Genomic DNA, 124,613 nt, shown 5'->3' on the forward strand with positions numbered 1-124,613 from the left:
TTTAAGGATGTCTTTTGAGTGTCCAGTTGAATTAATTCTACTGGCTCTCATGGTCATTTGTTATTATAGACATATTTTTCATATTCATCCAGCTATTTAGTAAATTCTGTCTATTTAGTAATATCCGTCAGCTATAAAATGTAAAATGTAATATAAATATCCCTGCTGCTGCGGAGTCGGGGCGGTCTGCCTCCCCCCACCGCAGGGAAAAGGGTAACACCACCTGGGTCTGGGCGCAGTTCCCCCCTCCAGGGGCAAGGGTACCTAGACCCGGTGTGTAGAGTACGCTTGGGGAGTGTGATCGTGTGTACAGCGTCTCTTTATGTCTGTCTCCACGTTGGTTGAGTGTGGAGTGAGTGCATATGAGAGCATGAGGGTGGGAATGGATGTTTGTATATGTGTGTGCCTGTATTTCTGTGTCTATATGTCAGGTTGGGTGTCAGGCGCCACCTCTCTGGGGACATCTTAGGCCCTCCAAGGTTTGGAGACCTATCTCCCCCTACCACCACTTCCCCTGCCAGTGGCGGACTCCCTCAGACATCGGTGCGTTGGTGGTTCTTTGTGTCCGGGGATGGGCGTCCAGGTACACACCGGCTCACTCCTTGGCGGCCGCTTATCGGGGCCTGGAGCCTGGGGCTTGCTCGGGCCACTTCGGAGGTGGGGTGCCCCCGGCCTCTCGGCCTGGGGCTCGGTCACTCAGGCACGGCTGGCTGCCGGCGGAGCTCAAGGGCGCGTCACTGCAACTCCCCCTGGCTTCTGCTCCGCGGCTGCTGAGTGAGCCCTCATCTGGGACTCTCCTCAGCTCTTACTGGGACAGTGGCGTGGCTGCCCCTCTGTTGGTCTTCCTTGGTCTCTTGTGTTCTGGGGGCCTCTGGATGTCTGGAGTTTTGATCTCCTCCATACCTGCTTCATGCTCTGGAGGACGGGGCTGTGGCCCCCCCACACCCTCTAGCAGATCATTACATGAAGGAACCTTTTAAAAAAAACAAAAAAAAAAAAAACAAGCGCGTCCATGCTCACAGGCGTACACACGGGTGATCACACCCACAAACTACACCCTTTTTGGCTCCTACCTCAAAGCACACTGTGTTCTGTTGATCTTATGTGCTGCACAATAATGTTTAATATTTAGTATTTACTGTCATATTCCCATATATCATTGTGATGTTGTTTATTCTATTACTCTTGTTCTCTTCTGCTTGTTTTCTTTTTTCTTTCTCAGCAGGTGACCCAGGTGATTGATATATGCATTTTTTTTTCTTCTTTTTTTTTTTCTGCTCATTCTGTTGGTTTTTGTCTTTTGCCCTTCTCCCCCGTCCCTCTTCTCAGCTGTTTCTCTTTCCCTCTTTCTTTCTACCCTTCTTTCCCCCAGTCAAGTGTGTCCTGTATTCAGTAAGTGAAAATAAAATGAACAATAAAAGGTAAAAAAAAAAAAAAAAAAAAAGCTATAAAATGTAATATAAATATAAAAAATATCTAAATATCTCCTGCACTTTATATTTTAATGATGTAAGTCTGTTATCGTGTTACATTAGCATTCCTCACATATCAATGAGATGCTGTACAGTACAATCCTACTGACACAGCAGAGGGATAACGACAGCTATTCAACATCGTTACACGACACATTCGAGCTGCATGACACAGACAAAGTGACTAAATCATCTTTTTTATGGTTTATTGTCTTCAAACCAGCAGACAAAGCCGATTGCAGAAGATTTCGGAGAAGAACTTCAGGCCGTGTACTGAAAAGGTATTTTTTTCTTGTTATCAAAAGACATTTGGAGTGGCAGCTTCTGCAACTGGTTGCACTAAAGTACAGCTTACAGTCTAAGAAACCACAGTGTTGATATTCAGCACAAAGAGAAAAGCTCACTTGTTTGAATTTATTTACAATCATAGTTTTATAAATTCTGAATGTAAACATCTTTTACAGCTTTGATATTGTTTGACACTCGATATCAGGTGATAGGGTTTAATTTAAAGGTTTCTGTGTCCCAATGAGCCATTTACACTGATCAGTGCCACTTTAACTGTAACACATTCATTATTTAGATTCAACAAAGAAATAACTGAATGTAAAAATGGCAGCCCTCAGGCAGGTTTATAGAGATATATGCATGCATTATGAAATTTATGTATCCCAGATAATTGTTATTCATCTAGTCATGGCATACCCACCTCTTCCTCCCAAGTTAACTGCAACCCAAAAGAACTAGTGGGGCTATTTACACACTCACAACCAGTGTGGGGTAAAAAGAGCCACCAAAAAGCTGTCAGCCACAGATGTGCTATAAGAGTTAGAAACTCTACTTATGGAGAAACTTTCTACGTCTAACAGGGGACAGGTACTCCTGCCCAAATAACATGATATAACCCCACATACAGCCCAGCCATAAAATGAACCAAGTCATTTAATTAAAGACAGCATGGGACCAAATGCATGTAACCAGCCTGCACCAACCTGGCATTTCTTCCTCCTGAATTAAATGAATGAATGGATGAAAGTTAAATGACTACAAACCTAAAGCCACTAGTTCCCACACTGGAGCTCCCTGACACTGTGTGTTAACCGTATTTAGCTTGTATCAACAGTTGTAACAGGCTAAGCCACTTGAGACACTGCATTGAATTTGTTCCTGTCTTAATGGTTTCAGCTCAGATGTTCTGCTTTTTCATTTCAGTAGATCAAATCAGCTCGTGCTCCTTCTGCTTCCAATTTAATGGCAAGAAGAAGAAGAAGAAGAAGAAGAAGAAGAAGAATGCTTCAGCGAAGTGGCGTTCATGGTCTCAGTGAACAGTCATGGTCACACACTGCATGTGGTTTTAAAAGCAACATGTCTGTTCAGTACAACGATCGAGATGTGTAATATTAGTGCAGCTACGGTTTGTTCTTGAACATCAGTTCTGTTTTCTACTTTGATCACTTAGACCAAAAAAGTGTTGTTTTCAGATTCCTGTTCCTTTTTTTAATTACAATTAGTTTCACATAAATGTTAGTGTTTCCTTTTATGATCTTTTAATGCTTACACTACACTGTACATGTCTACATTAGAGACATTTCTGTTACCTGTTTCTGTTGACTCAGAGTTGTGAAATGTTCTTTTATTTGATACACAATATGAAGTTCATAATTTTCTTACAAATAAAACTCTAATGACAAACATGAACAGCTGTGCTTATTTCTGAGACATGAGTTTTTGAATGTGTTCATATTTAGACAGTGTGCATCTGTATGCTGAAACTGTAATGGTGAGCCTGAGGTGATGGTCAACAGAAGGCAAATATATATCAATATAAAACAATATTGAAGTAATGTCTTTACCCCCTGCAGAGTGTGGACGCTGTGCACTCAATCACCTTATTTACTGTAGTAAACATGCACCGCTAGCTCAAGTGACTGACTGTCTCCATGGTTACATCGTATATTATTAGCTATGTAAACAGCTTCCATAGATACCGCCATAGCTCTCTGCAGCTGTAACACTTTCACACTTTGCAAATCATTTCACGATTTTGATAGTTATGAAGACAGAATATGTTTTTAAGGTCATGCTAGGCGGTTGCTATGGTGGTTGCTGTGGACTTGGCTGGACCGCGTCCGATTCCTGTTATTAGCTGTCTGCCGTAGGAAGGCTGCGTTCCATTTACAAGTAGTGACAGTCTGCCGCAACTCGAACTCAAACCCCGCTTTGTTCTTTAATTATAGGCCTTTTATAGCCGTTCATGACACGGGCACACACACACATAAAGCACTTTGCCTCACCATGAGAATGGAACTTTACCTAAGATAACCTTTAAAATATCTGATATAGGATAGAAAAAATGAAGCAACCAGAGATTTAATGATGAAGACTCTGTAGTTCACGTTTTACAGTCCTGAATGACTCTTTGCATACAATTTATTGAAGAGGACTTTAGAATGCACTTTACATTTAGACTGTTGCTGTTTAATTTTTTACATTGTTGCGGTGTTATGTCATGAATAAAGTTCACCTGCTGGGGGTTTGATGGATCAGCTGGACAACAGTCAAAGACAGACTTCATTCATCATATGCAAGAATCCTAGTTGGATTTTTGTTGTCACTCATGTTTTTGCACCAAATATTGAAAACAATTCTGACAGACTGGATACCTGGTCAGGGTGTACATTACCTTGTACTCAAGTATTCCAGGACAGAGCCCTGCCCCACCATGAGCCTGGGTGGATACGTGGTTATTAGTATAAAAGGACCAATACTGAATTTGAATATTTCATGAAAATTGAATTAAAATACAAATTAGTAATAAGGGTTTCTCTGCGCCCTTATCTACTCCATACTCAGCTGCGGGCAGAGAGGGTGACAGGAGAGGATGGCACTGAAGAGAAGATGCTCGGTTTCTGGAGTCTCCTGGTCCTGTCAGTATTAGTAGGATGCATCTGCTGTGTCTTCTCGTGGATGCTCACCTACCTTGACTCATTCCAGCCTGGTATGGATTTCCCAACACTGTGGACAGTGGCCCACGTCAGAGACGTTTAATATTGAATACATATGTCTGAATTGCTAACCCTAACCCTAGCTCAACAGACCACAATGCCCTGGACTGTCAGTATTATTACATGCTGTGAACATAAGTACCTTTGATCACAGTTTATGTTGTAAAAGAGAAGGAATATTGAAAAAAAGATCAACATTGTGATATTATTTCTTCCAAACTGACCAGAAACATGCTTGTCAGATTCCCACAGCAAAGGATCAGACTCACTGTGCATGACGGCTCAGGCCAATGATGTCTGTTAGATTGTCAGTTGTTTAGTGCTTCTGTACAGTTAGGGTCACCTTCTCTATTTCAGAATAATTAATATGTGGAAAACACTAAAAGTTGATTGTCTTCCAATATTCTAGCATAATTAAAAAACTTTGACTTTGTAAGTACATATTATTAGTCCTAATGCCAGTATGAGTCTTCATAACTCCTGCTTTGAAATACTGAACTTTAAAATTTACCTGATGAAAGATCATTTACAGTGGCACTCTGTCAGGATCATTCTGACTATAAGATCACTGTATTAATCTGAATCCTTCTGAAATGTGCTGTGAATGAATGCTGATGCAACTCACTGTGGGAAAGCTGTTAATAAAATGAATCTGTGACACATGCAACACATTCACAGAGGAAGAGGACACAAAGGGAGGACACGCAGAGGCTGTGTTGAAGTCAGAAATCCAAATCTTTATTAAAAAACAGGCGGTGGTTACAAACAGGAAGACAAGCAGTCCATCAAACAGTCTACAGGGTCAAACATTCAGAGAATTCAAACAGCAGTAAAAAATAACCGGACACTGAAAAACTTAAAGCAATGTGTGACGCAATAGAAAGAAGCAGCGCAGTATATTCACTGAATTATCATCAATTACAAAAGAGAAAAACGCCGATTTCTAAGGATTATTTTCTTAAATGCAGTTAGAGTGTGGCTGGTAAAGATGGAAACATACAGAATGTAAACTGTGTGAGTTTGTGAACTTTGTCAGTAACAAATGAGGTAAAAAAAAACAAACAACCAAAACAGACAAAACACAGAAAGAGGCTCTCACTATTCATTCATAATTAGAAAGAAACATTCTGGTCGTGGATTTTTACAGTCTTAGTTCCGCTTGCTGTCATCATTATAATCATCATGATCAATGGCGAGGTCCTGAGGTGGGTGGGGCTGTCTCTGGTGATGTCACCATGAAGGAACAGCATTTGGCACGTGTTGGTGAAACATCCCAGTACACTGGTGTAGTTTCCTCTCCAGCTGTTTGACATGTGACACTTGAACATTAAGGGGAAGAAGAAGAAACAGTGTTAGGTCAGGTGACCACATGGTTTCTAAAGTAACTGACAGGAAGTAACCAGGCCGTCAGAAATGGATGGCATGTGTTTAGAGTTACTGGAGTTGGGTAACTCTACTTACCAAAAGCAGAAGCACACAGATGAAGGATCAGATGCTGAATGCTGCAGGAACATGCTTATGTGCGGTGGTCATTCAGTGCTGCTCCGGCAGGTTACACAGTCCAAGACTGATATGCTGCCCATCTGAGAGTTTGAAAACACACATGCAAAGATTTATTTTGTGTTACAGTCAAAGTTGGATGTTCATTTTTGTCCTTTAAAAATGTTTGTGTATTTGAAAGCACTAACATTTAAGGATGACTTGGATCGTCTCCTTTAAAGGGGAGACAAGTGTATCCACTGATCTACGTCACTTTACCTGGATGATGACTCCTCTCCCCCTCACTCAGAAACACTCCTAATATAACCAAGCAAATAAATAATATTGAAGATTTACTTACATCATTACAAAAACATCAAAAACATCTCCCTTTGATTCTATTTCTCCATTCCTGCTGAACATCAGGCAACAAATATCTCAATAAATCACAGTAAAATGTAAAGCACATGTTTTCTCTGCTTTGTCTAACCTCTGCAGAGCCTCTGTCATGAAAAACATATCTGTAAGCATAAAACAAATATACATTTCATAAACACGTCACTGGACAAACCTCGGTCAGTTGATTTCCTCTGTGCAGTGCAGACGAATATCAGTCAGCAAGTGACTCTGCTGGTTCTTCTGAGGAAACACCACCGTCTCTCCACACCGTCACCATCTGTGAGCACAAACTGCTGCTCTGCCAGCATGTAGGAAATCACATATCACACACACAGGGGTGAAGAAACATTAGAACTCAACTTTGGATACTTTAGATCTAAACAGATCAAAGTAGCTCTTAGCTTCAACAATCAGTGAACAGACAAACAATGATACCATACTGATTCTGTATGAATACAATATGGTATTTTCAATACAGGTGTCAAATTAATTTACTAAAACTAATACAGATATATGTATTTTTTTTTTTATAAATTCGTTTGCTAAATTATAAGAATATATATTTTTTCATTTAACAATTGCAACTGAAAGAAATTAAATATTGAACAAAAATATATTGTCACATTCTGAGCATGCTCAGCATGCTGACAGACTTGAAGTTGCTACAGATTTTAAGAAGTGATAATTATAGGGAAAAAACTTCTCTTTTTCATCCGTTTAATCAAACATTTGATGCCTTAGATGTCTCAGTCCTATAGCATTCTGCAACTACAACTAAGCTGAAGCTTGGATTTGGCTGCAGGTGCCCCTGTACATCCTTCTCAACAGCACACATTTAATCCCACTTCTTCCTGAGCTTTGCTTCATCACAAGACCAAAGGTGGCATCCCGTGTCACAGTCTTATCATCATCCAGAAGAAACATTTGAAGAAACATCATGGAGAAGAAACATTTACGCGCCTCCCGGTTTTGTTTTCTGATCCTGCAAAAAGACTGAGGACAACAAAGCCCAGAGAACACGAGATACACAACATCCAACATTCAGACTCAACAGCCTCCATAAATGAAGAGCACCAGGTTGGTTCAGTTATAGTAGATATGAGCATACTTCACATTACTGGGTATGAATAATAATCAAGAGACAAACTTTGAAGATGCAGAGCATGATGTCCCATCATCAGACTGTAAACAAACATCCACCAGGCTTCTTTGTTGGCAAAATTGATGATTCTCCTATCAGGGATCAGTAGCGTGTATTAACCTGTGGTACAAGCAGCAGTCACTGAAATATTACTGTTTCAGATAAGAAATCTAGGACATGGGTGGGAGGGATCTCTGCAAACTGACTTAGGTCTGCAAGTGTGAAGCTCAACAAAAATCTGATTCTCCAGACACAGACAAACAAAAACTCCAGCTGGGAGATAGAAAATGCTGTCTGGGTCCTGCTGGATGTTGCTGGTCAGAGTCCACACATTAGCAGAGTGCTTCTTGGTCCCACTGACCCATGTGGACAGCGACTGTGGAGAACTGTTCTGGAAAACAGAGAAGAGAATTAAAATAACAAAAAGTAGCAGCAGTTCAGATCTGATTTAATTTAATTTCCTTCACACAGCACATTTGTCCAGGCTGACAGGTAAACATAGAATAACATGACAGGTAACATGACTCATAGTAGAGATTCAGTAAGAAAGATTGCAGGCTCTAATATTATTACCACACAATCCAAGGACACACCAACAGCTCAGATTTGTAGAACTATTTAAACAAATGTCTTCTGAATATTCAATTCAGGTTCACAGTGGGAGGGTGGGAGGTGTCGTGGAATTTTTTTAAATAAAGTCTGCAACACAGAAAGAGCTGTGATCAAGCTATTTATTACTGCGCCAACACACATCAAACATCACAGTTCAGTCATGTCAGCGCTGCCACAGAAGTGGTGCTCCTACTCCTTTATGCATTCCAAGGAAGAGGGAGGAAGTTACAAACGGATCCTACCACACTTCAACGGATCAATGGTTATGCTGTTTTGTGGCCTTATCAGCACCTGTAAAGGGAGTTGTTTTCTCAAACTCCTGACGCTGAAGTAAGTTCATCTAGTTTTAGAAACTTTCACTGAACAGTAACAGTGTCACAACTAAGCATATGCATAAGCACTTAAATACTTTAAATGAGAATAACAGAAAATTTCTATTACAGGAGCTAGAGCCTGTCCCAGTAGTCATAGGTAGAGCACACCTGGACAGGTCACCAGTCTGTCAGAGGACTAATACAAAGATAGACACCAGAGTAACAAATCTATTTAAAATTAATGTAAGTTTGCTGCAGCTGTATGTATGAACATGTGTTTCTGTGCTCACAGTCCACCTCTCAGGAACCTGTAGTTCACTTTAAGTCTACTTTAAACAAACCTCACAAAAGGCTGATGTGGCTGGATCAGTAGTCTGATTTGAGTACGATACCTTTGGCCAGGGATTACTCTGGTGCATCGCTTCACTGCAGTGTTACGTATTTTCCCCACACCTGAATAAAAAAAATACTGATATATACAAATAACAGCTTCAGCTGATGCAGCCTGACTCAATCCTAGATGTTCAGCACACAGAGACACAGAGGTGCCGTTTAAAGTTTAGTGTTAACTTGAGTCACTGATCATTTGCAGTATTACAGAGTCTGGCAGTCTTTGCATGATGTCCACGTCACTGTACGTTTCTAGCTGACTCTCAGGTGTGACAGGTGTGCCAGCAGGAAAGAGTAATAATAGCCTGCATCCTGAGGTTTGTCATGCAGGACTAAAGAAGCCAGGCTTTGTTCACACAGCTAGGATTGTATTTTACACGGACCCTGGGTCAGTATAAGTATCATACAGTTTAAACGAAGCACTGAAACTTGCACATATTTATTATAGATGCACTGAAGCTAATCGAGATATTTGCTGTCAATCTGTGGCTGCGATTAAACACTTTACTGGAAACTTTATTAACTAGTAACTTCATCAGTCATGACAGAAGCTAATATTTCTGTGCTAACACCGTTTAAACATTAACAGCTTTACTCCAATATAAGCTAACGTTTACACCGTAACTTTAAGCTAGCACCATAAAGACGGCAAAACACGTAATAATATCTACAAATGCATCTTAAAGCTGTTATATTAGCACTCTGTGTATTACTAACATAACCACATTAATATTATTGACACTCGCTGACTTTTAATAGTCATTCTATAAATGCTGTCCGTTTAAACGGTCTTACCTGTACACTAGGGGTGCAACGATACACAAAATTCACGGTTCGGTTCGGTTCGGTTCGATACTTTGGTGTCACAGTTCGATAATTTTTCGATACAAAAAAATGTTCATGCCTTTTTAATTTGTCATTTATTAAAATTATAAATATATATTTTAACTCAAAAGTACAGTTTTTAAATTTAATGTTGCTGAAACAAAAGTAATTAAAAAAAATAAATATATCTCAGGGCTCGCAAAATTTCAAAATCCCTGGTAGCCCTTCAGGCAGGGACTCTTCAGTTTTTGGTAGCCCAAAATAAATGTAAGTAGCCCGAATAAAAAAGAGAGCAATTTTTTGATTGATGTTTTGTTTCCTGTTTTGTTTCCTTTACAATATTATACATTAAAGTATAATATTGTAAAGGAAACAAAACATTAATCAAAAAATTGTTGAAAAACAAATTACAACATTGTATAAAAATTACAATCATCAACTCAAATACTTGGTTTTAATTGAACAGAAATTTCTATGAACTTGTAAGAACTGTGTAGGACATGAATCAGTCTGTGTCAGATCCTGAATCTGAAATTTCCACTGAAGTCATGGGTAAGAGACAAGTGGAACCAAGATCGAGGGCATTTGCTTTTTGAAGTTTGCAAAGACTGCTAAATTTTGCCAGTGGTAGTTCACTCTTTGCAACATAGTAGCTGTTCTAAACAGATTTTCAGGTTTATTTTTAGTATGTTATTTGCAATTGGTGTTTGTTCTGGGAAAGATATTGCAGACTGAGCAATAATGCATTTCTTGCATTTCTCATGGGTTCTAATGGGGCCTTTCTTAAAATGACTGGTCCCAGTAACAAAGGCGCTTGTCGACTCAGAAATCGAGAGAAAACCAACAACACACCCGGCAGAACATTATGTTATTTACACGGGTGCACATAAGTGGTCCGCATGTGCGCATTCGCTGTCAAAATAAAAGACACGCACCAGATAAGAAGTTGCAACGCGCGTTTGCGTCCATATAAAAAGCACTGTTTTTGTCCGCTAGAGTGGGATTTTCACGGCACATTCCGCACCACATCTCTGTGCGTTCATCATTTGTTTGAAGCCAGCTCACCTCCTGCAACCACTTTACCGAGAATATGCGCTTCTTTTGTGGTTCGGACTCCTTCTGACATTTGTTTGGAGGTGGAGGAACACCAAAGTAATTGCTTAAAGGAGCTTCTTCGACATCTTTAAGAGTTCTAAACAGATGTCTGTCCTCCTCCAGAAAATCTTATTTATGCAAACACGCGTTGCAACTTCATATCTTGTGCACGTTTTTTTTTTGTTTGTTTTTTTGACAGCGAATGCGCACCTGCGGACCACTTATGTGCAGCCCTGGTTATATAGCTCGTCATATTGCAGCCACAGAAATTCTTTTGTCCATGAAACCATAAAGCTGCAGTTTCTTTTTGCCTTATAGTCTGATTTGTCATAACTTTTCCGTTTTGTGGTAAGCTTTTCTTTGGCTGTCACTTCTTCACCCTGACCTGTCTTATTTGGCTCAGCAGAACTAAAATATATATCCTGCTGCTTTTACACACACACACACACACACATATAACAGTCAGCGATTCTCTGTGTGATCAACCTCTCATATGTTTAAGCTTGCTGCGGGAGATTTCACTTGTCATGTTTGCATAGTAAGCTAACGATTGATAAGACGATGTCAGAGGAATTGGTGCGCAAATTATCATCACTCACCAATCAGTGCTGTCGCTCTCTATACACAGTTCACGCGATTGCAAAGTGAAAGCAAAAAACAAGCGCAAATTCTAGCTCGATTTCAATATGTCACATATTGACAGTGGCTCACCGATGCCAATGACATAATTACCCAGCTACATTTCCGAAAGAATGCAAAAGCATTGACATATATTTTTCCTTCCTACAATAGCCTGACGGGCAGGGCAGAGATAGATTTTGGTAGCCCGACTGGAAAGATCGCTAGCCCCAGGACGTCGGGCTAGCGATTTTGCGAGCCCTGTATCTGATTGAGGAATCACTCATCTTTGGAAAAGAGAGTATATTACAGAGAAATGGCTCTTTCCAAAATAAAAGCTATACTATATGCTTCTTCTGGGCTATATTCTGAGCAGCATATTGTAGCGGGTCAGGGCTGTTCGGGGTTCTGTTTGTACAGTTATGTTTTGTTTATGTTGCCATAGTGACGGGTGACGCCCTCTCGCTGCGACGGTGTGTCCTTCCGGGGTCAGAGGGCGCCCTGTGTGTTGTTGTTGTTGCTGCTGTGCGGTTTCCGCGCTGAGCAGTTAGCTAGCGGCAGTGTTCTTCTGCAGATGTCAACGGCTGTGCTCCCTGGCTAGCTCATGGGAAGCAAGACCAAACGATACCTCCGTCTCCTCCTTGTCTGAGCTCGCCACATTGGTGTCAGAAGTGGGATGATGGTGGCACCCCATGCTCTGACCCGAGTGACTTTCCCGCAAATTCAAACGCGATTTCAATATGTCACATATTGACAGTGGCTCACCGATGCGAATGACATAATTACCCAGCTACATTTCCGAAAGAATGCAAAAGCATTGACATATATTTTTCCTTCCTACAATAGCCCGACGGGCAGGGCAGAGATAGATTTTGGTAGCCCGACTGGAAAAATCGCTAGCCCCGGGACGTCGGGCTAGCGATTTTGCAAGCCCTGTGTTACAGGCATGGCCCTTTAAGGATGAAGCCTGATGGGAAATGTATTCGGGATGTGTGTAGCGGGACTGCCTGGTGTGTGTGTGAAGAGAGAGAGCGGAGAAGGGGAAAATGTAACGGTTAGCTACAGAAGAGACGAAAAGAAAATAAATAAAAGGAATATAATAACTCCCTCGACAGCCAGAGTTGTGTCGGCGATGCTTGCTGTGAGTAAACTGTTTCAGCCCACTGTACGCGGTGTTCGTGCCTTAGAGAAGAAATAAAGTTCGGTGAAGCAGTTTCCTACGCCTCCTTCGATCTTTTTGCTAGCGGAGTTGACCTGTATAGTAAGCTGTTGCCGGCTACGAGTCAGTTACGGAACCTTCAAGTAACTGCCAGAGGTTTCCTTACTACAGTTCGGGGCCGCGGATCTGGCGCGGTAACACCTGTATCTGATTGAGGAATCACTCATCTTTGGAAAAGAGAGTTTATTACAGAGAAATGGCTCTTTCCAAAATAAAAGCTATACTATACGCTTCTTCTGGGCTCTCAGCAGCATATTGTAGCGGGTCAGGGCTGTTCGAGGTTCTGTTTGTACAGTTATGTTTTGTTTATGTTGCCATAGTGACGGGTGACGCCCTCTCGCTGCGACGGTGTGTCCTTCCGGGGTCAGAGGGTGCACTGTGTGGTGTTGTTGTTGTTGTTGTTGTTGTTGTTGTTGTTGTTGTTGTTGTTGCTATGCGGTTGCCGCGCTGAGCAGTTAGCTAGCGGCAGTGTTCTTCTGCAGATGTCAATAAACGGCTGTGCTCCCTGGCTAGCTCACGGGAAGCAAGACCAAACGATACCTCCGTCTCCTCGTTGTCTGAGCTAGCCACAATATTAAACATATCAGGTCCCCATAAGGAGAATCATGTGCTAACGGCTGTCTAAATGACTCGGGTAAAGTTTGTAGCATGCATGCTTGTTGTTTTTGTCTGCTTCCACTTGTCTTTGCACTAGGATGATGTCGGCGTAAATGTGCAGTCATATTCGTTGTGTTCCCACTAGTGCTGTCAGCGTTAATCTCGTTGAAATGACGTTAACGCCACAACACGGCAAATCTCCATTAACGAGCTACCCCTGCGTGGGGCTAGACGGCCAACACGTTAACGAGCTAACTGCGCTAACACACTAGTTCCCACCCATGTAATTGAGCATTGCGTGGCACATCCAACATACTGTTTTACTTTAGTCCATGACGCACTTACCTTCAGGGTCATACCTCACATGAAAACCAAAATAATTCCAAACGCCAGATCTGGGGCCCGTTCTTCGTACCTCGCTAAGTAAGTTAGCTGGATTTGATTGTTGACGATTTCGCCTGATCTTGGATCGTTCGGTTCCCCGAAGCTCATCCGGGACTTGCTGTCATAGCAACAGAGCCGTAAGCGTAAACCTGCTCGGGAGCAGGTTTACTTTATGTAAACAGGATTAGATCGCGGCCACGCAGGTATGTCCGCTTCATTTATACGAAAGCAACAGCGATATTCCACCACTGTTTCACCATAAATAAATATTATCAATGTAACTAAAGATAATGCAGCACTTGATCCATTTATTGATTTCACACAGATACATACAGGTCATTTCCTAAAAAAGGGAAATGTACTATTAACATTCTATTACATGTATGTGATTATTACAGATGTAATTCATATTTCAGAGAAGCAATTGCAAATTACTTTGTGTAATCAAGATGAGAGACCACGGCTATAAAAGCGAAGGTGGATTTGGGAAGCCTGTCGCAGTCATATCCTGTCCGTTTACGCGAGCAATCCATTGCGGAAGGTGCAAGATTGATAAGGAGAGTCCTCAGAATTCAGCGTATATTGCGGGATAGACAGGATCCTTTAGCTCAGCGCGACAGTGTGCTCATTGAGAGATATCGATTTTCCCGTGAGGGTATTATTTACTTAACCAATTTGTTGACGAGAGGGTGCAGGACCACCACCTGTCTTTTTTTTGCTCTGCCCTTTTCTTGGTTGCTGTTATAAACAAACAGATTATTCCAGGGTCTCTTTCCAAGAGACTAAAAGCAATATAAGTGATAAATATTACCATTCTGTAGGATATTCTTATATTTCACTTTTACTTGTTCCCATGTTCTAGTGGGTCCTGTTGTGGCTCTAATGTGTAAGGGGATATAATATAACATAATATAATATAATGTAATATAATATTGGATAATATAGTGTAATATAATAAATCTACCCTACCGCCTACTGGTGTTGGCCAGAGGGGCCGATGGCGCGATATGGCAGCCTGGCTTCTGTCAGTCTGCCCCAGGGCAGCTGTGGCTACAACCGTAGCTGCTTCCACCAGTGTGTGAATGTGAGAGTGACTGAATAGTGGCATTGTAAAGCGCTTTGGGTGCCTTGAAAAGCGCTGTATAAATCCACTCCATTATTATTGTTATTATTAAATTACTTACGAGTTTAATTTGTCAGCAACTTTCTGCCAGCCCTCTCTCCTTGTTTTTGCAGCCTTTGCAGTGTTCCCTTGCGTTCTGATTAAACTCTGAAATTCCTGAAATCCCTCACTCACGAGTTCTTGCTCTGCTGCCGAAAAATACCGAGCCGAGCGCGCTCCGTCGACATTTTCGCCGACCAATCAGAGGGTTGCCGATCAATGTTTCTACTATCGATGCGTAGCCCCTTTTACGACACCCAGTGATGTCACATTACTGCGTCCAGCTGTACTAATCGTCAACAGCAGGTGTGTTCGGAGAACCGGATTAGCGAGCTCACGGTTAGCGCGATGGTTTGGTCTTGGATGTGTCATTTGATGTTGGATGTAGTGAGCGACGTACGAAGAACGGGCCCCTGAATGAGGGTGGGGGAGGTTCAATTTGCCATGTTGCAAGGAGAGCTTAACTTCTGTCTCGCTAGCTTGCCCTGCGCTCTTCCTTCTGACGATGCTGTCTGTGTTGAGCGTTCAGTGGATCTGCGCTCGACAGTGCAGCCTAGGCGGAGTAGTCAAACGCAGATTCACTGAGCGCTCAACACAGACAGCATCGTCAGAAGGAAAGTTGATAAAATAAATTACAAATTTTGTATTGTTCGATACATATGCGTACCGAACCGAAAGCACTGTATCGAACGGTTCAATATCGATACGAGTATCGTTGCACCCCTACTGTACACACTGCTGTATCCACCGGATTCCAGCCAGAGTGGATTCTGGAGTCTTCCACGCTCCCGTTATTGATCCTCCATCTGGATGGATGAGAACAACCTTCTGAACAATCTAGCAGGAGATGGCCCATATCTATGGGACTGATTTGTGCTAATAACGCCCATTGTATGGACTGATAACAGCCGAAGCGGGTGAATAAAGTCACCCAGTAGCTAGCTGTGCCATTACCCAGCATACATCACTCCCTCCATAAATGCAATAAACGATACAAAAGTAATAGCCTATAATTAATTCCTCTGCTGTATCTGCTGTTTTTCAGGTAGTTGTTTACATTATATAATTTATTGTGTTCTGTATACCTCACTACAATGTGATTTGGAAAATGTCTAAATATACCGACAACAGGCACTTCCGCAGCAATCTCTTCAATCGGAGGACCCTTCACGTCAATTCCCGACGCGAGGGGGGTACCCTGCGCGTCCATAAGTGAAGCAGAGGGAGCCTGACCATGCGTCACACGTTTGACGAGTTGGGAGTGAGAACGTGTTGCGAAAACACATATGTAGTTTTTCATTTAAGTTATTATATTATACAGTGTTGGTGATATCCAGGCAACAAAACACAGAAACTATGGGCTAAAAATCAAGTTCTAATTTCATCTGTGTGATGCATCAGTAACCTCAATTTAATAATTAGAGTCTATTAGTCTAATTAAAAGGAGTGTTCTTTAATAGCAATAAAAGTTAGAACAGATAATCCTCACCTGCAGTCACCAGAAAATGGACCTCATGGTTGTATATATAAGTGTGTGTGTGTGTGTGTGTGTGTGTGTGTGTGTGTGTGTGTGTGTGTGTGTGTGTGTGTGTGTGTGTGTGTGTGTGTGTGTGTGTGTGTGTGTTCTCTTTTAAGTGATTTTATATATGAAGAAGCACCCCTGTGGTCACAGGTTGTCAGAAGATCTGGAGGCCATAGAGTCAAGTGGGGATTCATCCCATCATCAAGTGCTATTGTTTTAATCATAGCTGCATGGGTTTAATTTCAAAAATATGACTAAAGGAGAAATTCATAGGAAAGACTGTGGCTGGGCTTAGTGCAGTGCGATAGCAAATTTTGAAGTGTGATTTTACAGGTTTTAATCTTTTGGTGTTGTGACTTGTATAACCAATAACAACACCAAAAAAATCAAAATGATCTCAATCAGACCTGATTGCTTTTATTTTCATAGTGGTGTCATTTTGTTCACCTTGCATAGCATTTGGTTAAACAGAGTGAAGAGGAGAGTGACGACCTCTAATATAAAGAAACCAGGATGGTCACACTGGAGGAGACCAAGTAAAGAGAAGAAAATGATCAGATTTTTTTCAGACTCATAGTAGTAAATGAAGCCCAGAAGAGAACAGCACAGACAAAACAATATACTACAAAAACATTGCAAAAAAGGAATTCACAAGATAGATATAGAGATATGTTGGACTCTTATCATTTAAGTCCAATGTACAACTAGCTAAAATTCTGTGAGATGGAAGTTTACTAATAGCATGTTAGATGGTAAATGGACTGGTTCACATATAGCACTTTTCTACTCTATTTGAGCACTCAAAGCACTTTGCACAACTTGCCTCATTCACATTCACACACATTCATACTCCGGTGGCTGCATCAGAGAGCAACTTTTTTGGCACGCATGCTGGAGCAGACTGGGATCACACCAAGCTTCTGATTCATAGGTGACCTGCTCTACACCCGAGCTACAGCTACCCCAAATTTAAAAAAAGTTAAAGTTGAAGCTTGATTACGAATGGAGCTGATGACAAGTGAGCAGCAGTTCATAGAGAGAAAGAACTCTACAGATGCAATATTTGCTTTGAGTGTTGAAGAAGTGTAGAGAAGGTCAGGAGTAGTTGCACTGTGTCCTTGTAGATCTAGAGAAAGCAGATGGTCAGGTACCAAGAGAGAAACTCTGTGCATACAGAAGTCAGGAGTAACTGAGAAATATTTGAAGATGTGAGGCCAGTGTAGGTCACTTTTGAGGACAACAACACAGTGGTAAGGTGTGACGGATGGGTTCAAGGTGAGTGTGATATTACATCAGGTACCTTATTTATTCAGTTTTATTTCAGATAGTTTCCAGAGTGTGTTTTCTTGTTTAGAACTTTTTGCTTACTTGAAAACTGACTTAATAGTTTGTCTGTCCTTTTGGACTTTCAAAGTCTGTGTTCCAGACAAAGTTAAAATAAGATTTTTGAGCTTTGCAGATAGGCTCCTTCTTTTCAGTGCTAAAATTATGGATGTGTAGCTTTAGTGTGCAGAAGAAAACTTAAAACTAAAAAAAATGTAAGTGCCCTAACTATGAGAAGGGACATAGATATGGCCTATGTGGGGAGAATACACGTTTTAACTGTGGTGGGCAGCACAGCATTATAATATTAACAACAACTCTACATCATGTAGAGAAAAGTCCATAAATGGATAACATTATTTTTTCACTACATATTTAATCAACTGTACATATTAAATTAAACACAAAAAAGAAAAAAGAAAAAAGAACTGTGTAAAGGTAACAGAGAAGTTGTTTGTTTTTTTTGTTGCATGGATATATATAGATATAAAATATGATGTTGATAAAGGATGGGGGAAATTCAAGAGGACCAGTAGAGAGGATCATCTGATAATGTTACAGTGGAGTGCTTGAAGTTTATAATGGCAAAAACTGAGTAATGGACACTAATTAATGGAAATTTAAAAAAAAAATCCTTAATGATGGAAGTAACACACGAGTAGGGATGGGCAAAGCGAGGCTTTTCTATGCAGCTGTGCAGGACTTGGATTGAGGTTTTGAAACAGTCTGACACCCTCATCCATAGCGACACCTAGTGGCTTTTAAAAAAAAAATTATCTATCGCCACATCTTGGTAACCGTGTTTGGTGAAATAAGGACAAGCTATGCATAGTTCTCAATAAGGCCACTTATTAGACCAGTCTATCAATAGTTATTAAGTGATTAGTGATTAATCATTGTTTTGGGGGAAATCTCCATAAAAACAAGTAAAGAAAAACACCAAGATTGTTCAATATCAGACTCCTTAAACCTGGATGACTGAGAGCTTACACAGATATATGAGAAAGATAGCAGAGGATCAAGAGCCTACTTAAATTGAAGTTAAATTTGTTCTTTTTTTTTTAACTTGCTGTAGTACAAAAGAACATTAACAAAATTCTAAGACAGACAAATTTGATTGAGAGCATAGGAGGGGTTTCCTTAGTGTGTCTGTCTGTGTGTGTTATTTTTGTTTCTTGAGAAATTCTATTCCACTCCATTCCACATGGCGGCGCTAGTGTCATTTTTGGGTGGTTTTCTGGTCACTCACCAGTGTTCGAGTAACGCGGAGAAGAAGAACAAAAGAAAATACAACGAGGAAGAAGTGCGTGTGGCTGTAGTCTGCGTTAAGAAAAGATTGTTAAGCGGATCTGGTAATAATAATTTGCTTGTAAAACTTTTTTAGTCCCAACTGGCCTTTTTGTTTCTTTTTATCTGTTGCCCTCTTTTCAATCGTTTGGTTTGGCAGTGTGTTTTCGAAGTTTGAAATAACAGCTAATGTTAGCATAACAGCTAATGTTAGATATCTCTGCTTATATCATCAGCTGTAACAAAATAGTTTCCCAAATATGAGACAAATTATGAATTTTGTCATTTAAATTAGAAAAAACCCGAAGGACAATGACTCGCCATGGAAAGAACTGCACAGCTGGAGCTGTCTACACATACCACGAGAAGAAGAAGGATACAGGTGAGACATCCTCAGTGCTGCGAGTTCTTGTCTTTGTTCTCTCAGATTAGTCCGGTCAGAAAGAGGACATGATTTTCTGTATAATCTCTAGTCATGTCATTATGTAACTCTGATCCTGCTCAGCGGCCTCTGGTTACGGGACGCAAAGTGTTCGACTTGGCAGAGATGCAGTCAAAGACTTTGACTGCTGCTGCCTGTCCCTGCAGCCCTGTCGGGATCCTGTTGTCACGTATGTTTTTTACTCCAACACACAAACACCTGCACACAGGGGATCAGTTCATCACTAACTGAATAATTACAGTAGAATTTTGAATAGAGTGGTATTCCTTTATCCTTTATATATAAAAATGTGGAAGGAATTTTCATTTTATATAAACTCTCAACAGCCTTAATAAATGAATACATTCATGAATTTATTTATAATGAACCTTAGATCATACTACGCAGTTTCTTTAATGAATTCAGTTCTTTTACGTCACGTGGTTCTGTAGTCTTTAGGTGTTTGGTTTTTATAGACCTCTAGCATCTGACAGAGAGGAGCAGAGTGATCAGGTGGTTTCTTGGTGGAGACGAATTCTAAATTATATTTATGGATAGCTACAGGCAAGAGGCTGTGTCAGTGACATAGTACAGGATGTGTATAATGTTCTGAACTGATTTAACAACAACACTCTGCACGGCTTTTTTTATTAGCTACAGAGCAAATTGTGAACTACTTGCAATAGAACAGGAGGAGCTGCTGTGACAGGTCTGTAGGGGGAGCCGTCATTCTTTAATACAACTGTGTTTGCAATCCTGTGGAGCTCCAGAGTTGATATTAACATATTCAACTTTTAAATGATTTCATTCTGGAGGGGGGGTCTCTCCGAGCCAGCCTGGCCTTACGTGGAAAAGTAATTTCCCCTCCTAGTGACACCAGGCCTGATTACTGCCAGACCTTTTAAAACAGGAAGTCAGTTAAAATGAACTTAAATAAATAGAACAAAGTGAATTTGGCTAAAAGTTCTCAAAAAGCAACACAGTAGTGGCAGGTTTAAAACATGTCAACAATGTCAAAAACTAGTAACAAAAGCATTTGAAATGGTGGGTTTGTGCACCAGATCTGCGTAGTATTTTTGTGAATAAGGCTTTACTGCAAGTGACCTATTCTTATAATAGGACAAATGAATCCAAACCATCGTCAGCAGAATGACTCCACAGCACAAAAAAACAACCAGATTCTTTCACTGTAGACATCAGACTGTAAGATTTTTCCTTTGTAATTTAAACGAAATTAGTCCGTCTAATCCAGGGAGCCTTGGTATCAACCAGTTACCACAGTTAGCCAGGTCAAACAGATCTGGCATCATGCTTGTTTGGCAGTCGTGCAGTCTTGCAAGTGATCAGCAAACACACACCAACTCCATCTTATTACAGGTCAGGAGACTTCACCTAGTGGTCAAGTTCTGTGCCACAGCATTCTACAGTTTCTGACAAATAGACCTGAGCTCCCAAGCTTTATATATTTTTAATTAGTTATTAATCATATTTAATTGAACTATGAGTAATTATAATAAGCTCTAATAAACACACACACATTAAAGCATACGATCTAATGTTAGCATATGTGTAACACTGTCATGTTTCTGTTTGTGTGACCAGTCCAGATGGATACCTCTATGAAAAACAGGCCATTCTTGAATATATTCTTCACCAAAAGACACAGATTGCCAAAAAGATGAAAGTAAGTAACTCACTTAACTGTTCTTAACTCCTCACAGGTGCTTGGACAGTCACGTCCACAGCTAAACACCATGGGGTTGTTTTATGAATCAAGGCTTAATCATCGGGGTAACTAACACTGAAGAAGAAAGCCATGCAGACCGAGCTGTGTGCTATTTGTCACTGGAATCTACATGTATTCATTTGGTGATGTAGAAAATGTTTGATATTTTTGATTAGACAGAATTAACAGAGCTTGTTTGATATTTAATACCAAAAATACTGAGTAGAAAGTTGAATTTGACTTTGGCAATAAGGTGATTTCCACATCAGACCAGAAGACAATGAGTAAATTTTAAAGTTTAAAGTTTCAGAGCTCTAATGTTCAGCTGTACATGTTACACAGCATATAGCATAAAAAAACTCTATTTAAAATATTAACTGTTGATGCATTTTGTGCAGGACAAAAGTTAAATGACTTTTTATACAAGTGCACACAGACCCTGAAAGAGCGCACTTAAAAAAGAAGGTTGATGAGCGCCATTGCGACTGGGTTTTTTAGGCTTTGCTAAGCCAGCTAATCCAAACAGAGCTTGGATATGTTGAACTTGCTTCATAGTCACTCCTGTAAACAATGAAACAAACAACATAAAATCTACACTGCAGCCAACACATATGAAAGAGCTTTCTCTAAGAAATAATGGCCTCTTGTCTAGAACTGTGAGTGATTGGCTTTATTTTCTTCCTTGATTTCTTCAGGCGTACGAGAAACAGAAGCAGGCGCAGAGGAGCAGCAACCAACTTGAGTCCAAGTCAGAAGAGCGAGAGAGAGTGGAGAGGTTTAAAACAAAGGAGAACAGCATTGTATCTAAACCTATCAACCCCTTCACATCTGGTGCGTGCATGACTGTCAAAATATACCTTACGATGTCGGCCACAAGAGGGAACCAAAGCTCAGACTCTACCCCACAGACTCTGCGCTATGGCTGCTGCTGTCGTCACTTGTGTTGTTTTAATGCACCCAAACTCTTTTTAAGACATTTTTTATAATGAATACAATTCTGTCAAAACTGCTTTTTTCTTTTTTTCAGGTAAGAACATTGGAAGTGAGAAGGACGGGACACAGAGCAGCCCTGGAGAATTATCCAGTGCTGCCACAGCTGCAAGTTCCAGCCAGAGCCTGCCCAGTTTTTGGATTCCCTCACTGACACCAGAGGCCAAGCCCACTGCTCTCAAGAAACCAGTGAGTGACTGATGATGTTTCTCATGCCGAGGAAGGAGTTGAGCTACACTGGGTTTTTTTGTTGTTTTTTTTTTAAACAGACCGGTGAAAGAGAAACAGGAACACCTCTTTGTTAACTACCCGCCATGAAATTACTTAAAAATGCTGGTGTAATAGACCTTGGAGCACAAGTGGGCCAGATTTGTGTGTGTTTGCCAGGTTTACCTGTTTACTTTATTAGTCAGTGTTTTAGTGTATGAATGTTTACTCTGCGTTCCTCTTTTTGATGTTGACCCTCTTTCAGAGGCCAATGTCAGGTTGACCTGACATCATGATCATGTGGAAACATCTTAGGGTGTCACAGAGTTCCTACAGCTTAGTGACTACGCTTACTCAAATATATTTACTGCTAAATTTGAGTATTTATGGGAAGTAGTTATTAAAAATGTAATGGCATAATTTTGTAATGGCTGCACTTTTCTGTCCATCTCTAACATCTGTCAGAGCAAGACTGTGTTATGTCCAATGTCTGGAAAACCCATTAAGATGAATGAGCTTATCACAGTGCGTTTCACCCCCTTGGACCCAAGTCTGGATCGAGTTGCCCTGCTCACCCGCCAGGTCAGTTTACTCAGCTCACAGAAATAGATTGTCAGGCTTAGAGCATCAGAAATTTTATCTCATATATGCAAGCCCTCAGACTTGGTAGCTGTTAGCATGTTTTTCTAAAACATTACATTACACGCTTCTTTGTAGCTGTGAATACAAGTTATTTAAATTGAAGAATAAACAAAGCAGGTGTAGTCAGAATTTGAATTAGAAGATTCACACAGGAAGATGTTAGCTTTCTCTATGGCAGCTCCTTTTAACAGCTGTGTGTGTTATTGGTTAAGTCAAGTTGTTTTGTGTCTTAGATGAAAATTCTGTGAGTAATCAGTCTGGTAACTTCACTTTGTCTTGAGGCTGTATAATTTTGTCATTTCTTTCCAGGACAGGTACATATGTACAGTGACCAAAGACGTCTTGGGCAACAGTGTTCCCTGTGCTGTTCTTCGACCATCGTGAGTGCCACCTGTATTTGTTTATGAACAAATTTAGAAGTCCCTCTGACCATGCGTACCAACAAATGACAGCCTGGCTGTCTTGAGAATTAGAGCACAAGTCTTTAAAATTACTTTTACTAGTACAAATTAATACCAGTAAGCCCAGTCCCACCTGTCCTCAGCAACCTCCGTCCCTCGTCTATAAGGGTTTTTCATAAATCTGCTTGTCTGGGGGATCATTGAACACTTTGGTTTTAACACTCAGCTCTCTCTTGACCATGACAGACCGTGCGTTTGTACTTCTTTCTCCTTAAACCTCGGGTTCCTGTTATTCCATTTTCTACAGTCAGGCTTCTCTCCTACAACATTGTCAACGTGTTTCTTTATATCGAGAAATGTGGGCAGGGCAGTGTGCAAATTGTGTGGAGTTTTCACATGGCTGCTGGTTACGAACGATTCCGAGTTACAACAGAATCAGCTGCTACGCGTCTTTCATAAATCAGACAGAAATTTTGAACACAAATGTATGTTTTGCACAGGATAAAATCATTTCCACCCTAATGTTAGTAAATGGGGTCCAATGTTCTCTGGAGTGTGAGGGGATATGTAACATTAGGGCTGTTCGATATAACCATATATATCGGATGACGATATAAAAACATCTATCGTTTCATTTTACACTATCGTTTGTTTCGTGGTGTCGCAAAATAAACTCTTTTCATCGTTTTGATGGTCACTGTAGTGGCTATATTCATTTCTTAAAGTTCTCTCTTTCTCTTATAATATAACCACGCTAAGGACGGACAAGCACCTGTTTTTATGTGTTGTCGTTAGCAACAACGACGGTAAAACCATTACGTGTCCGCTTGTTTATTTTCCACATAAACCTTTCAGAATAAAGCTCAAGATCCTGTTGAGACTTTTCAAAATAAATTGAATCACGTGAAAGAGTATGCAGAGTATTTACAGATGAGAAGCAAAAAAGAGCCGTCAGGTGCTAAAAAATAAACCTTAGACTCAAACGTTAGAACAGGCTTTTCCCCGCAGCACGCCGTGTAATAAATACTAAGTGTAATAAGCGGCCGTTACAACTTATGTCTAAAAATGTATAGTTTCATGCATCGGTTAAAACACTCGACTCCAGCTACACGACACCCAGCTGGAAACACTTCACGCAAGTCGAGCTGCCCGAGATTCGCAGAACTTTCAGAAAATGTTACATTTTTGTGATTTATATCGTTATCGGGATGATAGATGTCTTATATCGGGATATGAGATTTTGGTCATATCGCACATCCCTATGTGACATGTGTCCTGTGTTCAGGGGCGCTGTGGTGACGCAGGAGTGTGTGGAGAAGTTGATCAGAAAGGACATGACTGATCCTCTGACGGGAGACAAACTTTCTGAAAAAGACATTATTCCACTGCAGAGGGTATGTGAAAAATAATTCTAACAGTTTTTTTTTTAAAAAGGATTTCAAATGTTTATTTTTGAACACTCATCCCAATGTTATGAATTCTGTTGCTGTCACTCAGAAATCAGAGGTGTCATGCTGCAACCTGGCAGACACAGAAAACGTGGTTCGCTGTTTGAAAGCTGACTTTTGAGGAGCAGAGACTTTTTCTCTCTTTAACTGTACTGTGGTCCTTTGTGTTTTGAAAGGGTGGAACCGGCTTTGCAGGTTCTGGGATTGACCTCACGGCCAAAGAGGCTCGTCCAGTGATGCAAGCGTGAGGCGACCGAAGACTCCACAGTGGTGCTCATTCTGTAACTTTCTAACTTACTTTATAATGTCTTATGACTTTTTGCTTGACAGTATTTCCTCCTGAATGTATTTTTATTTTGCTGGAAAATGCTTCCGCTGACTGTACAACACAGATTTGCTGAAACTGCCATCCAAATGTTTCTTACAGATTAATGTCAACAATTTCCTTTAAATAAATCAGCATTTAAGGCTTAAATCCATACTATTATTATTTGGTTTGATTTATTTTGTGCTCAGGAGGCACCGCAGGTTGTGAACTAATCAGAAGGTTAGTGGTCCACACACTTTAGTGTCTTTGATCTCCAAATTGCTCCTGATGCTTAGCCGAGTGTAAGGATGTGCATAAATATGCTGTATGAAAGTGTGTGTGTTGTAGGAAAAGTGCTTTGAGTAGTCAGAGCAGAAATGTACAAGTACCAGTGTATTTACATTTTTTCAGCTTTTATGGACTACAGGTAAGTTTAGTCTCAATGTTTTTATTGTGTTCATATCATAGATGAAATTTACAATCCAATGCATTGTCTGACAAACTTGAGTGGGTGCTCTAAACATGCATGAAGTCCTGTTCTAAGCAGATCTGTTGTTGTTTAAATTTGAGCTGCTTCACTGTTCATGATGGAGATCTTCACATCGGGCCTCATTCACTTAGATATGCACAGTAATGTTCTTACTTTGAAACATGCTTTCTTGACATTTTTGTCACTGTGTGTATGTTAGTGAATCAGTCAACTGGGCTGTGTCCAAACCTGCAGTCTCCATAGTACCACAGTACCACACCCCCACTTCCCACGCTTTCCTCGGGTGAAGTGGAGAAAGCAGTAAGAGAGTATGCCCTGCTAAGGCTAAAAAGTAGATGAAACTCTGTAGAAACTCAAACAGTAGTTTCTTGTAACACTCACTGTAGCTCAGAAAATGTATACAAAATTTAAAGAATTGAATTATGAATAAAAATGTATTACTAATAAACATGTACCCCAGTTTAAAGATGAGTCAGTTTTGTAAGATAAGTGTGGCCTTAAGTGTTTTAAATTTGTATAGGATGAATCAATTCAGATAAGAAAATATTCACAAGTCATAGATTTTTGTGTAAAACATTTGTATATGGGACCAAACTGAAGTCACAGTTCATCACGGCCATCCACCCTCATCCCTCCATAGTCGGTCATTGTACTGGTCTTGATGAAGTCCATCTTGTCAAGTATCTCAGGTAGACTCAGACGGCCATCCTGATGAGCAAAGTAGAGGGATGCTTGACGCAATTTGAATTGAACTGAATACTTTATATTCTTATGGAGTCTAACAGTAAAATCTTTACTTTAGAACAAATTATGTTTGTAGGCTAATCATTTTTACAATGTGTACTGACCAAGCGCTTCATTAGATATGATTGTTTGAACATTGTTATAATTATGTTACAGTACAGAGAGATACATTAGCATTTCCAGATATCCGCGGAGGCTCAGTTTGAAACTTCACTGTGCAGCGCTCTGTTCCTGTGTTTTGTTTTTTTCAGTATTAAGGCAAAGGATGCGAATTCATGTTGCAAATCAACACACATTAAAAACTAATGCAAAACAAGCATCACCTCATCTGTTCCCAAATAATACATTTTAGTTTTAGCAAAGCATATCCTGCACGTTATTCCAAAAGGCTTCCTTTCAGTGTTTTTGTTTGGACTTGATTTTTCTTTTCACTGCTGTGTAGAATTGGTCGGGACATTATGAAATCTCAAAGATCTATTTAAAATTCACAAAATTGCTGAAATTGAGAAAAGCAAAATGATACGTTTGAAACTATATGCATGAGAAAAAAACTGTATACAATCTGAGAATATAGCACAACTACTCGATTGTCCAAGTGTATATGTATATTGCTGTCACATGACATACATTCAACAGCCACTTTATTTGGTAATGCCTGTTCAACTGTTTGTTAAAGCAAATAACCAGTTGGCCAATCTCATGTCAACAACACAAAGCATTTAGGCAGGTGGACATGGCCAAGTCAGCCTAAGAATCACAATGGGGTAGAATATGATTTATGTGATTTTGAATGTGGCGATTGTTGATGCCAGACAGGGTGCTCTCCCAACTCTCAGGTTTATGAAGAATGGTCTAAAAAAGAGGAAATATCCAGCGAACGTCAGTTCTCACCGCTCACTCAACTGCACCTTAAAGCAGATCAACCAGCTAAGAACAGGAAACTGAGGCTACAAATGGACCTGGATAAATGCTGTACTCCAATATACTCCAGTATACTCCAGTCCTCAGATCTCACTTAGAGCAGAACACCTTTGGTATTTGGTAGAAGGGGAAATTTGGATGTACAGCTGACAAATCTGCGCCAGCTGTGTGATGCTGTGAAGTCGATCTGGAGCAAAATCTCAATCTTCATGACGTGCAAATATGACACAAGATTTAGAGTATGTATGCATTCTATTTCTTTCAACTAAATCTCTTTTGAGAACATGTTTATATTTGCTTTTAACTGACAGGCAATTTCACTGTTACTACTGACAGTGAATCGGTCTTGCTCTTTCATAGATAGTTGGGGGTGGGGGGGTTATTACTGTACATCAATACAGTAGCAAATAGTCTTTAGTAGGGAAGTATGTGTAGAAACAATAAGAAAGAGCAATACTGGTTTTTGTGCCAAAGTATTTAACCCTTGGTGGAGCTAGTTGCCATGCTTCCTCACTTCACTGTATTGTCTTTTGCAAAGAAATACATTAAACACTTTGACACTTTTTTCTAAGCTGCTTATTACTGAATGGCATTTATTGAAATAAGCCAGTGCACTTTAATGTTCATGACATAGTCATCTGCCGTGTTGAAGACTACTTAGCTTAAACTGTACACTACAGAAAACAGTTTGATACCATAATACTGTAAAATTATAAGTCATAATTTCAGCATGTCCCTCTCCAGAGGAATGCATCTGTTTGTAATGGATGTGAACGATGGAAATAATCTTTTATTAAAATTTACTAATGCAAATGATGGTCTGCTACCCAGATAATTCAGATCTTCTCATTCTGATTATTGTAGGCTCTACCTTACAATATAAACCACCTTGAGGCGACTTTTGCTGTAAATAAGATTGAACTGAATCTCTGTCTGAAATGGTGGGTGATAGACAAAAATGATAACACTAATGATAAACACACATTTTGTTACTGGTTTGTCCCCTACACTTAATGCACACTGTCTGTCCTCTATAAATTACCTTTTTTTTTTCCCCGCAGTGACTTTGGAGAGGATACGTATTTGATCATCAGTCTGCCTAAATGCGTGTCCCCTCCCCAAGGTTTAAGCTAAGTAGTCTGAGTAGTCATCCTGTTGGGCAGGCGACATGGACACCCAAGCTTGTGAATGCGATAACTCAAGAACAAGGAAACACAAGCGTTTCAAATTGATACCAGAGGTGCATCTAATACAAACACTGGACGGGTTGAATCCCAGTGATCTTGATCTCAAAGTATCTTCTGAATGCAATAACTCAAGAACAAGCTGCTGTATTATTTCGAAATTGATGTCATATATCTGCCAAAAGCTGCTAATATTTTATTTATTCATGTGCATTTGTTTTTATTTAGTTATCGTCTTGTTTCATCAGGAAAAAAAGGTCTTCGAAGGTCCATGATAAAATGCCCAATGAAATTAACATTGCACCAGAGCGATTGAGAACTGTAAGAGAAAAAGAATGTTGTACTCAAATGTACATTGATTATTGTGTAATTATGTCTTCCAGCAAACTGATGCTTTCCTAGAAATTCATAATTAATCCATTAAAAATAAATTAGAGCGATTTGTGGAAGCCACCATGTTTTAGTTCTCATCCATTCCTAAGTTTTGACCTTGTAGTGTGTACAAACGTGCTGACTGGCTGCGATTGAGAAAAAGGAAAGTGGCCGGCCACAGCCATTATGGTGTACAGTCTAAATGTTATTTTTGGCTAATTGGCTAAAACATATTTGTCCTGCAGCAGCCACCGTAGCTAGGATTATACACAAATAATTCAGTTGACTACAATCTGCAACTTACTGTCATCTAGCAGTAATATGTTTTTTGTATACTTTATAAATCCCCTGTAGGGAAATTACTCTCTGCATTTAACCCATTCACTCAGTGAAGCAGTAGGCAGCCACCAATCCAGCCCCCGGGGAGCAGTGTGTAGGGACGGTACCTTGCTCAGGGGTACTTCAGGGTAGCCATTCGGTGGATTTGAACCCCCAACCCCCAAACATGGGGCGAACACTCTACCTTTACACACTGCAACTCTAAACTTAATCACGAAAAAGGCAGAAACCAGCAACATATCTTACACAATTCGAGAACAACTCTGACAATTATATTTGTAATAATTTAAATCATAATGTGACTAAAGAATAATAAGTACAATTGTAGAAAAAGAAGACTTTAATCTCTCCCACACCCTCCCATCCACACACTCAGACAAACATTTGATAGCAAATTTTGACATGCTGCTTGTTATAAGAACATTATTGATTACACAACTAAAACAGCATAATCCAGACCCAAGTCCCACACCTACTCTGATATCCCCATAGCTACATTTTCATCAAAGTTCATCGTGCTTCTTCGTTAAGTCTTCACCATAATTGGTAGCCTGACTGCCCACAAACATGTTCCAGTTGGCTAGAATCTCCTTCTTGGTTATTCTCTCATCCTGTTGTTTGGTCACCAGATTCCATCCATTGGTTTCATTGATTTAGTAGTTTGAGTGAGAGAAGGAAAAGAAGGAGTAATGAAGAAAGCAAGAGACAGAAAGAAGCTTGTTAATAATTAATCCAAAATTAACACAATTATTTCAAAGACAAGTGATTTTAAGTTAGCGCTGTGTTGACCGAACTCTCCAAAATGCTGGAACTCTTATACTTATTACAGTACTGTACAAAGGTCTTGAGCCACCGCTCATTCTTTATATTTTGCTGGAAAAAGTAAAGGGAAACAGGTGCAGCAATTTATTTAAAAATTCAAAATACATGGAAATGATCAAAAAGAATTAAACCAACTTCAAAGTGCTTGAATTGCACAAACGTTCACCAGTAATGATTGTAATATGTACTGTTAGAAAGAGGGGGTTTGAGGGTATCACATGGTTGTCAGTAGGTAGCATAGGAGTAACAATGACTCCAGACATGCCTGCAAAAGTATGACACGAGTAAGACTATCATATGGTCTTCCCAAGGGGACACTAATGGGGACGCACTGAGTACTTGTGAACATTGTAACTTTTGCATTGTATTATTGTAGGGTCTTTACTGTTTAAAATAAATTCCAACTCTTGTTGTCATTTGGTGCCTTATAAATAAAACTGATTTGTATCTAAAACATCATGTGTAACTATGAATTTTAAAATTTAGTTCAAGCTTCTAAATCCATTACTTTGGTCTATAGCTTTTCGATACACCCTGTACAAGGGTTAGGGGTTAGGGGAGCATACAAAATCACTCTGTACAGCATATACAGGTAAAAACAGACTGTACAGTTCTAGTCTGCAAGTCATTTATTCTTCAAAAGAAACTTAACACTCTCAAGCAAGTTTTCTTGTCATTTCTTTAAGCAGCGATTCTCCAGGCTTCCTGAAGGAGATTCCAAACTTCTTCTTTTGATGTTGTGTTCTCTATCAAGACAATCCTACACTGCTTCTTTAATGTTAATGTCTGGGCTCTGGGGAGGCCAGTCCACTGATACTGATAGGCCTCCATTGTGTGTTTTTTTTCTATTCAGGTATGCAGTGTGTTTGTGATCGCTGTCATGCTGGAAAATGAAGCTGTTGCCATCACACTTTCCAAAATGCATGGCAGATCAAAACTTGACTGTTCATTATTTCACCAAGTTTGACAAGATTGTTAACACCACTGGCTCATATTCATTCTGAAACCATAACAGACTATCAGCTGTGTTTTACAGATGGCTATTCACTGTTTTACCTCTCTCTTGATCTCCTCCACACATACTGACAACACCTTGAATCAATCATTTCAAATTTGGGTTCATCATTCAGACCTGTTGTTGGCTCTCTTCCGCAGTATGTCTTTTATCCTGTCTTCTTTCTCTCTCCCCAACCGGTCGCAGCAGATGGCCCCGCCCCTCACTGAGCCTGGTTCTGCCGGAGGTTTCTATCTGTTAAAAGGGAGTTTTTCCTTCCCACTGTCGCCAAAGTGCTTGCTCATAGGGGGTTGGTTGTTGATTATATAGTGACTTGAGGCGACTGTTGTTGTGATTTGGCTCTGTATAAATAAATTGAATTGCCACTAGCTTTTAATTATACTACTTTGGTTTCCCCTGTTTCTCTTCCTTAAGGACAGCTTTTGACAATCACCTTTCCACTTTTTCAATCATTTTAAACCCAGTCTTTGTACCTGATCATTTTCAAAGACAAACTTTGAAAGACCTTCAGGAAGCCTGAAGAAGTATTGTTCAACACCACCTTTAACATGTACAAGAAAGTCTTGGAAACAAAATACACGGATATAAGAAGGGGCTCAAGAATTTTGCACAATGCTATTGTTTACATGGAAATATGTTTGGCAGCTGCCACTATTTTTCATGACGGACCAAATAAAGTGCTGTATTTTCGTCGGCTACACCTACATTGTTGGAAAAATGAACTGGTAAATAAACGTAATTGCTCTGGTTTTTAATGTCAAAATAAAGCCAGAAAAAAAGCTACCAGAATTAAAAGAATTTAGAATTTAAACAACGATTAGTCTACCTTGTCAGTGTCTGTCTCGTGGATCAAATGTTTGGCTTCATTGTCAGCATGGTCAACCTCTCCAGGCAAAACCCACTGTCCTACTTCGTCAGCATCCAGGTACCCATCCTAAACACAGAGAGAACATTTAAAAGTAACCGTAACAGTCTAAAACCTCCTAAGTGGCACTGAGAATCTGCTACCAGGAGTAGCAGCTTCTTAAAGTTGGACCAACCCAAAAACCTTGGAAAATGCTAGTGGTTATAGCAATGTAGCCATTGCCTGTTCCATTTTATCTATATAGTACCAATTCACATCAACAATTATCTCAATGTAAGCAATGTGACCATTTTTTTTGAGGCTGAAACGAATCCTTTTACTTTTATGGGTTTATGTCAAATTGGTACCATAACTGTGTTTATAGGTATTATTTTTCTTAATGAAAAAAATCTGTTTCATTTTGAAGAACTAAGGATCTTTTACCTTATTGGTATCCCTGATCTCCGAGAAATGTTTCTTCTCTGTCTGGACCCAGTCAGGCTCACTTTCCCCATCCTCGGCTGTGTACATATCACCTGTGAAACAAGAATAATACACACATTTAGGACTGACAGCCTCCAGTGCAGAGAGTAGCTGCTCAAATGGTCAAGTAAGTAACCTACCGATGTATTCTTCCAAGTTGATCTTCCCGTCCCCATTCTTATCAATGTCCTCCACAGTTTCCTGCATAAGAATATCATTCAGTTTTCACAATTAAAAATCCAGTGATAGACACAATTTGCCCCATTTACATTTACATCCCGGTAATCAGTAGTAGGCTTTACCTGAATTACCAAATCTTTCATGTAATCAAACTCCTCAGGGTGAAGGAAGGCAGTGAACTCCTCATGTGTGGCAATGCCGTCACTGTCTCGGTCAGCCGTCTTAAAGCGCCTTTCATCTCTTTTGAGCATGGACTTATAAGTCTCCTTGTCATCAATATCATCAAACTCCTCTCCTAAGAAAAGAAAAGATTCATTTTCAGCACATCATTGTCTTTTGGGTGTGGACAATCCACTGGCACTTGGTTGACGAGAAACAGAAAAGTAGTAAAGCACACAAAACTCAAACTATGGGAAAGAAAAGGCCAAATTTAATGACAAGCAGTAGTGGTGTATAAACACAAAGGAAGTGAAAAGGGGTGACATGTTTCCCAGCATATTTCTAAATACTTAGAGCTAGTTGTATAGTAGAGAGGTCTCATAGCTGAAGGCTCTGCCTCTACTTTAAGAAACTTTAGGAAACACAAGTAAATCTTCACTTTGAGAGAAAACAATCAGTGATCGAGTGATTGGGCTTTGGATGGAACTTGCGTTGGAATAATCCTAACTCTAGAAATTTGAATCATTTGCATTTCCACTTGCTAAATAACACTGCGCCCTTCATCCACTGTGCCGTTTACAGAAATCAATGTTAGTCTCTACTGTAATTAAAACATTTATTTTCCACTATTATGGTGATACTAAAAGCAAAAAGCGGAACAGGCAGAAAAGGAGATTATGGAAATTTGATCAAATAGGGAAAAAAGGAAAAGAATAAAAATCGAACTATTAAGGTTTCACACACACCCAGATAGTAGCCATAGGTGGTGTTTTTATACTCCTCCCAGCTTATCTTGTCATCTTGGTTCTTGTCGTAGTCCTTCCAGTGTTTGTTAACATTTTCCTCGATGTACCTCCTCTGTCGGTGTTTGATCCAATAATGCAGCTCTCCGTGGCTGACGTAGCCATCCTTGTCAGTGTCGATACGGTCCACTATCTTCCTGTGAAGGGAGATGGAGAAGTTTCAAGTCATGATTATGTCTAGTGTCCAGACTATTGTATCAAATGCTAATTTTTATATCCAACTGTCCTATTTGGGCTCTAGTCAATGTGGAGTATGTGAAATTCTAGTCTGAACTGGGTAATGAGTCTTACTAAGTGCTGAAATGCTTTAGACCACAGGCTACATTCACCAATACAGTATGTTACACCCATGACAAAATTCAAATAACACTGGATTATAAACACTGACGTCTTTCGACTGTGAGAGGAAGCTGGAGTACCCATGGAGGCATAAAGAAAACATGCAAGCTTCATGCTTCTTTATTAGATTCAACCAAATTATTGTAGCCACTTTGTCATGGACTGTAACATATTAGATATTAGATACAGTATTAGAGATTCTGTAACTGTTTTTTGAAATGGGAATTACATTTTGACTAGAGGCACATTCTTTAATCGTCTCAGGGTACTTTCATCGAATGGTAAAAATTCTGAAATGGAGCATACTTAGACAGAACAGCTATAAGTTTGTCATTCATTCATTATTACACAGAATCGAAAGCTCCAGTTAGATTAACACATTAGTATCAGCCTAGTTTTATGCCTTAGAGCCTAGCTACAATTTACATTGAATATAAATTTAAAGTCAATAAATTATGAAAAATTAGGTTTAAATATCTGGTGAAAAATCATCCATTTGTTCATGACAGTGCAGATTTCTGACATTTTGTGTATATTTAGGTGAATGTGAGTGTAAAACTTAAGTTAGACTTGTATCCACCTCATATTGTGTATCTTTCTGAATTTTATACGTACGTATTTTTATTTATACAGTAAATTAAGTCAAAATTATATTTTTTCATGTAACTGAAATGTTTCATTATTTGGTTTAAAACCATTAAGAAAGTTACAGACTAAGTAAGTATACACGTTTTATACAAAACATGTGCATACTTACTGCATTTGATGTATTTTACCATGTAATATATGTAATACATATTAGGGAATTTAACACATGCATATGTGTGAAGAAATGGCTTTTATTTTTCGCCACACCATGGAAATCAGAATAAGATTTCTCTAGAGCCGCCCCTGAGGCAGAACTGGATAGTTTAGAAAATCTGTGATAGTATGTCCAACTTACGCTAATCTATCTTTGCTCTCCTCAGGAGTCAGCTGGTCAAAGGTCTTGGCCTCTTCTTTACCCAGGAAGGCCTCATGGTCATACTGGAAACTGTGAGCATCATCATGGGCGTGGTCACTCAGATCAGGCTGGTGATGGATGCGCTTCTCCTGAGCAGGCACAGCAAAGGCAACAGCGGCCAGGAAGTAGAGCGATGCTAATGAATTCAGCAGCATCATAACTGACTTCAGGGGGTGAAGAGAAGACAAAAAGTCAAATTCACATGGAGAGCACAGACCATATGAGAGAACACAGCACAAAGTATAACACACAATACACTATTACAAAACACACGTACACTACTCAAGGAATAAAACACAATAGCTGAAAGTTGCAATATATATATATATATATATATATATATATATATATATATATATATATATATATATAAATATATATATATGATATTTATAAATGCACAGGGATATAAATGAATAGGAGACAACGAAGAACCAACAACATTTGAAGACTGTACTTCATTCAACAAAATAAGTACAACTCATTTTACTGACATACAATTTGAGTTCTTCAGTCTTTTCCCAGCATTTTTTCTGAGCTGGTCATTCTTGTTTATTTCTTTGCTTTAAAAGTCGTCTGCAAGCTCAATAGTTCAGGAGCAACAATGCATTATTGACACTGATGAAAAAAGAAAAATCTGGTATCCGCAGCGTCAAATCACAGTAAACGATTCATGTCATCATGAGGTAAAAGCATCCATAATCACTTTCTCGCTCTCTTAACATTGAAATTCATTTTTAAAGTTCTGATAGAATAAATACACAAAAGCTCTGTCATACACCACACATCACTTTTTACATGCAAGAAAAAGATGAACTCACCAGCTTTGTTGCGCCACTTTTTACAATATACAGGTAGAGGGTCACTCCAGAAACAGTCCGCGTTGGCAAACGCTAACTTTAAATAACAATGGCAATTGGGCGGGTTTAGATACACAGCTATCCAATCATCAGTGCCTTAAAGAAAACTCTAACCAATAATAAGTATGGAGGCGGGGCGGGAGGGAAACGTTTCAAGGCAAGTTCTTATTGGCTTCTTACCGCCACGTTGTCATGCAAACGGTCCACGTAATAACCATCATTCGCTCCCGTCGAGGAATCGAGGCGAGGGATCGTCATGTGGTTCACATACGCCCTATTTCCCGGAAGTGGTTAGGGAGACATATGACAGTACGCGTAGTGCGCGCGTGCACGAAAAAAACAAAAACAAACAAACAAAAAAGAAAACGATCATGTTAGACAAACTTAGGCTGCTACAGGTGAAACTCGAAAAATTACAATACCATGCAAAAATCATTGATTTCAGTAATTCAACTTAAGAGGTGAAACTAATATATCATATAGATGCATTACATGCATAGCGAGATATTTCAAGCCTTTATTTGTTATAATTTTGAGGGTTATGATTTACAGCTTATGAAAACCCCAAATTCAAAAGGTCAGAAAATGTGAATATTGTGTAAAGGTTCAATATTTTAGGCTCAAAGTGTCACTCTCTAATCAGCTAATTAATCTAATAACCTGCAAATGGTGCAAATGATTCACGAGCCTTTAAATGGTCTCTCAGTCTGGTCCAGTAGGAGTCACAATCATGGGGAAGGCTGCTGACATGACAGTTGTACCAGAAAACCATCACTGACAGCCTCCATAAGGAGGAAACCTCAAACGGTAATTGCAAAAGAAGTTGGACATCAGTGCATCAAGAGCAGCCACACACAGACAGATCCTGGACATGGGCTTCAAATGTCATATTCCTCTTGTCAAGCAACTCCTGAACAGCAAACAATGTCAGAAACGTCTTAAAGAAAAAAGAACTGATCTGTTGCTCAGTCCTCTTTTCTGATGAGAGCAAATTTTGCACCTGATTTGGAAACCAAGATTCCAGAGTCTGGAGAAAGAATGGAAAGGTCCAAGATGCTTGAAGTCCAGCGTGAAGTTTCCACAGTCTGTGCTGATTTGGGAAGTCATGTCATCTGCTGGTGCTGATCCAATTCAATTCAATTGAGTTTTATTTATATAGCGCCAAATCACAACAGTCGCCTCAAGGCGCTTTATATTGTAAGAAAGACCCTACAATAATACATACAGAGAAAAACCCAACAATCATATGACCCTCTATGAGCAAGCACTTTGTGGACAGTGGGAAGGAAAAACTCCATCTGCTGCGACCGGTTGGGGTGACAGGATAGAAGACATGCTACGGAAGAGAGCCAGAAATTAATAACAAGTATGATTCAATGCAGAGAGGTCTATTAACACATAATGAGTGATAGTGTGCTTTTAAGTCCAGAGTAAACGCAGCCATCTACCCGGACATTTTGGAGCACTTCATGCTTCCTTCTGCAGACGAGCTTTATGGAGATGCTGACTTCATTTCCCAGCAAGACTTGGCACCTGCCCACACTACCAGAAGTACCAAAACCTGGTTCAATGACCATGGGATTACGATGCTTATTGGCCAGCAAACTCGTCTAATCTGAACCCCACAGAGAATTTATGGCGCATTGCCAAGAGAACGATGAGAGACATGAGACCGAACAATGCAGAAGAGCTGAAGGCTGCTCACATAACACGTCAGCAGTGCCACGGGCTGAGAGTGTCCACGCCACGCCGCACTGAGGCAGTAATTCATGCAAAAGGGACCCAAACATATGCATGATTATACTTTTCAGAGGTCCGACATTTCTGTATTTAAAATTCTTGTTTTATTGATTTCATGTAATTTTCTGAGCTTTTGAATTTGGGGATTTCATAAGCTGTAAGCCATAACCATCAAGACTATAACAATTATAATACTTTCACCTTTTAAGTCGAATTACTGAAATAAATGAACGTTTGCATGATATTGTAATTTTTTCGAGTTTCACCTGTAGAAAATAAAATATGACACTTTAAATGATAGCACTTTGTTAGTATATATTGAGTACAGAAATTCAGTGTAATATAGGATTAGTGTCATAGCGTATATAACACAGTTAAATAAAACTTTAAGTATTTAGTATAATTCAACCTTAAATGATTATTATTTTTGGAGCTGGTGGCATATTTTAAGCTGTGAGTTCCCTTTTAAAAGTTTTTGCACATTTAAAATGAAAAATAATTCTGAGGGGCACGTTTTTTTTTTTTCTTTCTTTGTTTTTTCAGATTTGAATGACACCTAGCTGAATACCATAACCTATCAGTCCATTTACAGTTCTATGATTTTTATTAGGTCAAAAACCTTTCAACAGAAACAAAAACTCAAGTTTCTCAAAACTTTATTAATCACAGTACATGGACAGAATATTTTATAGACAACAATCTATAATAATTACATCAATGACCATCAATATTAAATCACAAGTGCAAGTATTTAGTGTAAATGGTTTTTTTTTTAAGATTATCACAGATCCTCCATATAATGCCTGACAACAAGAAGACAGGCACCATTGTCTAAATCACCATCATATTAGGAGACACCCTACAACCCAACCTTCATGTATGTTCAGTATTAAGTGTAGGATGATGATCTGACCCTGTGAACTGTTTTTTAATTCACTACATTAAGAGGGGTAAAATTTATGCAACGTAAATGTAAAAAAGGAGAAGAAATATTGTTTATTTGTATTTCGTTCTAATAGGTAAACAATAAAGACATAATTAGAAAAGACATGAATCACATTCCTAACACTTGCCTAAAAACTGCATGGAACATTTGCTACTACTGAGGACGTTCTACAGAAGCAGACTTTAAAAAATTAAAATGCCAAATATGTCAAAAGAATTTCAGCTTTAAAGTTATTTGGTAATTTATTTCAGCTTCACATTGAAACTAATGTGTGCTTTTGACCACCCTCTGCAATAGACCTGTGCGTTAAGTTCAACTCCCCCTTAACAAAATAGCTTATCTAGCTACAGTAAACTTTTACTTGGGTCTGTTTCGTTCTATGTGTAAACAGTGTAGATAGTAGCATAATGATTGTACGGGTTTAGTATTTGCTAAAGTGTTTATGCTTTAACTTTTTAATATGTTATTTTGAATCAATGACTGTGAGCACATTATCTTGTTTGTCATGTGTCAGACTCAGAAATGGTTTTATGCAAAGTGTAATGTACTTAAAACCCAAATAGGATGACATCGGTCTCGAGCCTATCCCAGGTGACACAGAGTAAAGCAAAGTACACCCTAATGTCACAAATAAAAAGTATTAAATGAAATCAAAAACAAGAGTCTTGAAAACAAAATGTAACCATATTTCCATAAAATGTCAAGCAGCAACAATGAAGCTCTTTTTCTTTAAGAGTAAAGTAAATGGTGTTACCAAGGCTCTCATTTGAGCAGAGGGCATAAAAAATGTTACACTGAAATAACATGCAGGCACTAAATTATCTATGACATTTTCATGGTCTATTTAAGAGTCACATTTTCTTGGCTACATCATTTCAAGTTTATTACTATTAAGAGCAACACAATAGTCATAACATTATGGACAGTTTTAACGGACAGTTTAGATTGATTGTGTTCATACAGAGAGTCAGCACTGACACTGTACTCTGTATCCAGGATAGGTGCGTGGCAGGATGAATGTATGCAGTGAGGCGACTCTTGCATTTGAGCACTAAAAGCAGCTTTATGCAACACTATGAGTCAACAACTAAAGTTCATTAGGAGTTAAGACATTTATTGTGTTTATTGCTATAGTAATTGTTACAGAATTACAACCACATGTGCAGTCGTACTTATGAATCTCATATATCTCAATTCATAAATGTAAAAAGGTTTAATGTTTTACATATTAGGGATATTTTCCCTGGTAATATTCAAAACAAGAGTGTTTTTAGGCCAGATTAAGAATAAAGCTAACTTTATGTTTCCCGATTCCAGAAATTAAGCAGAACAGTGCCACAAAAAACAACTAACGTTAGCTTTAGAGAGCACTTTAATTTGACGTAAAAACCAACACTTTTTTATGTGAATGTGAAATGAAATACTTCAGTATAAGTTATAATGGCGAGATTTTGGAAAATACAGCTGTGTGATGTCTCATCATCTCCAGAGCAGACTGGCCAACATTTCTGTACAAAGACAAATTGTTTAACTGTTTTCTTTAAGTAGTTGTTTTCCAGGAAAAAGTAACTTCAACCAGACTTGAATACATGTACATGAACAGAAATGAATCTTTATTTAAAAAGATTCTAGGCTTATTTTAACAGATTTAATTTTCAGAAACATGAACATTCTACAAAATTTGCATTTACTACAACTAGCCTTCTTTTAGCTGTAGCTCAGGGCTAGTTGAATTTTATTTTGTTTAGATTGTGCTTCTCTTTTCTTAAACTGTCCAGAGTTACGTTTTCCCCCATTCTGATTTAACTCAGGATTGTATATTTTTAGAAGGATTTTGGAAAGGATCTATTTGTGCTGCGCCAACACATCATTAAAAATATTGAGGAAGAGGTTCACATGATACTCCTTGAAAACCAGAGCTGGGCGGAATCTGATTGTGCGATCCCCACAGCCCCCGAGGAGGACGCCTGCCAACGAAACAAAATGGAACAACAATAATTGTTTTTTACAGAGATATCAGACAGATATCTAGCACTTTCAAATATGATTCCTTTGATGACTTCGCTGATTAGTTTCAGCTATATTAAAGATAAGTTAAGGTTACTGCTAACAGAAATGACAACATCGTAAATTTCTTTACCCCTTTGGCTTTGCTAAGCCAAAGGATTATCCTCATTATTGTCTAGTTTTGCAAATATCATAAACTTGCCTTCCATGATCTCCATGAGTGCAAAACTGAACCAAAGGAGCCATCATAAAAAAGAAAAACACCATATATTGATATGCTTTATACCTTTGTCTCTGGCCTTGAGCATGATCCTGTCACGTGTGGCATCATCACAGGCATCAATGGCACAGAACGTCCCCTGTCCTCGGGCTCGACTCAGTATGCTGGGGTACTGAGCCTGCGGAAAAAAGCCACGTAATTTATGATCACGACCATTCAAAGCATTCAAATGCAGCATTACGCTCAGTTAGTAAGCTTAAAAACCAGCAAAAATATTCAGGTCAATGATTAACAACCAAAGAATTTTGAAGTGATGTACTAACTTGAAACTTAAAAGCTAATAATATTTTTTTTAAATGCTACTGCCTCCATTCTCTGTCTCTCACACTTACATGTTTCAGATCAAACAAATTTTTGTATTAGAAAAAGACAACATGAGTAAATACAAAATACAGTTTGTGGCAGATAAGAGGCACAGCGCAACCACGTTTCCATGTTTTTCAGCATTTTATTATTACTCCGGTTGCCGTACACAATCGGCCGCAGCTTGGCAGCTCGCAGGCACACACAAACGACAAGAACCACAAATACAGGACCCGGTACAGATTTTGAAACTAGCAAGGTATGATTGTAGGTATGATTGCGATGCCGCGCAGGTGAGGTGGACTCACTTCTGCTCCACGGGCAGTTTTAGTTAAGGCAGGTTTTCAAACATGAACGGCCACGAGTTTGGACCAAGTTAATTAAAAAAAACAACAAAAAAAAACAGTACCTGTAGCTCATAGAGGCCATTCAGCAAAGCTTTGCCAGAGCGGGTCACTTGCTCCAGAAGATTTTCTCTCCGAATCACATTGAGAACCTCAGAAAGGAACAAGTTCTTTGACGGGTCACCCATCCATGTGTTAAAGATGCGGTAGGGCTGCGGAAAGCACAAGAACAAAACACTGGATACTGGGTAGTAAAAACCTAAAATAAAAAGAACAGCTAAAACTTATCAAAATGGGTAGGGAAGGGGGCTGATTCCTGTTTCAGCTGACACTGGGCAGGAACCCCTGTGATGCACCAGCACTCTCGACAGGCTGTATATCAGTGTAGAAACATTTATGTGTCTGCATCATGGCAACAAAGATGAAAACTACCAGAAAAGAATTGTGTCACAACACACCAAAACTGACTGCCAAATCATTCAGATAAACATTCAATTTGTAAAATTGAAATGATATTCCTATTATTAAAGTTATAAAAACTATTAATATTATGAAGAATAACAACAACAGACTTTCACAACTGCTTTTTTGTGAGACAGAATCTTTTAACTGTGACATGTAATATTGCTGGATGTGGTGCCTCTTCTATTTCCACCTCTGCAGGAAGCCACTCCCACACTAAAATGTTTAAACTCATTTCCTTTAAAACTAAGCTAACTTTTATTGGTTAGCTGATTCTAAATCTTATGTGGTGCTTTTCTCCTCTGCCTGAGCACTAAAAGCCTCATTCATCTAATCACATAGGCACTTATTTCTATGCTTTTTCTATGCAAGTTCTTTCTATCTAAAATTCACATGTATAGTCCAGGAGAGCAACTTGAGGTTGGAATTAATGCCCAAGGGTATTTGGCATGCAGACAGGAGCATCCGGGGATTGAACCACCAACCTTTCGATTAGTAGATGACCTGCTATTCCTCCTGAGCCCATTACAAAACTAATGTAATGTAGAACTTACAAAAAACAAATAAGTTGGAATTTAAAATTTAAAATTATTGTAGAAAAACAGACATAAAAATGTCAAACCTTGTCTGCCTGTAATTCATCCTTGTGGTAGTAACCCCCACTCAGAAGCTTCTTGCTGAAAGAGACAACGTCAGCAGGGTCGTCCATACCCCAGTGCTCATGGGCCCAAAACTTTCCTGTGCCTCCGCCACCAGTCTGGACCTCATCCACATGAAAAGCACAGCCATGCTGAGGGGGGAAGCAAATATACTCAGTATACCTCTGCCAGAAATTTTGAATCTCTGAACTCCAAAGCAGACAATCTTGACTTTTTCTCCTTGGTTCTGGATGAGAGCTGTGATGTCCGAGACACAGCTCAGTTACCACTCTCTGTACGTGGATTAACAAGGGTTCAATGAAAAAGACCATGACAGGGAATGCTTCAATCACAGAGGTAACTGCATGCTTGGACAGGGTGAAATAGGACACGCTGACACAACAGGGAAAAATGTTGGACCTTTAAAGCAGATCCAAGATAAAGTGACTAAAATAAACCCTGAACCTAAATTGTTATTTTGCATTGTATTGTGCATAAGGATGTGTTGTGTTGGTCAGTGCTGAAAATTAACCATGTTTTTGGTATTATAAGTAAAATGGATAATTTCATAAGGGCATGAGCACTCAGTCACACAGTTTGTCGCACTTTGCAACTTACTGACTGCTATGACAGAGGCTACAGTGTAGGACCTGAGAGCAGAAATTGTGAAAAGAAAGGCAAGGACATTCCAGTGACTTCAGATACAGAATGGAAGGCAGATACTGCAGCTATTGCTGTTGATGTGACTGGAACAAATGTACAAACTAAACTCCAAAACAAAACAAACACTGTGGGTAATGAAGTTGAACAAATCCAGATACAGATCCTCCCTTGGTGATGATCACCTTTATTCACAATTGTTTTGGGGAATGTTAGTTAAAATGGAATCAAATCTTGGTGTTGTTATTACACAACACCAACATTGCATTTTTAATTGTATCATCTCCTCTTCCCAGTAGCAGTGTATAAATATATCACATTAATATTGAGCAGAATATTAAATTCAGCTTATTGGTGCAGCCCTCCAAAATGGTCCCAGTTTCTCATGTGGGCCCTTTCCACAACATTATCAAAGAAACTGTATACATATTTTTGAGACCATTTTCAGTTCCTGCTCTTCCTGCACCCCTTTATGATTCCCATGGACATATCTATACATATCTTTAAAAATATTTTAGCAACATTAAAACACTGTAAGTCTAGAAAAAAAGCCCCCAATTTTTTTTTATTATGATTAACTCCCACATACAAACCAGTCTGTCTTTAAAGCTAGTGTCTTACCTTGCGTGCAATATTGCGCAGTCTTCGGAAGAAGTCTGGCGAGGCGTGGTTATCGCCGCCTTCGGCCTGAATCGGTTCAATTACAATTCCCGCTACAGGTTTTCCCTTCTGTCTCCACTTCACAATCAAATCTTCCACCTTGAGTTGCACACAAGAATTCCAACATCACACACAACATGGCACTTTTTTGTCAAAGTGATATAACTTAAATCAGTCATTCATAACATTAAAGCAACATTAAAGTTCAAGTTCAAATTTTATTCGCCACATGCAGTGGCAGGTTGCCCTGCAGTGGAATGAACCCGCCCCCCGACCTTACACACACAACACAGACATCACATGGGGATACAAGTCAGAGAACGGTTGCATTACAGAAAAACCACTGAAATGTACACTACAATGGGAAAGTACAAGAGGAAAAAAAAAAGAGTTCTCTACTCATGCTGGGCTATAGGAGAACAGCTGGATCCGCTTTCTTAATTCTCCGATAAGCCAGATGTCAATTTGTCCTGTGATATCAGGTATCACACCTGAAGTTGGGAATTGGTTGATCGTACTAGTTTTTCAGCATACAGTGTACAGCATCTTCACTGAAACTCAGAACAGTGTGCTTCTATGTAGAGCCATATGCAGGAGCTTACACTGTTTTCTAATGCTTTCTACCCGCATAATTGAGCATGCGACAAATACTGTATGGCCCTAGCACCGGCTGACCAGTTGCCTTTTGTTGGACCATTTGTAGTAGGTACTAACCACTGCATACCCAAAAGACAGTCTTTTTTCTCATTATACCCCATGTTTTGACAGGTGCCAATATAATGTGATCAATTTTATTTTCAGTTTTACTGTAATGTAAACTGCAATATGTGTAATGTCATGAAAAAACAACAATTACTTAAACTTCAAAAATACAATCTCAAAAAATGAAAAAATGAAAAGAACAAATTAAAAAACACATGAGATCTCATCACATCTAAAATAAAAATCATCCTCAAAATTAATAATTTCATGGACTAGCTAATGTGTTATTGCAGTATCAAAATGACACTCTGTATTTTTATGGCCCCCAATGAGATGATGCATGGTGTCCTGGAGGACCTTCTTCCAGATTTGGATTTGGGCAAGTCTGAGATGCAACCTGGTGGTGTCGAATGGACTGAAACATAGCATGGGGGGCATTCACTGGTATCAACTCCTTCATTCTCCAGCAGTTGCCTGCATACTCTTGCCACATGAGGCCGGACATTGTTATGTACCAGAAGAAACCTAGGACTCTGCACCAAGTATACCTAGGGATCTGGCAGTGCTCGTCCTGTTCCACCTAGGGGTGATCGTGGCTCAAGAGTTGGGAGTTCGCCTTGTAATCGGAAGGTTGCTGGTTCGAGCCCCGGCTTGTACAGTCTCGGTCGTTGTGTCCTTGGGTGAGACACTTCACCCATTGCCTACTGGTGGTGGTCAGAGGGCCCGGTGGTGCTAGTGTCCGGCAGCCTTGCCTCTGTCAGAGCTACAATGTAGCTACAATGTAGCTTGCCATCACCAGTGTGTGAATGTGTGCGTGAATGGGTGGTAACTTCGTGTGTAAAGTGCTTTGGGGTGCTTAGGGACTAGTAAAGCGCTATATAAATACAGGCCATTTACCATTCCACCTTGCACAAAGGAGCAGATACTAGTTCTGCTGATAGGTTAAAAACCTTCAACTCAAATCAAAACTGTTATATATTAAAAAAAAAACATTTTGCTTCCTGTGATGACATTTTGGTCTGTACCTTATGGTTGTTCACATATACTCATATAGTATCTTTTCTGTGTATACATACAGCCTACCTCCTCCAAACAACGAGCCTCTTCCTCAGCGTTATCTCTGGTAAACTCATCCAGTGGGTACTGTAGTCTGGGGAATGGGGCAACAGGCCAATCAAATGATGGAATGTCCAGTTTGTGGATCGCTTTGGAGTGTGTTGTTGCCAAACAACCTTAACAAGGCAACAGCAATGAATTAGTAACAAATCCACAAAGTTAGAATATGCCTTTTGGTTTTATCTTTCCAAAAAGTCTAATGATTGCCATCATCCACTGGGAAATTTGCAAGTTTGCTCACTTACGAAAAAATTAACAATCTCTAACAGTATCATTTTAATAGACAAAGAATAGCAACCAAAAATCCAGAAAAACACATTAAATAAAATGAATAAATTTGCACGTCATTGACTGAAAGTATTTGATCTCCTACAACGCAGCCAGAATTCTGGTTCCCAGAGACTGACTGAAATCTGGCAGACAATTAATCAATCAATTATACATACTCCTAATATTCACTTGCTATGTGTTCACCGGTCTATAGACTCAGTTTGTTCCATTCAAACCTCCTCCGGTGGGGAAGGATTGTAGACTTCCCCAAGGCTGGAATGGGTTACAAGACCATCAACAAGAAGCTTAGTGAGAAGGTGACAACTGTTGGTGCAATTATTCCAAAACAGAAGAAATAGAAAATAGTCGCCCTCAGTCTGAAGCTCCACATTAGATCTTGCATGCACCTCACGGGGAGAGCATGATCATGGTAAAGGTGTAACACAGTAAGCTATAAAGGATTAAAATCATGTGGTGCTTGTAAAGTTTCCCTGCTTTAGCAACTGGCCTGTCTACAGCGAAAATCTAAATGATTCAGAGAAGGCTTGTGTGCTTTTGTCAGACGAAGCCACATTCAAACTGGAATAAGGAGAAAGAAGAATGCTGAGGATTACCCAAAGAACATTATGGTGGAAATACTATGTGTCAGGGCTGTTTGTCTGCTAAGGACACTTCACTGCTTTGAGAGGACAATGAACGTTATCATGTCCCAAAAAATCTTGGAAGAGAAGCTCCTTCTCTAAGCCAGAACACTGAAGAGGGCTCGTAGATCTTCCAGCGAGACAATGTCCTAAAGCATAGCACCAATGGAACATAGAAGGGACTAAGGAAGAAGCAGGTAAAGGTCAAAGAGTGGCCTAGCTAGTCTCCAGACCTCAGTAGAAAATCTCTGGGGGAAGCTGAAGCTTCAATTTGCTAAGCAGCAGCCAAAGAGGAGTGCAAAAATCCTTTCTGAAATGTGTGCAAATCCAGTGAACTACAAGAAGTAAAGTACTAACCAAAAAAGGTTTCTCCACCAAGTAATACGTTGTGTTTTGTGTAGCGACCTGTATTTTTATGTATCATTACTTACTTAATGACATGCAAATAAGTTTACAACTTTTATGTAATTCATTTTTCTGGATTTCTGGTTGATAATCTGTCTCTCTTCATTAAAATGAAACTACCATACAATTAGAGATTAATTTCTTTTTAAATGAGCAAACTTACAAATTCAGGCAAAAATCAAATAATGATTTCCCCAGTTGTACAAAGAGCACACTGACTTGAGTCTAAAGTTTCAAACTGACATCATACAGGATTAAATACATACAATGCTTGTGTATCTGTGAAAAGCTATAAAAATGCTACATGTGGACCCTTGAGCTTTCAATTTTTACATGTTTGAGGTGTTATTAATCAAACTTCTATTTTTATAGCACAGGCTTTTGTGTGATAACAGCTGGGTTGTTTTGCATCACTGAGCAATCTGCCTGGACCGTTTCCAATCCCTCAGATGAAAAAGTATTTATAATGTGCCAGTGTATTATTATGCATGAACTGTTTTACAATAAAACAGTTGTAGTGTACCAGCTCAAATTTGGGTATAAAAACATGAATTCAGTTTGTTATTTGTTCAATAAATACCACTGTAATTGTTTTATGACAGGTGCTGTTGTTTTAACAGTAGCAAAAATGTATACAGTATTTAACATACCTAATGTTCTTCCATGGAAACCCCCCATGAAAGATAAAATACTGAGTTCTGGACAACCTGGTGCCTGAGATCAAAAGACATAAGGATTCAATGACACTAAGCAAGAGAAAAGACAAACATCAAGAAATAAGAAGCAAATATTGAGTCCAATATGGCAGGAAAGTGGTGAATAACTTAATGAATAGTGAGACCTGGTTGATCATGGAGGTGTTCAGTTCTTCATTAGTTGGTGTGTTTGGGCCTCGTTCTTTGTTCTAAGTAAAAAAAAAACCCACAGAGATTAAATTCATTTTAATTCCAACTTGTTGGTTTACATTTTTTTTCCTACTCAATACAAGACATTTTCTACACTACCGTCTTTTTAAGGACAGCTATCTCCTGTGGTGACCTTTTGTTTGCTTTAGGTTTTGTGTTTTTGTCCGAGATTTGGATTCAGTTGTCTGTTATAGTGTTACGATCAAATAATATTACTGATAATAGAACATCACAGGACATTACTACAAACCCAATTCCAATGAAGTTGGGATGTTGTGTAACATGTAAATAAAAACAGAATAAAATGATTTGCAAATCCTTTTTTACCGATATTCAATTGAATACACTACAAAGAAAAGATATCCAATGTTCAAACTAATAAACTTGTTTGTGTTGTTGTCGTGCAAATCTTCACTCATTTTGAATTTGATACCTGCAACATGTTCCAATAAAGCTTGGACATGTTTACCACTGGGTTATATCACCTTTTCTTTTAACAACACTCAATAAGCGTCAATAAGAACTGAGGACACTAATTGTTAAAGCTGTGTAGGTGGAATTCTTTCCCATTCTTGGTTCATGTACAACTTCAGTTGCTCAACAGTCCGGGGTCTCCATCGTCATATTTTGCACTTCATAATGCGCCACACATGTTCAATGGGAGACGGGTCTGGACTGTAGGCAGGCCACTCTAGTACCTGACTCTTTTACTACAAAGCCACGCAGTTGTAACACATGCAGAATGTGGCTGTGCATTGTTCTGCTGAAATAAGCAGGGATTGTCTGGCTTGGATGGCAGCATATGTTGTACCTTTCAGCATTAATTGTGCCTTCACAGATGTTACCCATGCTATGAGCACTAACACCCCCCATACCATGTGGTCACCAGATATAATTTAACATGGTGTTAACAAATTAAATCAAATTTGCACTCACTTACCCTATACCAGATAAAAATAGCTTTGTAAGCATTTTCATTGGAGCAAGCACCACAGGACATTGTCTGAACACGAGTCATTCCACTAGGTGCCACCTGACAGAAAGCAAAGTAGGAGTAACAAGGATTATCATTATTATCATTGCACAGCTAGCATTATCTGCAGAAATAGCAATAAAGGCAAATAATACATTATGGAGTTACATGAAAACTAGAATGTAAGAACAACCTGTACACAAATTTAAATTCTAAATGTGTGTTAGATAGTTGTTATCCATGAATTTTAAAATGTACTGTTTTACAAAAAAAAGCAGAAAAAATATTAGTGTGATAGCTCAAATTTGGGTATAAAAAGATAAACTCAGTTTTTGTGTGTTTCTCACTGAGAGAAGACTTTCGGTGATTTTGTCTGGAAAGTTCTCAGGTGGCAGGATTCCCAAGGCTGGCCGATTCACAAATGTACTCTGAAGAAAGACAAAAATATCTAGTACATGCAAATACGCAGAGTCTTGTTCAGACTTTTTCAAAAGGATGTTACATGTACTTACATATATGTCCTACTTGTTAAATCCCAAACCAAAACAAATATTAGGATTTACATTCACTTTAAAAACCATTTGTTGTTTTACACCTCACCTCTCCTCTGAGAACATACAGGAAGCTCAACATTAGACATAAGAATGATGAAAACACTCAGTGGACACATATGTTGGAGGTGCCACTTTCATGTTCCAGTCAGAATATTTATAATAAAACAAAAAACAGAATGAGATTTGAGTCATGGTCCTTTAGCCCTGAGTTGAATTGTTGTCTAATGCCTTTATTTTTCAGTGCTGTGTCCACTTAATACTACACTATATAACTTTCTAACACTTATTAATAAAAAAAAGCATAGCATTATTGAGGCACTGCAAATTATTTAATCCCAACACAGGTTATTCTATCTATATAACCATATGCTTAGCTAAAATTGTGATCTATGAGTTCTATGGAGGTAACTGTGTCTTGAGATCATGGATGATGATTCTACACCAAAAAATCATCATATGATCATTGTCCAGCTTGCTTACACACAGTGGCATTGTGAGGAAAGATTGTAACTGCTGTATGATGTCAGAACTGTGGTAGCTTAGCATAATTTACCCTAAACTGCTCTAATGGAAATCACAATTGTCTGTATAAAACACAGAATGCAATTCCTTTGACTACTGTATACTTAATCATTCACTGCAATGCCATCTGCTCCATATCTTTATTTTCCCTGATAAAAGAAACGAACTTACCAAATTGTTTGGATTGGTCATCACTTTGAGGAGAGCAGGGTGGTTGTAGCCTATAGGAGCACACAACAGGAGTGGTTTTACAAAGGAAGGTGCATCGCATACACCATTTCCTTCAAGTATGCTATTAAAATAAGTATTATTAGTTTTATTGGAAAGTATACAAGTAAACTACGTATATCCCTGTTCCGTTGGACAAACCACAGTGGAAATGCAAAGTAGCTCAGTGTATCAAAATTGACTCCGACAGTAATACAGTACAACAAGTCTAATGGCAGCAAAGTGACCACATATATAATTGATCCAATTGTATCAAAAGAACCAGTAAACACCATAGTTATCTATGATTTGCCCTGCTTTAAAAAATAAAAAAGCAACATCATGATAGTTAATCAGTATTTGTCTGTTAAGCTCCTCGTTTGCACCAACAAGACGCTTGCCATATATGTAATACTGCCTTTAAAACCAGTTTTCAATTGAAAAACAGATATAGATTACAGATGAGACACAGTAGTCCCCATTGCTTTTTAGACTTGAGTTAACTAGATGAAATGGAAAAACATTTGAAATCATAAATTATGACACAAAAAAATTTCATAACATTAGAAAAATTAATAATGATAATACATTTTAAGCATGCAGCCATTCATCTACACCAGCGGTCCCCAACCCCCGGGCCTCGGACCGGTCCGTGACTCGTTTGGTACTGGACCGCGAGAGTTGAGGCTCAGGGCTGAAATGTATAGTTTTCAGGGTTTTTAATCGGTTTTCAGCGTTATTTTGTTATCGTTTTTATCATTTACTCGGTTTTCCTTGGTCTTTTCATGTGTGTTATGAATAAATTTTCTTTTTTTCAGTACCGGTACTAGTTTTATTTTGTTGTATTTATCCGCAACACCTTAAAGGCCGGTCCATGAAAATATTGTCGGGCATAAACCGGTCCGTGGCGCAAAAAAGGTTGGGGGCCGCTGATCTACACAGCCAGCTACATATAGTTTTTTCTGATGGATGTTAAGGTAGACTCCTTTACACACACACACACACACACACACACACACAGAAAGAGTACAAACTGAGGGCTTATATGCATCCATCCATCCATTCGCTTCCGCTTGTCCTTTTCAGGGTCGCGGGGGGCGCTGGAGCCTATCCCAGCTGTCATAGGGCGAGAGGCGGGGTACACCCTGGACAGGTCGCCAGTCTGTCGCAGGGCCAACACACAGGGACAGACAACCATTCACACTCACATTCACACCTAGTGACAATTTTGGATTATCCAATTAACCTATCCCCACAAGCTGCATGTCTTTGGACGGTGGGAGGAAGCCGGAGTACCCGGAGAGAACCCACGCAAACACGGGGAGAACATGCAAACTCCACACAGAAAGACCCCGGCCTGATGTTGGAATTGAACTCAGGACCTTCTTGCTGTGCGGCAACAGTGCTAACCACCGTGCCACCGTGCTGCCCGGCTTATATGCAAATTATGTTTTTCATACTAACTTGTCTTAAGTACAAAACCATTGCACTTTACACTGAGTTAACATAGCCTGGCAGAATTTGTGATTTTTTTGGCCATTTTTCAGACAATATAAATTAAAATTCAAAAACGTCTTTCACTCATGGCTCATGGCTGGGTGAAACCATTTATTATCCAACCATAGTGTCTGCCCTTTTTCAATGACAGCTATGCAATATAAAATAACATTTGTTATGATTATAGATTTCATCCCTGTCTCACAATTCAACAATCTAAACTGAAGTTATTACATAAATATCTGTACTAACCAATTGGGATGGAAGAAATCTGAGTGTAGATATCCAGCATGCGGTTCCCATCCACATCCACTAGGTAGTTCCCTTTGCTCTCCTCATAGTTACAGAAAAAGTTGATGGCACCAGTATTCTGGGGAAAAACATGTTATGTATTAAAAACCTCACATGGTACTTACCATTAAGAGTATAAAGATATTCATAAATTATTCTCGAGTCTAAATACAACGCTTTCAAATCCGGGGACCAGGAGGCATACAGTGCTGCCAGGGCCAACCTGAGAAGAGGCATCAAGACTGCCAAGCAGCAGCACAGGAGGCGTATCGAGGCCAGGTTTGAGAACAACACAAACCCAAGGCAGGTCTGGGAGGGCATCAGGGCTATCACGGACTACAAAAGAAGAACACCATCACCCTCAGCCGACAGTTCTACTCTGGCTGAAGATCTAAATCTCTTTTATGCCCGTTTTGACAGGGAGAACACCGACCCTGTCCTGTCCCCTCTCCCCTCAACCGACCCTGCTCCGGTCCTGAGCACTCATGAGCTGAGGCGTGTGTTCCGGAGCATTAACACCAGGAAGGCGGCCGGGCCGGATGGAGTGCTAAAAGACTGTGCTGCGGACCTGGCGGACGTCTTCACCTCTATATATAACACCTCGTTGTCCTGTTCACTGGTACCATCCTGTTTCAAAGCAGCAACCATCGTTCCCATCCCAAAACAGTCAAATGTCACATGTCTGAACGATTTCAGACCTGTGGCACTCACCCCCATTCCCGCCAAATGCCTGGAGAGACTGGTCATTAAACACATCAGAGCTGCTTTTCCACCATCCCTGGACTCGCACCAGTTTGCATACAGGGAGAACCGGTCAACCGAGGATGCGATCGCCACAGTGCTGCACACATTACTGAAGCACTTGGAACACAGGAATACCTATGCACGGCTCCTCTTTGTAGACTACAGCTCGGCTTTTAATACCATCCGGCCATACAAACTACGTCCCAAACTCCACCAACTGGGACTTAACTCCTCTCTGTGCAACTGGATTGTGGACTTCCTCACTAACCGTAGACAGAGTGTCAGAGTGGGTAAGAACACCTCTTCCACCCTTGTGTTCAACACCGGTGCCCCTCAGGGGTGTGTTCTGAGCCCTCTGCTATACACTCTCTTCACCCATGACTGTATTTCCTCCTGCGCGTCCAATCTCATTGTTAAGTTTGCAGATGACACTACAGTGCTCGGACTTATATCCAACAATAATGAGACAAACTATAGGACAGAGGTGCAACAACTAGAGTCATGGTGCCACGACAATAACTTGGTCTTAAACAGCAAAAAGACCAAGGAGATCATTGTAGATTTCCGGAAGAGGGGTCATAACAACCATCTGCCTCTCTTCATTGGCAGTGAGGCGGTGGAGAGGGTGAGCAGTTTTAAATTCTTGGGGGTAACTGTGACCGAGGACCTGTCCTGGGGCAACCATATCACCTCAGTTGTACGGAAGGCCCAACAGCGCCTCTACTACCTGAGGAGACTGCGGAGCGCACACATTCCCAGATCTCTGATGTTGAACTTCTACAACTGTGCCATCAGCAGCGTTCTGACGTATGGATTTCTAGTGTGGTTCCCCAGCTGCACCAAGGCCGATCAGCAAGCACTCCAGCGGGTGGTGAAAGAAGGTGGCAGAATTATTGGAACAAGTCTGCCAGAGATCAGTAATTACTTCCCCACTCGCTGTCTGAGGAGGGTGCACAGTATCCTGCGGGACCAACATCACCCTGCGCGCCACCTTTTCCATCTGCTGCCCTCAGGGAGAAGGTACAGGTCTATACAGGCCAGAACATCCAGACTGGCCAACAGCCTGTATCCACAGGCTGTGAGGCTCCTGAACTCTCTGCCCCCCTCTCACGGACAATAACCATATCCAACTTCTTAATAGCAATGAACTGGTCTGCATTGGTGCATCATATCTTTATTCTCTTCCCCCTCCTGCCCCCCCCCTCTTTCTTAAATAGATAACTATCATATCTGATATCATATCTCACAGTACAATAATATTGAATGGGTTGCATTGTTGTATTTTGTCATGTTTCTCAGGTCTTTGTCTGAATTTCTACGAACATTATTGCTAAGGATTGTCTTATTGCATTGGAGTCACACTGGGTTAAATATGTACACTTGGGTTTTAAGGGGTATTTATTATTTTCTTCTTTTTTTTTGGGTTGTATGGAAGCCCCAAACGCAATTTCATTGTTCTTGACAATGACAATAAATAAATAAATACTAAATACTAAATATGATAACAAAAAGTCTGTAAAGACAAAAGCAGCAAGTTATTTGCTATAAAAAACAGTGCAGTTTAACAAAACAGCACAGTTTAGCATATGTTTAGAAAATAAATTCAGCCTATTATGGTTCTTGAAGAATCTTATGTTGAAGGTAAACATAACGCCTTCAATTCATTCTGCATTTGTAACCTTTTAACAGTCTTTCTAGCATGCTTCAAAGTTTCCTTGAAAATTATTAATAACTTTATTGTTACTACAATACAAACAATTAGAATAAAATTATATCAAAATCCACACACAAACACCTGCACAATATGAAGACATCACTTGCATAATGCCATCTCTGGTATCACTGAGCTTCAGATACGACAGAAGCACCATATAACCTTAAGAGTGGATGGTGCTAAAAAAAGAGGGAACAGCATATTGTGCTCCAGGAATTATTTATGTAGTTCACTGACTTAACATACTTACAGACCCAATCTACCAACACACACACAGAAGCATGGCATAGTCATTGTAGCTAGAGAAAAAGTATTACAATTTCAAGAGAATATGTATTACTATCAATTAATATTTAAAGGCAAACATGTTAGAATAAGCTGACAGAGCTCTCGTAGGACATCCTATCTGTATGTCATACTTAGATGCGGTTTTTGCTTATTTTGGCCTGAATACAATGAGCCATTTGAACATTTGAGGTCACCGTTTGTCTGACTGCCTTTCTAAAACATGTCTAGGTTTGTGTGTGTGTTCCACATTTTTGTTTGTAATGCTGAAAAGTTTCATACAATGATGAGTGTAGTTGTTGCCTCAGTGTCACTACATACCTACTAACTACAGTAGAGACCTACTACGGAAGATAAAGTGACTTTTAAAAATGATATACAGTGGGGCAAAAAAGTATTTAGTCAGCCACCGATTGTGCAGGTTCCCCCACTTAAAATGATGACAGAGGTCAGTAATTTGCACCAGAGGTACACTTCAACTGTGAGAGACAGAATGTGAAAAAAAATCCATGAATTCACATGGTAGGATTTGTAAAGAATTTATTCATAAATTAGGGTGGAAAATAAGTATTCGGTCACCTCAAACAAGGAAAATCTCTGGCTCTCACAGACCTGTAGCGTCTGCTGTAAGAAGCTTTTCTGTCCCCCACTCGTTACCTGTATGAATGGCACCTGTTTGAACTCATCATCTGTATAAAAGACACCTGTCCACAGCCTCAAACAGTCAGACTCCAAACTCCGCCATGGCCAAGACCAAAGAGCTTTCGAAGGACACCAGGAAAAGTATTGTAGACCTGCACCAGACTGGGAAGAGTGAATCTACAATAGGCAAGCAGCTTGGTGTGAAAAAATCAACTGTGGGAGCAATCATCAGAAAATGGAAGACATACAAGACCACTGATAATCTCCCTCGATCTGGGGCTCCACGCAAGATCTCATCCCGTGGGGTCAAAATGATCATGAGAACGGTGAGCAAAGATCCCAGAACCACACGGGGGGACCTGGTGAATGACCTGCAGAGAGCTGGGACCAAAGTAACAAAGGTCACCATCAGTAACACACTACAACGGCAGGGAATCAAATCCCGCAGTGCCAGACGTGTTCCGCTGCTGAAGCCAGTGCATGTCCAGGCCCGTCTGAAGTTTGCCAGAGAGCACATGGATGATACAGCAGAGGATTGGGAGAATGTCATGTGGTCAGATGAAACCAAAGTAGAACTTTTTGGTATAAACTCAACTCGTCGTGTTTGGAGGAAGAAGAATACTGAGTTGCATCCCAAGAACACCATACCTACTGTGAAGCATGGGGGTGGAAACATCATGCTATGGGGCTGTTTTTCTGCCAAGGGGACAGGACGACTGATCCGTGTTAAGGACAGAATGAATGGGGCCATGTATCGTGAGATTTTGAGCCAAAACCTCCTTCCATCAGTGAGAACTTTGAAGATGAAACGAGGCTGGGTCTTCCAACATGACAATGATCCAAAACACACCGCCCGGGCAACAAAGGAGTGGCTCCATAAGAAGCATTTGAAAGCCCTGGAGTGGCCTAGCCAGTCTCCAGACCTCAACCCCATAGAAAATTTGTGGCGGGAGTTGAAAGTCCGTGTTGCTCGGCGACAGCCCCAAAACATCACTGCTCTCGAGAAGATCTGCATGGAGGAATGGGCCAAAATACCAGCTACTGTGTGTGCAAACCTGGTAAAGACCTATAGTAAACGTTTGACCTCTGTTATTGCCAACAAAGGTTATGTTACAAAGTATTGAGTTGTATTTTTGTTATTGACCAAATACTTATTTTCCACCCTGATTTACGAATAAATTCTTTACAAATCCTACCATGTGGATTCATGGATTTTTTTTTCACATTCTGTCTCTCACAGTTGAAGTGTACCTCTGGTGCAAATTACTGACCTCTGTCATCATTTTAGGTGGGGGAACTTGCACAATCGGTGGCTGACTAAATACTTTTTTGCCCCACTGTATCATGTTATTAAAATGCAATATACTAAAAAATGTTCAGTTATTAATGTACAAACATAATCAGTGAAATAATTTCCAAAAAAAATATGCAACCCCTGAAAAACACAAACACAAAAAAAAAAGACCAGTTCACCAGTTTCCAATGCCAACTTTTGTTCAATAAATATTTTCTGCATATCCACCAAAAGCAGCCAGCTTGTTATAGCCTGAACATGATTAAAAATTTTGCATATTGAAATTTGTTCAGGTATTTCTTTTAGATTACAAAGTTGCTGAACATCTTGCAAATGTGATGACTGCATAATTTTTGCCAGCGGTTGTAGGAGATCAGTATCCAGAACCAGTATCAACCGAAACAAGGCATTCAGTAAAAACAAATAAATAAACTCATATATAAAAGGATGGAGAAGTACTCTTGTTGTATTTATGCTGTTGTAGACAATCATGCTCAACTGTAAGTAGCAGAAACCACAAATACTAACACACACATCTCACCTGTATTTGTCCCAGTTGTTTCATCAGCTCCTAGAAATAGAAAGAGAGAGAAAAGCTTTTGATTGCAATAAATGTGTCTGTGTGTGTGTGTGTGGTGTGGTGTGTGTGTACACCATTACTTGTGATCGTGGACCAGGGACTGTAGTTGTCATGGAGGGTCCATCGTAGTCAAACTCCACCTGTGTCTTTGCTGCTGCTTTGCTGACATATCTGCAACCTTGTGGAGAAACCACAAAAAAGTTCATAAATGTGTGGGTGTGAGGGGTGTAATATTTGGTACTTATTTTGTGGTCATGTCCTGGTGTTTTACATGTGGTGCCAGCCATGATAGAAACAAATAAAGTGCTGGCAACTTTTGCTTCTTTGTTATGATTTTTTAAAGGCAAATATACTCTAATACTGTCCCTAACTATGTCCTCTGTCCTGGATAAGCTCAGGGCAGCTTGGGAGCAAATAAGGAAATTTATATTTTTCCATAGTTATATCTCAAACAACTATACAACAAAATCCATAGTATCTGCCCCGACCGTTACAGTGTCCTCTATCCCGGTAAAAACAAGATAAGCCCAGAAACTTACTGGTTCTGGACAATTTGGGGTCATCTTTACTGAGCTAGCGGTTACAGCAACAAGTTCTGTGAACTGAAATAGCTCATCTCATGGATGACTAGGCTGTTAGTTGATCTACTATCAAACAAGCAAAGATAAGGTTTAAAGCTCATATCAGTGCTCCGCTGGACATTTATACCAACCGTTTATGAAGCAGTTGCAGGTGAACACTTTCTTGAGATAAATTTAGTTGCTCCAAAACACACATTTATATATAGTTAGTCCACACGCTTGGGAACAGCAACACTTTTTTGTGATTTTGCTTCTGCACACAACCAGACTGGAATTAAAATGAACAAAATAAGTCTGTACTTCAATCACATCTTGAAGGGCAGAGCTTCAACTTTAAATCCACAGTTGTTGTAATGCATTAATTATTTATAGCATATTATACAGTCTAGACAGCTTCCTCTTTCACATTGTTTTACTATATAAAACAGCCTTTATGGAGACGCCTGTCACAAATCCAGTTTATCGGATAACGGCAGCTGTCTGTAGACAGATTTTGCCAACGCAATAGTGTCCCATGTGTAGTGAATAATTTACTTGTTACTCAGATTTACAGTAGTATGTCTGGCTTCGTGGTTATGGACAGAAGACCTTTGACACACCACTCAGTCACTCATCTTGGAAAAGCACAAACATGTGTATTGATAAGCACATCCTCCTTCGGTTTAAACATTTACACTGATTACACAATGCTATTCTGCTTTCACTGCTTTACCCATGAGAGGTATTAAAATTGTATTTTCAGATGAGACATTTCAACTAAAAAAAATCATCTGAAAATTCTTAAAGTCACTTTGAAATAAGCAATACATTCCTCACATGTGGAAAAGCTTAGCCTATTAGCTGTGGCACTAATATGGCTGGAAGAATAAGATTAATTTACACAATGGTCCAAACAGTTTTAAGACACTCTCCAACACTGGTAACACATCTTTACCTACTGAATGTTATATCCTGACTAGAAAACAAGGATCTGGTGTAGTGCTAGATTTACCTGAAGCACTGAGCCACACGTTTTTCTGCAGAGAGAAAGCCAGCTGACGACTGATCAAGGAGGTTGCCATGGCAAAAAGCCACAGTCAAAAAGCGTGAGAGACAGGCAAAAACTGTGCTCAGCTTCTAACGTCTCCAAGTCACCTATAAAAACAAAGGAAAGAAAGAGGGAAAGGGGAAGAAGGGGGAAGGGGGGATCAGAGAGAGCAGAGAGGTGCAAAAAAGCAAACAAAAAAAAGCACATTAACTTTATTAAATAAACAAGAATGTGGCATCTGTCACAGCAGAGGAGTCAAAAGTGTAGGTTTTTTACAAAGTCATTCTAGCAGCAAGTCTCATATCTATGCAATCTTGGATTAAATCCTGGGGTATCTTGAAGCCACTATCTAAAAGAATGGAGAGAGAGTCAAAACTCTTTAATTTAATAATCACCAGAACATAAAAACAAACACGGGGTAGAGAATGACCAATCAAAATAATTGCAAATGGCTTCAAATAGTTTGTGATTTTGAACCAAAATGAGGTTTTTCAGTGACTTCACATCCAGTGATGGGTGAGTATTCCCCTTTATCCCTAAACTATGCTTCTTCTGTGGAAACCTGTGAAGCATTCTTTCCACACCCGACCATATTTAACTGAATTCTGTAGGACCCCAGCCTCGCTGTACACATATAAAAGTATTTTTTCCTTCTCCTTACCAAACCCCTCCCACACACAAGTGTTTGTGTCGTTACTTCCAGTGCCACACTCTGCTTGACCTGTCTACAGTGTAACACATTCCAAAGCAATGTGTTACTGTAAACACATTACATTCTTCAGTAAAGTAGTAACATATTACATATTAAATTTAGTAATTACATTACAGTTACAATTATGTGAATATGAGCTCTTGAGTTGTTTGCACACTACTGGATGGAAAAAAGAAAATCAAATATAAATGTTATTTTTAAGTCAAGCGACAGCACTGGATTCACCGCTGACATCAGGTGAACTCCAGTAAGCCCTGGAAAGTATGCTCAATAATAAGGCTGCAGGTCCAGATGGATTTCCAGCAAAGAATTCTGGCAGCAGTGTTCCACACAATGTTACAGGAAATATAAGAAAATGGCAGACTACCAACAAATATGAATTCTGCCAACGTCTCCTGCTAAAACCAGGCAAAGACCCTGTTCTTCCCACCAGCTATTGTCCGATATCCCTTATCAAGGTTGACATGAAAATAATCTGCAAAGCTCTCTCAAAGAAATTAGAGAAGAAAACCTCCCTCATAATATATCCTGACCAAACTGGTTTCATAAAAGTCATCAACAGGTACATGTAGATCACTTAATTTAATAGACTATTCGTGCAGTAAAAACATTGAAACCACAATATTGTCTCTAGATGCAGAAAAAGCGTTTGACAGAGTGAACTGGAAATTTTTATTTACACCTGCCCCTGCGGAGGTCCTTCTAGGGCTCTCATGGTCCACTAGATGTCTGTGGCCTGGATCTCTTCCATGCCTGCTTAATGTCCTGGGGGCTATGGCTACCCAGACCTACTATTAGACAGTGGTGATTTACTGGGAACACTATATTATATTCATATAGTATTATTCAAGGGTGTTTGAGAGTTTGATGATGTTAAAATTTGGGCAAGCCCACTACCAGAAGAACTTTTTGTTAAAATATTTGTTATTTTTTAAGGTAGAGAGTAGCACTTTAACTACTATGACAATAGTATTCTATGATAAAAAGAACTAAGGGTAGAGTGAGGCAAAGGCAGGGATGGCTGTATGCACTTTCTCCTCATTCATCATGTGTTATGTAACACTGTCTGCAGGAACAGGAAAAATCCAGTTATCTGCTTTCACAGGCTAGGAAACCTTGGCGCTTGCACACTGCAAGCACAACATACAAAGACATGCATGCACAGACAGACGGTTTCTTGGCAACGCCTCATGAACTGGAAAAAACTGGTTTTGATTGTGAAAGTTACACAAGACTGCATCTTCATATGCCAAGGGGGAGAAGAAGTTCACAGTTTGCACTGTAATAAGCTGAAATCTGAACTCAACAGGAATTCAGCAGCACTACTGTCAAATGAAATAGTTAAAATCATATGGACTTTAGTTGTGGATTATTAATTTATGTTGAGGCCCCATTCATAATAATGCTAAGTAAAAGTAATTATGGGAAGTTTTACTTTCCTGGGTTACTGAGACAAACAAACATGTTTAAAGTTGTTCAGAAATATCTCCTTTGAGCACTTGATGCAATCGAGGCTGTTAACAAGTGGTTCAGATGCTCTTTAAACACTGTAACTGTTCATTTACTTTCCTAGTCAAGCGCTGTGCAGGTGTTGTTCACATAAAAGTAAAATACATGACTATCACAGGTTCATGTTGTTCAGTCATTGCTATTTCCCAGTGACAAGAACCAAGTTAAAATGCAACTGACATTACCACCCTGTCACTATGGCAACAGCCCAGGCGCTAAATGAATATAAAGACACATTTGTATGTTTCTTGTTTCCACTGAGTAAGATTACAGAAGTGGGGCATATAATATTTCTCCTCATAATTGACAAATTTTGACAAATTTATGCCATGCAACAATCACTTTAAGTTTAATTAGCATTTGTTGAACATGAAAACCACATTGATCAGATTGATTTTATTTATAAAGCCTCCTTACATATGAAGAATCCCAGATCCAATGAACTCTATGAAACAATCATTTGTTAAAAATTCATGGAAGAATTTTTAACAAACATAAAAACATAAAAAGCCATAAGGGTGTTCTACTTTATTCTGGGGAACAAATGATTTTGTCAGAAAAATTAAATCATAGAACAAGAGTAGCTGGTGTTTGACATGCTTCCAACTGTGACGTCTGCCTTCTGTGTATGCATGTCTGTGTCTGTGTCTGTGCCTGTGCGCGCGTGTGTGTGTGTGTGTGTGTGTGTGTGTGTGTGTGTGTGTGTGTGTGTGTGTGTGTGTGTGTGTGTGTGTGTGTGTGTGTGTCAACGATAGGGTTTTAAACCAGTGACCAGTGATCAGTAGAGTGAAGATATTTGCCCTGGTCATTATTTTAAAAACCTGCACAAGCAAACTGGGAAACATATACACTATGTACTGTTGGATGATTTCAACTCTGTGAATATCCATTCATTTTTCTATATAGGTCAATCTATTTTTCCCTTTCTGTATCCAAAATGTAAATTAGCACTAATGTTGTTCAGAGCTTTGGTGGCAGAAACCAGTGTTAATCCTGTTAATGCCGCAGTAATATCAGGTAATGGAAGTGTGAGCAAACCTTTTTGTTTATGCATTTTTTTTTAAAGAATGGGAGTGGTGATTCTATATGAGATATTTTTGGTCCCACTCAGTAGTAAAATTAAAGTTCAATTCAATTTTATTTTATTTATAATAACAACAACAGTCGCCTCGAGGTGCTTAATATTGTAAGGTGAAGACCTTAATTGTTCTACAATAAACCTATAGGAAGGAGTAATATGTGTGCAATAAAATGTGCAGTAAAATCCAAACAAAGTACCAAAACACTGCACAACAAATCAATAAAATTATTTTATAAAAGGCAATGAAAAAAGTTAAACGCTGAGTTATTCAGAGTCAAACGCAGAGGAATAAAATTTAAAAAAAGAGTTTTAAAACAGGCAGTAATTGGGCCATCCTAACATGGGCAATTAGCTCATTCCACAAATTCGGGATAATACCTGAAAAAACTTGTTCATCCAGGTTTTAAGGACTCCTACAGATGGAGTCAGTGGTGCTGATGCATTAAAGGTCTTAAAACTGATCAAATATTCAAAAATGAACAGGAAGCCAGTGGAGGGACAATGGGATGTGTTTATGCTTGTGAGTACCAGTTAAGAGAAAAACTGCAGCATTTTGGATTGACCAAAGAAAACATTGCAACATAAAGTGCATTATAATAGTCCAATTGCATTGTTATCAGAGCATGAAGATGCTCAAAAACTTAAAATAATAATGTGGATTTGGTTCTGGATATTGGACTAAAGTGATAAATGCTTTAATGAAAGAATCTATCTTATCTAGTTTAAAATTACAGTCTTGTTTCACACCAAGGTTTGTTACTGTGAGTTTAGCTGCAGAGGACCAAGTCCAAGAGAGGAGCAGCACAGGCACTGCTGGGTCAGAACATAATGACATCATAAAGCTTTCCATGTTTTCATCCATCTCCCCTAAACCATTACTGGAGTGTTTAAGGGAGACATTTCTTTTTATAGGCATGCGTGCCAGGCACATAGAAATGTGGAAGGCCATCTTTTAAAATTAAAAAAAAAAAAAAATCAATGCCAGGCACTGAAGGTAAAGGGAAAAAAGGATTAGCCAGAGAACTGATCTTTGTGGGACTCCATATGACATAGATCACCAAGATGGTAAGAAGGTTCTATGTGTTAAAAGAACCTAAACCACTCTAAGGCTATACCTTTAAGGCCCACATAGTGTTTTAATGAACCATGAGTGCGGTCTATTGTGTCTAAAGCAGCAGAGCACAAGAAAGTCAAAGTCACTTAAAAAGTAGTAAAAGATCATTAAGAATTAATAAAAATACAGATTTTGTGCTTAAGACGACTTTAAAACCAGTTTGGGAAACATCCAGAAACACAATCTAATGTTTAAGAGTACAGTTTTCTCTTAAATATTTGAAAGAAAAGGGAGCTTCAAAATAGGTTTTTAAATCAGAGAATATACTGCTGGAGTTGTTTGAAATAAGTAGGCATGACATCAAGTGAGACTGCTGTTAATGGTTACCAAGAAGAGAACTCCAGCAGAACCAGCTATCCGTTGTGACTAGCAGGAACCAGCTATGTTAAAAATGAACTCTGCCAAAATTATTTCAAGACTACACCAATGACTCATCCAGGAGGTAACAAAAGAACCCAGAGAAACATCTAAAGAACTAGACGTCTCAGTTGGGTCATAATTTAACAATAAGAAACAGTTCAGTCATCGGCTTAAACCCTGAAGGGTTATGCAGACAATGATCCAAAGGTCACCAGAATGTCCACCTGTGAAGCGTAAGAAAACCCACCAAAAAACAAAACCAAACTGTTCTCCAGAACATCTGAATTATATTTACAGTTTTTGTGTGATTGTTTGTTTGTTTTGCCTAAACCTGCAGCATTTCTGCCCTGTCCTTAAACAAACTGAACTTACTTTGACAACAAATCTGTTGTGTAATCAGCTGTGCGGTGGTACTATTGAATACAGCAGCTAAGAAATCCAAAGCACAGCTACTAACACTGAATGTATCTAATGAAACTGTAAATATATGAAATGTTTTTGTTCTGAGCACCTAAAATACTACATAAGGCTGTGGTATGAATTCTGAAACAGAACAAGGACCTCTATGAATTCTGAAGTCAGTATACACCTACTCACAAAAAGATACATCCTCTGATTAAGGTAAATACCAACTGTCACATCCATGTTAGCATCAACAACAAAGTAAATGTTACTGTTAACTGCACCGCCTCCAAATATCATGTAAATTTGTATTTTAATAAATAATATATATATATATATATATATATATATATATATATATATATATATATATATATTTTTTTTTTTTTTTTTTTTTTTTTTTTTTAAATTACAGACTACACAGTGGCTCATTCAGAGGAAGAAATGATGTTGACCTGCTGACTTTATAAACCATTACAAAATCATTACAATTATGTCGTACACTCACAGCTGATTGATAAACCAGCAACCATAAAACCAGACTATATATGACTGCAGAAACAAGCCATAATGCAATCACGCACATGCATTATTACACGCATTGCAATCTATTTTGTGATCTCATTTGAGAGGCAGCGAGCACCTAATGCAGTAACACTTTAGGCTGAAATGAAAGTGATCATCACCATCACCCTCTCCTCTTTGTGTTGTTCATTGAGCCCCTGAGACAATTAGTAAGGTAGCAAAGTTGTTGTTTTCCTGATGGAGCCAGAAACAGAGTTTTTACAGAGTTATGGCTTTCTTTGGAAAACTGTCAGGTTACAAAATCAATATATGAAAAACACAGGCTTTGACATTAAAATGTATTGACTCAAAGAACAGCTACAGCTTCAATCTCTGTTGGGATGCTGAATTGCTTAACTACCCAACAAAACTTTCACAAGCCAATCACAATCCCTTATCCTATTAAATAAAATCAAACTTGCAAAGATGGAACCTTATACCATTTTTAAATCTAAACACAAAGATTATCGCTGTCAACATGAATATCCTCCCCTGCCTTTCATACATCCTTGAATCCTATCGGTAGACATACAGTAAGCGATAATCAGTTTAGCAATTGGGACAAATGGATTATCTGGCAGGGAAAGAAACCTAGAATCAGTTTCAGCGTGTTGCAGCTGGGAAAAGAAAGAAGGGATGGCTCTACCATGCTGAAGAAGCTACTACCTTGCAGCACAATCAATTCCTCTACTTCATTGGTGCTGTGGAGATCAGGGAAATTATTTTACTGCTATTGTTAATAATCATCATCATCATTACGATTGCACTAATAATATAATCTACAGTGTTGATATTGCATTCAGATGTTTAAACTAGAGATGGCACGATACCACTTTTTTATGTCCAATACCGATATCATAAATTTGGATATCTGCCGATACCGATATGAATCCGATATAGTGTGTTTTAATCAACAAAACTGTTTTTTTTAAATATCTTGCTGCATTTTGTATAAGTTCATACTCAAGTTTAAAACAACAACTACACTAAAGCTATTCTGTTATACCTGTATGCAAAAAAACCCCCAAAAATAAATAAATAAAAAATAGGGAACCACCCCTCACGCTCCACCTCATGATGCTTAATCGACGTAATCAACCTTAATTTGATGCAGTGTGAAAAAAAAAATGCACAGAAATAAATTATTTTTCAATATATTAAAATATTAAATAGATTCAACATCTTTCTTCAACAAAATTGCAGACTGCACAGATGGTACCTTCCCAAAGGAAAAAGTACTATAGCTTACTAGGGTATATATATTAGACTTAATAGTTACTATATACAGTAATTGACTTCTATTCATTTTGCATTAAATTAAAACTTTGGGTGTCAGATAATTATTTATTAAAAGCTAGACATTTTAAATGAGAATAAGAAAGAAAAGTATGTCTTTGTGATCCCCTTTTCCCTGTTAATGCCCTATCGGCCCCCCTGGCTAAACTTTGCTAGATCCGCCCCTGCACAGTTACCAACGTCAGCTACGTAAAAAAAGATCCTGGTGTAGAAAGTAATATTAAATAAATTCTAACAACAGCTTATCAAGCTTAAACGTGCTGCTGTTGTTTATCCGCTGGTTTCCTCTTTCTGGTGCAAAGTGGGCCAAAAGCAAACAAGAGAGACGGACTCACGACAGAAAAGCCGATCAGCTGATCATTAAGCAGTTTCATGATTGAAGTAGCAGCAAGAGAGGGAGGGGGAGAGAAGAGGCAGTCGCTCCATATATCCTTTGTTAAGCTTAACGCAGGAATGCTTTACAAACATTCAGAGATGGACTGACACACTTGCTTTACTTCTCTCGGGATAACTTTGTCGGAGATGAAATGCCGGGTTGCTAGCGAAGCTCCAAATGCTATCCAGACCACCAACAGGTCCTGCATGCCACAGCCGCTCTATCACGTGATGCATACTGCTCCGACGTGCTAATGTTCTGAGGTGAGTTAGGGCGTGTTGCAAGTTTTGTGAGGTGCTTTCGTGATATTTAATGGATCGGATTACATTTTTTAATTTTTCTCCGATATCCGATCCAGTAATTTAGGTCAGTATCGGACCGATACCGATACGTAATATCGGATTGGTCCATCTCTAGTTTAAACATATTGGCACCCAATTAGCCTTTATTACAGGTGCAGTTATAACCACTTTAAACTGTTGAGTTGAATCTATAAGCTTAAATGCTTTTGAATGCTTGTTATAATCTTAAGTGTGTATGTGCTGATTTTGTTGATTCTGACTACACTCTGTGCAAAAGTCAGGCTGACAGGAAATTGCAGGTTTGCAGAGCGTGCTTTTACAGAAGTGCAACGGGTGAGATGACAGAGCATTTAAGGACGACACACACACACACACACACTCAGTTAGAGAGAATCATTTATAGGTCATTGTTATTGTGGTTTTGAGAGGTTAATCATGTTGACTTGTAACTGCGGGTTGGAGAAGCGGTAGTCAAAAGGTTGACAGGAAACATCTGCCATGAAGATAGAGACAATGTTCCTTTTCAAACTGTGTTAAAAGTCATTGTGGTTTTGAATTGACGTATGCATATATCGTATCTGATGACGCATGAGGGGGCGTCATTAAATTCAAGCCCTGATGGTATAAAATATATGCTTATGCTTTGATTAGTCGGAGATCAGCGCTGTCTGCAAACGGAGCTGGTCCCTAACCTTGCTTTGAATAAAACTTTAACTAAAGGGATATGTAAACTATACAATACGCTCTCCTTTGCTAACAATGACAATACTTCATTTGTCAAAGAGAAATGGGAGTCTGAGGTGGGGGTTAGACGATCAGAGCAAGCCTGGGGTAGTATTGGCAAATGCCAATGGTCTTCAACTAACAGCTGACTTGGAGAGAGCATTGTTGGAAGACCGTGATGACACATTTCAAAACCCTACATCAAGACAAATATAAGAACCCAAATGTTCAATGTCGGAGACACTGCAGTTTTTATAAGGCTGGAAGATAAGTTGTCTTTTTACTCATTCACAGGTGGAAAACCTTTCTGGGTTATGTCAGATTCAGACACTTCAAGTGTCAAATCTGAAACTGTGACTTCACATATAAAATAATGACTTTTCTTGGTCGTATTTGCCAATCCAACAGATAACAGTATCATGTCTTTGACAGTGATCTTTGTCCCTGCAGTGTCACCCTCTGAGCTAGAAACAACCTGGAAACTGGAAACACATAAACACATTGTGGTAGAACTTTGTATAATAATGTGTGGTGGAAACTTTTTGTACCATTTCTGACTGACGCTGTTCTTAAATAAAGAATTTCAAACAAACAAACAAATAAAGTAAAATGTTAAAATGGACCATCAAACAGGCAGGCAGTGCTCTCGCATCCATGTTCCAGTTAAAACCTGTGCAGCAGCATTTTGCAAAAGCTGAAGACGAAACAGAAAGAAGTGACTAACCACAACATGCAACAGACGATACTAAGTATCATCTGCATAACACCGGAAAGCAATTTTGTGCTTTCTTAGAATGGAACAGAGGAGCAGCAGATACTTCTTATTCCTATGGAAGTAAGGATGAACTTAGTTTTTAACACACCACTTCAGCATTGATTACGTTTCCTAAATAAGTAATGGGATTTTGATTTATGTTTTGTTATTCATATATATATATATATATATATATATATATATATATATATATATATATATATATATATATATATATATAAAAACAATGATACAACCAATATATGTATATCGTTCAGGTTTACTGTTTCTATATACCCAAATTTAAGACCAGATTACATTTTAATATGTCCCGATTCATAAAAGTGATTTACCTGCTTTTATTTTATTGACAGAATGCACATCAGATTTTTGAGCAATCCCAATTTAAAGAAATTATTAAGGAAAAACATCAGAGGAACTTTTTTTTTTCAGCTACTCGTTCGTACATAAAATGTTACACAGACATAACGCGATTATGTTTTCTCTGTTTATCATTGTGATACAAACCTGGGCCAATAATCTATAAAATAAAACTCCTTACTTCAGTTATACAGCAAGTATTTATCTAAGAACAACCAGAACAAAATAAATTTGTTAATATAATGTCTCGTGTCGGTAATGATAGCGAGTAACACCTTATTTTATATATCGTTATTCTGATAACCTTTAAATTCGTTCATGTCGCAGTACATGTTTGATGCTTTTAGGAGTCGCTGTGAAGAGTCCTGATTTGAATACATGTAAACAAGGTATTGATTACACGGCCGCCCTTTGCTGCAGACTGGAGTTGCCATAAACCAGGACAATAAAGACAGTATGTGTGTGCTATTGGCATTCCGCTCTTCTGAAAAATCTGGATCCCACTGGTTCTGGCTGGTTCACACAGAGATTAGAGGTTCATGAATCGTAATAGGCTGGCCAATCCAAACTAGTAATATGTTAAAATGAGACAGACGTTTCATTAAAAGCTATCCAGTCGAGGCTGCTGCGGGCTGCTGCAGATCCCAGTGCACTGACGTTTAACAGACCTGACAGAATCACGATGTGCCAGTTCCACAGCGATTGTGATCTCATCTAAGCTACCCATGTGAAAATGATAAAGGCTTTGAGAACACTTACTGATGATCCAGTGACAACAGCAAGATCCACACGCAAAACTGCCGGTGTTCCAGATCAACTGGCGTTTAGATCAACTGGCGTTGGTCGAACAGATGTGTGGCAGTCTTGCGTTTCAGGAGCTGCTACCGACAAACCAGCAAAAAAAACGCCAAATGTGTCATCTGTGACACTTGTGAGGTTGTCTCAAACACACTCCGTCAGTCTTGATGCTGTTGAACAACAAAATGTTTAAAAATGTGGCGAGTTTACCTGGTGATATCCTCATGCGCGACGCGATCGCGAAAACAGCAAACAAGTAACACCACGCCGTTGTTGTTCACAGGACAGCAAGAGTAAACGATCGGGAGACCCTTGTCGTCGTTATCGTTCCACTCGCACGGTTTATTTCACCGAATTCAGCGTTTTTGCTCCACAACTAAAGCGAGCAGTTTGCTCTGTGCACCAACATGGACTCGAGTCAACCAGCGCCACCTCTGGCCAAGTGCCACAGCCTACAGCCAGATCAACCTGTGACACACATCTGCACCACGTTTGAATTCGTGTCATGCACATTTGTACCTTTCAATTGTGTCTGTTTGTGCGTCATGCAAACAAACCTTTGAAATGAATGAAATGATATCATGTATTTAATATCAGCCTACATTTGTACAAAATGCCAAATGACATACACATAAGAATCACCATCCTGATATCAATACTTTTGCCCATACGAAAAATGTCGTGAACACACTAATATTTCACCAGTGTTGTAACATCACATGTCGTTAGCGTAGTCTGTCTGTGTCTTCCCTCTGCAAACAAACATGTTAGAGTTGGTTGTGATATACAGTCTGCATAAGTGTGGTCAATCTAATAAACATTTGTAAGGAGATGGCAGTTACTGTGAATGTACAGCAGGTGATTAGTAATAAACAGCCAGACAATGACTCTGACAATCTCATTCAATCTTGCAGATTGCACCTTCTGTGGAAAGTGGTACCACACAGTGTGTGTGGACTTCCCTTGTGCAGAAGGCGACTACAAATGTTGTGGGTGCTAAATAAACAGAAAAAAGTGATCCCTGTTGTCTTTGCTTACTGATTGTTTTCAGTGTTGACAATCCACATTGCTGGCATTGCATCTTTCAACATGTTTGTGGGCAGATTTGGATGTACCAGGGGTAAGTGCAGCCACTCAGCCTCTACTCACTGTGATCATAGCAGCAGGTGCAGATGTGTCACAAGTTAATCTAGTAGTGGGCTATGGTCATGTGTTAGTGGTGGGAACAGTCATATCCACTCACTCTCACTGGCTGTTTATTACTAATCACTGTGTAACTGCTGTGAATTCACAGTAACTGCCGTCTCCTTACAAATGTTCATTAGATTAACCACACTTATACAGACTGTATATAACTCCAGCCATGTTGATGAATTGCCTATATTGGCTGGAAATATTCATTTTCAGGGAAAAGACACAGACAGACTATGCTAGCGACATGTGATGTTACAACACTAATGAAATATTGATGTGTCATATTTGTCCAAGGCGTATTTCATTGTTATGGAAAAAGAGAATATTAAAATCATGATGACCAATTGGAGTGGTGATTTCTATGACTTTGCGTATATAATTTGGAATGTTGTACAAATGTAGGCCAATAAGGAATATATGATATCATTTCATTCTTTTCAAAGGTTTATTTGCATGACGCACAAACACACAATTGAAAGGTACAAATGTGCATGACACGAATTCAAACGTGCTGCAGATGTGTGTCACAGGTTGATCTGGCTGTAGGCTGTGGCACTTGGCCAGAGGTGGCGCTGGTTGACTCGAGTCCATGTTGGTGCACAGAGCAAACTGCTCGCTTTAGTTGTGAAGCAAAAACGCTGAATTCGGTGAAATAAACCGTGCGAGTGGAACGATAACGACGACAAGGGTCTCCCGATCGTTTACTCTTGCTGTCCTGTGAACAACAACGGCGTGGTGTTACTTGTTTGCTGTTTTCGCGATCGCGTCGCGCATGAGGATATCACCAGGTAAACTCGCCACATTTTTAAACATTTTGTTGTTCAACAGCATCAAGACTGACGGAGTGTGTTTGAGACAACCTCACAAGTGTCACAGATGACACATTTGGCGTTTTTTTTGCTGGTTTGTCGGTAGGAGCTCCTGAAACGCAAGACTGCCACACCGGCACCACTGCTGTTGCAAAGAAGCAGTCTCCTCGATTTCTGCAAAGCCAGAGACTCCGCCCACCCTGACAACATCATCCACCAGGAGCGAGGGCTGCTCAGTACAAGAGGAGGGGCTTATTGTCAGTCCGAGAGAGAGAGAGACCTTGTTTTTTCAATCTAAAGGTACGCTGAGGTGTGTGTTACAAGACGATTATACATTTCGTTGAAATGAAAAATCCCAACAGGATAATTAATTATTGTTTTCAGTGAGAAAAAAAAAAAAAAGCTTTCTGAGATCGATGAGATTGGCTGCTATTTAACAGCCAATCAAAAGAGTCTCTGCTGGCACGAGAGTGGAAAAAGGCGTGGAAACGGAAGGACACTGGCATTAATTTATTAATCATCACTGTGTCTTTTTATTGTCTTGTTACGGCAACAATTGGGTGTTGTGTGACTAGGAGAATGAAGTATGTAGCCTAAAGCGCTTTGAGTGCTTCTTCTGGCGTACTGCAGCATAAATAAATAGTGTAAATAAAAGTATATAATTGAGCAAAAAAGCTTGACGTTTTTTGAAGAGCTGAGTTTTGACAAGTTTCTTTAAAAAGTCTTCCTTCCTTTTGAGTTTTGTCACTTCTGTTGTGATTTTGTTCAGCCGTGTTTTGCTTTTCCTAGCTGTCTCCACTTCCCTAATCACCCTTTTGTGTACCGGTGTATATATAGTCGCTGTCTCTTTTTGTCCTCTGACAGAGAACAACAACAACAGTCCTCCACGCACTTTATATTGTGTGGTAAAGACCTTACAGTTATACCAAGGAAACCCCAATAATCAGATGGCCCCAAATGAGCAAGCACTTGGTGACAGTGGGAAGGAAAAACTACAGGAAGAAATCTTCAGCAGAACCAGGCTCAGGGAGGGGCAGCTGTCTGCTGGGGGTGAGGAGAGGGAGATGGGAGAAAAAGAAACAATTTGGAAGACATTAATAATAACCAATTATTCAATTCAGAGTGGTATATAAAAACAGAAAACTTTTTTTTTAAAAGCTGACCCTTTGGAGGAGCTCATCTCGGTGTGGTTCCAGTTTAACTCAGGAGCAGTCTGTTTATGGGGTGAATGTGATCTGACTTCAGTTTGAACCAACCAACATTGCAAGTCTGAGCTAACAAAAAAAAAAAAACTTGTGGCAATGTACTATAGATATGAAAAGGTCTGTATGGGCTAGCACTTAGCCGTAAAATGAATGGAAATTCTCCATGTTCTCCAGTAATCCAGAACACAGAACCGTATTCCTGACAGAAGCAAAAGCGAAAGAGTAGGTTTACAAATTGTTAGTGAGACTTGGTTTGATGTATTGTTGCCCCTGGCCCAATGCACTTTTGCCCAATGAGTGGACTGAACATTCTCATGTGGTTAGTAGTGACACATTGTGGTTGGCTTACAGTTCACCTGGATTCTCTGTCCGAAAAGAAACCAAATCACAGGAAAAAAGCTGCCAGGCAGCAGACCACAGAGAACATTCATGGATGTAATGAAGGATGACATGTAGATTGTTGTTGTAACAGAGTAGGAAGATGGAGGCAGATGATCTGCTTTGGCAACCTCTAAAGGTAGCACCTGAAAGAACGTCTGCCCATCTTTATGTCTGAGAAACTCGGCCTCTCTAAGATTTTTTTCCATAATACCCAGTCATGTTACTGACATGCTGCCAGTTACCTGAATTAGTTCCAAAATTATCCTCCAACTGTTTTTAGCATCACTTAGGCCTAGACTAGGCTGTATACAACTGGCTGTAAAATCAAGTAGCCATTCCTGTTATTATTTGAAATCTGCAGTCTGAGGTGCGTAGCTGTCACATTGCAATGTAAGTTCTTTTCACCCAGCAGAGTACGCTGGGTGATTTAAAAAAAAAAAAGAGCTACACAAATCTTCACAGACCCTCACACTCACTGATAATTTATGTCACCCAGACCTGAGCGGATTTTCTGGTGCATAACATATAATCCCAGTTTTTATTTGCTTTTCCAGACTTTTGTACCCTTGTCTCATCACTTGGAGCGATGATAAATCAGTCCAAAGTATTTCTGAGCGATCACTTACAAAGAATTTGAAGATGGAAAAGAAAAAAAAAAGAATTTGAAGATGGGTGTGGAGTAGTACAGTTAGCTCTAGAAGGACTCTTGTAGAGCTCCAGCGAGCCATAGATGTTTTACTTTACCTCTTATTAATTTCATTCTCTTTCTTCTTTTCATTGACTTTAACTTATTACTCTGTCTGTGACACAGTTAAGACTCGGGTTGAATTACAAATGATCAAGAATCATTAACATGACTACTGCGTTTAATGATCAACTCCCAACTGAACAAAGAAAGACTAAAAATCAGACACAGTTAATCAGAAATTACCCGAACCCTGGACATGTGGTGACAGAAGTTACAACGAAAGAATTTCTGTGCTCAAAAACACCAACAAGAACAAACGAAAAAGATTCCAAACACATCAAACATCTAGACGGTGATGTAATCACATCAAGTTTTCAAGACTTTTTTCAATATAGAAACTTATTTTTGCATTAGAATTGTAACAAAAAACCCAAAACAAAAACAATAAAATTAATCTTCATTTCATTTAAATGCAAAGCAGCAGAACAATAATTATCTAAAGTATAAGTGCAATTAGTTTTTAATCTTCATTCCAACCATTCTTTACTCTTTACAGTAAACCTTCCACCAGCACCGGGCTCAAAGCAACTAAGAAAACATCCAGCTAAATTTAGGGGTTTGACTTTTGTTCTTGCAGAGGCAAAACCACCATGTCATGTTTGCCAGTGATTTATGTCGTTTTATATTGGTAGGGTTGAAGATAAGTGTTGTGACATTAGCTAAATTTCTGTTTCAATAAAGCATCAATAGTGCATCTACCATAAACCTTAGTAAATTATTTTTGTACAATTCATTTAAAAATGTGTCCCCAAAGTAATAGCTGGAAAAATAACCATTTCCTCTCCTGTCACCTAATTTTAATAATAAAATAATAAAACACAAAACCTCTTCATAAATTATTATTTGATGCGCTACTTTAGAGTCAAGGAAAACAATCCATTTTGTAAGTAGTAGAAAATGCATACAGTATGTTCAAGTAGCCCGTAAGTAAGAGTAAGACATAAGATACAGGCAACCAGTGAAACTGAAAAAACAAAGCACCCTAACCCCGATTGTCCCTCTGATATAGTACTTACATTTTAAGGATAATATTTTGGAGAGAAGAGTATTCTCCCTCATACAGTGAATACCTGAGGCAAAGCTTCTCTGTGGCAGAAGCCCACTTTTTGCTCAGGTTCCATTATTGTGTAAAAAGTAGTTTTCTAGTGTAGTGTTTACACTTTTGCTTGGCAAGTGAAAGTTTGCTGGTTCAATTCCAGCTGGACACACATATACCCTTTGAGACTGAGTCAGGAAAGGCATCTGGCATACATCGCTCTGTAGCAACCCCTTGTGGTAAGAGATGAGTCAAAAGTACATTTTGTGAATAAAAACGGGAACATCTCACATGTCCCATAATCAGATTCTGCTTCACACAGCTCTGGCTAATGTACACTATGTTTGTTAATAGGGTAAATGTTTCTATAGAAAAGATTGTTTATTGTTGTAAAATTCAACTTGACTCTTACTGTATGTTAATGCGCACATGAATGTTTGAAGGCAATATATCAGTTGGTATTTTACATATGCATATCATGCATATCATTTGCTTCAACCATTCACAGTAAGGGGGTCAAAACTAACTTTAAGCTGCTTGATTTCCAGAGTTCTAAGAAATATTTTGTTTAAAATCTGAAACGAAATCTATAATATGGCTGCTCCTCTGCTCTGTAATCCAACACCAGATGAATCAGCTGACAGAAACTCCAGCCCGTCCCCCGTTTGATAGAAACATCTACACTAAAACGTTATAATCAACTGACAGGTAGCACCGATGACTGCCTCAGCTGATCATAATTCAATGCACCTACATCTGATGGAAAACACTCAACAGTCATTTTGAATTTGATGACAGCAACATAACTTGGAATTTGGCACAGGTTCATACTGAGTAGCATCCCAGCTTCTTTTAACAAAATCTGTAAATGTCTGGGAAACGAGGAGGCTTGACCTTTGGGAGACGAGAGCTGCCCTATTCTTGTCTGAAAGAAGAGTATCTGCTCAACAGTCCTGGGGTTGTCTTTGCTGTATTTTCTGTTTGTTCTGAACTGTTTGGAATGCTAGCCACAGAGATATTCTCAAATTGCTCCATAATTTTAGAGTAAAGCTGTTTTTTGCAGATTGGTGAACCTCTGTCCATGTTTACTTCAGAGAAACTTTGTCAATCTAAGAAGCTCTTTTCATACCCAGTCATGCTACTGAATTGTTGTCAGTTAATTACTGCAGTTGCAAGTTATCCTGCTTTGTGTCACTTTTCCAGACTTTTGTTGCCCTATCTCAGCTTGAGACACGTTGCTGCCATTACATTTAAAATGAGCTAGCATTTTTCTTGAAATGATATATTCTCAGTTCAAACATTTGACATGTTTTCTGTGTTCTGAGTTTGAGATTTGCAAATCATTGCATTCTGTTTTTATTTACATTTTACACAGTAACTTTTTTTAAAGCATCTTTTAGGCTGGTTGCTCTAAGATGGTTAGAAAACCTGCAGAAACAGTCATCCTATCTTGTGCTCCCTTCTGCCTCTTGGCCTTCAGGGTGCATCTCTTCTGAGGCTTCCAAGTCATCGATCTCAGAAGACGACTTCAGGTTTTTCTCTGGTACCAAATCGCCTGAGGTGTGATGTGGCATCTCTGGTGTAGGTGGAGAGATCGGAGGGTTGATGCTGCTGCCGATCCCAGTAGGATTTTCCTCCTGGAATGTTGCCTCAGCCTGTGTGCAGCTGGTTTCAGTCGAATCTGTGCTCACGCCTGCACGTCGAAATAACTTCTGACCTGTGGCACAAGGCAAGTGTGATGTACAACACAAATCAGTACCTGCTGATTTCATGAAAACACTAAACTGGTCAAGATATAAACCTGTAAGCTCTCTAACGATGAAAAGTAGATCTTTCAAAGAGAAGAAGCTATTCTTTAAGAGAGAAATGGACTAAATATGCTGAGACCAAATGCAAAGTACTAATGGGCTCCATGAAATCATGGTCATGTGGATTTACTTTTCGAGGTGAAACTTTCAAAAACTACTGAAAGCATTCAGTGACAAAAATATAAACCAAAATAATAGAAACAACAAAGATTACCATGACATGCAAACTTGTGGGTTTGCTCATCAAAATGCTCTCAGAATGAAAAAGTCATCTTGTATCTATTTTTATCCAGACGGTGCTGTGAAGCTTTCAGCGCCTCTGCTAGATTTCGATTGCTTCCTCAAAGTCCTTTTTCCGGCTCTTGTACTTGTGCCTCTGCTATGCTTTCTGGATGTTCTCCACTGTGTCCAAATGGTGACATAGGAGACATGAATTTGTATATCATGTTGGACAAAGCTTGTGATGGTATGGCTGTTTAATGCACTAAGCTGGTGTACAATGCCATGAAGAGGGTAAAACATCCTCTTCTTTTTGCCGCTTGAAAGTATGTAAAGTGTTCTCCCTCAGACAGACCAGCATGTTTATAGACCTCTCTATTTACAGTCTGACACTGAGATGATTTCATGGGGAAACAACCCTGTGAATGTCACATATAACTAAAAAAAAAAGGTTTTCTCCTTGTCCTGACAGTTCAATTCAATTCAATTCAATTTTACTTATATAGCGCCAAATCACAACAAAAGTCGCCTCAAGGTGCTTCATAGATACAGAGAAAAACCCAACTATCATATGACCCCCTATGAGCAAGCACTTTGACGACAGTGGGAAGGAAAAACTCCCTTTTAACAGGAAGAAACCTCAGTCAGAACCAGGCTCAGGGAGGGGCGGCCATCTGCTGCGACCGGTTGGGGTGAGAGAAGGAAGACAGGATAAAAGACATGCTGTAAGTGCAGACTGAAACCCAGCTCTGTATGTTTACTCTCTATGCAAGTGGTCAGAAACGGGTTTCCAGGAATCTGAAAATTGCACCTGACCTGGAAGTAATCCAGATGCATATGCACACAACCTTGAAATAGAGACGGTCCATATTTAAGTTTTAATAGGCAATGTCTCTAAACTTTGTTACACCTTGTATTGGCAAGAAGACCAATAACATACTGAATCTGTAAAGTAGCTTTGTATGATTGAAAAGAATCATTTTTATTTTACACTGCTAGCTCCACACAGAGGACAAAGCAAGGCCTGGTTTTAGCACCTTCTTCGTTTAAGTGAACTTTCTTCTAAATTACTGCCTCTGCAAGCAGACTCGAACATCACAGGGGTGAGGCTCCTGGATCTGAAACGGCCAAATAAAGGTCCCTCTCTTTTTGACTCCGCTAGCTTTGAGAGTGGAAAAAACATAAATAAACTTGGCGCCTAGAGCAGTCTGAAGCTGAACTTTAGTCACACAGTGACGATTTATGCATAGTCAAATAAGGACAAGCAGAACAGGTTACCTTAAACTTGAGCAAGAAAGCTGACAACAGGAAATGATAAGTTAATTATTATGTGGTGGTTAGTGTAGACATATTGCACAAAGTGCTTTTATTGGCGATCTGCTATTACCAGAGCGAGTGTGAGTGAAAGGCAGGAACTATCTTACCTGGCAGTTTCTTTGATGAAGAAATGGGAGTGTCCTGCAGGGATGGCCTGTCAGCTTGGGCTTTGGTGGAGTAAGTCACTTCTGTGGAATCCAGAGAACCTAAAAACACCCAAGTCATTAACCAACTCATGCTCTGTATGTTACACATACTGTAGATTTGCTATATTTAAACTCAATTAGTTTTTATATGTAATCAGTGACTCAAATACTTGAAGGACCTGGAACAGGAATAACTGTTGACAGAATACGTCGACTAAAACAGCAAGTCAAAGAAATGTGGTGGGTGTTAGCAAATTAAATTCAAGCTGTAAAGTTTTTAAAAGAGAAAATGTAACTCTCTCAAAAGCTCTTCTTCTAAATTCAGTCTGAAACTAAGAAACATTCAATGAAGAACCTGAGAACAAAGTATTCCACTTTACCTACATAAACATGTGGTTGAAACAAGAATAGCTTTGTGGGTTACACAGAATGAGTCTGTCCTAACAGAGAAATGGACTACCTGCTGCAAGACTGAATGTCCGTCCCTTTATGGAGCTTTGGATCGGAGAGAACCAGTTTAACACAGAGCCAACCACAGGAAGCTGTCTCAGCATTCCCTAGAATACACAGCAGGAGTTACAATTCATCATTTCAACACACAACTCAGTCTAGGCACACTCCCATTTATTCATCTGTACTGGAACACACAGTGAAGCAGCGAGCAAATCTTTCAAAAGTGTATACAAGCACCAGAACTTGTGCTTTTCTCTCTGAAGCTATTAATCTGAAGACAAAAAGAAAGTTGCTACTTCCAACACAGAGAACATTTAATTCCAACCGTTGGATAGAGACTGAATGGAGTTCAGAGCTGATTGTCTTGATTTCTGTTTTTTTTTTTCCTTTGGGAGGCTCTTGAGAAGTTTTTAAGTAATACTTTTTTTGTTTTAAATAGTAAAACTGCAAAAAAAACTTCTCAACATCACAGGTACAAATTTTAGTGACCATTAAGTTATGTATGGGCAACAAGGATTGAACTTGACTTGTGAAACAAATGCAAATGGAAAATTCAACATTGCTTTCACATTTCTTTAACTGCGTCCATTCCCATGAGTTTAATAGGAATAGTGATTGGGCTTTGTCTCTGTGTACCTGCAAGTTGATGCATCTTTCCAAATCTCAGCGGAGACTTGATATCGGCCACACAGTGTAAAGGAATCCATCACATAGAAACTTGTGGTTTTATTTTAAATTGGTTTCCCAGTGAAATAAATTGTACTGATTATTCTGAGGTTCCTGACAAACTTAAAATTGAGATCTTTTTGCCTTATTGGAACAACTGAACAAACACTATTTGTTCCCATCTTTGCAGTTTGGAGGAAAGTGGAATTTACATTTTGATATATAGGTGTTATCACAGTTGATGGATTACCCTTTTACCCCCTTGGTGATGTGGACATTCATGGGAAATGCCTAGAGTAGTAACATGCCCTACACCCATCTTGGTTGAAACAAAAGGCACTGCTTCTACAATGACTTCACTATACCCCTGTTTTCAGATTAATGTAAGCAGTTACACTAACACAGACCGAGAACAGGAGGAGACAAAAAACATCTCTATGTTTGAAGCTTATCATTCATTTCAGACCCTGAAAGTCAGCTTACGCTGGGCTCACCAGTTTTGGTACTTGTATCCACTTGTGAATGATTTAACCTATGATCTTAAGTTACCTACTCCACTACAAACATGCACGCGCGCACACACCCACCTCCTCCACGAGTTTCTCCTCATTAGCCTTTTGCAGCTGCAGCTCTGCCTCCAGGATGCCTTTCCTCACCACCTCTGTCATGTTCTGCAGCAACTAAGCAGAAAAGAATCACTGCTTTATAAACGTAAATGTCATTAATGAAGAATAAGCCAAACCTGGAGTTCAACTCGTACCAGACATTTTGACATGTTTTTATAAAAGTATTAGCAATAAATAACCATTCATAAATTCCAGATGACAGTTTCCCTAGGCAACAATCTTATTAACTTTGAATGTAGCTATAACTTAAGTAAATTACTTTTTGAATTCTTGGATATTTATATCACCTAGGGCTGTTCGATGTAACGATATATATCGGATGACGATATAAAAACGTCTATCGTTTCATTTTACGCTATTGTTTGTTTCGTGGTGTCGCAAAATAAACTGTTTACGGCAATATTTTTTTTCATCGTTTTGATGGTCACTGTAGTGGCTATATTAATTTCTTAAAGTTCTCTCTTTCTCTTATATTTAATATAACCACACTACAGACTGTTTTTATGGGTTGTCGTTAGCAACAACGACGTTAACACCACCGCATGTCCGCTTGTTTATTTTCCACATAAACCTTTCAGAATAAAGCTCAAGATCCTGTTGAGAATTTTCAAAATAAACGGAATCACGTGAAAAAGTATGCAGAGTATTGACGGATGAGAAGCAAAAAAAAAAAGAAAAAAGAAAAAAAAAGAGTCGTGAGGTGCTAAAAAATAAACCTTAGACTCAAACGTTAGAACAGGCTGTGTAATAAATACTAAGTGTAATAAGCGGCCGTTACAACTTATGTCTAACAATGTATAGTTTCATGCATCGGTTAAAACATTCGACTCCAGGTACACGATGCCCAGCTGGAAACACTTCACCTACCTTAGATTCACAGAATTTACAGAAAATATTACATTTTTTGTGATTTATATTGTTATCGGGACGATAGATGTTTTATATCGGGATATGAGATTTTGGTCATATCGCACAGCCCTAATATCACATCAGCCTAAACTGTCTAGGATAAGGTTGAGCGATATGTACAATTTTTCCAACTGACATTCATCAGTCCAATAAATGATAGGGTCATGCAGGTGACTTTCTGATGGGCGGAGCAATGTAATCATGCACAGACTGATTTGCGTGTTTAGAACACAGAACAAGTCCAAACATAGAGAAACTAGCTGCCAAAAAATACAAAGCACCAATTTGGGATTTCCTTGGCTTTAAACCAGATGAAAGAGGTAAACCCAAGGATGTAAGGCGTGTGCCACTTTGGTACAGTTGGATATAAAATTTGACAACGAAAAAAGCCTGCACCTGCTGCATTATATGCACTATTAATATCGATAAAGGGAGATGAAAAATACTGATGAAGAATAGAGATGGAGTGTTGTCAGAACACTGGTTAAGTTTATTAAATTCACTCAGTTAAGTGATTTCTCATATATGCTAATCTGTGCAGATGGTAAGAGCACACAAGCTAGTTTACCCTCAAAGACCAGAGGTCTATTCACACATGCATGTGCAAAGCCCCAGAAAAAAGCTGCTGGCTCTCAGCTTGCCCGGCTGAAATCATTGTTAACAGGAGACAGACAAAAGAAGTGCAGCTTTCAGTGACAACAGCCAAGAAGATGGCAGTAATGTAAAGGATGGATGCAAACGGGCGAGGGTTTCGTGAAACCGCTTTCTCAGATCAAAAGCAAGAGATCACTTTATTTCAGTGAATTTGTCACTTTTTAGATTTGTCACTTCATTAAGTCAAGTATCATTAGCCAAATGCTCCTTCAGTTCCCAAAAGCAAACAAGTAGAGAGTTACAACAGAGATAAAAATGGTTCAGATTTTTTCAAATCTATTAAAATCAGTGAACAAAAAGTAATGCAAATAAAAAGATATAACACTGCTATAACTTCAGATATAAAATAAGGCAGAAATATCAGAGATGTTTAGATGGTTAGTCAGTTTGTGTTAGTTGACAAACAATAGTGTGCTACCTTATAGCTAGCTGCAGATCTATGGTTAAGCTAATGTAAACAGATTGGCAGCTTTGCCAACAATACAGCAACAACTGAATCAGAACTGGGAACAAGTTATTAACTGCAAACGCCATCTAAAGATTTTCAAATATTCTGCAAACTGAAAGCAGGACTTACCTTCCCGCTCTCCTCTATGTCCCTGCCCAGGGCAGCTATTGTATCCACCAGGTCTGAAACATCAACATCATCTGTCACCATTCCCACAAAAATGCAGCCCTGCTCTGTCACGAACTCAGGGCCTGAGAAATGAAACAAACAGAAACAGAGGAAAGAACAACAGAAATGGTTAAAACAGTGTTTTGTTTCTTTTTCCAAAAGCCTCTCAGATAAGTAGAGGTACCCACCAGTGGAAAACAGGATGTCAGTGTCAAGGTCTTGCAGTTTCTTGAGTAGCTCAGTGTTAATTTTCTCCTGCTCCTGCTTCTTCCTGTCCTCATCCATTCCATTAGCCTGCATCTCATACCTGAACATCACAGCATCAATCACATCCACAAGTGTGAAAACTACTGAAAACAAACAGATTTCTGTCTTTTTGTCTTTAGCAGTATTCTCAAATTGTCACAAGCAATTTGAGAATACGGCTAAAGACCAAAAGACAGAAATTAAATATGCAACATTGATAGTTTCTCTTAGAGTGATGATAATTTAACTAATTAAACAGATAAAGGCTTTAGTTATGTGACACTGAGCTTCCTTTCTTCTCATGTCTGCTATGCTAGTGCTATGGAACAACAGCAAATTAGGACATGATAAGATGAAGGAATTTTAATAAATATGGTTGTCTGGCTTCATCCATCAATATCCATTGACCAGTGCAAAGAAATGCCCCACCACAGAGTTCCTTGGACTCGATGCTCGGCTTTCTGCCTTGATGGCAATAGACCTTAACTGCATACATGTGTCCCTTTCTTTACCATGTCCAGTCAGAGTGTGACCAACTTTGGCAGACTAATATCACTGACTTTAATTGATTTTGACATTAGCCATTTGCTTCTTTATCAGTATCGAGATTTGTAACAGCTGATTAAGGAAAATTTGAAAATAAAGTGGAAATGGAAGAACACCCCTTATCCATGTCATGAGTGTTGATATTGCATGGTTTTCCCATCGAGGGTACTCTCCAACTTCACTGTTGGCAGAACAGCTCTTTGGATTGGCACAAACACTACAACCAATCTGAGCAGAGTTGTGGGGAGTGTAAAAAATAAATAACTACACACAACAAATGTATTTACTTTGTGTGTCTGAAAGCAAAAAAAGACAATATATCACCAAACATCAGTATTGTATTGGAATGGGTCTTACAAATGCTGTATCAGCCAGTCTCTACAAGTCATTAAATTACGGTTGTGGACTTCAGTCAAGTTCCTACAAGGACTAACAAATCATCTCACCTTGTCACTTACTAGTCAATGGAAACTGAGCCATGTATAAAATAACAAACATATGCACTGTCTTGATACAACTAAGATATACAGGCTGTGAAAAAGTTTTTCCAGATTTCTCATTTTTTGTGTATTTGTCATACTTACATGTTTCAGATCAATAAAAAGATGTTCATATCAAACAATGATAACTTGAGTTAATACAAAATGCAGTTTTTAAATAATGGTTTCAATTATTAAACAACAGAATCCAAATCTACTTGGCCTTCTGTGAAAAAATAACTGCCTCCTGAACCTGATAACTGGTTGTCAGGCTTTTGACATCCTGGATAAGTCGTCGATGCGCTCGTGGGATGATTCGCACGATGTGTTGTTATTTTGAGATTTTAGTCTTTTTACACAGGGCAAGGGCCAATAAAGGAAATCATCATTTAAAAACGATATTTTGTATTTACTCAGGTTATCTTTCTCTAATATAATCATTTAAATATATTATATTTAAGTGCTTTTTATATAGCACTGTATAAATCATTTTACGTCTTTGTTTTGATCTTACTACTACTACTGATTAATAAATATGCAAATAACATATTTAGTAAAGAACTTCATGTAAGCTGCATGCACCCTTACCGGACAACTCCCAGTCCAGGCCAGGCGAACTCGTTTATGTATCTGAGTGAGGGTGAACGTTTGTGTGTTTCCTCTCTGAAGTCTTCTCTGAGGGACATTGTGGAGCTCATTACAAATACCAGCTCTGTCATTTTCTCCACAATGGACTCAACATCCTCTTCCCGGGTCCCCAGAACTAGAAGGGAATGAGAAGTGAGAGTTGCATGTCTCCTAACTACTCAGGTGGTAGTTATCTGCTGATCGAACAGTCAGTGAATCGAGCCCTACCCGATAAAAAGTGTTTAGGCATAGATAAAAGCATTGCATAAATATGTATTGTGTGTCACATGTTATGCTGCATGTGACATCATTCATCATGACCGGTTTGGTGGTGGGTCGGTGATGATCTGGGGAGGCACAGACTTCTACTGGATAGCAACAGCAGCCTGAACACCAACTATTACTATGTCCTTTTCGTCAAATGATGTGGCATCCTTGGTACCCAGCCTGCATTTTCCCCCCACTGAGATCTGATGTGCTCTCTAATTGTTCTTCCCCCTCCCCCCTTTCCTTATTGAAGTGTATATTGTATATAAGTAAGAGCAGAATGTTGTAACGTGAACACAAGTTCATGTTACCTGCAGCTGTCAGGAGGGGACTGAAGCGTACGCAGGTGGCCTCGTCTTCAAGCTCCACCACATCTATTCCACTGGTGGGAACAAGTTCAGCCAGCTCTTCACCCAGCTACCCCAACAGAAAAAAAAATAGAAACAAAATACATATATATAATTCAGTTTGCTGAAGAAACAAGAAGGACAAGGGACCTATAGGAAAAGGTTCAGTTTAGACAAGCTCACAATTTAAACAATGTAAACTGGTACAAAGACAAAATATCAAATTTAGAAATTAAAAAATCTTTTTCTTTTAAAAAAATGTTGCTAGACAATATTGCATATAAAACAAAAAATGGCTGCAGCTCTAAATTTAGAAACATCCTGTCTCAGAGTGATGCTGAAAAACTAGTTCATACATTTATTACTTCTAGGCTGGACTACTGTAATTCATTATTACTGGACTGTCCTAAGCCAAACCCCTGAAAAGCCTTCAAAATGCTGCTGTACTGTCAGGGACTAGAAACAGAGAGCAGATTTCACCCATTTTGGCTGCTGGCTGAAAGTGAAGGTGGTTCTTGGGGTATATAAAAGTAGATTGGGTTTTTTCAGGACCCTCTTCTGTGGAACCAGCTCCCAGTTTGGATTTAGGAGACCATGTTTACTTTTAAGATTAGGCTTAAACTGTTTGTTCTTGATAAAGCTTATAGTTAGTGCTGGATCAGGTGGCCATGTATCCTCACTTATTTATGCTCCAACAGACTTAGGCTGCTGGGGACTTCCTGTGTCGCAGCAGATGGCTGTCCCTCCCTGAGCCTGGCTCTGCTTGGGATTTCATACTGTTAAAATCCATTTTTTTCATTCCTAGTGTCAACAAGTGTTTGCCAATAGGGGCTCTTCTCACTTTTGGGGTTTTCTCTGTACTATTGTAAGGTCTTTACATTGCAATATAAGGAACCTTCAGGCAACTGTTGCCTGGTCTGATCAGTTTTAACTGTAAAAATCACAAATGATCGTGAGTAACTTGATCCTTGGCATCACTGATGGTATAAATACATTATAATAGTGTGTCAGGCATTTTTTGGCATGCTTTGATTACTAATATGAGGCACAGTTGTGCCGTGTCCTCAAATCTTTCAGTGACCTTTCTGTGTGGAGTCGTGCGTTTCCTCTGTGCCTCCACAGGTTCCTTTGGCTTCCGTCCACCAGAGGTGGGAATTAACAAAGTACAAATACTTTGTTACTGTACTTAAGTAAAATTTTCAGGTATCTGTACTTACATGAGTAGTTTTTTTCTGACCACATTTTACTTTTGCTCCCTACATTTTTAAACAAATATCAGTACTTTCTACTCCGTAAAACAGACTCGCTACTTTTGGTTTGACACATTTTAGGGGAGTTAGTTTTTGTTGCCACACACCGGAACGACCTCGGGTGTCCATACATTGAGGTTGTGGTACTTTGGCATCTAGCGAGTCCTACTGAAGAGGAATGAGCATAAAGGTAATGACTTTTCTTTAAGTGTCAGATCATTTCAAATGCAATTTCTCTACAGCTCAACAAACATCAGCAAACGCACAAACTGTTTGTGTGCAGTTTGTCTGTGTTGCTAGCTAAAGGTCCAGCTGCTATATTTCACAGGGAGAGAAAAAGAAAGAGTCAACTTCTCTCAGATAAGAAAGACGGGACAGGAGAGAGCTTAGATTTAAAGGTAAGGCCTGCTCAGTGGGATTTGATAAACAACACTTTTAAAGCTTACATGTGTGATGTTTACAGATATTTTATTTTGAAAAGGTCGAATGTAAGGCGGAAGGAAATTAGTAGAAGAAAGAACGAAAAAATGTTATAGGAACAAGTTAGCGCTGCAGACTGTATTGCCGCTGCAAGCCTGAGAATTAAAGAATGGAACTGAGAAATACTGAAGGTGTCATCATTAATGCTTGAGGCATGCAAACATTACAACATGCAAGTCCTCATGTTTTAAAATCAGATACTGGGTTTGCACATGTGACATTTTCATATTGTGAAACATCCTGCAAAACAAAGTAAGCTATACTAACTGTGCTATTTAAGGTTGCATGAAAATACTTGCTTAATAATAGTTTAGTGCAGGATAAACAGTTTAGTTTGTTGTACTGTGATGCAAAACCCCCCCGCAAAGAAACCCAGTGTGTGACTGGTGCACAGTGACTGTGGATTCATGGTCAGAGTTAGTTTACATCAAATGTAGCAGATTAATATGAATTTTAGCTGATGATCCTTAGATCCACTGACTGAATTCCACCTTGATACCAACTTCATACTATCTAGAAAAAAGCCATCATAAACAGTGTAGTGTCAGTGTAATGGATCTGCCAGGACAACTCATGAAACATCTGCTGATATGTTGTTGAATTAAGTCGTGAACATCCGCAAAGAGCACAGACTAATCTACTGGAGCTCACAATAGAAATGATTGTTAGTGATGATTCTTTTCCCCACACTGAGCCATTACAACCAGTTTTAGGGTTCCCCCAGTTCCTGAATCCACTTTAACCCCTGACTCTGTAAAGGCAAAGTGACCCTCTACAGTGTAGCAACAGAAAATAATATATTTTTGAAGTTAATATAGGACAAGGTTCAGTTAGCTTTGCACGAATAGAAACCTCCCCCAAAGAGCTACTTTCTGACTTTGAGTATATTTCACACCCAGTACTTTTTTACTTTTACTTAAGTAAAGAAGTTCAATCACTAATTCAGCTTTTACTGGAGTAGTTTTTAACAGCGGTATTTGTACTTCTACTTAAGTACAGAATGTCCTTACTGTTGCCACCTCTGCCTTTCACTTTTGTTCTGGAATGTTAACTGGAAATTGTAAATTGACTGTGGATGTGAAGTAGATACAGTGCTCAAAGTGTGTAGCATTATATGAATATGTGGTTAAAATGTGACTTGTAGGTAAGACAACTGAGCATTGTTTAAATGCACAGTTGTAGTCAATATGGGTATTGCCAAATTTGAGCGCTTCAGTGCTCGGGTAGAGTAGAAAAGTCCTATGTAAGAACCAGTCCATTTGCTCTTTACCATTTGTCCATCTGTTGATGACCACAGTGTCTAATGGGTTGTGTCAAAGCTCAAATCATCTGAAATTGGTTTCAAATATATCAATGAGTCCACTGTACTGAGATGACCTCCATAAATAGAACACATCTGGGATGTGTCATCATAGATGTCCATCAGAAAAGGCTGCAACAACTGTGTGATGTCAAGAACTCTGAGGAATGTTTTTCAGCATCTTGTTCAATTTCATTCACGAAGATTTAAGGAAACAGGGGTCCAACCCAGTAATAGCAAAGTGCTCAGTGAGTGCATGATGGACACAACACTTCCATGTCACCGTTCACATTTTCTGTTTTAACTGATGTTTTAGACACTTACATGGGATAGTAGATTGGAGCAGCTTTGACTAGCATAGACGCAAATGTGCAAGCTACAGTACATGTTAAAAAAAGAAGAACACTCACCCATCTGTTGAAGGCATCAAGGACCTCTTTTTCTCCAGCACAGAAACTCTCACTGGATGCTAAACACACAATACAGAAGGAAGCGAGATCGATATCTGTGTATGGTGATCTTATTGTTTGGATGTCACATCTCAGTCATTTTCATTTTGATAGTTGATTCTTCGCAAGAGCAACAATGCATGTAAAGACTGTATGCTTTGAAGGAGGGAAACTTTGTTCTATTTTTTTAAGTGGTGTTGAGCAGGCTTTCACAGTTTTCCTTTGCCCATCAGCACCTTGTTATATCTAATTCACACAGAATAAAGGCAAAAAACACCTTTGAATACCAGACTTCAAAAAGTCAGGCAACTATTCCTGAAGATTAATTAAAGACATTATAAAATAGCAAGAGAGTTATAGAGAGTTCTGTTTTGCCTTATTTAGTGTATTTCAATGTTTTTCTATATTTTGAACTGTTATAATAAATTGCTCCAACTACTTCCTAATTGGCTATCAAAATATAAAGAAATAAGAAGAGGTGGGTCAAGACATTTTACAGTATCGCAAGTTCAATTCAGTTCAGTTGCTACAACTACACATGTTTCTTTTCCAGCTATTTATTAATGAGTGACTTATGTATATATATGTATATATTGTACTATTCTTAGTTAGCGTATTGTCTGTCTTGTTAATGTTGGTTTATGTTGGTTTATAATGGAGCACTGTAACAAAAAAAAAATTTCCCCCAGGGATCAATAAAGTATTCTGATTCTGATTCAAGAGTTACATAGCGTTGTAGTTTATTAAAACAGAGGGCAACATTTTGGAGGACAGAGGAAGATTGATGCAGCAGGTCTACACCAGCAAGTAGAAGAAATGATGACGAAATGTCCCATTCCCAAGAAATGACAGTCCATTCATCATCCTCAAACTTTTCAACACCTTAATATCATTGCTAATGGGAGGTGAACTCAAATTTTTTTAAAATCACAATTTCCATACCACATCGCACATTCACATCCTCCATAGATGACCTGTTGATTGATAGACTGTAGCTTTCAAACACTGGCTGCTCAAGTCATTAGCTGGCAATATTTGCCTTGCTGTGCTCAAGTTTCATAATTATTCATCTGTCTTAAATACTGTCTTATCTTATCCTTAGTCTTTAATAGAACTTCTGATTTATTTTTGCATTTTGAGAGCATGAAAGTCTTACCAATACTTTCTTCTTGGTTAAATTTGAATAGCACCACAGGAGAGTCTGATTCATCCTCAACCTGTAGGACAAACAAAGATACAGGTCAGGCATCCTTACTCACATCGTAACTTTTTAACATGGAGAAACAGTTAACATAAAATGAAAGGGTGCAGTGTAAACACATATTTAACCATCAACGCTTGGTGTCCATGGTTTCTGAATGTATTATGTCTGTGGTAATGGATGGACATAGAGGTTCTGTATTACTTATCAAGTAATATCTGTATGGTGGTGGTAAAGTGAGTCCTTGTCTCACAGTATGAAGCAGCCAAATCAAAGCTCCAGCTTAGAGGATTTAGCTGGTCAAATAAACTGGCCACTAAACGAACACTTTGACCAATAAAGAACTGGTTAAATGTTGGTTTAACTTGATGCCAGCTAGTTTTAACTGGAAACATGATGCCATCATGAATGGATGTATACTAAACAAATGAATAAAAAAAATATAAGATGGACTGAAACACTCAGCTTTTAGTGTTTGCTGACGGCTTGGTCCAAAAAAGCAGTTTATATGCAAAACATCCTGAGGAGATATTTTGCATATAAATGCATTGGCTCCCTTTAGATCAGTGGTCCCCAACCTTTTTTGCACCATGGACCGATTTAATGTCTGACAATATTTTCACGGACCAGCCTTTACGGTGCCATGGATAAGTACAACAAAATAAAATGATAGGACCAAGACGAAAACTGTGGTATTTTGTAAATATAATAATAAACGTCAATTCACTGTGTAATTGTGTAACTTTATTAGCAGCGTCCTCCTAAAAATGCACCAACAACATTGAGAGTAACATCCTCCTCTCTGCCCCTTAATGCTCTCTGGTTGCTATGGTAACGCACAAATATTTCTTTCAAAATAAGACACACAACGACAACACGGGAAAAGACCCAGGGAAACCGAGTTAATGAACACCCAAGCCTCAATTCTTGCGGCCCGGTATCAAACAACTCATGGACCGGTACCGGTCCGTGGCCTGGGGGTTGGGAACCACTGCTTCAGGGCAACTAGTTCTAATGAGAACTTAATCAGTTCCCTGCAGGTCAAGTAGAACCAGTGGTCCATGGTTGCCATCAAATGATCATTATAGAACTCCGAGCAGCATTGCTCCAATATCACTGTAAAACCGTTTTTTAAAAGTCTGAACTGCACAGCTGGACAAAGCAGTTCTGAGAATATAACACTACATGCGTGTTTAATGTTAGAGACAAGCTTAGTGGATTAGCCAGAGTTCAATTAAACAGACAGTTGATCTCAGCGAATCAGCACGTGGTACAAGTCATCTTTTGCTAAAACACAAAGACAGTGACATTCAGTTGATAGGTTAAGGCAAGCATCATGCCTGGGAACTGAACTGAAATGAAGGTTACTGTTTCTGCTTTTGATGTAAGGGTCATAATTAGTTCAAATATGCTTGGGTTGTTAAAGACACATTGTTCTTTTATCCAAGTGAAATTTCAAGGCATGGGTGAACCCCTTCAATCTGGCAGAACTGGCCATTCATTTTTATATTATCCAAGTTTTTCACACCTCCAAACTAGGGGCAGTAAGTAGATAGGGTTTTGTTCTCAGCTTGTATCTTCTTTTAAACAATAATAGCTATCATATTGCAAAACCAAGGATGCCTCAAGGAAAGCTCTGAGAATGTTAGTAAGTAGTAGAATTCATCTCAGTCCTTTATACAACATGCCTCATTCAGACCTATTCATAAAGGAACTTTTTTCTACACCTAAGTGCCTTTTACCTAATATTCACACACCTTACTTGCTCTACAGCAACCCCAAGGTTTAGAAGGACAAAGGTAAGGCTTTCAAAACTAAAAACATTGAACCAACTCTCAAGCAGTATGACGGTCTGGGGCTATTCTGCTGCTAGTGGTACTGATACATTGCACAAAGTCAGCTGAATAATGAAGAAAGGGGGCCTACCTTGAAAATCTTCAACTTGACTCCAATCAACAGCTAGACAATTGAAACTTACACACTAGGGTGTTCCAACAGGATAGTGATCCCAAACTCATATCAAAACTGTTTTTGGAATAACCAAAGCAGGCTAATATTAAGCTTCTGGCCTTTCTAATGCCCTGACCTCAGATTTGTCCATTATACTTAAAAGCTGTGTCTTTGCCAGAAAACCAAGCCATTAAAATGACATATTTATGTGTATGCATATATCTGAGCCCTTATGTGCACGTTTGATTAGAGGAAATATCCAATTAAAACCCAAGTTATTAAAGTTGTATGCTGCATAATCTCCCATCATGAAAAAAGAACAGTTCAAAGAAATAATTAAAAGCCCAAATTTATATGTAAACTCCTGACAACAACCCCATAACTGAGGATTATGCATCATGTTTAACAGCTGAAGAAATACCTTATTTACTACTTATTTCTGCAAGCTTAGTGGACTGAAAAAAGTTGTAGTTCTAGTAACATCAATACTCTTACATCGACATGTATTTAAGTGCCAAGTAAAGGCACGGGTGCATGACTCAATTATTTTTTTCAAATGCAACAACTCGAGTGTAGAGAGGCATTCTCTGAAGTACCTCAAAGAACATGCCTGAGTTATGAATAACATAAACAATTAAGAAGAAGTGGTCCATCCATTAGCCAATGAAGACTGTTGAGCTGATGTAGGTGAAGGGAAATGGTGATTAATAGTAAGAAGAAAATCAAAACAAGAAAAGGGAGGACAGAGGGGACTGGGGAAAGAGTAGAGAGGAAGATGGGCAGAGGCTTGGCCCCACGTACAATAGACAGCATGAGAGAACCCAGAACATCCTGCAGAGAAGCCCTGGAGATGGGTGGAATCGGCGACACCACACCCTGGAACCAAAGTAACCCACACTGACTATAACTACAGTTATACAAACATACAAAAAGGAAGTCTCTCTCTCTCTCTCTCTCTCTCTCTCTCACACACACATATGCCCATAGAGCTCATTAGCAGAACACTAAATGTTCACTGCATCTGTATAGACTGTGATTTTATGCTTCATATTGCTTTTACTTTCCCACGCTGTCAAACTCAATTCTGTCAACATCACTCTCTCAGAGTCATTTTCTTTCCAGCCTTATGAAAGTAATTAGCCTCTGTTCCACGTGTTTTAAATCTTATTGACCATTTGATCAAGTTGCCACAAATAACCACAATTTACGAAAAAGACTAGAATGAAGTCATGGACCCACTATTAATCAAGTGTGTCATCACATGAGCCAAAGTGTGAAAAAAGGTGTGGTTTATTGCCACCAAAAGTTTCAGGTGAGAACACCCTGTCATGCGAACTATGTGAACTTCTCGTTCAAACCATCTGTCTTACAAAACATGAACAGTGGTGTCCTCAAGTGAGTGACCTTTATCCTTTGAGTCTAGGTGTAGAGCTGAGCCTTGTCCTGTCAAGGTAGCTCTTCTATGTTTTGCTATCTGGCTGCTGTTGTTTCTCCAGTGTTGAGGTCTGTGCACTCCTTGCTGCATTGCACAGTATATAACTATTTCCCTTAGCTTTTTTTTTTTTTTAGGGAGTTTTGTCGAGTACTTGTGTTGAGCCTTCCATCCTCCTCAAATCCAACAGCACAGGCCAGAAACAGAAAACGATTATCTTTTGTATCTTTCAAGATGAACTTTTTATTTCCACTGAGTTGATGTGAACAGCACAGGTTTTGACCCAAATATCATCCAACTATCTGTATCAGTCGCTAGATGTTATCACTTTGAAAGAGCCAAGAGCTTCCTCTAATGTAAAGGTTCGATATAGTGGTTCATACTGGGGAGCCCATGGCACATTCATGCTTTTGTCTATAGAAATCCTCGTACTTAAAATATGTGGCAGTAAGGCAGAGGGCTAACAGTGTGCAAATCTGATCAGGGATAAAGCTGGTGTGTTGTGTAAGGAGCTGTCTTGCTGTATTTGCCTTTATTTGACAGTCTGCACTGCCTCTGTTGTGGTTATACAAGTAAAAAGTGAGACACCATGAATTCATCTGGATTTTTGTTTGCTGGTGAAGTAGAATTTTTTAATGTGATAGGTGTTCTGCCACCAAGGAGCTGCCTCAGTGATGGATGAGTCACCTTCCTCATCCTCCTCCTCTACTTCCTCTATTATATATCACTGGGATTAAGAAGGTCCGTAAAAAGTATTCCGTTTACTGTCTAACAATATACTTATTTGAAGTCAGGAGCACTCCACCCTGTCATGGGAGCTACAGTGGGGCAAAAAAGTATTTAGTCAGCCACCGATTGTGCAAGTTCCCCCACCTAAAATGATGACAGCGGTCAGTAATTTGCACCAGAGGTACACTTCAACTGTGAGAGACAGAATGTGAAAAAAAAATCCATGAATCCACATGGTAGGATTTGTAAAGAATTTATTCGTAAATCAGGGTGGAAAATAAGTATTTGGTCAATAACAAAAATACAACTCAATACTTTGTAACATAACCTTTGTTGGCAATAACAAAGGTCAAACGTTTACTATAGGTCTTTACCAGGTTTGCACACACAGTAGCTGGTATTTTGGCCCATTCCTCCATGCAGATCTTCTCGAGAGCAGTGATGTTTTGGGGCTGTCGCCGAGCAACACGGACTTTCAACTCCCGCCACAGATTTCCTATGGGGTTGAGGTCTGGAGACTGGCTAGGCCACTCCAGGACTTTCAAATGCTTCTTACGGAGCCACTCCTTTGTTGCCCGGGCGGTGTGTTTTGGATCATTGTCATGTTGGAAGACCCAGCCTCGTTTCATCTTCAAAGTTCTCACTGATGGAAGGAGGTTTTGGCTCAAAATCTCACGATACATGGCCCCATTCATTCTGTCCTTAACACGGATCAGTCGTCCTGTCCCCTTGGCAGAAAAACAGCCCCATAGCATGATGTTTCCACCCCCATGCTTCACAGTAGGTATGGTGTTCTTGGGATGCAACTCAGTATTCTTCTTCCTCCAAACACGACGAGTTGAGTTTATACCAAAAAGTTCTACTTTGGTTTCATCTGACCACATGACATTCTCCCAATCCTCTGCTGTATCATCCATGTGCTCTCTGGCAAACTTCAGACGGGCCTGGACATGCACTGGCTTCAGCAGCGGAACACGTCTGGCACTGCGGGATTTGATTCCCTGCCGTTGTAGTGTGTTACTGATGGTGACCTTTGTTACTTTGGTCCCAGCTCTCTGCAGGTCATTCACCAGGTCCCCCCGTGTGGTTCTGGGATCTTTGCTCACCGTTCTCATGATCATTTTGGAGTTTGGAGTCTGACTGTTTGAGGCTGTGGACAGGTGTCTTTTATACAGATGATGAGTTCAAACAGGTGCCATTCATACAGGTAACGAGTGGGGGACAGAAAAGCTTCTTACAGAAGACGTTACAGGTCTGTGAGAGCCAGAGATTTTCCTTGTTTGAGGTGACCAAATACTTATTTTCCACCCTAATTTACGTATAAATTCTTTACAAATCCTACCATGTGAATTCATGGATTTTTTTTTCACATTCTGTCTCTCACAGTTGAAGTGTACCTCTGGTGCAAATTACTGACCTCTGTCATCATTTTAGGTGAGGAAACTTGCACAATCGGTGGCTGACTAAATACTTTTTTGCCCCACTGTATGTGAACTTCTGCACTATACACAGTGTGGTCCGGTGTCCACCATCCGGTTACCACCATGACAGGTGGTTTGTGGCTGCAGCCCAGTGCAGCAGCCTCAGCAACAGAGGTGCTGCACATGATTCATTTGAACTCAATGTCCCTAGTCTCCCTTGGAATGCCACCTCTCCCTTTAGAAGCTCTGCCTAAGGTGCAAATTGAAGATCTCGGGACCAGGGCCTCTGCTCGGCATTCCCAGACCACCCTCACTATATGTTTAGGTGTGCCAGGTCTGTCCAGCATCCTCCCCCACCACTGATGTTGAGTTGGATTAGGTGGTGGGGGAGAATGCTGATCAGTTGACAGCTCAGCTCAGCCCCTCTCTTGGACACCCAAGTGTCCAAGAGTGTCCTGGTGCCACATGTACTCATGGACACCTTTAGGTTCTAACACGGTATTTGTTATGGACAAAGTGTGGTTTGCACAAGAGTCCAGTAACAGAACATCACTCAGGTTCAGATTAGGCAGGCCATTCCTCTTAGTCACGCCCCTTCCTCAGGTCTCACTGAGTCCCCAGGTGAAGCACTCTCAAGCACCCCACCAAGGGTTTTCAAGGCCGGGTACTGTGAACTGTCATTTGGTGCATAAATGAGCTAACCCCCCTTGTCCACTGGAAAAACCTCCAATATACAGGCAGCAAGGTGAGGGGATACCAAGATACCCACCCGAGCCCACTGCCTCTCACAAAGGGCAACTCCAGACTGGGACATAGTCCAGCCCTCTTCAGGAGACTGGTTCCAGAGCCTAAATCCTGTGTTGAGGTGAGTCCAACTATATCTAGTCATTATCTCTCAACCTCACACACTAGCTCAGGCTCTTTCCCCACCAGAGAGGTGGGGAAAGAGCATCCTGCAGGTGGTAAGCATACAGGAGTGTGGACCCATGTCCCTTCTTCAGGCTGCACCCGGCCAGGCCCCATGGGTTGAGGCCTGGCCCCCAGGCGCTCTCCCTCAGCTCCCCTGCACGGGCTTGGCTTCAGGTTGGGGGTCCAGTAACTCCATCCTGGGAAGGGTGAACGGTTCCCTTGATCTTACACTCATACGGGTCTTCTGTAATGCTCTTTGTCTGGCCCCTCACCCAGGACCAATTTGCCAAGGAAGACCCTACCAGGAGGCAAAAGCCGCCTGACAACTAGCCCGTGGAATACACAAAACCATCTTCATGTTGGGGGTCACTAATCACATCCTTCAATAATGACTCATGCCACTTACCTGTGTGGCACCTCGCATTGTGCATTATGAATATTCCACATTATATTCCAAACAAACAAAGAAGAAGAACATTAAAACAAATCAGTGTTTAATATGTTACAAAAAAGTTGAAATATGACAAATTCATATCCAAACAACTAATAACTTGCGAATGGAAAGTGTCACGACAAGACTTCCGTCTCTCTAGCAACCTTCTCCACCTTATGTGGTGTTCCCAGGCCAACCGAGAGACATAATTTCTCTCCAGCATGTCCTGTATCTATCCCCTCGGTGGGACATGGCCAGCCTGAACACCTTACCTAGGATGTGACTGCCATAGCTGGCTTTTTTGATGTGGTGGAGTAGCAGCTCTACTTGGGGCCCCTCCTGAATCACTCAACTCCTCACACTATTGCCAAGGGAGAGCCCATCCACCTTTAAAAAAGCTCATATCGGCTTCTATCCACATTCTCATTGTGTTGTCTTTAAAAGAACTAACAACAATAGTGTTAACAAAAAGATCAGACTTTTCAACAACAATGCAGAGAGCTGCATAACATTTATGACACAGCTATTTACCCAAACTGACCATCAGTTAAAATTAACAATGAGATTAAACAACTAGTATGTGTGACCATAGCAACGATCAGATATCTAGTCAACTAGTCGTGTACAATCCTACTGTGCATCCTAATATTTAATTTATCCCTTACTTTTGTCTTATTCAAATGCTACTGGCAATTTATGTCACATTTAAAAATATATATATTTTATTCAGTTCTGAGCTAATAAGATTCAAAGGTTGCTTCCAATTTTCAGCATTTCAGCATTCAGGATTTCAGCAGATCCCAAGATATATATATTTTGTTTAAATCACACATTTTACAAATAATTATTATACATAAAAACCTGGCCCTAATACACCATAATAGGGATGGACCGATCCGATATTACGTATCGGTCTGATACTGACCTAAATTACTGGATCGGATATCGGAGAGAAATAAAAAAATGTAATCCGATCCATTAAATATCAGGAAAGCATCTCACAAAGCTTGCGACACGGCGTAACTCAGCGGCTGTGGTCTGCGAGACCTGTCGGCGGTCTGGTTGAGCATTTGGAGCCTCGCTACCAAACCGGCATTTCATCTCCGAGAAAGTTATCCCAGCGAGAAGTAAAGAAAGTGTGTAAGTTCATCTCTGAATGTTAGTAAAGCATTCCCACGTTAAGCTTAACAACTGATATATGGAGCGACTGCCTCTTCTCTCTCCCTCCCTCTCCTGTTGCTACTGCAATCATGAAACTGATCAATGATCAGCTGATCGGCTTTTCTCTCTTGTTTGTTTTTGGCCCACTTTGCACCAGAAAGAGGAAACCAGCGGCTAAACAACAGCAGCATGTTTAAGCTTGATAAACTGCTGTTAGATTTTATTTAATATTACTTTCCACACCAGGATCCTTTTCTACGTAGCTGACGGCTGGTAACTGTGCAGGGGCGGGTCTAGCAAAGTTTAGCCAGGGGGGCAGTTAGGCCATTAACAGGGAAAGGGGGGCACAAAGACATACTTTTCTTTCTTATTCTCATTTAAAATGTCTGGCTTTTAATAAATAATTATCTGAATCTTACACCCAAAGTTTTTTATCTGATGTAAAAGAATATAGAAGTCCATTACTGTATATAGTAACTATAAAGTCTAATATATCCTAGTAAGCTACAGTACTTTTTCCTTTGAGAAGGTACCATCTGTGCAGTCTGCAATTCTGTTGAAGAGAGATGTTGAATCTATTTAATTACTCTTGAAAATAATTGATTTCTGTGCAATTTCTTTCACACTGCATCAAAATAAAGTTGATTACGTTGATTAAGCATCATGAGGTGGAGGGTGGGGTGTGGCTCCCTATGTTTTTTTCTTTTGCTGGGAGTTGGCAGCCCTATTAGTTAGGCTGCTAAATTTTTCTGCTAAGTACTCTCTAAAATACCAGAATAGGGAGGATGGTGCAGGTTTAAGTTTATTAGATTGATCAGTATTGCTGAACTATGAAATATTTTGGGTGCAGTGTATTATTTGCATACAGGTATAACTAAATAGCTTTAGTGTTTTTTTTATTAAACTTGAGTATGAACTTATACAAAATGCAGCAAGATATTAAAAAAAACAGTTTTATTGATTAAAAAATACACTTTATCGGATTCATATCGGTATCGGCAGATATCTAAATTTATGATATCGGTATTGTGTCGGACATAAAAGTGGTATCGTGCCATCTCTACACCATAATACACACCCATCTTCACATCTTTCATCTTAAAAGGTATTTTGTAATCCTGTTGATATTTACGGCTCATCTTGGACAATTTTTGTCACACACTAATTTAAATACTTTAACAAACTATTACTTCAGCAAATGATATTCAGTTTCATCATTGCACACTGCAAAATTGTGGCGTTTTTTTTTTTTTTTTGTTTGCTTGTTGCGTTGGGTTTTTTACTGAGGTGCATCTGGATATTTTGTAATCAGTTGCTAAAAACGAATTCCTTCATATTCATTAACATTACTCGTAGAAGCCATCCTTCATTTTGAGCTAAGTCTGCACATTTTAGTATGGTACACATCATGATTAATTTCAGAACATGAAAAATTCACCTACCAATGTTTTGATACAGGTTAGAGATTGTACTTTCTGAAGGAACAGCTGGCTCTAGGAGGGAGACAAAAAGAAGTCAAATGTGCAAACATGTCATGCATTCATTCCTGAAATAAATGTAAACTTTTAACCAATCGCCTTAGGACCCTCTTCCTGTAAACAGACAGTTGATTCAAGCGAGCAGTTGTTTCAAGAGCAGACAGTAAATCACTGTGATTGCAAAGCCATCATTGCAAAGCCATTGCAAAGCAATCATGTGTGTAATCATGCACACAAAATGATGGCTTCTTTGTGTTCTACACATGGAGGTTGTTGATATGGGGAGGAATGAAAACGAATTATTGGTTCTTTTACTAGTTAGCTAACAAAAACTAATGTTAGTCTATTGAACCAATGAACCGATCTTGTGACATATAACATTCTGTACTGACAGAAGACTCAATACTGAATCACAGGCTCCTCCATGGTCCTGAAACTGTACAATGGCTATGCAAAATAAAGGGCATTGGTTGTAACTGTGTTTTCTGCTTTGACAAACCAATAAGGCAGTCTTTAAGATGACGCGTTGACATTTTATATAGGAAATGTAGCTATGTACATATCCTAGACATATTTCCTATATTAGTAATCCTCACCAGAGTAGTAGCGTGTTTTATCTTCTGAACAATTCCATTGTGACCAAGGTACTGTAGGGACAGCCAGAGAGGCAGTGCCCGTAGCTTCTCCACAGGGTGGCTGGAAGTTAAACCTGCTGCCAGAGACTGGGAGACACAGTACAGAGACGCAGCGCAATGAGGGAGTTGCACAAACATAATTCCCAAGACCCCACTGGATCACCAAAAGATGTCACAAAAGTGATCACAATATGCACTCTTTCAGTTTCTCTGAAAATGATGTCAGCCCACCAGTGCAGGGTCTTCATGTCTGTAGAGGGTGACAGCAGTCACAGCCGGCAGTCCTAGCCACGGACCTGGTGTCAGTGTCATACTGTCACTTCTGGTGGCTGCCTGCAGAGACATGAAAGACCAATACCGATACACAGAACTTACATTAACACTTACAAGAATGGCGCATACATTGGAGGCTGTGGGAAGGAGAGAATCAAGTGCTCTTATTTCTGTTGAGTTTCTAAACTTTCACTTGTATCTTCAAAACAAATTAAAGGAACACTTTTAATCAGTGAAGAATCAAGACATTCAAACTTTTGGGATATATCTGGTAAGTAGTAAAAGGGGTTGGTCATCAGTTTCAACTGCTCTAGTGTTAATGAACACAAGTGCACTAGAGGGGCGACAATGAGACAACCGCCAAAGCTGACTGTTTTACATTTGACTGGGGTCAGTGTCACTACTGGCAGCATGAGATGGTATCTGGATCCTATGGAGGTCCCACAGGTAGTCCAACACCTCCAATTGCCAAAAGATTGTCATAGAAGGTAGTACTGGTAACAGTAAAGTGCCCAATATCCTCTAGTTTGCCCTGTGCTCACTGCCTGGCAACATGGATCCTAACTGGCATTTACCATAGGACACAAGAACGGGAATCCGGTAAAAAAAAAATTTTTATTAAGTCCTGATATGTAAAACCTTTGAATTTCAATGGAGTGTGCTTTCTTTTTTTACAGTTGTAGTATAACCCCATATTGGATAGATTTTAATATAAGTTTACCATGATAGAAGAGGTGACCTGACCCAGTGCTAGGGTTGCCAGATTAACCCTGAAAAAGAAAACACATAATCAGCTAACATTACAGCAGCGATGTAAATTTAAAAAAAAAACAACTCCACTTTTTCTTCAAGAATTAGTGGCAAAGAGCAGTGCAAACCAAGCTTTTGCTATAATTGTACAGGTAAGAAAATGGATGAAGACAAGAGAGTTAGACATAATTGGGATCACGTCAATACACAGCTAGATTTCTGGAACCGGTCTCCTGAAGAAGAGCTCAATTTTGTTCTTTTGAAGTTGTCTTTGGTGAGAGGCAGCAGGCAGGGGTGGTTTGGTTTGGTTAGGCCACGAATATAGGCTTTCAGTCTGCCTCAAAGCAATTCTGGCAAACCATCAGGGGGAAGTGTTGCTCTACTTACCTGTCTATTTTTTGCAGATGACGTGGTTATGTTAGCCTCACTAGGCAAAGACTGGAGAACCTCCAAGTCTTAGGCCATGGTTCTCAGCTGGAAAAGGATGGAGTACCCTGTCTAGGTTTCTGGGGCTTTATTCAAGAGTAAGGAGGGAGTTGAGTGAGAGACAGATAGCAGAATTGTACTGATTGACTATGGTGAAGAGTGAGCTGAATGTGAAAGTAAAGATGACAATTCACTGATTGAGCGACTCTCTTCCCTTTGATATGTCCTTGAGCTCTGGGTATTGACTGAAATGATGATATTGCAAATACAAGAAGTGGAAATTAGTTTTCTCAGAAATGTAGTTGAGCTCTTCCTTGGAGAAAGGGCTAGTGATAAAGAGCTCGTCCATTGAGAAGGGGCTTAGAGTGTGGAGAGCAAGGAGCAGTTGGGGTGATTTGAACGTATGACTGGGACGGCTCACTGATGTCAAATGTTTCACACATGTCCGTGAAGGTTCACAGTCATCCAGGTCATGGTAGTCTATGCCCAGAGTCAGGTCTGAGCATATCTGCTTAGACTGCTGCCTCAACAATAACCCACATAACCTGACAGATAGTGTTCGGATTGATCCAAACAAATTGGCTTCTTTTTTTCAGCTGCTTGGCAGCAACCAAGTATCATTTTCGAGCCACCATAATATCACAGAAGCTGGGTCATCGAAAATGTACTTTGCATGAATATAAAATCAGTCTAAACATCCATTTGAAATTGTTTTGTTTTTGCAATCCATCTATTTTAGAGGTTGACAGGAGCTACCCACCCCTCTACATGAAGCCACATGTTGTACTGATCACACAGTTCCTTCAGTCGACCTAACTTGTCTGTGTGCCCTGCTCCAGGGGTACCTGAAAAATTAAAATAATGGATAAGTGGAAGAGAATGGATGGTTGGATGAATGGAAATATATCAAAAACATATAATTAAGTCACTGAAGTTCATATTCAAAATGCAGAGAATACTCTGCATTCTGAATTGCTGTTTTACCATCAAATGTATCATCTTTAACTCTTTAAGCACAGACATATATAAAGTGCAATGTATAAACTGTGACTGTCATTTACCTGCATTGGCAATCAGCAACAAAGGAAGCTTCCCTGCATTTATGTCCTCTTTGATGAGTTTTTCCAACAGGGCAACATCCTGACAATGACAAAAAGGATCCAAGCCAAAATAGTTTTTATCTAAACTACCTGACAGATAGGTGTATGTGTTTTTCTAATCTGTGTTCTCCTACCATTTGGTGTTGGGATCCAAAGAGGGTGTTGCATGGCACTGTGCACAAACTGGAGAGAGGCAGGCCAAGCTAATGATACAAACACTGGCATGAAAATCACTATCTATTGTGTATTCAACTGGATGAAGTACAAGAGATCCTATATAATGGTAATACTGTCCTTCCACCCCCCCCCCCAAAAAAAAAAAAAAAAAAACAAAGGAAAAATGAAGGAAAAAGTCTGAAGTGTATAAGTTACAATATTATTATTTCAGGTTTGATTTAAAAAAAAAAGTGGAATCAAAGGATAAAAGCAGTGTCATCTCTGGTGCCTTTCCCCTCGAAGCAATCATGCTAGGTAAACACATTGTTACATACATTGACAAAAAATGTATGATTAATCACCCCAAAACTAAAGGAATAGTGCTCTACTTCTAAAATTAGTTGGTAGTGTAGGATTGGATCTGCCATTACCGTGACTTTAGGTGTATTCCTATAAAGTATTTACACACGCCTTTTTTAAAGCTCGTGTGTCCCAGCCATCCTACCTGGCTGCACAGATGCTGTCCGAGACCAGGCCTGCAGGAGGCACTCTGATAGATGACTGGCTGCCTGGTGTTTAGGACCACATAACCCTCAGTGGCATATTCTTCATAGCGAGCGTTGATAACGAGCCGGCACACTTTTACAAGGCCATCCCTGTCATCCTCATGAAAGCAGGTAGACCCATTCTCATACCTGAGGAACAGATGAGCAGCATGGACGGTTGGACAGTGCAAAAGGATTAAAGTAATAGTCCAAATAAGCAAATTTCATTATGAGAAATATTTCTGTTGTTTTGATTCAGCAATGCGCCCCAGGGCAGCTGTGGCAACAATGTAGCTTGCCATCACCAGTGTGTGAATGTGTGGATGACTGAATGTAGTGTAAAGTGCTTTGGGCTCCTTAGGGACTAAGTAAAGCGCTATACAAATACAGGCCATTTATGACGCTATGAGAAAGACTTGATAAAGCCAGGTTAGGATGAGAACACTTTGAGAGTGTTCATTGAGAAATATAGAAAAGGCGATAAAGAGCTGCACTGTGCTGTTGTAGATCTAGAGAAAGCATACGATAGGGTGCCAAGAGAGCAACTGTGGCAGTACATGAGGAAGTCAGTAGTGGCAGAGACGTATATATGAGGCCGGTACAGGACATGAAATGAGGACAGCAACACAGTGCTGAGATGTCTAGTGTTACAGATGGGTTCAAGATGCGAGTGGGATTACATCAACAATCAGTTCTGAGCCCCTTCTTGCTTTCACTGGTGATGGATAGGTTAACACTTGAGGTCAGGCCGGAGTCTCTGCGGTGTTCGCAGATGTATAAGAGAGCGTGGAATGGTAGAGATAAAGTCAATAGAAACAAGACAAATATATGCGTGTGAATGAGAGGGAGACAGGTATAAGAGTGAAGCTGGATGAGTTTAAATACCCGTGGATAACCAACCGAAGCAATAGACAGTGCACAAGAGAGGTGAAGCAGGGAGTGCAGGGAGGGTTGACTCGATGGAGACGAGTGAAGAACTGTTAAAAAATTAGATGCTAAATATAACGGCAGTATATTAGGACTCTGTTCTATATTGGCATATTTTTAAGATTTTATTTTAAAAAATAGCAAGCTCATTTGCATGAAGAGGGGAGCTGGAAAGGTGGCCTCCAAAACATAATGTAGAGGTGCTCCTGGTGCCTTCCTCGTCAGGCCTTGCAAAATCAAAACTTGCTTTGTAGAAACAATATCAATTCAAACAATACTTCTTATTCTTCTGTAAATATTTCATGAAGTCTGTAGCGAAAAGGAATTGGTCCTGTTATTATCAGTCTGAAGAAGTCACCAAGTCAGCATGTTTGTAGACCTCATTTTCAGAAATCTTTTAATAATTAAGACAAGATGTCATATGGCATGTGCATGATGGTGATTTCCACAGACACACAGCTGCAGGGTCATACCTGAAGAGCCTGCAGAGCCACAGGGTGGTGTCAGACTGGATCCGAGTGGTCAGCTTTCGCAGTTGTTCTTTGTCCATCATTGAGATGTAGGCTGCCAGGCTGTGACCCAGCAATGCCATCTGACCGTGTTCACCCACATTCTGCATCCTGTTGAACACAGCACTTTCTGATGAGCCTTTTCTGATTAGCCTTGTGCGGACTATTATTGTGAAATGGCGGTATGTAAATAAAACTGACTTACTTCTGACTGGGTTTATCCTCTTCATCCTCCTCTTCATGAATAAGGTTATGAACCAGGCGCAGTACAGTGGCAACATCCTGACCACTGCACAGGAGACATGAGGAACAGTTCTCACAGTTCATATCAAATGTACTATAATGTACTGAAGTGAGTGGAGCAAAATCTAAAAGTCCAACAACAAAGCGTTCCCTGTCAGCTTCTCTCTATCCCTCCCTTTATATTCACTTTGAAACTTGTTGAGAAGTAGGACTTATCTTTGCCTATTCAGAAAATATTCTGCCGTCTCTCGTTTCCAGTGCTGATTCACTGGTATTGCTGGTATCAGTTCAGTGACTTCAAAAAAAATAAAATTTAAATCAGGATGCACAAGTTTAAATGTATTTTTTTCTCTGATCCACACAGACTCAACACTGATAAATGGAGTGCATCTGGAAAGTATTCCCAGTGCTTGATTTGTTTCACATTTAACCATGCTACAGCCTTTCTCTAAAATGGATTACATGTTTTCCGCACACAAAAGATGTCTCTGTACATTCCTGCATCGTTCCTGCTGCCCCACAGCATGATGCTGCCACCACCATACTTCACTGCAGGGATGGTTTTGGCAAAGTGTCGAGCAGTGCCTGGTTTCCTCCAGTCAGGCTGTCATGTGTATTTTACTGAGGCTTGGGTTCCATCTGCCCCCTCTACCATACAGACCTGACTGGCAACAGAAATGGCTATCCTCCTGGAAGGTTCTCATTTCTCTACAGAGCAATGCTGGAGCTCTGTCAGAGGTCCAGCTGTAGGAAGAGTCCTGCTGGCTCCAAACTCCTTCATCATGGAGGCCACTGTGCTCATTAGGGCCTTTAATACTGCAGAACTTTTCTGTAGCCTTTCCCAGATCTGTGCTTTGATACAATCCTGTCTTAGAGGTCCTCACACAACACACTGGACTTTATGGCTCAGTTTGTGCTCTGATATGGGACCTTATACTGACAGGGGTGAGCGTTTCCAAATCATGTCCAGTTAACTGAATTTATAACAGGTGGACTCGAATGACAAAGGCAGTGAATATTTATGTTGTTTTTTTATTTTTAAGAAATTTGCAACAATTTCAAGCAATTTTTTTTCACATTGTCATTATGTATAGAGGTTTACATTACTACATTTTAATACATACATCTCATAAGGGTAACACGATAAAATGTGGAACAAGTGAAGCACTGTGAATTCTTAACAAACGCAGTATTGTGAAAAAAGAGGATTCCATGTTCTTTCTCCCACATTAACAAGACAATTAGAATTTACTTCTGTATATCACAACTGCCAAGAAAACAATCTTCAACCTGAACTGCCTGTGTGTGAATATGAGTGTATGTGTTTTTGTCGTGTGTGTGTGTGTGCCTTACTCTCCCTGAAGGGGTCCAGGGATGCAGCTTCTGCTGAAATGCTGTCTCTCTGTTGCTGCCTCCGGCTCTCTAAATAAACAAACAGATTTTGCAAAGTGTTACTTCGCTTTCCGTGTTGTAATATTCTGCCCTGCAGTTGACTGTACTCTGTATCTTAAAAATAAAGGTAATTCAGATATGAAGTAGTTTTATATCTTTTTATTATGGCATTAAATGTCAATACAAACACGTTTTAGTGCAGCAGTAGGTTTGTGTAAGTGCAGTTATCATTTTACAGCCCAGCAGCTCAACATTATGATGAGTTTCCAATGTCCACAATTAAACTTTCAAACCCAAAACAAGAATCTACCTCTCTATATTCCAATAACTCAGACTTGTATGTTGCGGTCCCATAATGCATTGCATTGGTGAGGTCACAATCCCTAACTCAAGATAATTGCTTGGTAGTTTGCTGATATTATTTTGTACCTGCAGTGTGATGAACTCTTACCTCTGTTCCTCTCCCAGGAACCTCATGGCTTCACTCAGATTTTTTCCCACTTGATCCAACGTGGAGTCCACCATATTCTTTAATATGCGAGTGCTCGCTGGAAGAGATTTAAAAACACTGACATTTTATAATCATCATTACTGTTTCAATTTCACTTGTGTGACAAATTTCATTCACTGAACGTGCACATGTACATTCAAGCACACTGATTTTCTGCAGACTGTACAACATGGTGGAGGTTCCAGTGGTGTTATGAATGTTGTCAAACAGATGGACTGGCACTTCTATAGCTATTACTTGTATAGTTTTGGAATCAAGAAACCAAGAAAACGATTCCTGAAAATTACCAAAGGACAAGAGCGTTTGCCTGCTCAGTGTGTTAACAAATAAATGCTGTCCTTTTGTGTTTACACGCTTCAATAAATCGCTGCGTCTAAGCAAAATATAAAGAACTACTTTATGCCATAGGGAAATGGATAAATGATCTATTCTACTAAAAGAAATTGGGTTCAAATTAAAAAGTTTGAAAAGAAACATGCAAAGACTGGGATGGGGATTGTTCCAGCCATGTCATAGCGCTACCAGTAGTGTAGTGTAATGTAAACCACAGTGGAAGCTTTTATAAAGTTCAAAAATATCCTAACACATTTATATTATTTACATACTATCTCACAGCTGATTGTAATGACAGAAATTACACATGTATTCCTGGGATTCATTTTCATTTTCATGTCTCTGACAGAAGACATAAAATACTTTAGATTCCACAAGTGCAGCATTACAGTGATTACAAATGCAACAAATAGCTACTGTGATTCTTAATTAATCTTGTCATTACCTTCTTGATGAACTATTTAATTCTATTAAATATTAAGAAACACTGAAAAATGCTGCCCGATAGCTCACAGTAACACATTGTGATAGCTTCTCTAATTAAACCAGCAGCCACTTCACTAACACTTGTAAATAAGAGATATCTATTGTTATAGAGTACATACATAATAAATGAATAATATGGGGGTTACAATCCAATGTACTGTATACACATCATTACATGCAAATTCATCTTGTCTCTGTAACACAATAAAAACCACAGGGGTATAGTGAGGACTAAGATTTGAGAAAAAGACTTTCGCAAAGTGAAAATATGTTTGAAGCACAGACTTTCAGCTTTCATTTAATAGGTTTTTCTTAAAGAGTACTGCATTAAATGTTTAGCAATTACAGCCACGTTTATACACCGTTTCTCATTGGACATTGTCAGTCATTGCACAACTGACTGACAAACAGATCAATGACGAGGTGAGGCCCATTCCCTTTTATTCCATGACAGATTAACCAGAGAGTTTAATCCAGCTACTGAATATTTGGCAGCTGTTCACTGTAACTCTGAGGTTATGTACTTGACAGGCTTACATTTCATTGGTAAAATACAGTAGAGCATTCAAATGTGTGTGGACTATCTGAACTTCACTGTGTTTACTCTGCACAGCTGCTGCACAAAACACACTTTTATGAGCCTAATGTTTGAAACATTACTGCAGAGATACAGATGGAGGTGTGCCCACATCAAACACCAACATTAATATGTTGGTGTTTGATGTGGTGCCAGTGTGCCTGCACATGTGATGTGACAATAAAAAGTGATTTGATTTGATTTGATTTACTAATGTCATATTTTTCAAATATATTACCAGTATATATATAAAACTGCTAATTGTGACCTAAATACCAAAGAGAAATATACCATCTATTAAGTCATCTCCTCCCAGTCAGACACGTCTGAAACACCTCACTTAGCAGTCAGCCAGGATGCATCACATTCAGATGGCCAAACTACCTCAGCCGTGGTTAAGATGCAGCAGGTGGTTTTCTGATCTCTCTTCACTTATCTGAAGAGAGCCAGACAGTCCCTTTTGGAGAAAGCTCATTTATACCACTTTTATCCATGATGTCATTCTTTTGGTCATGGCTAGTGGCCACAGGTGAAGATAGTAAGGTAAAGAGGCACAATCACACGTCATCCACTCACCCCGAATCAATTTTTCACGAGAGACCCTGCCAGATGCATTGTACCACGTAAACACAGCTACTGAAATCACATGCGTTTATGAGGAAATGCTCCACAAAGGGGATTTCATACAGTATACGAAAACAAGATAATGTTTGAATATTGTGCATTATTACATTATTGTGTTCAATTAAAAAGAAAAAATAATCACAAAAACGATTAATTATCAATAAACATAGAAGCATAGAAAGCCCTAAATCAAATCCATATTTGCTGTACACACTTTTGCATTGTGTTTGAATTAAGTTTTGACTTGTATAACAGTTTTATTTTATAATAATACAATGGCCTCTTTTAGCCTGCTACAGTGTTATTACTGTATTAGAAGATAGTGTAGCTTCAAATAGAAAAAAGTTTACCATCTGCTCCAAATCTATGCTCTGACAGGCGCACTGCTGCTGTCCTGTTGGGGGAGGAGTTTCGTAGATGTCACATCAGGCTGCTGTCCCTTCCTGGCCTGACAGCAAAGCAGTGTCACCAGCTGCCATACCACCTTAGTGTACATTATGGCGAGGGCTGCTCCATAGGTCCCCTTAGAAATACAGGTTTGGTAGAGGTTCCACCCAGAAGACGGCGAGAGGACAGCGCATAGGAGCAGTGCGTCCGCGCGGGCACGCGGAGCTTGCAGGACACAGACACACACGAGCAAGCGCGCCCACCCCGCTCGGTCCGTCACACACAGCACGGACCGAGCTCTCTCTCCTCTCTTTCACTTACCTTCACTACTCAGCTGACAGGCTGGCCGGCTGTGCACCCCGGACAAACGGATGCAGAAAATCTGTAGCTATGTCACGCCGCAGTGTCCGGTCTGGAGAGCTGCGTGCTGAAATGTTGAATTGGACACGTATTTACTGCTCCGACTTCTTTTAGTTTCCTGCAGACTGAACCGGAGAGTTTACTTCCTGGACCTGACGTGCGACGTGCCTTCGTTCCACGCTGGCAACGCTGACGTCATGGTTTTGTCACAGGACTGTCCAGGTGGCATTTTTTAAAATTTCTATTTTAACGAACACAGAAATAAAACAGTAAAATTACAAATAAATAAGTAAACAAAAATACAAAGCGTGTTAAATCGCAGACTACTCCTTGGGAGGACATGTTTTTTTAGTGAGAAAAAAGTGATCCAAAAGGAGTAAACTTTAAATTTAACAGAGAAAAACCCCAAGGTAACGAGTAAATAAAATTAACATTTTAACTTTTTTTTCTTGGAAATTATCTCATGGTCAGTAGGGGTGGGGGGAAACATCGATACTGTGTAGTATCGTGATATTTTGTTTGCTAATAATGTATCGATACAGGGACAGCAGAAATCGATATTTTGTTACAAAAAAAGTTTTTGTGGACTGGAACATGCTCTGACTTCAGAGCATGTTGATCAGCTCCTTTTTCTGAGCAAGAATCCTGACACTGTCCAAATGTGTTTAACTTTTTTTATGGCAGCAATAAACATTACAGTTTACTTATTTTAATTTAAGACGTTTTATTTTAATTAAGTTTAAAACTTTTTTATTTAATGTAAAATTATATTTTGTTTTAATTTACTTTCAAATTCTTCTGTTGCTGAAGGGGCTGCATAGTTTTCACAAATTGCATAGTTCAGAATAGCTATAATTGTACCAGATGGTTGCATTCAGTTAAGTTGGACTAGACTGTAATACAAACCGTTCAGTTTGTCAACAATAAAACTGACTGAAATGAGAGAAAGACTGAGTGTGAGACTTTGTTATTAGATAAAATGAATATTGATAAAGTTTACCTTTATGTACAGAATCTGAATATTGCAAAATATTTAAAAAAAATTGCAATAATATCGTATCGTGCGTTAAGTATTGTGATAATATCGTATCGTGGGCTGTATGGTGATTCCCACCTCTAATGGTCAGTGTATCTAATGCTAAAGAAACAGTGTTGTAGCTTTAAGTGCCAAACAAATCAATAAATAAAACAAGTTTGTTTCTGTTTTTCTTTTGTTTTTGTATTAAGTCTATTTGTTTGAGTGTGCGTCTGTTTTATTTAGATGCTCTCTTGTCTCCAATACTTCCCCTGTGATTTTGCTCACCTGTCTTGTTCTCCCAGCGGTCTCCACTTCCCCTGATTATCCCTCTTTTGTGTCTACATAGTCCCTGTCTCCTCTTGCCTTCCCCCCAGTGGCTCCCTGGGCCAGTGTTTCCGAGCCTTAGTGTGCTGTCTAAGTTTTAGGTTTCAGTAAGTTTATAGTTTTCATCTCAGCCAAAATGATTGTCTTGTGTTTTTTTGTTCAACTCTCACAATCTGCATTTGCGACGCTTCCTGAAACACTGAAACGCTCGGAACATCCGTGTCGGGCTTTGAAAGAATGTGAAAGCCATCTCCACAGTGACATCTGCTGGCCAATTTGACTATCGCCACAGCATGATGTTCTGTGAAACAATGACAAAGAGAAGACACAATTCAAAACAAAACTACGTCTTATACCAGCTTGGTATTGATGGTGGTGCCCACACGTGTGGGAGGAATCCCCGCACAAACAAGTCAAGAAAGATAGTGAGGCTGTTATAGACAGCAGGCTGTGATCGTAATAAACAGTGTGCCTCAGCAACATTCTTATGGCGTTATTTTTGTGCCACTATTCAGAGCGCATGTAAAAAAAAATTGCAGGTGCAAGTGTTGCAATTTGAGGAGAAATTTATTTTGAGCGAAGAAAAGCTAAATTTGAGTGAACAAAATTCATTGCTGCCTGCAAAAAATGTATTTCAATGTTTGCTTTTATCCATACACACACACACACACACACAGTCAGGTTATGTGTGTGTGTATGGATAATACACAATAGCAGCCCCTGTCGCTCAGCTTTTGCACTTGCTAGCAATGTGTTGCTTGCCCGTGCCCCTCTACTCTTTCTGTACACCGTTATATTTGTGCGCTACAAAACCAGCCAATCACAGACTTGGATGCAAAAAAAATCTGATTGGCTGTTTTGGTCTCTATGCAGCTCGAAATGACAAAATGCAATATCTCAGAATCCATTTCGTCCAAAACTCAAACGAGGCAGTGGCGGAGGAACACAGAGTGGCAGCGTTTGAAATATCACTCTTTCTGGGTCACAAAATAAACTTTTAAGATATTTTCATGTGAGAATGGTGCTGTGTAAACTTCATATATTTGCTTGATTTATCAAGACATCACATATTTGCATAAGTGCTCTAACGTTTTCGGAGATGCCTGTTACCCACCAGCTGACCTGGTGGTCACTCGGGTTAAACATAATATATAAGGCTGAACTGACAAAAAAAATCACTGACTACACCACCAGGTATTATAGGAAAAACCATAAAGCCTTTGAACTAAAACAAACGCTGTTGTGACAGTGATGTACACTGTCTTGTTGGTATATATGTATGATTTGTATCACCTTCATGTTTCCCTCTCACCACATATCCAAACCGATATCATGGCCAGCAGCTTTTACAGCTGTGGCTCCAGCAAACATCAGCTGATACTAGAAAGTAATATTAAATAAATTCTAACAACAGCTTATCAAGCTTGAACGTGCTGCTGTTGTTTAGCGTGACATCCGCTGATTTCCTCTTTCTGGCGCAAAGTGGGCGATAAACAAACAAGAGACGATCAGCTGATCATTGATCAGTTTCATGATTGAAGTAGCAACAGGAGAGAGTGGGGAGAGAATGAGAGAAGAAGCAGCAGCTGTGCACCAAAGACAGAATAACTCCAGCTTTGTGTCTTTCTCATTGTAGCTGAAGTCCGGGACGAATCGCGTTCCTTTCCCCCTCAATACGGATGTATTGTAATTGGTCCAGCCCAGAGTTGATCATGACCAACTGGCTAATCCACCACCTTTCATTGTTTATACCGTTACAAAGACAAACAAACAAACAAAAATTAAAAATTACCATCAGCCCACCGGGCAAATGCCCAACGGCCAGTCCAGCTATGCGGTCAGCTGGTGGGTAACAGGCATCTCCGAAAACGTTAGAGCACTTATGCAAATATGTGATGTCTTGATAAATCAAGCAAATATATGAAGTTTACACAGCACCATTCTCACATGAAAATATCTTAAAAGTTTATTTTGTGACCCAGAAAGAGTGATATTTCAAACGCTGCCACTCTGTGTTCCTCCGCCACTGCCTCGTTTGAGTTTTGGACGAAATGGATTCTGAGATATTGCATTTCGTCATTTCGAGCTGCATAGAGACCAAAACAGCCAATCAGATTTTTTTTGCATCCAAGTCTGTGATTGGCTGGTTTTGTAGCGCACAAATATAACGGTGTACAGAAAGAGTTGAGCGGCACAGACAGAAATGTTGAGAGCACAAGCAACACATTGCGAGCAAGCACAAGTGCAAAAACTGAGCGACAGGGGCTGCTAAAGACTATGTGCACGTTAGCATATGCTACTTCCGGTGCGGAAACTCCTGTGGGGAGCTTTGTTTCCGGTGTTCTATTCGCGCCCTGTTTACGGTGCAAAACAAGTTAAGGAAATGAATGAATCAAGCGGCGATTTACATTTCTATAGATGTCTTGGGTATTTACCCAATATATCTGTAAATGATGTTCATCGACTTGTCGATATTTTTTCCCCCGTGCCTCAGAGCAAAAGAGAAAAGGGATTCAAATGTTATATTTCTCAGTATCTGTAAACAGCGGTCCCTTGTTTATCGCGGGTGTTATGTTCTAAAAATAACCAGCGATAGGTCAAGTAGCCAGTTTTATTTTTTGACGGTGCCAAAAATCCGCGATACAGCGAGGTGAAAGGTGAACCGCGTTATAGCGAGGGACCACTGTAATTTTGAAGGTAAGTCACAACATACCCTTCGTAAATACTAATGTATAGAAACCGTTACCAACAATCGTTCATTTTTTGTGTGGCTTTTTTTCACGGTTTGTTAACATAGGGGTGGCTGTAGCTCAGGAGGTAGAGCAGGTCACCTACAGGTTGGAGGTTCGATCCCAGGCTCCTCCAGTCTGCATGCCAAATATCCTTGGGCAAGATATTAACCCCAAGTTGCTCTCCGATGCATTCATCGGAGTATGAATGTGTGTGAGTGTAGTTAGAAAGCACTCAGTATAGAGGTAGTGCTTGTGAGAATGGGTGTGACTGGGTGAATGTGGCGTGTTGTATAGAGCGCTTTGAGTACTCCGGGAGAGTAGAAAATCGCTATATAAGAATCAGTCCATTTACCATGCTGTGTGGGTGTGTACTTGACTAGCTGATATCGACATAACGGGGGAAACATCTGGTTTGACTATTCTTCACCTGTAGTTTGAATGCTGAACATTTGCCTGTTTAAATCATAATAACTGTCACTATACAGAGATGTGCTTCTGAATGTGGACGATGTGTCTTCTGCATGCAGTAATGCAGTTCTGCTTGTGTTGAGTGATGTAAACAACTGATCGATCTCTTTAAACTCTTTAAATGTCAAAATTGATCATTCGATTTTTTATGACACAACAGTGGTGAGTGTTCCCACCTTCTCCTCTTCGTAACTTAACTCGATCTTTCCGTTTTCGAGTTTTGGACATGATTTTGGAGTATATCTTCACAGTAGCGATTGACCGCAAAGTAAAGCTACCGGAAATGTACAACCCCACATCTGGTCTCAAACTAAGAAGTTAGCATTTTCTCGTGCACAGGGTCTATTGTGTGTGTGTGTATGGATAATAGCAAACACTGAAATACATTTTTTGCACGCAGCAATGAATTTTGTTCACTCAAATTTAGCTTTTCTTCGCTCAAAATAAATTTCTCCTCAAAATGCAACACTTGCACCTGCAATTTTTTTTACGTGCGCTCAGAATAGTGGCACAAAAATAACACCATACATTCTCCCTCTGTTAACATTCGTGTCGTTCACAATAAATCAATTTATGAAGTAAAACAGAGAGAACGGACCGTGTTTCCTGTAATAACCTCACAGGTTTCACACAGCATCTTCTTCCTGTATTTACTTTTTTTGCTCCCGCCCCAGATATATCCGGCCAATGAGCGGATTGGACATTGTCGTATTTTGGTTCACTTAAAGTTGACTTGAATTTTTCTCAGTGTGAAAACAAATCAAACCACAGGAAGAAGCTTCAAGTTTACAAACTCATCAGCTGATTCGGACCAAACGAACAATAGGTGTGAAAACGCTGTTCGATGCAACATTATTTCTTCATAGCATCAAACAATTTTACAACTGTTTTATTCTTCTATAAGCATGAATATCAGGTATCCTAAATCAGGACACCAACACTGCACTTACTGACCTCATATCAAATTTGTATAAGTTTGAATTTTGTTTTTACATTTAACTTATATAGTTATAGATTATCTGCTGGGGAATACATTTTATTTGTATTTATTTATTTATTTTTTATGTGCAGCTTGTTAAATTTTACCTTATTGAACCACTGAAGGAAACAAACACTGTGCCACATTGTCAGTGTATTAATTTAGTGATTTAGAAAATATCTAAATGTTATACTTTATTCTAATCTGCTGATTATTCTGTTTTACACTAATGCAGCACTACGGACGATACCTACAGCCACCATTACCGAGACTAACAAGATGATCTACAATATGGCAGCAGTGATCAGTGAGATGCTTGGCCACAAGTTGAACAGCCACAAAGGACAGTACCCGCCATGGAGAAGGAGGCTAGAGGCTACAGTGGGGCAAAAAAGTATTTAGTCAGCCACCGATTGTGCAAGTTCCCCCACTTAAAATGATGACAGAGGTCAGTAATTTGCACCAGAGGTACACTTCAACTGTGAGAGACAGAATGTGAAAAAAAAATCCATGAATTCACATGGTAGGATTTGTAAAGAATTTATTCATAAATTAGGGTGGAAAATAAGTATTTGGTCACCTCAAACAAGGAAAATCTCTGGCTCTCACAGACCTGTAACGTCTGCTGTAAGAAGCTTTTCTGTCCCCCACTCGTTACCTGTATGAATGGCACCTGTTTGAACTCATCATCTGTATAAAAGACATCTGTCCACAGCCTCAAACAGTCAGACTCCAAACTCCGCCATGGCCAAGACCAAAGAGCTTTCGAAGGACACCAGGAAAAGTATTGTAGACCTGCACCAGACTGGGAAGAGTGAATCTACAATAGGCAAGCAGCTTGGTGTGAAAAAATCAACTGTGGGAGCAATCATCAGAAAATGGAAGACATACAAGACCACTGATAATCTCCCTCGATCTGGGGCTCCACGCAAGATCTCATCCCGTGGGGTCAAAATGATCATGAGAACGGTGAGCAAAGATCCCAGAACTACACGGGGGGACCTGGTGAATGACCTGCAGAGAGCTGGGACCAAAGTAACAAAGGTCACCATCAGTAACACACTACAACGGCAGGGAATCAAATCCCGCAGTGCCAGACGTGTTCCGCTGCTGAAGCCAGTGCATGTCCAGGCCCGTCTGAAGTTTGCCAGAGAGCACATGGATGATACAGCAGAGGATTGGGAGAATGTCATGTGGTCAGATGAAACCAAAGTAGAACTTTTTGGTATAAACTCAACTCGTCGTGTTTGGAGGAAGACGAATACTGAGTTGCATCCCAAGAACACCATACCTACTGTGAAGCATGGGGGTGGAAACATCATGCTATGGGGCTGTTTTTCTGCCAAGGGGACAGGACGACTGATCCGTGTTAAGGACAGAATGAATGGGGCCATGTATCGTGAGATTTTGAGCCAAAACCTCCTTCCATCAGTGAGAACTTTGAAGATGAAACGAGGCTGGGTCTTCCAACATGACAATGATCCAAAACACACCGCCCGGGCAACAAAGGAGTGGCTCCGTAAGAAGCATTTGAAAGTCCTGGAGTGGCCTAGCCAGTCTCCAGACCTCAACCCCATAGAAAATCTGTGGCGGGAGTTGAAAGTCCGTGTTGCTCGGCGACAGCCCCAAAACATCACTGCTCTCGAGAAGATCTGCATGGAGGAATGGGCCAAAATACCAGCTACTGTGTGTGCAAACCTGGTAAAGACCTATAGTAAACGTTTGACCTCTGTTATTGCCAACAAAGGTTATGTTACAAAGTATTGAGTTGTATTTTTGTTATTGACCAAATACTTATTTTCCATTCTGATTTACGAATAAATTCTTTACAAATCTTACCGTGTGGATTCATGGATTTTTTTTTTCACATTCTGTCTCTCACAGTTGAAGTGTACCTCTGGTGCAAATTACTGACCTCTGTCATCATTTTAAGTGGGGGAACTTGCACAATCGGTGGCTGACTAAATACTTTTTTGCCCCACTGTACGATCAAGTTGGCACAGAGGGAGGTTAGCCAACTATCGGAGCTGCAGAAAGGTGCGATGAAGAGGGTGCCTAAGAAGTACAGCAAGCTGTCCATGCCTGAGGCCTTGGAAACTGCCAAGCAATGACTCACAGCCTTGGCCAGCCATTTGAAGAGGTACACCAGAGAAATCGAAGGCAGAAGAATAAACCAGCTGTTCTCCACAGAACCCGCCAAGGTGTACTCTCAGTGGCAGGGGAACAATATGAGAACAGCACCACCAAGGCTGGAGATGGATCAATACTGGAAGAGCATATGGGAGAAGGATGCAACCCATAACGACAATGCTCAGTGGCTAGTGGATCTGGGGGCAGACCACAGCAACCTCCCTGAACAGGGTCCAGTAACCATCACAGTGGCAGACATCCAAGAAAGAGTTGGACAGCACCAGGCCATGACATGGTTCATGCCTACTGGCTAAAGAAGCTGACTGCACTCCACGAGTGTCTGGCAGCACAAATGAACCAGCTGTTAGTTGACAAGAGACACCCAGAATGGCTAACCGAAGGCCGGACAATCCTGATCCTCAAGGACCCCCAGAAGAGACCAGTCCCCTCCAACTACCGACCAATAACCTGCCTCAGCACCACATGGAAGCTCCTGTCAGGCATCATAGTGGCTAAGATGTACAGGCACATGGCTCAATATATGAGTGGGGCACAGAAAGGGATGGGCAAGAATACCAGAGGGGCAAAATACCAGCTACTGGTAGACCGAACAATCAGCCGAGACTGCAAGACCAGACTGACCAACCTGTGCACTGCCTGGATTAATTACAAAAGGCCTATGACTCAATGCCCCACACATAGATCCTGGAATGCCTAGAACTATACAAGATCAACAGGACCCTAAGAGCCTTCATCAGGAACTTAATGGGGATGTGGCGTACAACACTAGAGGCCAACTTCAAGCCCATAGCACAAGTTGCCATCGAGTGTGGGATCTACCAAGGAGATGCTCTGTCCCCACTGCTGTTCTGCATAGGCCTTAACCCCCTCAGTGAGATAATTGACAAGACTGGCTATGGATACCGACTACGGAATGGAGCAGTTGTCAGCCACCTCCTGTACATGGACATCAAGCTGTATGCCAAGAGTGAACAAGACATCAATTCACTGATCCACACCACCAGTATATACAGCAATGATATCGGAATGTCATTCGGACTGGAGAAGTGTAGTCGGATGGTAACAAAGAGAGGGAAGGTAGTCAGAACTGAGGGGATTGAACTACCAGAAGGCAACATTGCAGACATAGAGCACAGTTACAAGTACCTGGGGCAAATGGGAATCATCAAGAGGTCGCTAGAAAAGCTGCAACCACCAAGTACCTACAGAGAGTCAGGCAAGTCCTGAGGAGTTCGCTGAACGGTAAGAACAAGATCCGGGCTATCAACACCTACACCCTGCCCGTGATCAGGTACCCGGCTGGGATAATAAGCTGGCCAAAGGAGGAGATAGAAGCCTCTGACATCAAGACAAGAAATCTCCTGGCCATGCATGGAGGGTTTCACCCCAAGGCCGGCACCCTGAGGCTGTACGCTAAGCGGAAGGAAGGAGGCCGGGGACTGGTGAGTGTCAGCACAACAGTCCAGGATGAGACAATGAACATCCACGAATACATCACAAAGATGGCCCCAACTGACAGCGTGCTCAGTGAATACCTCAGGCAGCAGAAACCCAAGAAAGAGGAGGGAGACGAGGAACCACCATGGAAGGACAGGCCCCTGCACGGTATGTACCACCGGCAGATAGCGGAGGTGGCTGATATCCAGAAATCCTACCAGTGGCTAGACAAAGCTGGACTGAAAGACAGCACAGAGGCACTAATCATAGCAGCACAGGAACAAGCTCTGAGCACAAGATCCATAGAGGGTGGGGTCTATCACACCAGGCAAGACCCCAGGTGCAGGCTGTGTAAAGATGCCCCTGAGACAATCCAACACATAACAGCAGGGTGTAAGATGCTAGCAGGCAAGGCATACATAGAACGCCATAACCAAGTGGCCGGCATAGTATACAGCAGACCTTCCCAAAGTGTGGGGCCCCCTATATTGTTTAGTATTAAGCTTTGCTTGTTCCATATTCAGTTTTTCAGCAAAACGTGTTTGAGTCCATAAGAAAAGATTCATTCTTATATCTGGAGGAATAAATATATTTCAATAAATATTAACATTAGCCCGCGACTTTGTTCCAGTTTTGAATTTTGGCCCACTGTGTATTTGAGTTTGACACCCCTGTTCTAAGCCAAAGACTAGAAAATATGGTGAAGCACATCTTCCCTTTGGCTTCACCTGCACAAGTGCCAAGGTAGATCTCCCCTGCAGAATTGCTTTTCCCTTCGTCGGGAGCAGCGCTGGGCTGTTTAAATCACGGACAAACAGTATCCCACATTCGTGATTTAGTTCACAAACACTTCTTGTAATGACTAACTATTCCTGACATTTTGGAGATATACATATTATACTATACTTTATACAGTAAAGTTACAGTAGGATACAAATAATATCAGGCTGATCCTGCCACGATTTGTTCCCCTGGTTCAAATCACGGACAAACAGTATCCCACAGATGTTTATGTTTTTAAACCTATTTTGCACAGAGAGGCATTTTTTGAATGAGCAATGTTGAATATTATTACACAGGAAAAAAAACAACTACACGTAAAATAATCACCTCCATTTACAAAGCCTCTGCCTTTGTAAATGGAGGGACATTAACTGCGTGTGTCTATGTAAGCGTGTAAAACCTGAAGATAGTCAGATAAACAGTATCTATCTGCCATTCTGCAATTCAGCGTGACGTGAAATAAGGCACATACCTTTGACATTGCGACAAACTCTGTATTCCTCGTCCACACCTAAACGCAAAAAAGGAGTTTTAAAAAAAAATCTCCGTTTTCGGTGATTCGAAATGCCGTTTACGTGTGGACGAAACAGCTGCGTTTTCAAAAATACCCGTGTAGGTGTGGACGTAGCGTAAATTAGTTAATTTTCTTACTACCTGTAATTTATTGCAGATAACTTGTATTTGCGTAATGTTTTACTAAATGTTTGAGGTGTGACATAAACCGCAATGGAGCAAAATATGGGTGTGTGTGGTTGGAGGATGTGTGCGTGCGTCATAGTGGTGGTAGACAAACAGTAGAAGACGGCCATAGTGATAGATGTCACGGTTCCCAATGACAGCAACATCAGAAAGAAGGAACACGAGAAGCTCGAGAAATACCAAGGGCTCAGAGAAGAGCTCGAGAAAATGTGGAGGGTGAAGGTAACAGTGGTCCCAGTGGTAATCGGAGCACTAGGTGCGGTGACTCCCAAACTAGGCGAGTGGCTCCAGCAGATTCCGGGAACAACATCGGAGATCTCTGTCCAGAAGAGCGTAGTCCTAGGAACAGTTAAGATACTGCACAGGGCCCTCAAGCTCCCAGACCTCTGGTAGAGGACCCAAGCTTGAAGGATAGACTGCCCACAGGGGCGAGCGGGAGATTTTTTTATTTTTTATTTTATATTAAACAGAAAGCTCCTTAAAAGATTACAGGAATGTCACAACTCAGTCAGACTGGATGGGCATGTAACAAATTTTTTCAGAGACCTAAGATTATAATTATAATTTTGGTGAATTAAATTTTAATTTGAAGGTTATAAGAGGCTTTTGGACAAACAAACAATTAGATTTTACAAGTATTTTAAGAACATAATAATTGGGGGCAGCTGGAGGGGCAGTTGCCCCCAATTTTTAGTTCAGTTGCCCCCCAGGGGAAACCCTGGGTTAACTTAATTAGTTTATAACCAGCTTCATTGAGTATTACAGACTTCTTCCCTTATAATGGATGAATATAATGGATGTAGCAAAGAATGTTTTTGTTTAGGTTGAAACTAGGTTGTATATTTGTCCATATGTTAAGTTATTAGCTTACCAGACTGCATTCATAAGCTTTATCGATGTAATGCACAGACCCATTTAGTCAGCAGGCTATATTATTGGTCAGATAATCAGTATAGAAACAGTTCAAAAAGCACCAACACTATAAACAGTTCAGTGAGTTGACTTAGTGAAGCATAATCTATCTGCTACAACTGCCTACGTTTGCACATATGTGTCTCAGGGCTGTTATGCCCTTGTAAAGATTGACCTGACACACGTATGTTGTTCACATTTTGAGGCGTGTTTATTACAATAGCACACATGTGACGTTTATATAATTGGCACCCGATCCACCAGTTTTCCAGCTGGTCTCCAGCACACCCTCCTCCTCTCTGGGTGCCGGCTCCACTATATATCAGCAAGAAACCTCAAAAGTGTCACGGCTGCCGAGGCGAGCCGTGTGGTGTTGGAGGGAGAAAGGACCCAAAATGCAAGCAGTGGATGATAATGCTAGTGATGTTTATTTACAAAGTGGAGTGGTGGCAAAACAGGCAATGAGGGAGGACAATAAACTAAAGAAACCTAAACTGGGAAAACGAAATAACTAACCTGAGAAGATACCAAAAGGGATGAGAGGCAGAGAGACGCAGATGAGGAACAGGACACCATGCGTGGGACGCGGAATAACACAGGCGAACCGGCAACAGGCAGGAGAACACACAGGGCTTAAATACACACACCAGTAATCACGGGATGAGAGACAGGAGGGCAACACAGCTGGGAGAAATCAGAGCTGACGGGACAGGGGAAAAGTAAACTGACACTCACACTCACATCAGACGGAGACCTTCACAATAAAACAGGAAACTCACAGACACAGAACCAGACAAGACAGAACTAAACAGACAGATTCACAAGCAGACAGTGTGACACCATGGACAGAAGGAGGGAACACAGAAAAGTGGGAGCAGGCAGGCAAAGAACAGAAACCTAACAAATGGCAAATCACAACAGAATACATACTCGGAATGAACAAAAGCATAAGGAAACATAAAACACTGAGTCGGCAGGCTCAGGACCATGACAAAAAGTTGATTCTGTGCCCCTGTTCACCAACCTCCCTGGCACTGCCCCTTGGGCTCACTGCACCACCCCTCCACTTCACCTGAGCCAGGGACCACGCCACCACCACAGCCCTTTACTAACAGTACCCAATCTGAGTTTAAAAAAAAATTCATACCACATATAGCCTTTACTAAGGCAAAAACTAACCACAGATCCCACAACCATTTTCTGTACTAGACCATTAATGCTGTAGAACTGAACATTTTAACATGGCAGTTAGAGGTGGGCAGAGCTATCCAAAATAAATAGTATTGATAACAACCCTGATATTCATATTACATCAATACTAGCACGACAGAATTAATACTTTGTTTCTGTCCTCTTAGTTCAGTTTGTAGCACAATGAATTGTGTTATTTTTGAATGTATTTTTTGGGGAAATGAAAAATCCAAAAACTTTTGATTTGATTGCTTTTGATTTTGAAAACTTTTGAAAAAAATATCTTCAGCATGTTTCAGTGCGTGGTGTATCCCCTGAACAGAGGAAAGAAGATAAGGAGATTTGATTATGGAATCAAGAGGTACAGGAAAGTATTCAAAGCAAGAGGCTAGCAAAGAAAAAGTAGGAGATGAACAAAGTAGACGGGAGTATTATGAGGGTAGGCATACAACAAAGCGAGGTGGCAAAAGCAAAAAAAAAAAAAAAATTATAGTGAATTGTATATGAGACAAGCTTAAAAGGACTTATAAGTTAGCTAGGCAGAGCTGAAAAGGATGTGCAGGATAGAGATGGTAATGTGAACAAATGAAGAGAGTGTGTTAATAAGACGGTACATGTACATGCCCACACTACAGATGATTACTGGATTTTTGAAAAGGATGCACAGGCTGTGGTGAACAAATATTTCAAGTAGAGGGAGGTCATAAGGGTTAAGTATAAGTTTGGAGGAAGGTGTCTGCAGATGGACTAAAACTTATACCAATGCTAAAATTTGTAAGAGATAGGAGATTGCAATGTTGTATCACGGAAGAATGCAGCTAGGACGACTTTGGAAGTAAAAAAGAGGAAGTGAGTGAAGGCATGATGAAGGCAAGATGTCTAGGAGAGAGGGCAGTGAACCTTTTACCTACAGGGAGAGAGCGCTGATAAACCACAGCATTAAGCAATGGGAAAGAGCTGTTGAAGCTGGGTTAAGATGAGAGGTGATGATCAGCGAGCAGCAGTATGGCTGTCAAGAAAGAGAAAATTGCATCAACGAGCAGTTCTGATCTTGAGGAATTGGCAGAAGTATGTGAGGGTAGTACAGAATGTATATCTTGAAGACAAGATGATGGTGAGGTGTGCAGTAGGAGTGAGAGATAGGTTCAAGCTGCGGATGGGATTCGATCAGGGATCTGCCCTGAGCCTCTTCTTGTTTTCAGTGGTGATGGACAAACAGAAAGATAAAGTCAGCCACTTCACTGACTATAATTTTTGCAGATGACATTGTGATCTGTAATGGGAGTAGAGAGCAGGTGAAAGAGAGCCGAAAATGTGGAGCTGTGTGCTGGACAGAAGAGGAATGAAGTCAGAGAAGTAAGACAGAATACATGTGTGTGAATGACAGGGACACAGGTGTAACAGTGAAGCCCCATAGAGTAGAAGCAGTGAAGATGGATGACTTCACTTCACAACCATTCTACTAACAGTTTGCTTATTTATTGATTCTGCCTTATATGTACCTCTTTTCTCCTCTGTTTGGGGACTTTATGAAAATCATGGCCAAGCCCTGCCTCCCACCTGTCTTGCCGACTTTCATTCCACTTGCTGGAAAAAAATACCCTGTCACTATTCTGTGAAAAGACAGAAAAGTGATCAGAATCCTCCTGATATTCTTTTAGTGGGATCTATTCTGCATCCTCTGGATGCACAACAGATATCTTTAAGTACGCTCACTCACAGTTTCAGTGGTTTACCTACCTGCTCATTGAACCTGAAACCTCTCTACAAAGACTTTCAGTTCCATACATGCCTATTAGTATTCCAAGGTAATATTTCTGAACTCGGCTGCGAAAACTTTAAACAGGAATTAAAGTGCAGTAAACTTCTTGATATGTCCTGCATTTGAGTACATTTAGGCAACCTTGACTGAATTATCTGGTTGCTATGAATTCGGGAGACAGTAGGTACTGTACACGAGACCCTCTCCCAGTAAGAAATCATGCTGGGAAGCCATGAACAGGCCTTAAGACAACTCATAGAATTGCAACAAAATAATCAGCAGCAAATTTGACAAATTACAGGTATGAGCCAATGCACCAACATTAACCAAAGCACTTGCTTCCCCCAACAACAGCAACTGTTCCCACTTACTAATGGAAACCTCCATTTACATCTAGTACACCTCGAAAACCCTCCATGCCACATCCAGAGTCCTTCAGTGTTGAGCTGGAAAAATATAAAGAATTCATCTTTGCTCATTTGTTTAAAGATTATGCTTTAAATTATTCCAAGTCTATGTTGTAAGTTTAGAGAAAGAGCTTTGAATTGGGCCAAAGCTAAAATTAACAAAGAACCGAGCAGTGACTTACACTAGGTTTGTAAGGATTTCTGATTCAATTCAATTTTAATTTTATTTATACAGCGCCAAATCACAACATCAGTCGCCTCAAGGCGCTTTAGCACTTAACATAACTAAGGGAGGATTCAGGGTCACCTGATCCAGCCCTAACTATATGCTTTAGCAAAAAGGAAAGTTTGAAGCCTAATCTTAAAAATAGAGATAGTGTCTGTCTCCTGAATCCAAACTGGAAGCTGGTTCCACAGAAGAGGGGCCTGAAAACTGAAGGCTCTGCCTCCCATTCTACTTTTAAATACTCTAGGAACAACAAGTAGGCCTGCAGAGCGAGAGCGAAGTGCTCTAATAGGGTGATATGGTACTATAAGGTCATTAAGATAAGATAGGGCCTGATTATTTAAGACCTTGTATGTTAGGAACAGGATTTTGAATTCAATTCTGGATTTAACAGGAACCAGTGAAGGGAAGCCAATACAAGAGAAATCTGCTCTCTCTTTCTAGTCCCTGTCAGGACTCTTGCTGCAGCATTTTGGATTAGCTGAAGGCTTTTCAGTGAGTTTTTAGGACTTCATGATAATAATGAATTACATTAGTCCAGCCTGGAAGTAATAAATGCATGAACTAGTTTTTCGGCGTCACTCTGAGACAGGATATTTCTCATTTTAGAGATGTTGCGCAAATGGAAGAAAGCAGTCTTACATATTTGTTTAATATGTGCATTGAAGGACATATCCTGGTTAAAAATGACTCCAAGGTTCCTCACAGCTTTACTGGAGGCCAAGGTAATGCCATCCAGAGTAAGAATCTGGTTAGATACCATATTTCTAAGCTTTTCAGGGCCGAGTACAATAACCTCAGTTTAATCTGAATTAAGAAGCAGAAAGTTAGCAGCCATCCAGGTCTTTATGTCTTTAAGACATTCCTGCTGTTTAAATCAGCCTATAATTCC

At 39.8% G+C, this 124,613-nt stretch overlaps 4 protein-coding genes and 1 long non-coding RNA gene across 8 annotated transcripts; 1 reads left to right on the forward strand and 4 right to left on the reverse strand.

Annotated features, from left to right (window-relative positions):
* Nucleotides 1-5,556: 5,556 nt before the first annotated feature.
* Nucleotides 5,557-6,904, reverse strand: LOC113020075 (uncharacterized). Of its 2 annotated transcripts, none has more exons than XR_003272152.1 (4): nucleotides 6,528-6,904; nucleotides 6,236-6,274; nucleotides 5,939-6,060; nucleotides 5,557-5,796 (listed from the first exon to the last, which is right to left on the reverse strand). It is a non-coding gene; the product is annotated as an uncharacterized LOC113020075 (long non-coding RNA). The 2 variants fall into 2 exon arrangements; XR_003272151.1 differs by having other exon boundaries at nucleotides 6,166-6,274.
* Nucleotides 6,905-18,805: 11,901 nt separating this feature from the next.
* Nucleotides 18,806-25,158, forward strand: nosip (nitric oxide synthase interacting protein). The gene is made up of 10 exons (XM_026165894.1): nucleotides 18,806-18,909; nucleotides 19,140-19,226; nucleotides 19,350-19,455; nucleotides 20,868-20,949; nucleotides 21,687-21,822; nucleotides 22,019-22,170; nucleotides 22,654-22,770; nucleotides 23,140-23,210; nucleotides 24,517-24,625; nucleotides 24,856-25,158. The coding sequence occupies exons 2-10, from the start codon at nucleotides 19,157-19,159 to the stop codon at nucleotides 24,925-24,927; spliced, it is 915 nt and encodes a 304-aa protein (XP_026021679.1). The 5' UTR covers nucleotides 18,806-18,909; nucleotides 19,140-19,156; the 3' UTR covers nucleotides 24,928-25,158.
* A 260-nt stretch (nucleotides 25,159-25,418) lies between these two features.
* On the reverse strand, nucleotides 25,419-35,583 carry rcn3 (reticulocalbin 3, EF-hand calcium binding domain). 2 transcript variants are annotated; one of them, XM_026165897.1, is made up of 8 exons: nucleotides 35,506-35,583; nucleotides 34,625-34,848; nucleotides 33,286-33,479; nucleotides 32,503-32,675; nucleotides 32,341-32,401; nucleotides 32,162-32,253; nucleotides 31,700-31,807; nucleotides 25,419-26,184 (listed from the first exon to the last, which is right to left on the reverse strand). In XM_026165897.1, exons 2-8 carry the CDS (start codon nucleotides 34,840-34,842, stop codon nucleotides 26,077-26,079), a joined length of 954 nt encoding a protein of 317 aa, XP_026021682.1. In that variant the 5' UTR covers nucleotides 34,843-34,848; nucleotides 35,506-35,583; the 3' UTR covers nucleotides 25,419-26,076. The 2 variants fall into 2 exon arrangements, with proteins under 2 accessions (XP_026021682.1, XP_026021681.1); XM_026165896.1 differs by lacking the exon at nucleotides 25,419-26,184 and adding an exon at nucleotides 29,354-29,647.
* Nucleotides 35,584-37,926: 2,343 nt separating this feature from the next.
* abat (4-aminobutyrate aminotransferase) lies at nucleotides 37,927-71,130 on the reverse strand. The gene is made up of 17 exons (XM_026165900.1): nucleotides 71,047-71,130; nucleotides 68,868-68,912; nucleotides 58,499-58,641; nucleotides 57,007-57,104; nucleotides 56,888-56,917; nucleotides 51,629-51,746; nucleotides 49,844-49,893; nucleotides 48,944-49,024; nucleotides 48,564-48,656; nucleotides 47,560-47,622; nucleotides 47,369-47,432; nucleotides 45,370-45,518; nucleotides 43,546-43,683; nucleotides 42,249-42,416; nucleotides 41,230-41,376; nucleotides 40,524-40,635; nucleotides 37,927-40,197 (listed from the first exon to the last, which is right to left on the reverse strand). The coding sequence occupies exons 3-17, from the start codon at nucleotides 58,566-58,568 to the stop codon at nucleotides 40,076-40,078; spliced, it is 1,503 nt and encodes a 500-aa protein (XP_026021685.1). The 5' UTR covers nucleotides 58,569-58,641; nucleotides 68,868-68,912; nucleotides 71,047-71,130; the 3' UTR covers nucleotides 37,927-40,075.
* A 4,495-nt stretch (nucleotides 71,131-75,625) lies between these two features.
* Nucleotides 75,626-109,170, reverse strand: pdxdc1 (pyridoxal-dependent decarboxylase domain containing 1). 2 transcript variants are annotated; one of them, XM_026165898.1, is made up of 23 exons: nucleotides 108,594-109,170; nucleotides 105,806-105,902; nucleotides 105,316-105,384; nucleotides 103,925-104,008; nucleotides 103,684-103,830; nucleotides 102,244-102,433; nucleotides 101,717-101,785; nucleotides 101,544-101,622; nucleotides 101,243-101,327; nucleotides 100,028-100,076; nucleotides 99,265-99,366; nucleotides 98,995-99,120; nucleotides 98,363-98,413; nucleotides 88,841-88,901; nucleotides 87,646-87,704; nucleotides 84,170-84,275; nucleotides 83,553-83,727; nucleotides 81,882-82,000; nucleotides 81,655-81,776; nucleotides 79,476-79,568; nucleotides 78,230-78,326; nucleotides 77,731-77,829; nucleotides 75,626-75,996 (listed from the first exon to the last, which is right to left on the reverse strand). In XM_026165898.1, the coding sequence occupies exons 2-23, from the start codon at nucleotides 105,877-105,879 to the stop codon at nucleotides 75,725-75,727; spliced, it is 2,328 nt and encodes a 775-aa protein (XP_026021683.1). In that variant the 5' UTR covers nucleotides 105,880-105,902; nucleotides 108,594-109,170; the 3' UTR covers nucleotides 75,626-75,724. The 2 variants fall into 2 exon arrangements, with proteins under 2 accessions (XP_026021683.1, XP_026021684.1); XM_026165899.1 differs by lacking the exon at nucleotides 108,594-109,170 and adding an exon at nucleotides 108,236-108,583.
* Nucleotides 109,171-124,613: the final 15,443 nt, after the last annotated feature.

Source organism: Astatotilapia calliptera, chromosome 4, assembly GCF_900246225.1.
Source record: "Astatotilapia calliptera chromosome 4, fAstCal1.2, whole genome shotgun sequence".
NCBI classification, from domain to species: Eukaryota; Metazoa; Chordata; class Actinopteri; order Cichliformes; family Cichlidae; genus Astatotilapia; species Astatotilapia calliptera.

Excerpts from the sequence above, each read along its gene's own strand:
- rcn3 (XM_026165897.1), bottom strand. The coding sequence starts at position 34,842 with ATGATGCTGCTGAATTCATTAGCATCGCTCTACTTCCTGGCCGCTGTT. Across the intron at positions 33,480-34,624 it reads GAGAGCAAAGATAGATTAGC|GAAGATAGTGGACCGTATCG; the intron begins GTAAGTTGGACA and ends CTCCCTTCACAG. Across the intron at positions 32,402-32,502 it reads TGAAAGATTTGGTAATTCAG|GAAACTGTGGAGGACATTGA; the intron begins GTAAAGCCTACT and ends ATTCTTATGCAG.
- pdxdc1 (XM_026165898.1), bottom strand. The coding sequence starts at position 105,879 with ATGGTGGACTCCACGTTGGATCAAGTGGGAAAAAATCTGAGTGAAGCC. Across the intron at positions 105,385-105,805 it reads TTCCTGGGAGAGGAACAGAG|AGAGCCGGAGGCAGCAACAG; the intron begins GTAAGAGTTCAT and ends TTGTTTATTTAG. Across the intron at positions 101,786-102,243 it reads GACAGCATCTGTGCAGCCAG|CTTGGCCTGCCTCTCTCCAG; the intron begins GTAGGATGGCTG and ends TTGTATCATTAG.
- nosip (XM_026165894.1), top strand. The coding sequence starts at position 19,157 with ATGACTCGCCATGGAAAGAACTGCACAGCTGGAGCTGTCTACACATAC. Across the intron at positions 19,456-20,867 it reads TGTCGGGATCCTGTTGTCAC|TCCAGATGGATACCTCTATG; the intron begins GTATGTTTTTTA and ends TTGTGTGACCAG. Across the intron at positions 22,171-22,653 it reads CCACTGCTCTCAAGAAACCA|AGCAAGACTGTGTTATGTCC; the intron begins GTGAGTGACTGA and ends AACATCTGTCAG.
- abat (XM_026165900.1), bottom strand. The coding sequence starts at position 58,568 with ATGGCAACCTCCTTGATCAGTCGTCAGCTGGCTTTCTCTCTGCAGAAA. Across the intron at positions 49,894-51,628 it reads GATTTCTTCCATCCCAATTG|GCTACAACCACCCTGCTCTC; the intron begins GTTAGTACAGAT and ends GTGCTCCTATAG. Across the intron at positions 41,377-42,248 it reads ATGAATTACAGGCAGACAAG|CCCTACCGCATCTTTAACAC; the intron begins GTTTGACATTTT and ends TGCTTTCCGCAG.